This window comes from Dioscorea cayenensis, unplaced genomic scaffold, assembly GCF_009730915.1.
Source record: "Dioscorea cayenensis subsp. rotundata cultivar TDr96_F1 unplaced genomic scaffold, TDr96_F1_v2_PseudoChromosome.rev07_lg8_w22 25.fasta BLBR01000392.1, whole genome shotgun sequence".
NCBI lineage: Eukaryota > Viridiplantae > Streptophyta > Magnoliopsida > Dioscoreales > Dioscoreaceae > Dioscorea > Dioscorea cayenensis.
Genome location: NW_024086783.1, coordinates 1 through 111,369, shown reverse-complemented (window position 1 = coordinate 111,369; position 111,369 = coordinate 1). Strand labels below are relative to the sequence as shown.

The window sequence follows — 111,369 nt, the reverse complement described above, 5'->3', positions numbered from 1 at the left end:
GCACATTGGGACACCTTGTTAGGTTGCCATTGGGATATCTTGTCAGCCGCCATCGATATCTTTGTTGTGCCGCCATTGGGACACCCCATCGGGTCGCTATTAGGATATCTTGTCGCTACCATTGGGATATCCTCGCCATCGGGATATGGTCGCCATTGGGTATCCCCGTCAGTCGCTATTGGGATATCCTCGCTAAGCCGCCATTGTGACATCCTGCTGGACTGCCATTGGGATATCTTGTTAGGCTACCATTGGGGTATCTCATCAGTGCTACCATCGGGACATCCTCGCGGAGTCGCCATTGGAATATCCTGCTAGGCCGCCATATCGAGACACCTTGCCGGACTACCATTGGAATATCATGTTAGTCGCTATTGGGATATCTTGTCGCCGCCATCGGGACACCCTATTGACCCGCTATTTGGATATCCCGCTGATGATGTCATCGGGACACCGCTCGGGTCGCAATTGGGATATCCTTTCGGGATGCCATTGGGATATCCTGTTGTGTTGACATTGGGACACCTCGTTAGGCTGCTATTAGGATATCTTGTCAGGATGCCATTGGGACACCCTTTTGGACTGCTATTGGGATATCCTATTAGGTTGCCATTGGGATATCTTGTTAGGCCGCCATTACGACACCCATCAGTCGCCATCGACAACATGTTGGGCCTAGATGTCCCCATCGATGACAAACAGCTGCTCAACTTTGTGCTAGAGTAAATCCAGCTGATTCTGCAAATAATTAACTTGTTGATGCATATGCATCAACTCCTGCCCCAGGTTAGTTATGGCACCATATATGCCATCAATAACACGGGCACGACCACGGTTCATCTCTCTGCAAAATACAAACAAATCATGTCATAAATTGCCCCATGTTAAATACCAAACTCAATGAAAGTCTTAACTCCATGGTCATACTTTTCATGGCTTTGTCATCCATGACTTATCCATACCTAGTAAAACCAAGGGGTTAGGACTCACATTTATGTGTTGGGCTCTATATTAGTTATTAACTTCATAAAAGTGGTCATGTTAAATTTTACATAGTAACGGTAAACACATAACATGGAATGGGGTGAAGAATCTTAATCAGAAAAAATTGGTAACTGTTATAATTTATATTGGAAAATAACAATAATATCTATCTATATATTATAGCAAGCAAACTAGTTAAAAAGTAATAATTCTTAGGGCCACTTATTGATTACAATCGAATTAGGCACATCAAGTGCTCAAACTCCAAACCTTTGAAAAATAGATCAATCTGTCACATTATACTACAAACAACACAATACCCGAATTAGTCCCTCTACTTTTCTCTCTCTTCCCTTTTGGTCCCTCTACTCATAACGCTCCCAACAAATCCTCCTCGCTCAAAAATAGTCACCAAAAAAGAAGAAAAAGTAATAAGAGCCAAAAATTATCATAAAAAGCGTATGGTTTGTGGGGGGAATGCTTACATCAGGGGTGAGAGTTGAGATTTGGAGAAATTGATCGAGAAAACCCCCGCCTTTCGTGGATCGGGACTTTGACAAAGGAACTTTTTGGTATAATAATTCAATTGTTCCTCTACTTTTTTCTTTCTTCCCTTGATCTTTTCTTTCGAATGCTCCCGACTGTCTCTCCATTTTTGAAGGTGTCCACTAGTTAACATTTCATCTGCTTCTCTACTTTTTAAAAACTCGCCCAACCAGAGGGACTAAGTGGGCACATTTTTAAAAGTAGTAGTGACTAGTCGAGCATTTTTAACTAAGTGGGCATATTTTCAAAAAGTAAAAAGGACTAGTCTGAGCATTTCTGAGTAGATGAACTAAAAGGGAAGAGAGAAAAAAGTACAAAGACTATTTTGGTGATTATACCAAACTTTTTAGTTTTTTTATTATAATTTGTCTGTTGTCCTATAATTTGTCCCTTATAATAGGCTTATCTATTAGACAATGTATAATTAAACATCTTAAATCTAAATTAAGCATCAAATGAAATAGCAAATTATCCATATATATGATGAAACATCAAATGGTCATAACATAAGGAAAATTCTGAACAAACAATTGAAACATCATGCAAAATACAAACAAATTGTATACATGTACTAATTATTATAGAAAATTTTCAAAAATATAAAAACTAAGAATACTAAAGTAGTAGTTCTTAGACCCATGCTTATGCTCCATCGCCCGCTTTGTTACCGGGTATGTCCTCATTGATGACAACTCGCCATGACATCAGAAACTAGCTTATTAGTGAAAAGAATAATTGCTGTTGCAAATGCAGCAATTCATGCTCCAAATTAGCTAAGGCAACATATATATATCACCAATAACACGCCCACAAGTCGCCCCTTTGCAAATATTTCCAAAAATAATAAATAAATAAATCATAGATTGAGTAAAATGAAAACAACAAACCGTAAAAGAAAATCACATGTAACACAATATCAACAAGAGATCAAAAAAGAATAAATATGCTAGGCAATTGAATCTCATAGTTCTAATACATCAATGAAACATCTAAGATACTTCTATATTTGAGTTGGTTTAATACCTTATTTATTCCCTCTATGTCAATCTGCCTTTTTTTTTAGTTCTATTATAATTTGTCCGTTGTCTGTCAATCCATCTGTTTTCACGTTTGAAAAATGCCAGTTTTTTCTCACAAGATGCTAACATGGTGCACATCATTTCTAAAATAATAATAAAACAAGGCCACTGAGTTAAATAAGATATTAACCTTGATAAAAAGAGATGGTCGTCTCGAGAGAAGAGACTAACATTTCCCAAAAGGAGTAAGATAGAAATACCGACATCGGACAAATCATAAAAACTAAGAGAATACTATGCCTCACTACGCCTCGCTTTCACTCAAGTATGCTCTATATATATCCCTATTTAAATGTATAGAAATACTCAAATAATATAGTAATAAAGGACATAATAATAATAATAATAATAATAATAATAATAATAAAAATAAATTTTTAGCATTATCTTTTTTAAGAATAAATAACTAAATCATAATTATTTTTCAGAAAAAAGAAAATAAATAAATAAATATAACAAAGAAGATAGGGTCTATAGTGGGTTCCGGATCGAAAAAATTGGACTCGTTTATAGGCACCGTGTCGTCGTGAAAAACCCTCGCGAGGTCTCCTGTCTCTTATCAATCACGAGGCAGTGTCTTGGGTTGTTCGAATTCATCAGCATCTCATGCTCCCTCCTCGAGGCTCTCGCGTCTTGGAGCCCGGATCACCGGCGAGGCCTGTAGAGGTGATCCTTATTCGATCCCCTTTCTCCATTCCTTCATCTGTTGTTTTGTTCTTATTGAGTTTAATCTGCTGTTGTTTGATTGCATTCCTGATCATGAAGTTGAATTTTTGGGTGCGATGCGGTGAAATTTGTCCTAGTTTTACATAATGTAATTTGTTGTTTTTATGTATGTTGTTTTTTTGCGTGAGAGGGATGGTGAATTGATGAGAAGAAGAGAAGCAATCCCTCTGTGATGAGATAATGAGTGGGGAAATGTCATACAGAAACTTTAATATGTGTGATAGTGATGGTGTTTTCTAAAAACAAGTGATTTGTAATGAAGTTTATATGTTTGATAGCATACTTTGGAATTCCTGATTACTGTGTGTGCTACAATAGAAAAATGCATCCTTTTTGGTTCAATAGAGGACTTAATTTTTCATGAAGAAGTAAATGCTGATAGTATGCATATGTGCTAGATGTGGTGTATAATTATATATGTTTGCCTCAGAGGATTATAGGATTACGCTCGGAGACAATCAGTGTGTAGAATTTTTAACTTGTCCTGTTATTTTATTCATAGAGTTTATCTTTATATTTTTGAAGTCTCCTCACATTTCTTTTGAAATTTATGTTTAGAGGCATGCTATATAAGTTTATACTGCTTCCCCTTTTTTCCCCTCGCATTATTTTTTGCCTTCTGTTTGCTTTTGTCATTGGCAGGAAAAATTTTCCAACACTCAAAGAGGTTATTATGAAGGAACACTCAATAACTATTTATACTATCTGGTTAGTGAATTTCTAAAGTTAAGAATCTTGAAGCAATAATTTTGTATGATTTAAATTATGCACTTGAACTTGTGGGTCTATATGACATTAGGTGGTTTTTGCATGGAAGTTCTTATACTTGTTAACCTTGTCTTATATTTATCTGTTTTCATATTTGTCATTGTCGCATGCTACTTGACTTGATCCTTTTCTTCCTTTTTCCATTATTTTAGCCAATATTAGTTTGCTTTGTCCATTGAATGATTTGAATTTTTAGTGTTGATTTTATTGTCTAAAATTTTGGACATTTAAATCCTCTAAAAGTTTTTTTATCCTTTCAACCCCACCTACTGATACCCTGCACTTAAACTCCCTTCTGCCATGACTCCTTTACGCCCAACCTTTGGCATCTTTTGGTGAGGGATGGTTGTGTTGGCCATTTGATGGTGGACAAGAGATGGCATGGAAGATGGATGTAGGGCGTGAGAGATGGTGGTTGGGAGGGTTTGGTTTACAAGTTTGGAATTACTTAAAAAGTAGATGTCATTGGAGCAAGATGCGACTGCAAATAGTTTGGAGAAAATAATGATCGTTGATCCTATCATTACATAAGTTATGAAAAAGGAAATTTTTTCCCTGTTTCTTGGGTGGGTAGCTCAAACTCACTTATATGCTTATGTAGTTAAAACTTTTATGTTGCACATTGATGTTTGGTGAATATATGTATTTTCATTGAGGTTAGAATTGATTATAATACACATTTTGAGTTTTAGAATGCTAACATTCTGATGATTTTTTGCAAGTAATTACTCCCAAACTATGTGGAAGGAGGGAAACTTTGTCACAGAGGAAACAAGAGGGAAATCATACACCCCTGCATGAAGGGAAAAATCCTGCCCTGTGAAAGTTGTGTCTTCCCAATAGAGTTATTGCAGGTTGCAAAATAAAAATTTAAATTGCATGTCAAGAGGCTAACTCCTTAAAGGGTGGGTGTTGTATTTGAAGTTTATGACCCAGAATTGACATAATACTAGCATTTATTGGCATAGCACACATCTTATTTCTTATTAATTGAATGATTATTCAGAACAATTGCAGTGGAATAAGAGACAGTGTCATTTGACTCAAGGCAACATTTATCTTTAAATGTGTTAAAATGACTTAATGCGTAAGAAATATTGTTATATGTTAGTTGATTTTAGACAATGCAGTGTGCCCAATAATTCAGAGTCTTCAGATGTCATACATACACCCCCTTTACATCCCTTTACATGTTTTGATTTTTCAAAGTTTTGTCTTTGACAATTTGTCAAACTAAAGTTGTGTGACTAACCAATTTTCAGATTGATTCTCTTCTTTCATTTCTTGTCTGATGTGCAATCCTTTTGTCATATGTAAAGCTGTGTGCCTATAGCAAAGCTGATATAAGTTTACTTAATCTTGTTAGAGGCTGTAAAGAACAGATTAATGCACGAGGGTCTGGCTAACTCTATAACCCTGTGTCTAGGAGGTTAAATGTATGTAGTATTTTCTCTTTTCGGTACCTTGAAGGCAGGAGCCGCAGGACACCATACCCAAGCATGTCAAGCTGTGCCATCTACTATTTTTTTTCCTGACCTTTATATTATATACATCTGTGATCCCTTGCTGATGAACTGCTCAACCAGTTTTGTGTGTTATTGTACAAAATGCATTGGTGTCCTCCATACGATGTAATATTTTTCACAATAAAAACTACTTTGCATTTCCTTGTTTTAACATTAATTTTTTTTAGAACAATGTTTCTTGTAATTGGTATGAAACGGATTTCTTTATTTAGAAATAGCACTATTATTTTATTTTTTAATTTTAATTTTTCTCTGAGCTGCTGTAGACAATAAATGTAATTATGCTGATATCTTATAATTTGTTATAATGTTTCTTTTGTAGAGGAACCGCACTCTCTCAACCACATCTTCTGATAATGCTCAAGAAGGGAGTGAGCAGCAGACAGAAAAGTAGGTTATTAGTCCTTCAATTTCTGATTGGGCAGATATATGCTTGAAAATTCATCTTTGTATAGTTGCTCTATTTTACTACATTAATTTACAGCTATTTTTTTTTTCTGTAAATATGGCTAGTAATACATATGTTGGAAATGGTATATCTTATCTGTTTTTTTTTTCTTCTCCTTTTTAGTTCCCTAATCTATGAACCACCCATTAGCATCTGTCGTTCTCTATTGATGGAAATGACTATATTTTCCTTTATCAAGATTTTCAATATCTTTTGATGAATGTTTGCTTGTTTCTTTCAATTTGATGCAATTATGCTCCAACACTATTATTTGACAAGGTGTAGGTTTAGTTTTTAAAGGTGTTAAAGGTGGGGTCATTAATTTAAATGTCAGGGGTAGTTTTGTCATTCAAAATTTTGGCCAGTAAGAGTCTCTAAATCTGCTGGGTTGTTTTTAAATTTATTTATGCAAACTTTACCTGAACAAGTTCTCTGATCTCTATAAAAGAGATGGATCTTTTCTGAGAAATCAGTTGATGAATGAATACGTTTTTTTTAGTTTGCGCTATTTTTTAGGTGTGATTGCATTCTTTGTCTAAGTGCGGTTCCTTAGAACTTCTAGGCGCGATTGATCAAAAACCGTAGGTGCTATTACCAATGTCATCTTGCATGATTCACAATTTATTCTTTTAGTCGGTTACACCACCATAGCTGGATTTTATGCCCTTCTGGAACTCTTGTTGAAGAAAATTGAAGTGCATGGAGAAAAGGTTTAGGTTTAATGTTTTCTTTTGATGCTGCCTTCTTCATCCTAAGTAGTAATGCCTACTAAAGTCTTTGTGATTTCAGAATTTCCATTTTACGCCAGTTGGAATAGGTTTTCATGTCTTTCAGGTTTTAGGCTTTCTTCCTGCTGTAAGGTTAAGTGTACTTTTACTGGCTTTGCCAAAAATCTTCATTAAACATGGTTGATCTTGCAGGATATCTGTGACATTTGTTGACAAGGATGGGGGAGGAAAAGCTTATCAAGGTCCCAGTTGGAATGTCAATGTTAGAAGCTGCTCATGAAAACGACATTGAACTTGAAGGTGATTATTTCTTCATGTTGCATGGATGATAATTTCAATTATTTATTCTACTTTATCTTTGTTTTGATGAAAACTACTATTCTGGACTCTAGTTACTATTCATCTACACCGTGAGTAATCATGATGCATGGTTGTTTTCTAATGATTTGATATGAAGTCCCTAGACTCCCTACAAATTCCTGTTTCTATGTTCACACCAAGTGCCTGATGAAATAAATCAGGACATACGTGAATAGTAAGTACACAAAAATTTGCTGCGTGTTAAAAGCAGTTAGCTTCCTACAAATATACGCACTCCCTTAATAAGGAATGTCTTGATTCACACTCGCACAGCTTGTACAGAGTAGTTATGAGAGGGAGGAATTATGTGTCTTCCAAATTTTCTACACCTTGCAAAGTAAAACAAAATTGCACCCACATTTAATTTTAGCTATTGATGGATGTATATATGTATCATTTTCACATGCAATTCTCTTGGGCATCTTTTTTGCTTTTTAAGTTCTAGTTGGACATGGATAGAGGTATAAAGTATCCTAGTGTTGGAGATTATCTGACATTCATTATCACACTCAATTCTCTTATGCATCGCCTTCATTTTTTAAATTATAGTGGGTCATGGATAGAGATATCAAGTATCTAAGTATGGAGATTGGAGAGTATCTGACATTTAAGTTCAAGTGTGTTCTACTGTGTGTGTGTGCGCACACGTGAGAGAGAGAGAGTGAAACAAGTTGTTTTTATTTGTGTATATATTTAGATCATGAACTACATTGTTCTTAGAAAGGTGGAGAACATTGTAATAAAGTAAGTTGTCTTTAATGAAATATAAATTTGGATGAGAGATTTTAATCATATTAAATTTAAATTAAGGTAAAATAAAATTCTTAAAATAAAAAATTGAAAAGTAAGAAAATATAAGAAAACATAAAAAATATGGAGTTTGAAATGATAATGGAAAGATATGGTAATTCAAAAGAAAATTGAAGATTGAGATTGATAATTGTGAGAATAGGAGAAATAATTTGTATATTTCATTAGTAAATAAGTACAAGGATATATATAGAGAAATACTAGGGTTTTGTGGTATGGGCCCAGTATGGCCCATTAACCAAATATAAAACTATAACATAACTCTAATATTCCTCAAGTCTGAGCATATATATCGAGTATGCCCAAATTTTGTTACATAGATTACTAAAGACTTTAACATTTAAACCTTTGGTGAAGATATCCGCCATTGCTCGACGATCGGGTATACAGTGTAGAGATGACTCCCTTCAAAGACTCATATCACGAACATAGTGACAATCAACCTCCACATGCTTGGTACGCTCATGGAATGTTGGATTATTTGCAATGAAGATGCTGCCCGGTTATCACACAACATCCGTGATAGGTATTAGTGATAGGGAATCCCAACTCGGATAGAAAAGACTCGCACCCAAACCATCTCATAAGTCGTCGCGTGCCATCGATCCAGACCGCTTCGCACTTGATCTCGAAAACCACATTCTCGCTTGCTTCGCCAAGTAACCAAGTTTCCACCGACATACGCATGTAGTCCGACGTAGACTTTCTCGTCCTCTATCACCAAAGATAACCCGAGTCGGAATATGCCGCAACGCCTCAGGCGACTATGATTTTTGTAGAGAAGACCTTGCCGGGAGCTCCTTTAACATATGCAAGAACCCTCGAGCACCCTGCCGCTGAACTTCGAGGGCTCATGCATAAACCGACTCGGGGAGTTCAAACTCGCGAACATATATCGTGACGTAGTACGCTAGATAAACGAGCTTGCCAATCAAACGCTTTAGTATCGACCGTGATCTTTTGAGAAATGGGGAAGATGTCTCCCAAAAAGGGTGCGTGATCGCTCAATAGGTGTATTCTCCTGTTTACAACCCAATAAACCGTCTCCTCAAGTAAGTCCAACACATACTCACTGCGAGAGCGCCATCTTTCCTTTCGCATATGCAAACTCAATACCAAGGAAGTATCTGGTCGTCCCATGTCTCGTGTAACAAAACGCTTCATTAAATGCTCCTTAGTTCTCGAATTCCCACGCGATCACTACTCAGCCAACAAGATGTCATCGATATATACCGCAAGTACAACACAACCAGATGAAGTGTTCTTATAGAACACATAACGATCCACATTACACTCGCGGAAAACCATCTCGTAATTGCAATTACACTAAATTTGTCAAACCACGCACTGAGGACTTTGTTTCAAACCATAGATCGCTTTCGAGTCAGGGCGACTAGATTCTCCCCCGAGCAACATACCCCGTGAGGTTGCTCCATAAACACTGCTCTCAACTAAGTCTCCATAGAGAAAGGCATTCTTCACATCAAGTCGACAGAGTGTCCATGATCGATTCTATAGCTACCGATGAGAATGCGAATGGAATTCAGACGAGCAACTGGTGAAAAAGTCTTAGTATAATCAACACCATAAGTTTGAGTAAAACCACGGGCCACTAACCGGGCTTTGTAGCGATCAACTGTCACCATCCGCTGTGTGTGAGCAGAGAAGACCCATCGGGCATGCATGGCGATCGGGCATCGCAGGCGAGGCACAAGCGCCCATGTACCACGAGATCTCAAGGCTTCCATTTCCTCATCCATCGCTGCTTTGCCATCAGGAAGCAAACGCGCATCCCGGTAGTTCCCGAATTGACTCAGCAGACAAGGAAAAGAGCAAATGTGCGGAAGGATGGGTGAAGATTATCATAAGAAACAAAAAAGGGAGATGGGATGTTTAGTACAAGAACGAATACCTTTTATGCGAAAAGCGAATGGGAAGATCAAGAGACGGATCTGCATGGTCCGGGAGAGGACCGGAGGGGCGGAGTCGGGCACCGGTACACGCTTGGCGCCGATGATAAACCCGTCCAAAAACAACCAACATCTCAGTATCCAATGGAGGAGGCGTCACACTAGGCATAGGCACAGAGGAGGGACCGAGACAGGGATGGGGAGAACAATATCAGATGGCGTAGTTAACATATCGTGAGAAACTGAATCAGAGAAAAATGATTGAGACTCAAAAAACGTGACATCCATAGACACAAAAATACTCCGACTAGTCGGATGAAACAACCGTATCCACGCTGAGTGCGGAATAACCAACAAAAACACATTTAAGCGCACGCTGGGCGCAACTTGTCCAAACTAGGAGTTAAATCTCGAACAAAAACCAACACAACTCGAAAAACACGAGGGATAAGTGAAACAACTCGTATGATAGGTAGAAGACGACGTAAAGGAACCTCTCCCCTTAAGGGTGCTAAGGCATACGATTAATAAGATAGATCGCAATCAAGATAGCATCGCACCACAAATACATAGGAACATTACGCTCTACCAAGAGAGTGCGTGCAACATCCAAGATGTGACGATGCTTTCTTTCAGCTACTCCATTTTGTTGAGAAGTGTGTGGACAGGTGGTTTGATGAATAATCCCAAAGGACTCACATAAAGAATTTACAGCAGAAGAGACAAATTCTAAAGCATTATCGGTGCGAAGACATTTGAGAACAATGGAAAATTGATTTTTTATTTCCAAAATAAATTTTTGAAGGACATCAGTAATAGACCGACGGTCTTTTAACAAATATACCCAAGACACTCGGGAAAAAACATCAACAAACACAACATAGTAACGATGATCGAGAATAGACGCGACCTTAGAAGGTCCCAAAAACATCACAATGAACTAAATCAAATAACGATCGACTAGACACTAGAGTAGAACATTTAAAAGGTAGCACGATGATGTTTACCCAACCGACACGACTCACATTGAAACGACTCGACCAATCCAAGGCAAAGTTTCAGTGAAGACGACTAAGAGAAGGGTGACCCAATCTACAGTATGCTATATGAGTGATGACTCGAGTCGAAACGATCGTCGCTAAACCACGAGGAATATCATCACGCACCAACGATATACGCCCGGTCACCACGATCACGCCCCTAAACCAATCCTCTTCCTTGGCTGCAGATCCTGAAAAATACAGTGAAAAGGGAAAAATGTTACACTACAATTCAAATGTTTGGTGATCGCAGAAACGGATAGCAAGTCGACGTGAAATTCGTGTACATAAAGAACATCATTTAGTCTAAGTCGAGAGGAAGCTCGCGACAACTCCCTCTCCCGGACACTAAGCACGATCGTCCCATCCACGAATCGCTACGTAATGAAAAAAATAGATGGAGAAAGATTTTTGGAAAAAAAGATTTTGTACTCGCTATGTGAGAAGAGGCCCCAGAGTCAATAATCCAGAACTCGTCCCTCGAAGCAGAAAGGCATTACCCGAGGAAATGTAAGAAGAGACGTGGTGTGAGACGCATGCCTCAGAGCGCTGGAACTGCGCAAAGTCTCGCTCGAGAGATAGTGACAAACTGTTCGAAAGACTAGAAGTGAGCGACGGATCGACCACCTTTCAGTACTAGCATTGCCACCGCCGGCGACCATGCTTATCCCAACAACGATCCTCGCAGTGGCCTCGCCGCCGACGTAAAAGTACACACAAACCTATTTCGAGAATCACCACGGCCCGACTCCTCGACCACCACGAGAGGAGCCTTTACCACCACGCCCACGAGAAGCTAGCAAAGCGGATCGATCGGAGGACACAACGGGCGACGGAGATGTGGATGTAGAAGATGAGCGAGGACGCGAGCATAAAAGCAAAGAAGAAGATCCGCATTCTCTCGTAACTCGGAATAGAGCCCTTCACCGTTTTGCATCTCGAACGGGGAGCCCGGGAAAGATATGCGACGATCGCAACTTCATTCCGTGAATGACGAAGGGTGGCTGGATCAAGAACTAATGGTCGGTAAATATCCGACTCATCCAACGAACTACGGATGTGAGTGAAGAACTGAGGGCGGTACGATTGACTTGACGGGTTGTAAACAGTTGCTCATACAACTCAAAAACACGGGAGATATTATTTTCATTTCCATATGTCAATCTGCACATCTCCCAAATTGCCTTTGCGAGAGTCAACATCACCACACTTCGGGCAATATCCGCTCCATACTACCGGTCAACCATGAGCGCACTCGCAGAGATCCACACGAAGCCAATCAAGATACTTGGCATCTTTCGAGTCCGCGGATCTCGCGCGTGAGGTACGATGATTTCTTATGAGCCATAAGGAACCGCTTTCAAAAACTCTGCGCCCAAAAAAACATAGTTCCTTCCATCCAACTTTTTGCGAGGTACAATGAAGATTCTTAACTAAAGAATCATGAAACGAAGACATGACGACGACAAGACAAATCCTTCAGCAACAAGACAAGGGCATCACTGGTGAGGGCTGAGGAACATCACCAGGTGCCCATAGACCAACGAGAACGGCAAGAGATGAACAACGGCTGGTGGTAGAGGTGGCGGCGGTGGGTGGAAGACTAGGGTTTGGAGTGGCGGTGGCGGCGGCGGCGGCGAGGGTTTTGGGTGGCTGCTAGGGTTTAACCTAGAGCTCTGGTACCATGTGAGAATAGGAGAAATAATTTGTATATTTCATTAGTAAATAAGTACAAGGATATATATAGAGAAATACTAGGGTTTTGTGGTATGGGTCTAGTATGGCCCATTAACCAAATATAAACTATAACATAACTCTAACAATAATCAAAAGTAAAATATTAAGGTGGAGAATAAGATAAGGAGAAGGTAAGTGGAACCAAAACTTCCTAATAGAAATATGTGATCCAAATATGTTCCTACTGATCATATGGTATCTAAAGAAAAAAATACATACAGACATGTCTCCATGATATGCCTTATCCTAGTAACAGCTTACCCAGTATTAATTACTTCGTAGTGGTTTTCATATTTTCTTCTAATACACTAGATTAGTTCTAAGTTTATGAAATTTGTCTCGTTAGCATCAACTTTAACAACCACAAAAGAAGAGATAATGAGTGTCGTCTAAAATGATCGTGGCTTGTTGTAACGTGAAAGAGAAATGTCTTTCGACATCCTCTTCCATCGCTCTCATTAACCGAAATTTATGAATATCATACTAAAAGCAACGCATTGATTTTCTTTCCAATGAAAGAGATCATGCTAAATCCAATCTCTTATTTTCAACTTGTGCTTTTAATTAAACAGCTGATTCCGTATTCTAGGAAATATCAACATAATTTTCTTTGTTATGTTGTCAGGAGCATGCGAGGGATCGATTGCATGTTCTACATGTCACGTAATTGTCATGGTATGGTTTATGTGAAAATTCAGTTATTTCAGCTTTGACAAAGCATAGACAGATGATGCATTTAATTTGATTATGAAACTTCTTATAGGATGTGAACTACTACAACAAGTTGGAAGATCCAACCGACGAAGAAAACGACATGTTAGACCTTGCATTTGGGCTCACACAAACGTATTTCTCTTTATCTAATCTGCCACTCTTTCCATATTCCGTATTTTAAATCGAATCTTGTCACATTTTTTCACAGGTCTCGTCTTGGTTGTCAAGTGATCGCGAAGCCTGAACTCGACGGAATGCGTTTAGCTCTTCCAGCAGCAACGCGAAATTTTGCCGTTGATGGGTACATTCCGAAACCACACTGAATGTAGCAACAAAATATTTTCTTTTCGCCGAAAGTTTATAAGGTTGTGATCAACCTAAAATTTTGTATCTTTATACTTTGTATTCAATCCATAATCCATAACATACTTTGTGCTAAGTCATAAAAGATACAAATGATACTTTTTGATAGTTGGCATATTATGTATTATTTAAATATTTTTATGAGAATATTCACATAACATTCTGTTAAACTTTTATTTCTATTTTAAGCTGTTGAACTAAGAGACTCTTGATAATGTCCTGCATTTCTTTGTCTGGGCTCAATTGTTTTTAATTAATTAGATATCTATTTGTCTGTCTTATTATTAGCATATGCTATTCTTCTTCTTCATCTCTTTTAATTATTATTATTATTATTATATATATATATATATTAATTGGTTTTTTTTTGTAACTATGATTAAAAAAAACTAAATAAATAAATGAATTAATATAGTATTAAATAAAGGATATGGCATGTGAAAAGAGAGTGCTAAAAGTATTATAACAGACAATGAATTATAAAAATCTTATGTCCGTAAGACTAAGATGTTCAACCAAATAAATTAATATCAGACAAAAAGAAAAAGTTTAAGATTCAATTGGCATGCTGAGTTTTTATTTATTTATTTATTTATTTATTTATTTTTATTATTATTATTATTATTATTATTATTATTATTATTATTATTATTATTACATAAGCATATGATTTTGTTTTATAAGTTATGAGCAAATAATTATAAATTTTACAAGGTATATATGCGAAAAAAATTATTTCATTATAAATATATTATAAGTTTTATAAAATGAATATCATATTTAACATCAAGTGGTTGCCTCTGTCCTAACCCAACTAACAAATATTTTTAATAAATAATATCCAATGACACATTAATATATATATATATATATATTCTTAAAAAGCTATTGAAATTTAAAATCTTTTTTTTTTAGTTTATTTTATTATAGTATTTTTTTTTGCTCTCACTCTTACCAACCGTAATACTGACCCATTTGTTTACGTCTATATGCCACGTCAGACAAGGGATAATTCTTTTTACTTTTTAGTCCTTTGAAAATTTTAAAATTGCTTATTGCCCCTGAATCTACATCTACAAAAGTAAATTCAAAATAAATTACCCAAAAAGTTTTTCCTATTTATAAGAAAAAAACAAGTAAAATTGCTTTAAATAATCTTATTGAAGTTACTATACCCTTCCAGTAACGATCATGCACAGACTCAAAAATTCATCGTCTAGCTTGTGAATCTTTTTGTCCGAAATATCCATTATTATCAATATTTTTCAATAAATTTTAAACTCAAAAGATCTTTTGAAATGTCTTATCCTTATTTTTTCATATAAATTATTTAATTATTGTATTAATTTTTTACTAGAAATTAGACTATTAATTGAAGAAATAATAAATAATAATATGGGCATATAACAGGGGACATAATAAATATTAATATTTAAATATATAAGAAAAACTTATTAATTGTGGGGTTATTATATGCAAAAAAAATTTCCGGTGGGTGAGAAATTAAATTTAAAAAAAAAAGTGATAGATTTTGAAAATGATGGCCATTAAAAAAACAAATTTAAACATTTAAGCTGGACTTATTTATAAAAAAAAAAAAAAAACTTCCATTTCCCCACTTAATCCTCGATGCTCAACTCTACGATCAAGAGCTTTTGAGGGTATTTTAGTAATTAAGGCATTTCGTATATCGTGTGGTGGCCGTACAGGGTCTTTTTAGTAATTTTACAGTCAGGGTTTTATATGGTGGTGCTCTTTCGTTCTCGTTTGCTCTCCTTTCTCTTCGAACACTTGGCGATGGTTGGGAGCGCGTCAGCGAAAGCTCGAGGAGTTCGTGGCCTTTGAATCGCTTCGTCTTCGTCTTCGTCTCTTGTTTGATCGGAGACGAGAAGGTTGTTTGTGCATCTTGTTTTACGAATTTTTTTTTTCGAATTTTTTGGAATTTTTTGAGGTGATTTTCGGTGTAGATTTGGAATCCGGGAAGGCGTAGTGTGGATTGGGAGATTGGGAAGGGATTTGGTGGAGTTTTGGGAATGGCGGGGGCGTGTGTGGCGTCGCCGCTGTGTACGTGGTTGGTGGCGGCTTGTGTGACGGGGGCGTGGGATAAGGAGAGGCCGAAGGGGGTGCAGTGGGCGAGAAAGAGGAGGGCAGCGGTGAGGAGGGGGAGGGAGTCGTCTAAGGGGTTGATCTCGGCGTTCTATGGGTCTGGGATCCAGGGTTTGATGAGCTCCTTCGAGCCTTGCCCTGAGTTTTATAGTAGCTCGAGGAATGCGTCGGTGTTCTTTGGCGAGAATGGCTTCTCTTTGTTTGGAGCTTGGAAGCCCGAGAACTCTCGCAGCCAGCGGAGAACCGCCAGATCTCCTGGTAATCTCTCTCTCTCTCTCTCTCTCTCTCTCTCTCTGATCTTAGTTGCTGTTATTGAATCTTGATCTCTTGACTGATGAACTGATTGATCCTTGTGCTCTTGTTTGATTAGAAAAAAATTCGGATTTCAATCGATGAAACCTCGTGCATTCCATTTAAGTACTAGTTTTTTTTTCCCGCATATGTTAAAATTTGGATTAATTTTGTCCTTTTTTTTTAATTTGGAAGAGAAAAGAGGAGATTTTGTTTTCTGTTGCGCAGATTTTTGAGGAAAGAAAAACTTTTTTTGTTGGGGAGGAAGAGATCTACTTGATTATTTAATATTTTTATTGTACTGAAATTGGATTATGATATTGAATTGGTGGCCAGAGGTGAAAAGATGTCGTTTGCTGATGTTGGGTGGGTCATTATTGGTATTATTTTAAATTTGGACCAAATCAAGGTGACTTTTAGGAGATGGCAGTATCTTAGTGTTAGGGGTTCGTCAGTTGGTTTGCCAACTTATGTTATTCAAAACTTAGTCAAGCATAGTAGTACTGAGGAGGTCACCCATTCTCATGCATGCGGAAGTCATGCTTTTAGACTTTGTTTTGTAGCCTAATTCTAATGGTTAGTTACATTTGAATAGTCAACTTCATGCAATGGTGTGGCCTACATGATATTGTATTGGCGCTGCATATTGAGGTTGAATTCTGTCATGCTTTTAATGTTTTCTAATGGTGTGGCATGAAATGGGTGTACAATGTTGTGGGGAACCTTGTGTGTTCCATCATGCGGAAAGTCTAATCTAATTGTTGAAATGGAGTGTGGTGGAGGCTGTTATTTATGGTGTTATGATATGATGGTTTATTCAAGCAGGACAGGCTATGGCAGTGGCTGTGACACCTGCAAAGGAAGTTGCAGGAAAAAAGAGAACTCCGACGAAACAGAGGAGGGTAGTAGTGACTGGGATGGGAGTGGTGAGCCCTCTAGGCCATGATCCAGATGTATTTTATGATAATCTCCTGGATGGTGCTAGTGGAATTAGTGAGATAGAAACTTTTGATTGTGCCAGCTATCCGACAGTAAGTTTCAAAACTTGTGTTTTGAGTTGATGTTACATGTGATATGTGTTATTTCCTGGGTATTCTGAAGTGTTTTTGATGTTGTTGCTGACATTATTTTATTTTGTAGAGAATTGCGGGAGAAATTAAATCTTTCTCAACAGATGGGTGGGTAGCACCTAAGCTATCTAAGAGGATGGACAAGTTCATGCTTTACTTGCTCACTGCTGGGAAGAAAGCATTGGCATATGGTGGAGTTACAGAGGAGGTCATGAGTCAAGTTGACAAGACAAAATGTGGAGTTTTAATTGGTTCTGCTATGGGTGGAATGAAGGTAGAATTCCCCAATACAACTTGTTTTTTTTTCCAAACATTCAATCACTTGAGCCTGTGATATTTTAAATGCTTCATGTGCTGGGACAGAACTGGTTTTATAACCAGCCTTTTGGGGAACCATGAAGAGCAATGCGTTTGTGTGTTGATTTTACTGATGTAGGCATTTGAAACATTTAAACAATTTCCATAACCATGACGATTGCTATATTGAACAGGTATTTAATGATGCCATAGAAGCTCTGCGGGTCTCTTACAAGAAGATGAACCCATTTTGTGTGCCTTTTGCAACTACAAATATGGGGTCTGCAATGCTTGCAATGGATCTGGTACGCTTACCTGGCCATTTGTGAGTTGAGCATATAAAGTGTATGTCCTTTTCAATTATATGCAATTGTCATTCATAGGGTTGGATGGGCCCAAACTATTCAATCTCTACTGCTTGTGCAACCAGCAACTTTTGTATTTTAAATGCAGCAAACCATATCATCAGAGGTGAAGCTGTGAGTACTCTTTTTTTTTTCTTCTTTTTTCAATGATATATCGGTTTAGCAAAAGTAGACTGTCCTTTTTGTCTTATTTGTTTTCTTTCAGAATATGATGCTTTGTGGTGGATCTGATGCGGCAATCATACCTATAGGTAGTCTTTTCTTTCCCAATTTCTTTGAAGAAGCCTCACTGCTTCAGTATGTACTCAGGACCTTCTACCTTACAGGTTTGGGAGGTTTTGTCGCTTGTAGAGCTCTTTCACAAAGAAACAATGATCCTACTAAAGCCTCTCGGCCCTGGGATATTGTAAGAATTTTTTTTTATTTTCCAGTCTAATACTTTCATTGTTCAAGGTCAACTATTGCTATTTCCAGCTTTGATGTTTTATTAGATTGGCAAAATGATGATGGATTTTTTTGCCTGTTCATAGATCAAAACACATCCATTTGTGCATGCACATATATACACATGTTCATAATTTGACTGCACAACAAATACCATATTCTTGGAGTTCATTTGTCTGCTATCTTTTTACTGTTTGAAAGATTGGGGTTTTTATCTTTGGACTTACTGAAGTTCTTTCCAAGCTGCAACGAGAGAGAAGAGAAAGGCATTTGAACATGGATGTTCATGGGAGGGAAGACATTTAGAATATTGTAATATATTAAAGATTTTAATGTTTTGAAAGGATTTTTTTAAACTCAATGAGCACATTGATGATTTCAAACCACAAACGTTAGAGCCACTGGTAAAGCAACCAATAGCAAATAACATCTGTTTTAAAAAAAAACCATGCTGCACTTGAGAACTAAGTAGGTCTGTCATTGTGTTTACAAACGTACCTCTTGTTTAAAGTTAGATTTTGGTTTATGTTGATGTGAATAATTTAGAGCAAATCAAGTTGTCTGACAAATGTAAATCTGCAACTTGTAGAAGACTTGAGGTGTTAGTCTGGCTTTTTTTATTATAGTATATTTGGAATTGTATTTTACAGTTATATGATCATGATGATGTATGTTTGTGGCAGGATCGTGATGGGTTTGTTATGGGTGAAGGAGCTGGTGTACTTTTGTTGGAAGAACTAGAACATGCCAAGGTTCACTGATATATTTCCATAAAAGAATTATAGTGGTATGTTTCTCCAAAATTTCTTCTTATGTTTTTTTTTTTTTTGTAAACATAGCAAAGAGGAGCAAAGATATATGCTGAATTTCTAGGAGGAAGCTTCACTTGTGATGCTTACCACATGACAGAACCACATCCAGAAGGTATAGAAATCGTTGATGATTTGATCCTTTTATCAACTAGTGTTTCATCTTTTCCCGGTTCACTTTATATTAATGCTATTGAAATTCTGAAAATTAGGAACTGGCATTGTTCTCTGCATTGAGAAGGCGCTTTTAGAATCGGGAGTAGCCAGAGAGGATGTGAATTATGTAAACGCCCATGCAACTTCAACACTTTCTGGTGACCTGAAGGAGTACCAAGCTCTCATTCGCTGTTTTGGCCAGAATCCTGAGGTATGACACTAAGTTGATTACTGTCTTTTTGATATCAGTGTCAAACTCAATGATAATATGTGGCAGCTTCATGTGAACTCGACAAAATCAATGATTGGTCATCTGCTTGGTGCTGCTGGTGCAGTGGAAGCTGTTGCTACAGTCATGGTGATGACACCCTACCTTTCTTTGTATATTATGGTTAAAACCGCATCTCTCTGTGCATTACTAGTTGGAAAATCTTCTAAGAAGTTCTGAGGAGTAACTTCATATTTAATTAATGAACACACTGTCAGATGGGGCAGAAATAATTGGTGTAGAAAACCTCTATGATTTTGGCTAGAAGTTTCATCTAGTCACATTTTCTGGTTTTCTAAGTTGAAGCTTTCTTCTTATTTTTGTTTTCTTTTATCATGCATAAGTTTTCCAAGATAGAAGCAATAATATGAAACATTAGAGTTCCATTATAATAATGTAATTTGTGATTGATAAACATGGTAATAAATGGTGTATTAGGTTTATCATAATCACCTCGTTCTTATACAATATACAATACTGAACCAATGCTCAGCAGGCAAGATTAAATAAACAATATGTGACTCATTGACCGTCTTGTGATGGTTGAAATGGCAATATGTTGATTTGAAGTATTTATTATTTTTTTGCTCCCTTATACTGTATCTATTGCGTTGGAGAAGTCATTGGTGTTCATCCTCATTTGTTGCTAATCTTTGTAAGAAATCAACAGATGCTTTACTGATGTCTTTTATGGTATTTTGTTGGACTTGTACTTCTTGATGCAGGCAATACAAACTGGTTGGGTCCATCCAAATGTCAATCTAGAAAATCCAGAGAAAAGTGTGGTAAGGGTTCCATTCATCTTGCTGCTATTTACTAACTCATGTGAAAAAGATTTGATTAATAACCAGAATAGATTAACTTAATAGAGTTATTCTGATGAAAAAGCAATTGTGGATTTTAGGATGTGAAGGTGCTGGTAGGCTCAAGGAAGAAGAGACTGGATGTGAAGGCGGCACTATCAAACTCATTTGGCTTCGGCGGGCACAACTCATCCATTCTTTTTGCACCTTACAAGTAATTGTAGTAAAAAAATTCAGATACATATTTAAGAATTGATCATCCATCAGTAGCCCTTTTTCTGAAGTACTCATATCAGCAAGTTATAGTTGATTTGCTTCACAGTACGAAAGAGGAATCCGATAGCTGACGGCTCGTGTATTTGGTCACTTGGTGTATTACTCGGGCCCTGATCGGTATTGGGAATTTGGCTTTTTTTTTAATATTTCCTGCTTTATAATTTTATTACATATGATGACAATGCTATAATTGGATTGAAAGGTCCAAAGAAATAGGTGAAATTATTCTGTGAATTTTGTATTCTCCTTGTAAACATTGTGGCAGGGTAAAATTCATTTCCATCGTAGCTCTTTTCTCTCTTTTTTTAATGCTAATTTTGAATATTCAATATATGACACCGATCTCTAGCTTAGGCACAAACTCACTTGGATTAGTATATATAATATGTCATTAAAGATAGTGATTGAAATAAGTTTAAACTAACTCTATTTAGAGAATTGATCTTATGAAATATGCTTGTAATTATAAGTTTAATCTTTTGTGTATGTAGATATGTTGATTTGTGATCGTTGGGGTATATATATATATTAAGAAATAACAAGGTTTTGTAGGACAAACAGATTAATATGATTTTTTTAAGGAGTTTTTTTTAAAAAACCAATCAATTTTATAAGGGGTGTAAATGATATACTACTCGTAAGCTACTCGAGTTCGATTTGGGAAAAAGCTCGAACTCGGCTCGCTTATGATTGAGTCAAACCCAAGTAGTCAAGCTAGCTGAATTCAAATATTGTAATACTTGATTTGAGTGCTCACAAATTTAATCAAATAGTTATAATTTTGATATATATTATATATTAATTTGTTTTATATATATAATTGTGTTTCAAACTTGAATATAAAAACATTTATGATTAAACCGAGTTTATCATTAACATTTATTGAACTCGAATAGCTCGATTTATGTATCAAGTCAAACTCTAGTTATAAAAACAAAACCCAATCAAGTTCGACTTGAGTGTCAAATGATGAGTTTTCAACCCAACTCGGGCAGCTTTGCTATTCAACTCGAACTCGATCGATTACAACCCTAAGGGTTTGCAATTCGTAAACCTTTATATTAAAGCATGCCATTCACAAATAAGGACAGGTCTAACAAACCCGTTTACTATGGTTCTAAGCATAATTATATAAACTCTCTTCTTATATAACTTATGCTATTTAAGTAACAAAAAAGAAGAAAAATTTTACAACATTCGAACGCCGTTGCTGCATTCCAAGAAAATTCTCACTCTGAGAAAATGAAAATTAAATACATAGATGACACCAAATAATAACCACAACCCAAAAAGATCAATTGAATTAGTCTTCTTTATATAGATCAGTTGCTCTTCTTACTTCCCTTCTTTTGTTTCTTTTTAAGCTTGATACCTTTCACAGCCAATGCACTTGAAGCACTCTTCCCTTCAAACCTCTTTGTGAACTTCATCACACTGGCCATGCCTTTGCGGGCTGACGCCTTATGTTCAGCTCTTCGGTTTAGTAGTTTTCGATCCAGAGGCCAGTATGCGTATGGTTCGAACTTATCCTTTTTCTTTATATCACCGCTAGCTTTTTTGCTCGTGTACTCACCGCCTGTATAAGCCCATCCCGAATCTGTTGTTTTCTGTCGTTTTTTATTTGATTTTGCTAAAGAGTTTGCTGATGAGCGCCCACTTGTCTGGCTTCTTGTATCAAGATTGTTGCCGGAAGAATGATTTCTTTCTTTCTTCGGCCTCACATTATCTTCACGCACAATAAGACGGCCTTCAGTATCTATCTCTGGCTCGTCAAATAATTCTGGCTTCCTTTTCGCACCTGCTGCGGAGCGGAGAGCTGCTCTTGTTCTTTGTCGGTCAAGTAAATCGAGCGGATCGTTATCAGATTGTTCAAGCATATCTTCTGACAAGCTTTTGGCTGCTTGATGTGTTCTCTTTGACCTACAAAAGCAGGTATAACTAAAAGTATGTTCGATATGTGATAATAACGCATTGTCAAACTTTCGTTCACATAGATAGCCATGGAAAATTTAACAAACTCCAACTTTAATGCATAATGACAATAAAGAGAAAAGCATCTAGTGTGTATGAGGTTGATTCATTAGGAACAAAACTGAAAGGGAGTTCTAATGAACATTTTCATGGGCAACCCAACTAATGATCAAATCATATCTGCATGTCTGAAAATAACAAATGAAGTAATATCAAACTAAGGATATGGAACTGAAGGTTTGATCAAGGGAATAACATATTAAGGCTTGATGGTAGTAGTAATAGTTCAAGAGATTGAATGAAGTGGTTCAATTCTTTTAGCAGGCAGTCTATCACTTTCACCGCATAGGATTAACTTCAAAAATGATATATAGATTATAGAGCTACAATGCAATGCAAATATGTTCTAGGCTATGTCCTTATACAAAAGATCCCGCTTGAGCAATGAACATATATTACATTTATAGATGAATGCATGCACAAGATTACAGTAAGCAAAGCATACTGATTTGTAATAACGAAACATGCACAAATTGGATTTCTCATGCTCATACGTAAATTCAGAATGAATTTGAAGCCAGATGTGAGTGATAAAACAAGTACAGCTTATCGATGGAAGTTCGCACATACCTAAGTGAAATGGCTTTGGATACAGGGCGCGAGGAACCTTTACTCCATCGTCCAGATAGTGTTTTTGCTTCCATTTGTGCGTCACTATCATCATCATCACCGTCCTCATCCCCAAAATCAGAAAAAATGCGAGTATGATTCCACCGACTCTGCCTGGCAATTTTAAAGAGAATCAACAAACATATTTAATGTCTAAAAATTTATCTTCATCACATATTAAGTAGCATTTGGACTTCATACCTTGACATAGTTGTCTTTGAGTGAAGTGACTCTGCATCCGCTTCCGACTTTCCTTTTCTTTCTTTTCGCTCTTTAGTCTTCATGATAAAATTAAAACTGAATATTCTAAACATTTCATGAAGCGATAGAAAGTCATAGGTTTAAATGTTTAGCACAGTACCTTTCTTATATTGGTAAGTAATTTCATATGTTCTTCAGGCATGACTGCTTTAACAGCATCCAAACCACATTTCCGAACAAGCATTCCAAGAAGCAACTTAATCTGAGAATAAGAAGAAAAAAAATGTTAGGTGCATCACAGGATCTTTAAAATTTCTTCACCCTACCAGAAATCCATTTACATCAAGATTCTCACAGACATCAACGAACTACACATAATGAGTAATTCAAAACTTACTTTGGCTTTAAAATGCTTCTTAGAGTCATCCTGCCATTTAAACAATCCTTCAACTATCCCTTTCAAATGCATTTCCAACTTATCAGCCCCCGATTTAGCAACAAGTACCTTAATCAAACCTAAATTGGCCTGCAGGAAAAAAAAATCAGCCTTTTCCGCTGATGATAAAGGGAAATGACACAAACACAAGTACCTCAATCAAACCTAAATTGGGAGGAGAGAGAGAGAGAGAGAAGAGAAGAGCAGAGCCGACCCAGACCATCATGCAAAAATTAAATAAATTACAACTAGAACAAAATGGAACGCAAGACAGTACTTTGATTACTTCACGGTTTCTCCTTTGCAGGAGAAGAAATGCAGATGGAAGTAAGTTGTAAGCTGCACCAATGAGATCTGAAAACTCATATGCCAAGCGGGCTAAGCCTTTGACGGCCGCACTGATCATATGTGGTGTTTCACCTGCCAAGCCTCCAGCAATCTATATGTTCCATGCAAAAACTATCAGAAAGTTTTCTACTACCAGCTCTCTAATATCTACATCAACTCTTGTGCCACCCATGGTAATAGAAATTGAAAAGCAAACAACATTAGTGAATACCATATTAAAAAAGGAGTGCAGATTTTCCTGTTTGCCACCTTTTTCTTCATCTCCACATGCATGACCAATTTCGACAAGCAAATCATACGCCCTATTTCTTGTTTTCTTATTATTCTGCAAAAACCAGTCCAAACAAACAAATTACTTTGCAACTTTTGTGTACTTGTCTAAGACTCTAAGTTGCTACTATTTGGCAGTAATCATAATATTTGCGAAAAATATTCCTAGTGATGAGTATAACGAGACAATGAAAAAAAATTGATGTAGCATTAGGGAGAAGATTCAAAATAATTGAGATAGCAGCAAAACTAGAAGCAACAAACATCATAAACAAGATGGAAAGGACAACAAGTACTACTTGGATCTATAGATTTCTACATGATCACCCTTAATTTTGTATAAAACAGATGGTCAATTACAAGCTTGCACAATGGAGTTAACCATAAAGTTGTGAGAACTCTTTTTTCCCCCTATTCTGAAAAAAATACAGTCCAAATTCCAAAAATGCATTCATGGCACTGAACTTTGAACAAGTAATCATTAAAATGCATGCAATTTTACAATAATAACAAAACAGGACCTCTTTCAACTAAATATGAAGCAAATGCATGGTGGCCCATACAGGAAGCAATATAAGTCCAAGATTAAAGGAATACCTCTTTCAAAGCAAGTATTATTTCAGTAAGAAAGGCACTGATCACATCTATCTTCCTTTGTTCAGATGAATCCTGTGACACAATAGAACTACTTGAGTAGGTATATGCTAATGGCATTCACACTCAATTTCAAGTTAAAACAACAATAATCATTGACATCAGAGACCAGTTCTGTTTGATTAAAATTTAAGCACAGCATCAATCTTGTCACCCACCTTGCATATGCATATGATTAAGAAATATAAAGCCTCAAGTCTATGACGTTTTGCTGAAAAGATGACAGGAGGGTAGTGCTGCAATCATCAATTCAAGCAGAGAATCCAGGTTACCCGAAAGAAAGTCTTTGGCTTCTTGACCATTATCATTCATATTGTTCTCAGTCGAAAGCACTTCCTGTTGACAGTGATTAAAGAATAAGCATTCCATTTCCCATATCCACAGTTCTTGACAATGAGAACAAAGACATACTCTGAGAATGCTAGAAAGAACTTTATAGGCCTTTTTTTGAATCAATCCTTCTTCTTCCTGCAATTTAATGAATTCTTGCATTCAGTTGCCATGAAACTCTAAGGAAGCATGCAGACAATAATGAATAGTTGAAACCTAAATAAACCTGGAATGCGGGCTTAATTGCAATTAACAATAGATTGATCTCTTCTTTGCCCAGACCTGGCAGAAGTGAAACTGCCACATCCAATAGAAGGGCCCTGCAATAGGATGCAAAAAACCAGTAGATCTTCAAATATTTCATTATTACAATGAAAGGTCCCAGCACAATATGTTAATTCACAGGGACTATAAACCAAAATTTCATGTAAAACACCTTTTATTTAAAAGTGAAGCTCCATCTGGTGAGCTGTCAATTTGCATAGAACCAGAGTCTTGAGTTTGCTTCACTTTGATGGATTCCTTTGTTACCATCAAGAATTTTTGCATAATCTTGCCAAAGAAGTTCTTTATGTACTTTTGCTCAGTTATGGAAGCAAATTCATGGATGGCGGCCTGCAAAATTATCAAAAAGCACACATCACTCAAAATTCAATTCCTCAAAGTCAACATAGCTTGTACACCAAAAAGATACATATATATATATATATATATATATATAAATAAAAACAAAGTAAAAAGTACAAAAATAAAAAATCACAGGTCCAACAAAGGAATACTATTTAGATAACTATCAATTTCACAAGCAAGTAGTTTAGTGCCAATGCCAGTCTTTTGGTTATTAAGGATTCTAGCAAAGGGTTAAAAAAAATTGGTGGAAACCAATGCCCCCCAATATCTATAATCTTCTCATCTTCCCAAAGGAACGGCACTTAATGAAACAGAGATTGTGAAAAGCAGAAGCGAAATTTAATTGCCTCAAAGCTGGGGTGTCTTCTCATGATCAAAAAGTTGAACAGAAAGCTAATTGTGAAAAGCAAATGAATCTTATCATATATGATGACATACCTGCAAAAATCCACCATTTTCTTTTGAAGAAGTCAACAAGATATCAGTCAACGTTGTTAGAAACTCAGGTGAGGATGACTTAATGGCCTTCAAATTTTGTTCTTTAACCACTGGTGTGTAATGGTCTCTTGCTTTTCTTTCAGCATTGTTTACTTCATCATCGGGCGTAGGGGAATCTTCAGAACACTTCACATTATTCTGTCGGATCAGAATCTAAATGCCAATAAAACAAACAAAAATAAAACGCTATCAGCAAATACGAAATGCAGTCATCAACGAATCTTAGTTTAAGGAACAAAGGCATAAGATAAACCTGCAGACTCGAGCATATGATACCACGCAAATCAGGCTCCTGGCGAAGAGTGGCACATAGTGAACTCTGAAGTAACTTGAAGCTGCTAGACGTATCGATAGCATAATTGCAAAAAGAAGGCAACAAGGACCATAGTGAATATACAAGGCCGTCTGAACTTCTAGCAGAGAAAATTCTCCCCTCTTCAGCAGACTGCCAAGTCCACAACATCAGTTTCACAAAAATGGAGAAAAGAAAACAAAGAAAGAAAATAGGTAATTTTTTTTAAAAGAGAAGATCGATACCTTAAGTGATCTCTGCTGTATGACTTTAACTTTCCCCAGTATATACTGCAAGAAAAAACTTAAATGTGCTCCAACAATGTATTGCTTTAAAATAGGGAGTAGCCATACATTAGCATCAGAAGCATATTCAGCATCAACATTGAGTGGCTGCAGGCTTAAAAATGCCTCAGGCCCCATTGCAGAAACAGCAGATCCAACACATTCATGAAGCTGGAAGATAACAGAAGTAAACACACAAACTCAAGAATAAATTATCTTTAGAAACAGTACAAAGCATCAAAATCAGGAAATACCCTCAAACTCAGCTTTTAAACTCTAGCAATCACGAATAAAAGTATAAAAACAATGCATCCTGCCAGTGTTGCTATTAACAATCCCCCTTAATGATAAATCTCATAATATGCCAACTGTCAAATTTAGTGCTCAAAATTACCAATACAAGTATACAGCTAGCATCAATCCACAGGAGACATCATGAAGAAAAGAAAAGGGCAGAAATTCAGCAGCAAACTTTCTTCCATAAAATTCACATATTAACATTTCTCCAAATAGGATAACAACAATATTGAAGTTATATTATTTAATAATTCATGATTATTTCAGTCTTATCACTTATAAGGTGTTTACCCAACTTTAGTTTAGTTTAAGCAAGTATCAATGTCGTTTGGGATTATTTTAATAACATTGAATCTTCCGATCTCTATAGGAGAATGGTGCCATCTAGCTTGTGTTGAGAAGGCGGCTTAACAGCTAAGAAATGAAAATATGTTATTGTTAGGTTGGCCCTAAGAAAAAATTGTGACTACTTAAAAATCATAATTATCTAACATCATCTCTAAACATGGTGATCTAAGCTGTGATTCAGATTTGCCCACAACGGCCACTGTGGCAGAGGATTTTTCTCTATGCACTTGTCAAGCAACATGGAAATAAACTTCCTTATTCAGAGAAGAATAAAAGTGAAAGAATAGCTTGGTCACAGGTGGTGCATGGCTCTAGAATATATGGAACCAAAAATACACATGGGGAATGACCCTAATTTTCCCAACAAAATGAACACCAGGTTCATGGAGGTCATGCAAAAATCAAGATGAGGTTTGCTTTGATGCACACAACATCTAAATAAAGAACCAATCAATACATAGTAATAGTTAACTAGCAGATAGGAACTGCATAACCACCATTACAACAAGAACTAATTTAATGAAATCTCGCTACTAAACTGTTCTAGACACACACTAGCAACTTTGATTGAAAAATGAAAATACAATTTATAAGAATTTCAATGCTAGCATTACATCTACCTCTTTTCGGTAAGAAAGGTCGTCATCTGATAAGTTCTGCATATCTGCTAAGCTTTTAACAGTCCCAACCATCAGATGGAAGGACGATCCCCCTGAATGATCCCCAATAGAAACAGTCGAAAAGAAAAAGGATGAAAAAATTTAATATGTTATGTGAACACACATCTAAACAATTTTTTATAAGTTCATTTGGCAATGAGAATATGGAATAAAATAAAACACATGTCAGAATTAAGTACATTAGACTAATAATTTTGATTGATTTTACTTGTCACTATTTCCATCAATTCAAGCAAACATTATATGTAAATATCTTTCAACTAAGTGAAGTTAAATTGCTTCGATGTACAGGGCCACAAACCAATAAAATTACAATAGTGACATAGGTGGTTCAAGTACACTGCAAATTATCTGAAAAACAAAAACTATTTGAAATACAACACATAGCATTGGAACTCCTACACTTCTTGGGAAGCATTTCTAAAGCTCAATTGCCAAAGACCCTCATATACAGCTCATGAAATGAAGATCATCTGACTTACAGTATGGCTCTAGTTTCTTAGAATACAATTAGTTGTTGTCAGAAATCCTATTTGGTTACACTCCTTGCAGGATGATAATCACAATTTTGTACAAATTCGACATCGCATGAGTAGAAACATGACCACCCACAATGATCCTACAAAACATTTGATAAAAATAATTATAGCAAGTGATCAATAAATTATCAAAATTTTGGGAATGCATAGCATTCAAAGGGTCCTTTAGGTCAACTCTGCTTACAAAACCTCAAAACCATATGGAGTAAACACACAAGTTAGGTGACATAACTGGAGAGAGAAGTGTACATAAGTTATTGAGAACCTCTCTCCCAAAAGTTATAGGTAGACTTACATAAGTTTCATTCATCAATCCCCTCTACCTCTTCATATTGCTCTCCAACTAGTCTTAGAATTCAACACACTAACTGACATTTCAGCTACATACATTGTGTAGTAGATGTCCAATCACATGAGCCTCGCATTGAATGCTTTGGCACATATGTAATTTTAATATAAATTAAGCATGTCTCATGGTTTGCCTTTTTTGCTTCAAGAGAAGAAACTTCAGAAAATCAGTGCCTAAACATTTCCACAAATTAATAGTGGAATCAAGTGAAAGAGATCAATGAGAAAAGTACCTATTTTATCAAATGCTGATGAAATAACCTGAAAACACATGTCCCACACAGCATTATAACGATAACCAAGAAAGCCATCCAAAGTGGCACATAACTTTTCAATGACTGTTGGGGCAGCCCTTCCTACACCTGTTCCTGCTTTCAACTTAGCCTGCTCAACTCCCTCAACAACTAAACTTTCATCAACACAATAATTTATTAATCCCTTCAACCCTTCTGTAGCTGCAAAAATTGCTTCTTCATGCTCGCTAGCTAAGATGTCTGTTATCAAATAATAAAAGAACGAAAAGTTTCAATTTCTTTCATCCGCTTAAAAACATGGGCTAACTATTCAATGAATGAGAAAACAGAATTAACCTCCAAGAGCATTGAAAATCAATGGAAGCTTTATAATGCATATTTCCCTCTTTAGATCATAAAGTTTTGTAAAACCAACATGCAACAGCCGTGCTATCGTCGCCAACTCATCTCCAGATGTATACTGTTCAGTAACAGATGTGGCTAACGAGCATAATACTTCAGACAATCTTTCGGCATCTACCCTAATATTTGGTGAAAGGCACAGCTGTTGCAAGATTTCCATTATAGCTCTTGTCACAATTGATTGCCTCAGCTCCAAGAGTGTTTTGCAATACTTCAAAATGATGCTAGACGACTTCATCGACATAAGAGGAAGACAATGTTTCAAAGAATTTAAGATATACAAAACTTCCATGGCTCCTTTAGGACCTTCTTCTGTATTAGAATTTGTGGATTTGGATCCACCAGCAAGCAGAAGAAATCTCTCAAAAATGGTGGTAATCACTTCACAAGCCAACACAAGAATTGGAGATCCTTTAAATTGGTCTAAGATCAAATAAAGAAGCCTATGAGATTCATTCCTCACCTGTATCAGTCAAATTAAGTTCAATCAGCATCTCTTAAATTGATCCAATATCGTTATTTATTTCAAGGCTACCAGATTATGGAAAACAAATGACAGTTTAACAAAAGAGGGGAGTATCCAGACTCTGCACATACAAAATATCAAAGTTTTATCTGCTGATCATATTGTACACAATAGAGAACAATGCCGAATGTTACTGCAACAAATAACAAAAAAGAAAATAGGCAACTAAAAATACAGTTTTGAATCTTGATTGGAGATCAAAATCAGAACAAAATAGAGACCATAGTCCAAAAAAGACAACGGAATCTTTATTAAAAAGAAGGATACTAAGCTGCATGGCTTCAATTGCCACCAAAACTAAAAACCAAAACATGAATTGATAGCCAAATACACAGAAAGTCACAAAAAAACAGAGAGTTAAGGGTTTCGACTTAATCCTCACCCTGGGCCGGGGATCCGTGACGAAGCCAAGTAGAACACCATACATATGCGAAACACTATCCCATCTCACTCTCTCCTCAGCCGTAATCAACCGAGTCAAGCACTTCAGCCCCGCGGCAACAGCATCTTCAGAGAGTGACCCAAACCCGAAAAACCTCAACAACGCATCCGCCACGAAACCCCTCCTGCTAATCACAACGGCATTAGGCACAGCGTAGATAACCTCAGAGAGAAAGACGATGAGCCCGGCGGCCACGGGGTCGGAGGCGGAACCCTGGTCACGGGAGAGGCTTTCAAGGGATGCAACAATGGCGGCAAAGTAGGCGACCGGCGTCGGGCCGATGCCCTGGTCCTTGAGCGTCTGCATGGTGCCGCCGATGACTGCACAGAGGTGCTGGTGGTCCTCTCTCTTGGAGTTCTCGTAGCGCTCGAGAAGAGCAGCCCCGCAATCGGAGACGACGACGCCATCGTCGGCGAAGGCGAGGTCGGTCTCCATCGTCTCGAGAACTAGGGTTTTAGAGAAGCCTTAATGGGTTCGATTCTTTATATAGATAGGGTTTGGAAATAGATCCGACCCGTTAAGCCGTTTTAAGATCCGCTAATGAGTCCGAGTTGTCAAACCGGTTCACTTGCAACTCGGTCTGAGTCTGATCCCATTATTTATTTATTTAGCAAAAATTGGATTTAAATTTATATTTATATTTAGGTAGAATTTAGCTTCGAATTTATATTTATTTTTTTCTTTAAAAAAGTTGGAAAATTTAGATCAAATTGAGCACTGATATATTGATAATTCAAGGGATATTAATGAAAATGAAACACTTTGCATCAATGTATTGTTTTTAAGCCATTGTTCTTAGTCTGAAATTTTGATATTAATTGAGCTAAAACTTAGATTTGCGAAGAGATTAGCATTCACAGAAACACTCATTCACTCCCTCTATTGATGTGATAGCCGAAATAATCGATGCATATCTTAGTAAGGTATTGCTTGATTTTTAAGCTGAAGTTTGATCATTTTATACTGTATAAATAATGTATTTCTGCAGTATTTTTCTGCAGTTGAATAGCATTCATGGATATATCAGTTCAGTGAATGAAATTCAAGCCGAAATGTCCTTGCTCGACATCAATTTTATCTGTTATTTTCTTGCTTTGCTACTCCGGCATTCACTGATATTATTTCTGCAACATTCTTCGGAAATTCAGCAACACACAAACCGTGTCAATGTATTTCTGCAGTATTCTTCTATAATTCAGTAACATTCATATGTATACATACACACATACTTTAAATGAAATGCAAGTGAAAGTGAAGATGTTCCTGAGTGACTTCAATTTTGTTGCTCATATCTTCCTTTAATATACCGCATGCCAAGAGCACACATCTATCGGTCCAGACGATGTTTAAGACAAACTTTGCTCAAAACATTAATGTACCGATGTATTTATGCTGCATTTTTCTCTAATTCAGTGGAGTTCATTCATATAAACACACGAAACACTTCAACCATTTTGTTCATTGTTTCTTTATTTTTGAATAGCAAATACGAGAACACACATCTTCAATTCCAACATTGAGTGATTTTTTACTGTGACTTTGATCAAAATGTAACTGTATCGATGTAATTCTGCTGCAGTCTTCTGCAGTTAAATGTCATCAGTTTCAATTTTATCTATTATTTCTTCTTTTGCTAGTGTCAATGTGAAAGTACACAACTTCGGTTTGAAAGTACAACAAATTGAAATCACTTAATCAAGGATTTTTATATAGAATTGTTCTATCATCGCTTCTCTAAGTATATGATGAATCTTAAATCATTTCAGTAATTCAAAGCTTTAAAGGAATGGTGGGTTAGAATAGAGGTTGTAAATTTTTTAAGTCTTTGGAGGATATAACAACCAAAAGAAAAGTTAATCAAGTTTTTTTCACTTCAAAATTTTATCATGTTTATCCAAATTGGCACAATTATTCATGAATTATGCACACAAATAATTCATGCATAATAGAACAGGCAATAATTTCCATTTCTGCAAATTATTCTCTACTTTCTCCATAAAATATTCTGAATGTTTGGTGCCGTGCAACTTAATCAATCTTTTCTTCAACTTTTTGAGAGTTTAGTCAAGCTCTTATCGATCGTGATCTCTCTTTTCGACTTGTTAGATTCATGCCCCGAAAAGGTTTACAAACTTTAGAAGCTTATCACACTACACATGGTAAACTTTATTTGATTATCTTCAGCTTAAACTTCCACTAAGCATGTATTAAGAATTCATATACATTAAACAAACGGGTGTCGTAAAATGGGATTTGAGAAGGATTAGCAACTAGAAACATTTTTTTAAGATAGTGATTAACAACTAATCATCTACCACTCTTTAATCAGTTTCAAGCATTCTTCATTGGTTATCAAATTGGGTTTAAGTGAGATCAAAGATCTCACAAGTCTCAAGAGTTAAAAGTATCAATACTTTTAAGTCCGGTACAAACGTGCATGCTTATCCCCCAAAGTAACAATCCTACAAAGTGTCGGTTTTTTTCTCCTAAACTAAACACTGTGGTCATTTTCATCTATTAATCATCAATCACTATTTCAATCTTATCATGTATAAATCCATCCACAATCCACATTGCTCAATGTCATCACAGAGCACTCTGTACTCCACTCTCATCTCTTCTTTCATTTCGAACATCATTTGCAGACCGTTTATCAATTTGATTATGATTAACTGTTCCATTGCCATGAAACAACTTTTACTAAATCCTTGGTGACATGCTCTAAAGTGATATGGTGGGTGGTCTGCCATTGTTGAAAGTGATCTTAGAGTTAGGTACCTGGTAGACAACCATTATCCTTTTCAGATTAGCCGAAATTATAGCATTTCATCAACCACACTTCTTTTAGGCAGCCTAACTTGATGCAGTAGCTAGTGTTTCATGCCATGGATTTCTATAAATTATCTCTAATCCTGATCCGAAGAACATGTATCAGTGTCAACGACGAGAAAAGGAGAGGGATGAGCAAACCATGCTGGAGAAGCAGGGCACGTGTCCGGTAATCATCCGATGATAATTAATGATGTTTGCTAGACGCGTGCTCTCCCTCTCCAGTTTGGATGCTCGTCCCGACCATTCATTCATGTACTTATGAAGCATTTATTATTTATCAAGGTAAGTAGTTTCTGAAACATTTCATTGTATTTGAATGCAGCAAGCTATATACAAATCAAGTGGAACCTGTTCGACTTTCTAGAGCTGTTGCAGCAGAATCAACATGACGAAGTAAGCAATCATATATCTTTCGCTTTAACCGATTAATTGTCTCTTGCATTTGATCATTTTCAGAGCTTGCATCAGTTTTTAGCTGATCTAACCAATCATTTGCATGCTTGAGTTGAATTAATGTCATTGCGAGTTGCTCATCGGAATCTTTTGAATGCCCTCCAATTCTATCTTTACCGTTCTTTTTCATACGAGCACTGTCTGATTGAAAGCCGGAATCGAGAGCACCTTCCAAGAATTTTAAGAACCAAGATTGTGATTCCTTCAGAAGTATGTCTCTCATTTCTTTGATCTCTTTCATGCCATCTCCTCTTGCCCACTCTAACTTCTCATTCGTCTGAGACATTGATGAAACTTTAGACGTATTCGATGAAATTCTAGTGTTCGACACTGAAATCTTTTTGCTAGATTTATCTCCATCAAGAAATTCAGGTTTCTGAATTTGAGACATCTCTTTGAGTGTGTTAGCATTAGGCTGATCAATTAGACGCTGAAGTTGAAAGAACTTAGAGAGGGCAAGATGAGGACTATCCTCGGTTGCCGAAGAGCAAAGATTGGCAAATATGCTGATAAATAATACGATGTTACTCACTGAAAAACAGTAACACGTAAAATGTATCATATATGGTATTCGAACAGCTCACCCGAGAGCTTTTACGAGAGCAGAAGCAGCAGATGCTTCTCTTTGAGCTTCAGCAGCAACTAAAAAAGCAATGTTTTTTCTTTTCACTACTCCCTGTGACAGGAAACAAGTAATCTTGAATTAAAAAAAAGGGCTCAAATTTATTAGGAAATCAAATCGATTCGATTTACTAATTGAATTACCTTCCCTGGTTTGACAAGGGTGGGAGGGAGTGAGTCCCAAATGACATTATCAAAAACCAACCTTTTACCACCACTCATTGGTGAAATCTTTGGTTTTGTTATCGATTCCTTTTTAGCACTAGAAATCCTTGATGTCACCAAAGAAGCATTGTTCTGATTGCGAGAAGGATTCACAGACTGTACCTGTAATTCTAGCACTTGCATTATCATGAATCATCTTAAAAACTGCAGAAAAACTGACAGAAATAACAAACCACGGACGTACCGAAGATTTCAGCTCTTCTGTTCCCTTGGAAGAAGTGACTTTCTTCGGTAATTCAATTGCATTATCCGCTCCATTTGTCTTCTTATCACCATTACTGTTAGTATTAGTATTAGTATTACTAGCCGAAAGGCCTTGCATATACCTTGAAGCAACTCCGACCTTCTCTTCTTTTATGAACACTCTTTTCTTCGGGTTCTCTTCCAAAGATTCATTCGGCTTTGGAATCTCCGAAGGTACCACCATATGCATTAGATCTTTCGGGGTACCAATAAATGGATTTCTCCCGGGAACTGGCCTCACACCGATAAGAATAGGAACCGGAGTTCCGGCCTCAACTCTATCTACATAAATGAACTGTCCTAGTTGCAGTTTGTTTGCTAAAATGAGTTCATTGTCATCTTTAGATAGAGAGACGTAAGTCGAACGCGAAGAATCGGAAACCTTAACGAAAAAACCATGGTTCGGCCATAATTCCGAACCCGTTAATGCGGGTACAATGCTTATAACTTGAAGAAGAACAGATCGATATTCTCCGCATACTTTGACATCAGAGTGCATGTTCTGGAGTAGTTTTAGTAGTACGCCTGGTGTTAAAGAAGCCATTTTTTTCGTATTTCTTTTCGATTTACTCTCTTATAAAGATCACTCTGATGTACCACACATTGCACATTATGAAATCAAAACATGAATCAATGAATCTCTTCAACACATAAACATAAATAGATTTACATGAACTCAACACAATTCAGCAAACAAAATGCAATAACTAAATCTATGAAAACACTAGAATTAAAGAGAATGAATAATACCTTGAGAAGAAGAAGAAGAAGAAGAAGAACACAAAGTGATGGAATTGTTTTGATGCTAAGTTTTCAATTCATGCTAATTTTGTTCTTGGATGGAGCTACCAGCAAACCTTGCCTTCCAAGAATAGGAAGCAAGTTTCCCAAAATGGACTTGTGTTCCTGAAATGCCCATGAAGTTTTGAGGGGTATGAACACGTGGAGGACAGAGAGGAGTGTGTTGAGAATTCAACTTCCAAGGTTGGTGTGTCACTTTAATTGTTGAGAAAAACAGTTCATCTGTTTTTTTTTATCATTTTTTTTTTCAATTCATATAACATAATTCAATCCAAATGCACTCAATAATGTCTAAAAGTTCAACAAAAGCATTGAAACAGTTGATCAATCAAATCACTAGACAGCTCTCACATTCTATCTTTCAAATCACTTCCCCTGTTCTTGAATGAATTGAGTGAGAAAAAAGACAGAGCTCCTGAAAAGATTAAAGCAAATAATCAATCAATCAATCAATAATATCCAGAAACAAATGGTAATAATCATATGATTCAAATCAATTACCTTTGAGTGGACTTCCTGGTAAAATCTCCTTCTTTAATTTCATATCTGAAAATTCGAAAAATAAAAATTCGTATTCAGATGTATGCATTCATGATAACATATGTTTAATTAATAGTATATATACCTTCATCATTGATCGATGATTTCGAATAGCTCAAGTTAGACTTTCGAAGACATTCCGATGATTGGCTTACAATATTGTGATTATAATCATACTCAAGAACATCTTTAGGGGATGAACATTCACTTGAATTGGTACTACTCTTTCCATTGCTTTTCTTCCCAAAACTTAAGAACCTCTTGAATCCTTTGCTTGGAAGAGTAGTACTAATAACAGTCTGTTTGATCTTCGTTTCTGATGTTTGACTGGTAGAAAACAGATTGATATCTGATGATCGAGTATAATTCTTCGACGCAGAGCTGTATTTGGTTTTAGATAAACCAAAACCGAGACCGGGACCTATACTTCTACCTTTCTTTAGCAATGGCTTTGGCTCCGTATCGGTACTCTTTGGTATTGATTTCGGTAGCTTTATACTTTCAGTGCTCCTCCTACTTGTACTTAAAATTTTCGGTTGCGCACGAGGAATTGCCGCCCGTTTATCATTAGATTCAATCTGCAGAAACAGAAAAAATTTAGACAAAATTCTCAGAAACAAAATATATAATTGAGCAATGAAACTATATACTTGATTAAGAACAACTTTCACTCTATCGAATTCGGCTTTCTTCGCCTTCAATTCAGCATGAATTTGATCCAAACTCACTCTCATCGCAATCATCTTTTCTTCAGTCTTCGCCCGGTGTTTTGATCTCCACTCCTCTCTCAATTTTGCTTCTCTTTTCTCCATGTATCTTCTATAAAAACATCCCTCTAATAAACTCACCATCACCATTGCTCAAACTCAACCTCTCTTTATGAACTTCAACTACTCTTTTCTCCACAACATTCTTAACTCCATGATCAACCTTGAGTTTATAAGCAGCATAATGTTCTTCCAACTCTTTAGCTTTCATCTCCAAATTATAATTCAACTCTTGGTTCCTTTTCATCAATTCCGTCAATCGAAAACCAATCACCGGAGAAGAAGAAGAAGAAAGAAGAAGAAGAGTGTTTAAACATTGAAGGATTAGTCCATTGAGGATCACTTTGTCTTTGAACAAAGCTTTGTCTGTGAAGTTTCATGATTGAATTGATTATTTTGGGATTGAAACTAAGAATGAAATATAAATTTTGGAAAATTTTGAGAGAAATTTATGTCATTTGTTCTTGAATTTTCAACAGAGTTTGATTTGGTCGTTTGCCGGCCAAGCTTTTTAATTGAAGCCGTCTCTGTGGACCGTTGTCTTTTTCCCATTCAAATCTTTTGTTTTACGTATATACCCTTATAAAAATATTTAATTGAGTTTTTTTTCTTGCTAATCACAGGTGAAAGTTCCAAATGGTCCTTTAACGATATAAATATATTTTTTTCAAGGGTGTGCTCTCTTGAGATGCCCCTGAATTTGAAGAGTGCTAATTATTTCCAAACAATAATCATAGATAACAATAACTTTAGCCAACGACCTTCGGGTCTATTGGTATATAGGTCACCGATAGAGCTCTCACCGAGTGATGAGAGTTCGATTCTCAGTGAGCATGACATTTCAGGGTCGTGAATAGTAGTTATGTATGGGTGGTTTCGGTACCACGTGAGCTGCACCCATCCCCACTGTTCAGCGAGGCCATGCAGCGTCCCCAGCTCTACAGTGGGTTTTGTCCGCTCCTTTTCTCCAAAACAATAACTTTAATTATTAAACATTTTTAATAATAATAATAATAATAACTGGGACGAACATCAAGATGACAGGATTCGAACTTATGGCACTCTATACCCAAAATAGATGTACTGACCAGACTATACTACACCTCGTCTCCCCTCCTGAAACATATAGATCCACCCGATCTATAAATATTTGAACCAAACTTGCCCATCCCGCTTTGGGTACCACAGGCTCTCTGCCCCATACATCTAATCACCTCATGTGGTTCACTGGGATTTATTTAACAAGACTATCCTGTAGTTTCCTTTGGGTGTTGTGGATAATGTTTTGCCATATTTTTTTAACTCTTTCATCTCATGTATAATGTATTATTCATGAATATAAGTGCAAACTTGGGTAAATATCTTTATATTATTGAAAAACTAAATGATATTGTAAAAATAAGATTTGAAGAGAGTTAAATGAAATTATTTATTTTTAAAAGTTTGAGGGTATATATAGAAAACTTATCGAAATTTTATATAGAAAATTAAGAAGGTTTAGGATGGTGACACGTGGCGGAGATTGCGAAGAATAACGGCTTTTGGCGCGCTACGATGGAGGCGGGAAAGTGCGTACGCATTGCGTCATTGTCATTGATGGAAAAAAATAATTAATTAGAGATTAAGATGGTGATTAAGAATGTGTTTAGTGATGAAGATCACGTGTCTCGCACGGGTTGGACTTTAGCGGGTCCTGACTCGGCCGTCCCTCATAGATCCGTTATTGGCCCACCAAAACAGACCCTAATTATTAATTAATTGGTTAATTAATCAATTAATTAAAAGTATTAGATAAAATTAACTAAATAATCCTTTTAATTATACGTTTCTTCCATCGATGCATGGTTCTTTTTTTAATATTTATTCATATTCAATTGTGAATTTTTCAATAATTTAATTATTAAAAAGGCACTTGTTTTTTTGGGAAATTTAACCACTATTTTGGGACATCTAGTTATGAATTTGTAATAAATTAAATAAAATTTTTAATAGAAAAATAAAAAATTGTATTGTTAATAATAAAGTTATCATGGGATAAATTTTTCTTTGTAACTAATACTAATATTAAATTTATTAATAATTATTAGTGAAAGTTCTTCTTGGGAAGTCATTACTTAAAGTCAAATGTGTGATCTTTTGAAACATATAACATCATTTGATTTAAGTTATCAAAGTATTTAGACCCAAAATTGACAAATTGAAAAATTCGAAAAATAGCAAGCCATTAGAAATTCTTCTTCAACAAATAATCACTAGATTATAACTTACTTTTTTAAAAAATGGATAAATCATATCAAAATATACACAAACATGGAGGTAATATTTCAATGCTCGATACACCCTTATTAGACATGAATTGAAGTTTGAATCTGTCTTTTTGACAAAAAAATACTGATAGATTAAAAGGATCGTTGGCTTTTATTAAAATTTTCTAATAAATTTGTTGTTATTGTTGTTGTATTATTTTGGGTTGACAAATTATTTAAGATGTTTGGTATACCTAAGTTATCATTCTTAGTTGAAAATAAGGATTATTATAATAAAGCTTTCTTTTACTTAAATTTAGGTCAATGAAGCTAAAAATAGATAAATCACCAAAATATTAAAAAATTAGAAACATTAACAAAAATACCAACTTTGAGTAATCAAGATAATGCATGAAAAAAATAAAAATAAAAATAAAAATAAAAATGCCGGAAAGCCAACCTAATAGAAAATGATAAATACGACAATGAGCGTGTTTACAGTCATGTTTATATTAAATATTCTAGTTTTTTTTTTCTTCAATGAATTAATTACAAATTGTATAATTATTTCTAAGTTACATTCATTTTATTTTATGAAAAGCAAACACATATTTATTAAAATATTAAAAAAAGTTTATTGAATCATTAAATAAACAAACAAAAAGAACAAGAGCATGGTTAGTAGCTTAGGAGCTATATGGAAGAAAAATTAAATATACAAAAGAAACATCATAACTACTCAAAATTTTTCTTTTTGGGCATTGATTACCTCTTAATATCAAGTTCTCAATGAAGAAAAATGCACTAGTATTCATTAACTACCATTTATTTAAAAAATTATAAATAAATTCACAATTTATTTTTTCCAAGTGTTAACGTTTATTTATTATTAATTAATTAGTTTGCAAACTAAATATTACTTTCTCTGTTCCTTTTTATCTATCATAAACTCATGTTCTTTTTTTATCCGTCACTTTTAAACATTAAGAAGTATTTATTATTATTTTTTTAAAATTACCCTAACAGTCAGTTTCAATTCTTTTCTTGAAATTTAATATGTGACTGATATAAATTAGGGATAATTTTGAAAATATAACTATTTTTTTATTAAATTATGTGAAATAACCAACTTTGTGAGATTCGGTTATTCAGATAAAAAAGAACGGAGGGAGTATACTTATACTTTGTGTGAAATATAAATCCTAATTTTTTAAATTATTGTTGTTATTATTATTTGGTTGTAAGTTGTAACGTGTTACCTATAACTTTAAATAACAAAAATTTATGGATTAAATTTCTTAAAAAAAAATTAAAATCCCACAAGATGTAAAAACATAGAAAAAAAAAACAGAAATGAAGTTTTAATAAATAATAATAATAAATAGTTTCCATTAATGAAAAATAAAATGGAAATAAAAAAAATACATCCATTTTAATCAAGTTCTCTAAATTTTTTTTTTTAAATATTTTTTTTCTTTAAAATTTGGCAAAAAGAACTTCGAGAGCATTCATTCTTGTCTCTCTTCTTCTTCTTCTTCTTCTCTTCCTTCTCCGACGAGGTCCCCGTTTCCATGGGGGTTGGAGAAACCCTAACCCTAATGGTAGTTGCCGATCCCCATCTCTCAGCTCCAGCTTGAGCGGGGGATTCTCTCTGCTTGGTTTGGTTGAGGAGGAGGGTGCGAGATCGGATGGAGAACTATAAGAAGTCACTGCTACGGGTGCGGTTGAGGGTGACGGCGAAGAAGAGAGGAAAGGATGGTGGAGCTCATGGGGAGGCGAGGAAGCGGGATCAGGACTGTAGCAATTCGGTGAAGAAGCTTTTTCGCCGGGAGATCGGTGCGCGGCCTCACTTGTCGCGGGGAACTGCAACGAGTGCGCCTGAGAAGTTCCGCAACATCCAGCTTCAGGTCTTTAGTCGAGCTCGAGAGTTTTAGTGCTTTTGATAGCTTCGAGAAATTTAGCTCTTTTAGCTTGATTGCGGTGGTGTTTGGGTGTTTTCATGGTGGGATTATTTTGAATTGAGTGTGGAAAATGGATGGGTCTCCAGCTTGATTTAGGCTTTGTGGTGAGGTTTTGATGGCTAGGGTTTCTACTCATTTTCCTCTGATGATTTTGAGCTTCTTGATTGCATGTTTTTGTTTTGCATTGGGATGCTTAGGTTTTAAGTTGCCTTGTACCATGAATTTGGGATTAAAGAACTTTGGATTTGAGAGAAAGCTGAAAGCACTTGTGATCAGGAATTATATAGTGATTGGATTAACATACATGTTGAAGTAGCTATTATTTGTAGGTGTGTTTAACTTGTATGAATGAATTAGAGGCTTGATCATCATTTGCTTAAGTTGGAATTCATTACTGATAATTGCAAATTGAAGCAAGTCAAATGCTTTTGTTTTTGGAAATTGTTTTTCTTCATTTCTAAGAAAATGGAAATGGGCAAAGGTTTTGGCTGTGGAAGATTATTGTGTTACTTTGAATAATTATTTGGAGTTTTGAGATCTTCCCTATAATTATTGGAGCTTCATGCATGTTCTTATCCATTCTTTGTCGTTAGTACCTTGCGTCAAATTTGGTAGATGGAAATGTTGGTGTTTCTACCTTTTTAATTATTTATCTTCATATGTTGCTTTGTGTATTTTCTCCGCTTTTATATTTTAGGATAATTTCATTGCTCTAGTAACCTGAAGGTGCAATGGTGTGGCAAATGGCTTTTCATAGCTTCAATTAGAAAACTCTGCTTGTAGCTACGTCATGGGTGTTTTGCTTCAGTAATTGTAATTATTATACGAAGAAATGATTGAAAATGATGACTATTGTTTTGGAATGTGGCATGCAATTGGAGATTGCATACTGCATATGTCATTTGGACTAAAGCAAGATTTCAGCAATTTGTTATAAGGCGTAGAGAGTCAGGTCAATAGAAATTACAGGTACATAGAGATATTCAACCCGAGGATAAACATTGGGCAGCAGTTTTATGTTCTTTCAAAGACTTAACATAGGTTTATTAACATATTTGTTCGGGCAATGGTGATCCTATTGTAGAAAAATGTTCTCTAATTCCACTAGATCCTAGGCATGGAACTAATTATGGACATTTGCAAACAACAAGTCTTCAACTAAAATTTATAATGTACCTTGGGAAAAAATTCAGATGATTAAGTTAATGCAATAATCCAAATGTAAAGTTACTCGTGCTACAATTATGGGTGCTCAACTGCATAATACTAGCATAAGCATGTTATGCCAGAGCCGTAAGCACCAAATGTATGCATGCATCTTCAAATAGCCACGAAAAGAAAATAAAGAAATGACCATATAGAAGATAGATATTTTCTAGAATTTTGATCCAAAGATGATAAATTAAACTTAAATCAAGGCATAGCTTATTGCTTGATCTAAGCTTTGTAACAAATTTCTTTATACCTTTTTAATTTCATTTGTCACAATTGTTTCTTTACGTGAAACAAGACTCCCGCTTGTATGGGTCGATCCTATTAGTTACTTTGCATGGAACAAATTGATTATCTGATGGTGAAAGACCACTTCCAAATTTTAAAAAACCCAGAGAAAACTTAAGATGGTGTTTTAGCCATTGACGTAATTTTACTTTCACCATGGCTGTTCAATTTAAAGTACGTATTTGGACCATCCTGAATGTGCAAAGGACCATATGTAAGACTATTAACTATTCCCTAATTTTATAGGATACTGAAGGAGTTATGATTCTGGAAAATTATTGCCTACATTGAGTTGCATCAGATTAAACCTGCTAGATATGCGTCATGTGGTAGTGAAGCATAAGATGAATGTTTGAAATGTAATTTTATTGCCATGTTATGCTTGTCCAGCAGCTTAGTGCAATGCACTTAGACTATGCATGAATTCTTCAAGTGAAATCACAAAGGTCTAGTTCCTCATAAAATCACCTATAAATATATGAAGGCGGTAGATAACAAAAATTTGATCGTATCAGAAATTTGAGGAAAATAACTAGAATATTTGCATTTTTGCAGACCAATCTATTTTAGTCAAGCAAGATAAGTGATCTCTATCTATGCACGACAAATCTTGAGTATTTGTTGTTAACACATTCTTGGGAAAACTAGATTTCATATATCAAACCGCCTTTGGTTACATTCCTTAACTAATTTTTGGCGTCAAATAACTTTGAGCAGATGGTTGGACATTTCCGCATTTGTATATTCAACTACATTAACATACAAACATGCCTAAATTGTAGTTTGACACATTTTAAGATTTGGGCTTTGGTAGAAATGATAGAGAATCTTATGGGTTGTTCTAGCAGTGTTGATGCAAATAATAGAACTTTGAAGTCACCATCCCAACCAGTTTGCTTCTTTTGGTCTTAAAATCGTGGTTTTCTTCTTTGTCTATGGTTGCATGAACTCGTTTCAGACTAACGACCTCAAGTCTTTAATTTGCTGATTCACAATTTATACTTTTAATCAATTTTCTGAACACGGTGTAGATACTGACTGCCAAGTGGTTTGATGTGGAAAATTAATGCTATGATTTCTTGCTTTTGTATTGATGATACGTATCTCCTGTTATAGCAAATAAATGTCGTTCTCATAAAGGTCTTGTCTTGTTGACTTTGCAGGAGGAGTTTGATACATATGACGACAATATCAATTGCTTTCTTCAGCTTCAGTTTCTCAAGAAGAGATCCAAAATTATTGAGATTGTTGCAGCAAATGATATAATATTTGCGCTTGCCCATTCGGGTCTTTGTGCTGCTTTCAGTCTAAGTAAGACCTTTTATGTCCACCTATTTTCTGCTTCTTTTAGTTGTTTCAATTGCCTTTGACATCTCATTCCTCTTTGCTGACAGCGACAAATAAACGTATATGCTTCTTGAACATAAGCCCTGATGAAGTGATTAGAAGTCTTTTCTACAATAAAAACAATGACTCGTTGATCACAGTATCAGTATATGCATCAGATCATTTCAGTTCCTTGAAATGCCGAACCACTAGAATAGAGTAAGAAATCAAAACCAGGAGATTTCAATTCCCCCTAATGGCTTCAGATGAATTAGTATGTTTTATTTGTTTCCTTCAGTGATTTTGCTGTGCCATTGTTTGATTCCCATCAATGCTAGGTTATGAAATGAAATCAGTCCAATGGGGAACCATTATTATTGGTTGCAAACCTATCCAGCTTTTTCCTCCTGATTGATTGTTAAAATTCTCAATGAAAAGAGAAGTTGCTCCATCTTTTTCTTTCCTCTTTTAAGTTTTGAAATTCAGCAGTTATGATTTATGAGATGAAACATCTTTTCAGGTATATTAGGAGGAATCAATTAGATGCTGGTTACCCTCTTTTTGAAACAGAATCACTAAGATGGCCTGGATTTGTTGAATTTGACGATGTAAACGGGAAAGTACTGACATATTCAGCACATGACGGGTACAATCGCCCTCTTTTTCTTTTGTGTTTTTAGAAAGCTGACATGCTTAAACTCACAGCACATACAAGGTCTTTGACCTAAAGAACTACAACTTTTTGTACTCAATATCTGACAAAAATGTGCAGGAGATCAAAATCAGGTTTGATAATTTTTTTTTTCCTCATTGACTTGGGAATTCTGACTGCAGCATTCTTCCATGTTCTGATCCCTGGTTAATATTGTCTTTTTGTCAGCCCAGGGATCATGTTACTAATACTTCAACGAATGCCTGGTTATGTCCCATTGAAGATACTCAACGTAGAAGATGGGACAGTATTGAAGTCTTTCAATCACTTGTTGCACCGCAACAAGAAGGTTGACTTCATCGAGCAATTCAACGAGAAGCTTCTCGTCAAACAAGACAATGAGAACCTTCAGATTCTGGATGTGAGAGCTTTAATTCCCTTTGTCTGACCTAATTATTTCTTCTAAACAACATTGTCATAACATCAATACGATTGGTCCCCAAACAGGTGAGAAACTCCGAGCTGACTGAAGTCAACAGGACGGAATTCATGACACCGTCGGCATTCATCTTCCTGTACGAGAACCATCTTTTCCTAACATTCCGAAACAGAACGGTTGCTGTATGGAACTTCGGCGGAGAGCTAGTGACTTCTTTTGAAGACCATCTGCTCTGGCATCCTGACTGCAACACCAACAACATTTACATTACCAGTGACCAGGACCTCATTATTTCCTACTGCAAAGCCGAACAAGCATGCGAACAAGGCGAAGGACAAGAAGGTAAACTCTCGAATAAAACTTCTCAGTGTCTTCAAAACCATTCTCTATATATACTTATTAGTTTGAAATCTGCAGGCACAACAACAACAGCAACAGTCACTCCTGTCGGCTCGATCAACATGAGCAACATAATGACCGGCAAATGCATTGCCAAAATCTGTGCAGACGATCCACAACTCCAGATAAACCGCCGAACCAGCTTTCGACACCGGCCGAAGGTCCACAATCCATAGCACAATCAGAGAAGCCTTAGAAGATGTCACCGCCCTCTTCTACGACGAAGAACGGAACGAAATCTACACCGGAAACAAACACGGCCTTGTTCATGTCTGGTCCAACTGAACCAACACCAATCATCATCAACATCAACATCAACATCATCTCTGTATGTACTATCATTTTTCTGTGTTTAAGAATGAAGCATTGCAAATTAGATAAATTTATAAGGACATCAATGGAAAAACCATTCAAGGCCAGGCCATTTACAAATAAACCCCTACAAAAACACTTAAATAATTATATATAAATCTCAGTGTTAATTTGCAGCGGCACGATCATGATCAACATCATCATCGTCGTCACCATCATCATCATCATCGTCTTCGTTTCTTCGCGGGCGCTTCTTCTTGAACTTTATGATCTCCATTTGAGCTTTCATATAGAACTGAACTCTTTGGTTCTCGATCTCTTTGAAGAACCCGATCCTCCTCCTCTCCGCCTCCGCCTCCATCTCCATCCTCCCTCTCTCCACCCTCTCGTACACCTCTCCCAACCTCGCCACCGCCTTCGCCACCGCTCTCACTCCCTCCAACCGATCGCTCACCGGTGGGATGCTTTCCGATGAATCATCATCATCTTCTTCTTCTTCTTCGATCGGAGGCGGCGGCGTGGTTGTGGTGGTGATGGGGGGCTGTTTACGGAGTGGCTTCGGCTGGATCGGCTTGTGAGTTGGACCGAGGAGTAGATCGAGGCGATCGAAGAAGGGCCATGGAGATCGATACGCAGGTGAGTTCGAGATCTTGGATTTCTCGATTTTGTACTTCTTTTTTAAGGTATCGATCCGGTTCTTGCACTGGACGTCGGTTCTCGGAGTCTTGGTATAGTCTTCGCGGGAGCTCACAGCGTCGGCGACGTCTTGCCAGTGTTTTTGCTTGAGATTGCCACGGGAGAGGTCGAGGAATCGCTCTCCCCAGGCGTCGATGAGAGCTGAGGTCGCCCCCTCGCTCCAGCAGTCCTCTCTTGAGGATGAAGATGGATTGGGTCGCTGGATCGGGAGGGCTAGGGTTAGGGTTTGTTGTTGCTGGTGTTGCGGCGCCGCCGCCGCGATTGTGACGGTGCCGGCACCGTTCGGTGGTGGGATTGGAGATCGGGATCTGGCGGCGGCGGCATCGTCTTCGTCCATAGAATTAGAGAGAGAGAAAGAGAGAGAGATGAAGATGAGGGTTTGGAGATTGGAGATTGGAGATTGGAGGGGGGGGCCGGCGAGGAGGAGGAGGATGATGGATGGGGTTGACGGGAGAGTTCACGCATGCCGGGTTTCTTTATTGTTTTTTTAATTAATTAATTAATTTTTTTTAAATAAAAATGAAATAAAAAATAAAACTATAACTAAAATAATAAATAATAAATAATTATTTATTTGTTTATTTTGAAATTAAAGGGGATGAGATAATATTTTAGCTTGCTGCGTTGGTTGAGGGGGGCCCGCAGGAGCAGGAGTACCTTCTTTAGAAGAATTGTTTGTGCATCATTATACAAGTGAGTAATTATTGTTATTGTTATTTTATATATACAGTGAAAATTTGTAAGAATATTTGATGGAAGCATAGTTTGGTGTTTTAATAAATTTAAAAAAAAAATAGATAAACTACATAAATTAAGTAAAGGAATATAACTGTGCATAGTTAGTCAGAGGTATACATAAAAGTGGAAAATTGATATTTCAACCCTTGTGTTCTCACACAACAATCACTTAGGAATTGATTGTCTATTCTTTGTGTTCCATTTAACAATATGGGGTTTTAGTTTATAAAAATCCATACCATAAAAGTTGAAAATTGATCTTTCAACCTATGTTTTCTCATTCAACAATAAATTAGGAATTGATCTTCCAATCTGTACTATCATTTAATAATATGGAATTTTAGCTTACAAGTTTGTACCTACATTAGGGATCAGTCACAATCACATGCATTAATGGGATTTACTTAGAACATTTGAATGCCCCACATGACATCTTTTCACAGTGAAGCCATTATCGTTAGATTGGAATTTTTGTGATTATAACAAAATTTTAACAAACAGATAAAACAACAAAAACGAGAAACACAAAAGACCAACATAGGAGAGTCTAATAAAATTTTGCATAGTGTTGACAGCTTGTATGATGATAATTACTTAATTTTTTATATATATTTTAGAATTGGTAGTAAAATACTGTGCAATTATATTATTTGTACCCACGTTTGTAACAATATATAGTTGGTATTTTATTATTATTATTTTTTAACTTGTCAAATTTGAGTCCGATGTTAATGTATGTAAAACCCAACTTTCAGTTACGAACAGAATGAAATACTAATTTTTTTATTGAAAAAATGACGCTAAATCATACTTGTCTGTGCTTTGTAAAACATTTTTATTTATTTATGTTGATTAAAATGAGATAAACAGAAATAAAAATATTAATGCATAATTTTTATTCCTTCCTCTTTTTTGAATATATGAATACAATTGACATAAAAAAAAATATTGATAATAAATAAGATTCAACGAAAGATGTAGCTGAACATATACATAAGAAAAGCAGTGAATTGGATCGAAACTCAAGAGTTCAACAAGGAGTACATCAAATGTGAAAAAGTACTACAAATTAAAAATCCAATTAAAGATAAAATGAAGGAATTGAATTGTAGCATGGAAAACATCTCTCAAACTCTTCACCATCCTAGTACCAAAATTGGCAGAACATTCTAAATGAAACAATTTCCGGAGTGATGTGTATCAATTAGGTATAGGGCCCTTGCAACAATGATAACTCTAATAATTTATCAATCATGGCTTGAAAGGGGCGAAAACGACGACTGAGTTGTGTCCTCCGAATCCAAATGAGTTTGAAATTGCTGAAAATTAACAGCACATTCACATTATCAATGTTGCAATGTCTGAGTTTCATGAATTGTTATAGTAATTCTTTTAAAGTGATTGCTACTCACCAACATTGACTTCATGTTGTTGCTTCACATTCGCAACTGTATCGAATTCAACTGCAGGCTCTGGATCCTGCAAGTTTGATCCCAATTAAAAGCATATATCATATTTGCATACTTTTCATATGCATTCATTCATAATTGTTTGATATCCATACTAGCTTTTATCAATTTCATATAGAACAAAGTTTGTGTTCAATATTTTTTAAAAGAAAACCGAAGAAAGAAATAAAGGTTTGTTACTTACAAATTGGTTTATGGAAGGATGCAGCCACCCAGTTGTTATGGCTTTCACACTTGCAATGGCTTCCAAACCACCTGCTGCACCAAGGCAATGTCCTATCATAGACTGAAGAACAGCAAATAAGTTAATGAGATTATTATAAGCATGTAAAAATAAATAAACAAATGAGGACCGATAATCTAGGGACATCCCTAGACATCCCACGACAACCATTAGATCCTAACGGTTGGGGTTAGTAATGAAATAGCAGCCGTTAACGGCTATTGTGGGGACATTCCCTAGATTTGCTTTCAGGGGACGTCCCCAGAAAACATATTGCCTAAACAAATAATCGAAGAGAACTTGTTTGGTTTACCTTGGTTGCATTGATTTTAATTTCGGATGGGTTTTTGAACACCTGTTTTATGGCATTCACCTCAGCTAGGTCACCAGCAAGTGTGGAGGTCGCATGGGCATTTATGTAGTTAACCTGCAACATTCCCGAATTTTTCACTACTAGTGGATACTGGATACTATGCTTTTCTAATAACTGCTGATTAATGTTATAAGGTTACCTCTTCCGGTGCTACTCCAGCATCCTCAAGACTGCTTTGAATGCAACTCGAAACACCAAGTCCATCGGCTCTCGGATCAGTCATATGATATGCATCACAATTCACAGCACCACCCAGGTACTCGGCTATAATTGGCGCATCACGTTTCATTGCATGTTCCAAGCTTTCCATAACCTTTTATGTGATCAAACCATTCGATAAGAATACCAAATGAAACTATAAGGAGCAAAAAGCAGTTTAGAAGAAAAACTTGATCTTGCAAATGCAAATGATATGATAAAAGGTATGCCTAAAAATTCATTTTGGTCGCTAAAAAACAAAAGAAAGGTTCATTTTGGTGCAAAGTTTGAAAATAATTCTAGGATAGAGACCATAACTGCTCATTTTTGCATAGTTAGGGATTGACTTCTTTAGGGACTATGTCTGGAATGTTCTTATATAAGGACTAAAAATGAACTTATCTTAAGTTCAAGTATAGCTATAGTTCAAGGACTGAGAATGAGTTTTCAAAGAACATTTACATACCAGGACACCAGCACCTTCACCCATAACAAAGCCATCACGGCCTTTGTCCCATGGCCTCGATGCGGTTTTAGGATCATCGTTTCTCTGAGACAGAGCCCTACAAGCAACAAAACCTCCGATCCCAATTGGAATAATAGCAGCTTCCGTACCACCAGCAATCATTATATCAGCCTCACCTCTACGGATGTGGTTGGCCGCGGCATAGAAACAGTAGTTGGAGGTAGCACAAGCAGTTGAAATCGAATAGTTTGCACCCATAAAACCAATATCCATGGCAAGTAAGGCAGAACCCATATTTGTTATTGCATAGGGGATGAAGAATGGAGTTATCTTTCTGTAGCCTTTCTCTATGAGAGCTTGAACTCCATCGGAAAACACTGTGAGACCACCCATGCCTGTCCCGACAAGCACACCTGCCCGAACCTTGTCAATCTATTTCAAGAACAAATAAACTCAAATTTACAAAATTTTCTGACGATGCCACAGTAGACACTTTTGCATAACAGAATCAAAAGAAATCTTAATGCACTTGATGGCAAGCTCACAATGCAGCATAGTTTCAGCTTAGAAATCTTAACCATTTCAATAAAAAGGATAAGAACAAGCATGCATTATGTTTCTAAAATTCTAACAAACAATCTTAGATGTCTCCTAGAAAGCAAAGGCATACAAAACAAGGAAATCACATGAATTTAGCTGTTTTCATTAAAACTTAAATCACCACAGCTATTTCTCACATTTTAACATGACTCACCTTCAAATCTGAAATTTTTCATAACAAATCAAACAAATGCCAAGAATCACTACTAAATCTTAATGCCAAGTATAGTCTCAACTAAAAACTCATAAGCATTTCAATATAGAAAGATAAGAAAAACATTCAATAGATTTCTAAAATTATAACAAGCAATTTCAGAGTCTTGCTTTCATAAGAACACACAGAGAGAAAGCCACATAATTGTAGCTATTTCTATGAAAATTTCTAGCAATGCAGTATGATTCACCACCAAAATCCAAACCTTTTTCCATAACTAATCAAAGAAATCACTGAAGAATCACAAATAAATGTGAATCACCAGAATCAATTCATCAAACACTTTAGCTCTGCACCATTTCCCCAATGTGCTATATATAATTCCAGCTAAAAAAATCACACCTTTTCCACAAAGAAACCAAAAAAACCAGACAAAAAAAAACTCTATAAAATTGAATGAGAAAACCTAGTTCCTAAATTTTTCATAGAAATCCAAAACCAATCTTGCAATGAGCTTTACCTTCTCAAGCTCCGGCGATCCAAGAGCAAGCCCGGCGTTCACAAGCGCCTTCTTCCCACTAACAAGGCAGTACCGGAGGCAATCATCAAGCCTCCGATCATTCTTCCCGTCGATGTACCCCTCCGACGAGAACCCTCGGATCTGTCCGGCGAACCTCGTCGGAAACTTAGACGCATCAAATCGATCAATTAGCCCGATCCCACTCTCCCCCGCCAAAAGCCGATCGTAGTAGAGATCCACATCGTTGCCGAATACGGAGACGAGTCCCATCCCCGTGATCACAACCCGCTTCTTCGGATCCGTTTCCCGCTTCGGCGCCGATGCAACAGCAGCCGATGCGCGGATCGCTGGAGAAGGAATTGGGAGGCGGCGGCGCATAGGACGTCTTGCCACCGGCGCCGGCGCCGGGACGTAGGCGGAGACCATCGGGTCGGAGCTGCGCGTAGGGCTTGCATCTCGGCGCCGAGAAGAAGCGAGAGAGAGAGAGAGATTGAGAGAGCTCGAGTTCTCGCAAATGGGCGAGAGAGAGAGAGAGATAAGGTGTGAAGAAGAGGGGGCTTTATATAAATAGTTATATTTAAAGGGGGTGATTCGCAAAAGTGTTGTGAAACAAAAGCGGTGCGATTATAAATAAGAAAAGGTCAGGGGTTTTTGAGAAAAAAAGTCAATGATCTAAAACTTCGTAAATAACGGAATGATTCGCTGTTTGTGTTCTTACAGGGATGATGCTGTGCAATTGGTTTAATAACTTGCCACGTGGTAAAATTGACAAATACACGATGTGAATGGGTCCAACTTGTATTTATTTTCAATTATTTTTATCCAACTAATTTTTACTGCTTTTTAATTATAAATTGTACTTCATAGTTCATACACACATAAATTTGTGACAATTTTTTTATTAACGTAAAAATTAGTTTAATATTTGTTTTATACTCATCAAAACTCTACTTTGTAACATAAATAAATATTATTAAAATGGTGATAAATTTAACCTTTTTTTTTAACGAGATCTGTCAAATAAGCTGAGAAATAAGTATGATTTGCTACTTGCCTAAAGAGCATATCAGAGAGTTTTTTAAAAAAAAATAAATGCAGTATAAAGAATTAAAAAAAAAATAACTTCAAGTAGTAACAACTCCAATAAAAACTTCTTATTCTTAATATATATATATATATATATACACACACAAAATCAATCCAACAGTCCTGCACTGTTCAGTAAACAATAGCACTGTGCATATGAATAGTTACACAGTGAAAAATGGGATGTACCGTAAGGCTTATCTTTCTGCCAATGCTCACATTCTTTGTGGAAAGCCAGTTAATGTATGCAAAATCTCACTAATTTTTCTTGTTCATCTTCAACAATATATATATATATATATATAAATTACTTGAGTTGAATGAAAACAAAGCTAACATTATTACTGTCAACTCAAATTTACCAAAACAATTTGGTCAGTTTGGTTAAATTGGTTAATTTCCAATTTGTTCAAATTCATTGAACATGTTCAGTCTGCTAGAATAGCACATCTACCTAGCTCTAACATGCTTAGAATTACTCATGTATACAAGTTCATTGTTCAACAGTGCTCATGTATATGAACGGACCCTTGCATTGAGCAAGATGGTGATAAATTCATATCTTTTTCTTTTCGTCTAGATATGTCGAACAAGCTGAAGAAATGAGTACAATTTGCTAACAAACTATATACGAAACTTCCGAAGAACAGAATGTGAGAATAAGTAGCAAAAATAACTCGAAGATTCGATCGTTGATTTTAGGCACAACATTGTAGCACAATTATGAACTAATACATCATTCATCGAAAAACTATTAGAACCTGATTAGATTCAGATGATCAGAACATCATTTATATTGCTTCATTGAATAATGATGAATGCAGCAAAATGCAATGACAGATTATAGTTGATATCATGCAGATTTATAATGATATCGACAATAATTTCAGTGATATTCTATGAATTTTTATTATGTGGTATCACAAAGTATAAAAAAAAAGTTCTGCGGCACAAAATCTCACACCTCAAGTGGAGTCGAGACCCTCATATGCATCACAACCTTGTCAATGTCCATCTCAGAATCATCTGCAAGACAATCATCTTCGAGGGCATCAGTACTCTCGCCATCCTCAAACTCCAAGGTACTTTCAGAATCATCATTATCGCCGAACAGAATGTCTTCTTCTTCTTCATCTTCTTGTTCTTCTTCTTCTTCATCATCGTAAGAGAACTCATTAAACTTCCCAATCTTTTTTCGTCTCCCACGGTAACCTGTTAATCTTAAAATTTTTTCCTTCCAGAGCACCAAAGGACTTTTCTCAATCAACTCACAACCTTCATATGCTTCGGAAAGGAAGACGCTTAATCTTTTTCCTCTTTCAGAAACATAAAATATGCCATAATGCTTCAAAAAAAGCCTCATCAGTTTCTGCGGCATCACAAATTCCCAGCGGAAGTGTGTGAGAAAATCAGTAACAAGCCGCTTTTCAAGTGTAAAGCTCAATATCTCATGCATAACCGCAATCGCTCTCTTATCAAATTCTTGCGACCCGGGGCTGAGATCTCGTGCGTCAGCATAAGGAGATAGATAAGGCCTCTTTTGAAAGTGTTCTATTCTTCCACCATCTCTAAAAATCTTCTTGAAGTTCGGAGGGAACTTCATTGGAAATGGAAGGGTGAGTATTCCTGGAGAGTGAAACTCGGAACTTGCCCCGGCAACCGATTTCTTCTCCAACTCTGTTACTGCCCAAGAAGGATTCCAAGATGTTAGCTCCAAGTATTCAACATCGTCTATTTTTATAACCCTAAAATGCTCCGGAAACATATGGATCCATTTGTTCCTGAAATCATAAGGAAGACCCAAGTCCCGCCTAAAATGCGCAATCTTGTCCACAGGCAGCCTTTTATCTATGGACATCATCAAGAATCTAGTCACATACTCAACCACCTTTTCCGTGTGCTCTTCCAAAAGCCGAGTCTCTTCCTCTACAAGATGTTCAGCACGCTTTGTAAGCCCACACCAGACAACCCCATTCTTGTCCCGATATAATTCAAAAATCTTGGGGGACTTGCGTATGAAGTCTGAAACTTTATGTGGCTTTTTCAAATTAATTTGCTGACGATACTGTTCTAATCTTCTTAGTGGTACTATTTGCTCGGGTTCTTTTTTGAGAATTTCCATCATGGCCAGCAGTTTCGATACTACTTTCCACCGTTCTGTTGCTATCTCAAGATCATGGATCCTTTTCAGCTTACTCCTGTCTTGCACTCTTCTGCTTCTGGTCATCAAGCGTTTCTGATTGGCCTGGAACAGGCAAGTGAAAATTGATTGATTCCTTTCTCCCATAAAAAATCCAGATATTTCACCAATAGCAGGTATTCCAATGTTTCTCTGAACTCGACCCGTCAGAGCAGCAACATTGCGAAGACAAGTAGCTACCATCGCTAAAGCTCTGAGCACAAGCTAAACTAACCTTCATCCATAAATAAAAGAGTTATCCAAGTCAGCATACACCAACTATGTTTGATTTACATGCCAAATCAAAAGAAATGATCCAAAATTTTGGTATCTTTTATCAAATCTACAATGCCAATGATATGGGCAATGAACAAGGATAACGGTTAAGAATCGTAAGTGACAAAAACCTCAAAAATCACAATATTACTAGTGCCAGAAAGTTCAACCTTCAAGAAGAAAGGGCTTTTGGTTTTGATCTCTAGATCATAAACCTCACAGTAATTCATAGCAGTAAAATAAAAGTCCAGTCTCAAAATGCAAAGAACAAAACAAACAAATTTTAATCCTTATCAGATATATATCATTAGGAGTTCATTCCCACACAATTCTTAACACATATATTCAAATTTAAAATATCATTCTCATACAACCTTCATTGTATGTGCATATAAATAAAGTAAATTGAAGGGAAAAGGTAAGCAGAACAAAGGCAATACGACGCCTATTCCAATCTAAACTTATTGAGATTAGTGGCTATTAAGAACAAAGCATTAAACAGTTAATGCTGAATAAATATTTCCAAAACTATAGTTTGAAACCCTCCTTTATTTGGTACATTCTTCAAACATAAGTTACAAGAGGGGGACAGACGAGAATTTCGTTGTCATGTGCAATATCACTACGAGTTCATCCTCACACAACTCAATACACAACTTTGCCCTTTGAATTCAAACTTGCTCAGATAGTTTTGAATAATTTTCAACATACAAAGAGAAACAAAAATGGGGGAATTTTGAGAACAAATTTAGAGGTAGAAAATGCAATGCTAATCTTCTCCTCAAAACCAAAATAATCTGTCAATTCTACAGCCCACAAGAGTATATTTCAAAACAAAATCACATTTTGGAGCTATATTTTGCATCAAAACTTGATTTTGATCAAGCATGCGGGACTTGTTCTGGGATCATGGGTCATTACTATCAAGGAAAATCATATACTAATCATGAAAAAAAACCTAATCCAAGAATTTAAACTGGAATAATGAATCGATAGTGCTCGAGAAACAAATCATTAATTAAAAGAAGAAGAACTCACCTTCCAAACCGAAGCTCTTCACAGAGCGCTCAAACACCAGAGAGAGAGAGAGGAAAGGAAGAAAGGGTTTTGTTCTTATCGGATCGGGTCGAACAAAGGATCCGATAAAGTATTGGATGGAGATCCGATAAGGGATCCGGAGATCAGGGGCAAAACCGTCAATTCATTCATCCTATCTGAGAAAGCCGGAGGCCAAGAGAGCCTCCATAGCAGCACCAAGCTCGAGCTTTTGGCGGTGCTCCAATGGCGGCGGCAGCGGCGGTGGCGGCTTCTAGAACCTTCTTGCTCTCCAGCCCCAAGCTTGTATACCTTTCTAGATCCTTCATCCATCCTCACAAACGCCTCACCTTCTTCTCTCGTCGCTGCTGCTGCTGCTTCTCCTCCTCCTCCTTCTCTTCTCCGGCCACCATCTCGTCACTTCCCGTTTCTACAGCGAACGTCATCGAAGTCCTTGAGGAACGCGGCCTCTTGGACGCCATCACCAGTGAGAATCTCAGGTCAGTGGCTTCTACCTCGAATCTCAAAGTATATTGTGGCTTCGATCCAACAGCTGAAAGCTTGCACCTTGGGAACCTATTGGCCATCATCGTCCTCTCCTGGTTCCAGCGCTGCGGCCACCGCGTCGTAGCTTTGATCGGCGGCGCTACCGGCCGCGTCGGCGACCCCTCGGGGAAGAGCCTTGAGCGGCCCGAACTCGACCTCCAAACCCTAGAGAAGAACTGCTCTGGGATCAGCGCTTTGATTTCCAAAATCCTGGGCAGAGGAAAAGACCCCAACTTGGTGGATGGACTGGGGGAAAATGGAGTTTCTAGTGATAAAAATCCCACCTTTGTTATCTTGAACAATTATGATTGGTGGAAAGACATAAGCTTGTTGGATTTCCTCCGAGAAGTTGGGAGATTCGCCAGGGTTGGTACAATGATTGCCAAAGAGAGTGTCAAGAAGAGGTTGATGTCTGAAGAAGGGATGAGCTACACTGAATTCACTTATCAGTTGTTGCAGGGCTATGATTTCTTGTATCTGTTCAAGAACATGGATGTGAATGTTCAGATTGGTGGAAGTGATCAATGGGGGAATATAACTGCCGGAACCGAGCTTATTCGGAAGGTATTGCAGGTTGAAGGAGCTTATGGACTCACATTTCCTCTTCTGTTGAAGAGTGATGGGACTAAGTTCGGGAAGTCGGAAGGTGGTGCCATTTGGTTGTCTCCGGCAATGCTGTCGCCTTACAAGTTCTATCAGTACTTCTTTTCGGTCCCGGATGTTGATGTTGTGAGGTTTATGAAGATCTTGACCTTTTTGAGCATGGATGAGATCAAGGAGTTGGAAGATGAGATGAAGAAACCTGGTTATGTTCCAAATTTAGTTCAGAGAAGGCTTGCAGAGGAGGTAACACGGTTTGTTCACGGCGATGAAGGGCTTGTCGAGGCATTGAAGGCAACCGAAGCATTGAGGCCCGGGGCTGAGACTAAGTTGGATGCTGCAACAATTGAAGGGATTGCAGAGGATGTGCCATCTTGTTCTTTGGCATGTAATCAAGTGTTGAATTCTACTTTGGTTGATCTTTCGGTCTCGACCGGTTTGTTGAGCAGCAAGTCTGCGGCGAGACGGTTGTTGAAACAAGGCGGGCTTTATTTGAACAATCAAAGAGTTGATAATGAGGATAAGATTATCGAGTCTGATGATGTAATTGATGGCAAGTTACTATTATTATCAGCTGGAAAGAAGAACAAGATGGTGGTGAGGATTTCTTAATTCTTTTCTCCAAATACTTCAACTGATTGTTTCTATTGTTTAATACTTGATGAAGAAACAGAAAATTATTGTTATTATTATTTACAATCACAACTTGAAATCTATACATGATGCATATGTTTCAGCACATTATTTTGCTTCAATGATCAGTACTAGTAGTCATATTTCTGAACTTGTGCTGATTATTTTCAAACATATAAAATTTCCATGTTTCTATGGAACTAGAGTTATCTGATTTTAAAATCTAGAGATTGTTATCATCTAGTTAAACAATTGATTGCCTACAATGTAATGCACATATGCTTTGGAGATATTAACAATGTTGATCACTTGTTTTGTTGTGAGAAATGGATTGAGATGAAAGGTAAATTGAACAGAGAAATCTGAATGTAGTTTTTCGACGTCGGGAAGTAGAACTTTTGTTATTTGTTTCCTATATCGTATTTTCATGATCAATCATGCCCATTCTTCAAATTCAAGCACTTGTCACACCTCTGCTTGCAAATTCGAATTGCGAACCAGTTGTATGTGCTGAGGCTTGAAAAATATAATTCTCGGTGCATTTGGAAGTTGCAACATTGGTTTATTTCTCATAATTTGACCAATTTTACATACAATGTTTATCAACAAAACCATTGTTGAAAGTATCAAGTTGATGATTCTTTTTTAACTGTCCTTAGAAATTCCCCAACAATCATAAGATATATGAGGATGGATCACCTGAATATGATCGTGGATTTAAAATCTACGAAAGTTGCTCTCAACCGTTGGATTTCAATCCAACGTTTATGCTCTATTCATTCAATAATTTTATTATGCTTATAAATAATGTTATGAAAAATGTAGCACCGTAATTGGTACTGTGTTCAACTGCAAACATCTGCAGTTGACGTAGACGACTAGACGTCAAATATATATATATATATATATTTATAAAAGATCAATTTAACTCTATGATACAAATTTCTTTTCTGCGGTGTGTATATATGTCATGATTAAATGATTTGAATTAGCAGATTAGAAAGATAAGATCATGTGACATTGGCTTATCACTCATAATTGGATTGAGTTTACATGCAATGTTTATCAACAAAATCATTGCTCAAAGTATCAACTTGATGACACTTTAATGTTCAACTATCTTCAGAAATTCTGACAGTTAACAGATACATTAAAAAAAGAAAAAGATCAATCGTAATTCTATCATACTAATTTCTTTTTCTAATTATTTGAATCAGAAGATTAGGAAGATCGTGTTTACATTTATTTTAATTTTTCAAATTATTTGTTTTATTTAAAAGTTCTATCAATATTATTTTAAAAAAAAATTATTTTAAAAAATGTGTATATCAATGGAAATAAATAATTTTAATGAATAAAAATATCTTTATCTTGAAAATTTTATTTATATCTTCAATAGAATTAAATGCCATGAAAATTAAACATAACCAATTACTGTCCATGTCTAACATCTAACCACTATGAAAATGGTATATATATATATCTTCTCCCATTTTTTTTTTCTCATTATTATTTACATAACGCCACAACCGTAACAAGTCTATGGAGTCACTGTTCTGTTAATGTGTTTTTGCTTTATCTCATAAACATTATTTATTATGCACTCTTTAATGTCTTTTTTTATAGTTGAGGACAAGTAATCTAGAGATGTTTACAGCGGCTATGATCATCATAAATAGTGCAAAACATATTTTACAGTGTCATACAATAAACGAGAATAAAAAAATATATATACAATACTTATATAAATAAATAACTGTTGGATAAAAATCAAACGTTTAAATAAAATGTCTTTAAAAAAAATAGTATTACCACTTCTCTTTATAAAAAAATATATATATATATATATATATATATTAAAATAATAAAAATTAATGTCAAATAATATAATTACCTTTTAACTTAGCAACGGAGCCTCCGCGCTAGCACCCTTGGTGCAATAAATTCTCAAGTGGGTTGGGTTAGCTTTTCCCTATACTATAGCACTGATAGATGTAGGGTTGAATATATCAAACACTGTATTACTAAGATGTGGGTTTAGATGTTTTCAACACTACATTACTTGTAAATATAAGAGTATTTTGGGTATTTAAAAATTTTTAAAGATGACAATGATTGAGTCGGAAAAAAACCCCAAATTGAAAAAGGTATAAAAACGTATAAAGGGATTGATTGGGAGAGATAGAAACAGGGACTGATAGATCATTTTCTCAATAATATATATATATATATATATAAAAGGTTTAAGGGATGATAATTTAGCTAGCTTTGGGGCTGCTTCAAAATAATAATAATAATAATAATAATTGTTGAATTGGTTTTTCATATTTTGATTGTGTTTAACGTTTTTTGTTTCAATTTTCTTATAGCCAAATTTGTGGAATCTGTACAATTTTGACTTACTTCATGCTCAAATTTAATTTAATTCAAACTTCTATTCTCCCAAACAGTATATATATATATATATATCCATTATATCTTTGTTGTAAGTATAATTTATACAAGTTTCACTCATTTCATACTAAAAATCTAATTTAAGTCAAATATATATTCCTAAATTAAATATACATAAATTCATATTATTTTCAAAAATATATATTTTTTCTTTAAAACTTTAATAATAATCATATTACTTCCTCTATTTCAAAATACAAATTATTTAAAAAATATTAAAATAATTTTCAGTATTTTAAGTTAATTGTATGTAAAAATGAAAAGAGTCATGTTTATATTCTGAAGAATAGAGTATTGTTTTAAAATGACTTGTATTCATTTTAATAAAGAAATGTGTAAATTAATCCCTCGATTTTTTTCATGATCAAATTTAATTTAAGTCAAATATATGTGTATATATATATATATTCTCTAAATCCGTGTGAGATTCCCAAAGTTATATATATACTAACAAATTTCATGTAAAAATGATGCTTTTCATGGCCGCTTGGAGATGGAGACAAAGACTTAGAATTAATGTTCAAATGGAAATATTATGTATTTATTTATTTTTCTTTTGAAGTTTCAACGTTTGTTTGTATGTCAAGTAGGACATTTGATATTTGCATTCTCTTCAAAGAAAAAGACATGGGCTTCTCAGTTGCTTTTTTCCAAACAAAATATCTCCCGTGATCCGACATATATTTTGATGTTTATCTCAAACTAATGTCGTTTGGTTTACGGTAATGATATATTATCATGTAACAAATTTATCGTGGTAATAAAATCGGAAATGTTAGATGTCTAAGAATATTGTGATAATTTATGAAAACTATGTTTGGTTGAGAACTCATATTACATGCATTGTAATCAACTTGGTAATGTTCTAATAAATTTTTCAAAATACCCTTACATTTACAATTTTGAACAATTTTAAATTTAAAATAAAATAAAATTTAAGATCAAATATTTATTTAATTAAAAAAATTAATTAATATTCATTATCTAATATAAACTTAATTATGAAATATTGTAATAAAATATTCAATGACATATTGTAAATCTTATGACATTTAATGGATGGCAGCCATTAAATTATATTATCGATTGCTATTTGTAAGGGTGATGTGCACACTTAACAATAATTGTGCTAACTTCGATAGTGTTAAAAAAAATATTAAATACTACGTTAAGTAATGTTTGACATTGTGCACAAATTTAACAACAATTTTATATAGCATGTCTTTAGACCGCTACGGATAATGTGACCTCCTTTATATATATTTTATATATATATATATATATATTAAAATTTATGAGAACTACAATAATCAATGAACACTAAACTACATAACGCGGAATGTATCTTTCATTGACTCCGTGACTGAAATTTCATAAATGAGAAGGTTCTTAATTCTGAAACTCCTCAGTCAACCATGTTGATTAACTTAGCTTCTAGAACACCATCTTGCTCATCAATTAATATATATATATATAAATTCATGAACTTAATTATTGGTAGCATGCACGGTTTATTTAATTTTTGTTCTACGTTTGATAGCACAACATGCATATATACATGCAAGGTTTCTCTAAATTTCTTGCTGGCATATTTCAACATGTTTTTATTTATGCTTGTAATAATGCTCTTGTACTCTTTAGTATATAAAAGCTAAACTTTATAAGAAAGACTCCTAACACTATACTGCATAACACGCGGTTGACTTTATGATTGAAACTATGAATATATATGTGTTTGTTTGCCTCTTCCCCTCTTGCTGTCAATAATAGAGAGGATAATTGCCAACGACATGTGGACTCATTTGAGTGCAGGTCATCGATGAGTCTCACCGAGTGAGTAAGAGTTCGATTCTACGGTGAGGCGTTCGAGAGTTGTAAATAGTGGTTGTGTCGCAGTGGTTCGGTGCCCACGTGAGCAGCACTCGTCCCCCACTTGTTTCACCGAGGCATGCGACGTCCCCTGGGTCTCTAGTGGGTTCGCCCCGCTCCTCTTCCCAAAAAAAAAATAATAGAGAGGATAATTAAGATGGCTTTAGCAAACTCCTTGGTCAACCATGTTGACTAACTTAGCTTCTAGACAACCATCTTAATCATCACTAATTAGCATGCATGCATGGTCTTTCTCTGTGTGTATATATATATATATATTAATTGAAGTTTTTGCTCACATGGTTTATTTTTTATACTTATTTGAATGCACAATATGTATATTATATATAAGTAATTTGTCTATATACGCAAATGACTTAAAACCAAAAATATGTTTTTATAATCGTTGGATGTTGGATGATGATTCAACGGTTATTATTTATATAGATGTTATGTAAATTACGTAACACTCTCTTGTTTATATAGTTTCTTTTTGTGTAATTTTTTAGAATACTGTTTGGTATTATTCATTATTGTTACCTAACACTCTTGTTTATATAGTTTTTTTTTTTTGGTGTAATTCTGTAGAACACTGTTTGGTATTATTCATTACTGTTATGAATTATCCAATGACAATTGGACGCCACTTGATGATGGAATGTGTGTGTTATATATATCAACTTCTTGCTACATGTTTTGTTCTTGTAGTATTGTGCTTTTGTTTGATAAATCATATATATGAACTTCTTGGTAACATGTTTTGTTCTTGTTGTATTGTCCTTTTGTTTAATGATTCATCATGTTTTGTTCTTGCTCTTTGAATTTATTATTTTAGTTTTATTGTCTCTGTCTTGGTGTTGTTTTGCCATGGTTGTTGCTAATGTTTGGTAGGTACCTTTTGTTAGTTGATAGTACTAATTAATTACTTGCATGTGTTTATTGTTATCATGATGTACCTTATATTATTTATTTACATTGATATTTATAATGAGAGAGAAAGAGAAAGAGAGAATTTTTTTTTTAGCTTAGTTGGTAATTAATTAATCACTTCTAACTTCTAAGTATATAATTAGCAATCAAATGCAGAAAATGTGAAAGAAGCAAATAAAGAAAATTAAGTTGTTATAATTTCTTGTACAAATAATCAAATTCACTCAAAAAGCCAATTTACATAGGGAAAAAAATTACCATTCATAGTTATTAATCATTTTTTTACTAGTATATATAAAAACTTTGAGTCTATATTCTAAATAATACATATATTTAAGTGACCATAAAATATGCCAAAACAAAACAGGATATATATATATATATGTGTGTGTGTGTGTGTGTGTATGCTTAATCATGTAAATTTTTTTATAATTTAATTTATACATAATTCATGTGTTACAGTAAAACCTCTAAAAAAATACAAGTGAAATGATAAAATGAAAAAAAAGAAAGTGAAAGTGAAATAAAGATAAAAAATTTACGCGGTCACTCAACGTCAACCACATTCATAAAATTAATACAAAACTTCACTATAGCAAAATATTAAATCTTAATAACTGTTTTACAAACACTCGATGATATCATAATATTGAGTTCATAAAAAATATATCTTTATCTTCCTTAATCTCTTCACACAGTATGTACGTAGTTTTACATATATTGTATGATGATAAAGTTAATTATTCTCCTTAATTTTTCAGACACAACATTAGTTATTTATAGTAATATCAACAAAGCTTTTTAATTCCTCATGAGGGCATGGATGACATCATAGCCCCCAAAACTCTCTAAAGTGATTAAATTAGACTTGTTTTCCATCTACAGTGAAAGTATGAGTTTATTTTGTTTCAAACTCTCACCTTGACTTCAAAAGCACAACTAACACATGGTCTAATTAAGTTATCAATTCTTATCTCCTTTCTTGGAAGCCCTTGTATATTAGACTTGAAGCCACATATTAGCTTTAGCTTTGGCTTTGGCTTTTTGTTGCATATATTTAAATAAAATTTCTTTGTCTCCCTCTCTCTCTTAATCTTTTGATATGACTTGTTAATTAACAAGTGCAAAGTATCACTTTCTATTGTTGTTTATTGAAATGTCAAAAGTAATCACTTTTTTGTTAACTTTAATCCATGGTTTTAATTTTGGCCATATATGTATATATAATTTTAAAATATTATCAAATGCAACCATGAGTCCAACTAACACAATATAAACAAAGTAATTGTTTTATTTTTTATAAATTATTAATTTTAAAATAAACAATTTAGGATTCGACTTTTATAATAAAAAATAGGGGTTTTGCAGGTGTAGCCCTACAAAATTTTGAAATTACATATTTGCCCCTGAATAAAAGTTAATTACATACATACTCTTGAATAATATACATAATTGCGTATATAACTTTGGAGTTCAAATTAGTTGAAAAACCATCCATTAACAAACAACAAATATATAAAACTACCATTATACCATTGCATATATACCCTTGAAAAATATTTTTTAAGTTGTATAAGGGTTATTTTAGACCTTTTGTATATCTTAATCCAAGTTATAACCATAGTTAATCAAATTTGATTACCGGAATATAACAATAGGGTCATATCCGTAATTACCTATATTTTTCAGAGGTATATATACAATTATGTTTTTTCTGAGGGTAAATATGTAATCATAGAACTTTTGAGGGGTTTATAACCAATTCTCCCTAAAAAACATATGTTTTTGTGATGGCTTGTCCTGACAACATTTATACATATACATGTGTGTATCTATATATATTATTAAAAAATGAAAATGAGCACATAGAAATAGAGGTCCAAACAAACGAAATGATATACGCAGCCGCCGCTTTTTGTCTTTTACAGAAAACCCCTAGAATTTTTACTAATTTTTGACAAGTCCTTTTTGCTCTTTTATTTCATTAACTTTAATTAACACAAGATTTCATTTTGGATGTTTTTATTTTTATTTAAAAATCCCATTTAAAGTGAAATAATAGCTAATAACGTTACAGAGTATAACTCACTTGTGATGGAGCAACTTGTTTTTAAATTGGTCATTTATTAAAATAAAATTATAAATATCTTGAATATTTAATTGGAATGGAATAAACATTATGTTTTTTTTTAAAAAAAAAAAATTTGTTAAATCACAAGAATTGATTTATATATATCTTCATTGTCTTATGTATTTATTCAAAGATAATTAAGACTTGAGTTGCTTTCTTAATTTTGACATGCTTATTGTTCTTAACTTTATTGATCAAACTAATTGACCAAAATATAGTCAACCTAAATGATAAGGCAATTTATTGTGTAGCTTTATATTAATTTAAAATTTTTATTTATATTAAATATAAAATTCATTAAAAATTTTTGAGTAAAGAAATTCATTAAATTTAGATTTATATTTTTAATAGTGATTTTTTTATGAATATCTTATCCATTGAAGTGTTTATATTGCAATTCATCACTATTCTTATATTATGTCTTAACAGTGTTACACATTAATATAATGATTTTAAACAGTAAATTGGTACAATATCTATATAAATAATAGTTGTTAAATCATTATCAAATGATCATAAACAAACATATCTATTGAACAACCATCTGCATACAATATGCAAATGATGAACCCTATATATATATTAAACATTGATAATATATATATTTTAATATATAATATGTACTTGAAATTGTTATTCCATAAAAACCAAATGCTAAAAAACACACACTTAAAATTATTTAAAAATTACACATCATCACCTTTATGACTTAGTGCTCTCTTTTTTAAAATGTTTAAATATTCCAAAAAAAGATAAAAAAAAATATATTGTCAACACACTAAACTCAAACCAAAATTAAAAAAATAAATAAATAAAGGACTATTTTTAAATAAAAAAAAGAAAAAAAGAAAAAAAAAGAAAAAAAAAGAGGGATCTATGTAAGAAACAAAAAAGACAACCCAAACATCCATAAAGATAAGAGAACCACAACGGAAACATCCTGACCCTTTATATATATATATATATATTTTTGTTTGTCGTTTTCCTGCCTCTTAATTTCTCTTTGTCTGTTGATAAACCTCAACCCTCTATGTCCCCACCACCAGTGTATAGTATACACGTGTTGGTCAACGCGTCCACACGTGCTCTATTTCCTCCCTCCTTCTCCCCTCACACGCTCACATCTCACACGTGTCACTCCCTTCTCTTTAACGCGCTTCCCACGGTTTAGTATATATACTTCTCCATTCCCTTCCTTCCCTTCCAACTGGCCCCCATCAGCCGACATCACTACTCCTACAACTCCTTCACAATCCTCCACTCACAACTCGCCACGTGTCCTCCGCCGTCACCACCGCCGCCGCCACCACCACCGGAGATGACGAGATTAGCCGAATCAAGTGAAGATGTGAGGTTTAAAGGAGTAAGGAGGAGGAGATGGGGAAAATGGGTTTCCGAGATTAGACTTCCGAATAGTCGAGAAAGGATATGGTTAGGATCTTATGATGCACCGGAGAAGGCGGCGAGAGCTTTCGATGCCGCCGCTTATTGTCTTCGTGGACGACGTGCTCACCTAAACTTCCCGGAAAATCCCCCTTGCATTTCCTCCCCTAAATCCCTCACTCACCAACAAATTCGACTCGCTGCCGCTCGCCATGCCAATGCCATTCCGGTCGGCGGCGCCGCCGCCGGAACCTCCGCCGCCGAGTCTAGCTCAGCCAATTCACTTACTCCTTTGCCGGAACAGCCACTGCCACATTCAGAGTCTGATGCTTCTGATGGACTAACACCGGAAAGTGAACAGGGTGGGCTCGAGCCCGAGCCCGTCGATTGGTCTGCGGTCGGATTCCCGGATATTGATGACCTTAATTATTACCACCCGATTGTGCAGGAGCCACCACCGCCGGATTCTGATGAGAATGGCTTGTCGTATAATTTATGGAGCTTTTGATCGGTTTTCATTAGGGACACCGGCAAGTTTTTTTTTCGCCGGGAGTTCTATTTTGGTTGTTCGCCGGAAGTTTTAAACATTGCCGGTAGCTAAGGTTTCCTTACTTGTTGAGTAGTGAAATATATATACACAAAGTTGTAGCTAAGAAAAATTAAGTATACATATAAATTTTTATATGATTATATATACAAGAAAATTATATATAAGTTGTTCTAATTTTTAATTTTGAAACAATAAAATGGTATTAATTTTCATTATCTCCAACAATCTTGGAAGCAGGTTCAATCATCAATTTGGAATGAAATGAAATGAAATGAAATGTGAGTTTGAAACAATTAAAGGTTAATTTGGGAAAAAGTTCCACACGTACATTAACCATTGAATACAATTAAATTATGGTCTTTCTCATAACTCACACTGTTTTCTTTTCACTCTTTAGTCCTGTCATAGTCTAATCTTCAACTTGTGCCTTTTTTTTTTTAATATATATATATATTGAATTTTTTATTTTATTTACCTAAATATCCATGTTGGAGTTTAACCTCACTTGCTGGCGCAATCTCCACAGCATCACCATCTTGGAAGACTTGCGGAACTTAAGGCCAAGTTCTTTGCCCTCACTTGCAACAATGATTATGATCAGAGTAATACCTAGCAAGAGAAAGAATTGGTGGGTTCTGGTATATATATACATATATATATATATATATGAGTATACATCATCTACTAACATCCATAGTTTTAAAATTTATGGACTTTCATATCAACGGATGGATTTCAATCTAATAGTTGTGCACTATGTAATAAATAGTATCATTGTACTTTTAAATAGTGGCATTAATGAACCTTAACAAATGTTAATAGTTAGCACTCACTGTAGCTACTTGATCATTACTGTGTTCAACTTCGGACGTTTACAGTTAACGTATTTTTCTATATATATATATATCTACTAAAAAGATGATATGGATTGTTCTTGAATATGTTTATTCAAATCAATACACACACGTTAGATCATAATCGAGGGAGGATTGATGATAAACATTAAATTATGATTGTTATTTGTATGGATGATGTATAGAGTTATTATTATTTATTGTGCTGAGATATTATTAGATAATTTATGTATCGTTAAATATTGTGTACAAATGAATAATGAGTATTAAATGCAAATTTAATGGCAACCATTTGACAATGTGCTCTATAATATATATATATATATAAGAGTAGAAAATCTAATTAAGATGGACATGGATGGATATATAGTTATTACAATTAATTAATGAGGAGATGTTCAAGTAGGGTATTGACTGGTCTTGTATGTATTTGCATGGTAGTTTGTATATATATATAGAGAGGTTCCATAATGATTGGAGGGGGACACCATTTGACGCCATGCATGCAGTGTCACTGAAAGGCACGTCCGCGTTGAATTCCATGCAAACGTTATGTGATCACTGAATGGATTTTATGTAGACCTTCTACACATGAACATTCTATATATTGACTTTGCAAAAATTAAGTCAAAATCAATTAATATGTATATGCCTGTGTTTCTAGTTGACTTTTCTTATCACTAATTAGCCTACACACAATGTTTGAAATTTTAATATATATATATATATATATATATCTATAAGCCACCGTGGCAATTAATGAAGTTGCTGTTGGAGGAGGTAGTCTTGTTGAAATGTCTAATGATGAACCATATTAATAGTTAGGTTAACATTGTCGATATTACTATTTATCAACTTGCAATTGCATAATCATGCAAATGATAACAAAAAATGATGACAAAGCAAGATTAAAGACAAAAGAATAAGCAAAGTGAAAAAAGATAATGGATATATATATATATATTAAAAAAATTATGATGTGGATGGCAACAATATATATTTGTATATATATATATATGAAGTTTCTCATAAAATAAATTATTAAGATAAAATTATTTTTAATCAATGTAGTTTATTTGTTTTTCTAAAAATCACTAGTCAAAGTTAGTTTCTAATTGCTGAGCTAAATTTAAATATAATTTTGAGCTCAAAATTAGAATTTAATGCCAAGCTTAATTAAGCAAGGAAATGTATGTGTGTGTGTATATATACATACATAATTAAAATTTTAGACAATTTATGTTTTTTAGTGTTTAGAACAAGATTTAAGTTATACTAAACTATTTATTTGTTTTGAAGTAATTCAACTCGGACTTGAGTTTTGGGAATTAAAAATGATCATGAGTCTAACAAACCTTTTTGAACTAATTTCAATTTTGAGTTTGAGTTATAGCATTAGAAATTTTCCCAACAAAATCAAGCTTGGTCCTTCATGGCCCATATATATGGAGCTCCTCCACTCCACAAACCCTATCTTGGCCCTTGATAGATATATATCTATGATGAAAATTATCAAGGAAAAATTAAAGATATATATATATATATATATATCACTTTCATTCTGCTTATCAATATCTACAATTTCTAATATATATATATATATATATTAAATATAGAAAGATGCCATTTCTAATGAACAAAACACAAACAAATTCTAAATAGGATTAATCTTTGCATGAGTTTTTTTATTCTCAAACATTAAATCTTGATTCTCCCTTTAATTTCATTTCATTGTGGTTTCACAATTTTAAGAATTGTCATCTTGATTAATGATTGTTAATTATCACTAAAACTTAATTCATCGATGAAGAAAATATTGCATTAAAAAATTAGACAACATATCTTTTGGATACAAAAGTTTTACATTTTCATATCACCAATAAAAAAAATAAAAAATAACTTAAGTTGCTCTCATTGTAGATTGAAAATAGATTAGACACTACAAAATAATTAAAAAAAATTATCAACTTTCATTTATTTATTAAGACTTATTTTCAACATAATATTAAATATAATTTCAACTAAAAACCAAAATATTTAAGTTGGTTAGAGAGTGATATATTTTCTCTAAATAAATCATTCATGTATTAAGTGTCACAATAAATTAATTTTAAAAAATAAATATATTAAAATTTAATAAGTGAGCCATAATAATAAACTAAAAAATAATAATTTTTGTGGTCTGCTTGTCCCCTAGTGCCAAAGTCTTGATCTATTTATTATTGAATGGAATATTTTCATTTTTAATAATTTAAATAAATAAATAAATAATGAATAATGAATCATATCATTGAATTATTGAAAAAATAATATTAATAACTAGTGGACTTAGTTTGTGGGCTGGTTGTGGGCCCGGGCCCAGGACAATTTATAAGGAGCAGCATCTATCATGGGCCCGGGCTGAGGTGTCAAACATTTGTCACTGGTGTTAGCGGGCCTCACTTCACATAATGAGAAATTAACTTTATTATAGTAGTGGGCCCACTATAGCCAAATTTGTAAATTACAAAATTACCCTCATATAAGATTACAATTTTGCCCTATAAATTTGTAATAATAATAATAATAATAATAGTTATTATTATTATTATATTTAAATATGATTTTTTAATTAAATAATTAAGATACCTAATAATTTGATAGTTTATATATCGTACATATATCAAATTTATCTAGTGCATTTTGTTGTTATCTATAATATATATATATATATGTAAAAATATTTTTAATGGACGTCTAATTATCAGTTGTTAGTACGTGATCCAACGGTTAACATTGATGAAAAGTAGTATTGTGTGTTGTACTGTTCTAAACAATAATTACTGTATTTGCTATTGTATTAATTACTGTTCATTAATATTAGCTGTTGGATCTAAATCCATTAGCTAATAATGAATATTCATAGATTTTTTTATATAATTAACAAATATTATATTTTTTAAATATAAGTTATAGTTAAAAAAGGGAAAGATATATATAGCAAATTTCTCAACTGGATTATTGACGGTTTTGATATTAAAATAAAAAAACTATATATTTATGTGAGCAATATTATTTACAATATATATATATATATATTATGTTAAAATAAAATTTATGATTAAATTAATTATTTTTTTATTTTTAAAAAATGATAAACCACTTTAATTAAAACTAGAATAGAATAATAACTCTCCATCAACTTAGGAGTGGAGCAAACAAAAATAGAAACCACAATACCACTAGATGTGGTACCCCAATCTGAAAAACATAATAAAAACAAACTACAAGAGAAACAATAAAAGTGAAGATCCAAAAAACCTCCTTCAAGCACTTTTCATGAAAAGATTTTTAGCCCGTGCTTTGACCCTGAGCCTCCTAAGATGTTGGAGCCTATTAAATTCCACAGCATGAGATCCTAAGAACTCCGGCCTTCCCACAAGATCCTAAAATAGAGTTAATATATTATTTTAACTCCATCTTTCTCACTGTAATCCCCCTAGACAAATTTCATTTAATAAAGATATTTTTTCTATAATAATAATTATAGGGCATTCATATCATTTAGCCTTTGTCATGCGTGTGTAAATATAATAATAAGAATAAATAGACATTAAGGGCATTTTGGTAATTTTTCTCGCTATCGTCCACCAGGATCAAAACCAATCGGTTTCAAGAACCCGGTATTCATCTCCCTTTTCCCTTTTGAATCACCACCATCCAATCATTCATCACTAACACGTGTCCAAATCACGTCACATCATCAATGAGACACGTGTCACATCCCTCATGGGTCCCACGTCTGAGTCATCAGATAAAGACATCCTCATCTCTTTCTTAAATCAATGTTAGTCTCATACAACCAATAAATATATATATCAATATGTATCAATGTATCATATAAATATATAAATTAATATTTTTTTTTTAATTTTTATTCTTTATTTTTTAAATTATTAAAAAAATAATTTAATGGTTCTTGAACTAATATTAAAAAATTATTAAATATTATATTAAAATTTCAAATAATAAAACTTGAAATTTTTTGGGGTGATGTATACATGAACTATGGTTGGTGTATGAGACTTACACTGAATATGCACATGGTTTAATTTTTAAGAGCTCATGGTTTTTAGCAATACAATGATCGGACAATAATTCAACCCCACAAAACACAAAGAAGATATGGAATAAAACAATAAAATAATAAATATAATAAAATAAATAAATGAAAAATACATCCTAACTAACACATTTCATGACATTATATAAGCACATTGCACAACACCATTCTCATTTCAATCTTTATTTTCTAGATCTCTAAGTTTTGCAAATTTTTTTTTCTTTCACTATATCAATTTTCCGGCGAGCCGATAATTGTCGGAGATCGGCATTGAGCAATTGAAGAGATAATAATGAATTTGAGCTCGAAAAGTCCATTAGAACGCGATCTATCAACAAGAAATAGTTGGAAAAGTAGAGACTCAGAAGGGGTTGGATTAGCGATCATCGCTTCGCTTGAGAAAATATACCCAACCCAATGGACGAGAAAAGTTTTGATTAGTTTGAATGTAAATATAAAAAAGATGAAGGGGTTAGAAGCAAAATGTGATGAAAATGTACATCATGAGAAGACAAAATATCCGCCGTTGGATTACCTCAGTTTTTGCTACATGTGTGAGAAAAGACTAGATGGAAAGGACATTTACATGTATAGGTAAGATATATTCCTCCTCATGATTAATTAGTTTGTGTTTTGAATTTATGATTAAGTGTAAATATTATTTATGAATTTATTTATTTATTTTAATTTTAGAGGGGAGAAGGCATTTTGTAGCCCGGAATGTCGGTGTGAACAAATAAGAAAGGATGAGTATCAAGAAAGAAAATGTAGATCATTGTTTGGTGTATCAAGCTCATCGTCACAATACTCGGATCGATTATTTTTTACTAGTATTGAGGCAGCCTAGTTCAATGGTTTGTATGAGAAATTTTTTGACCTATTATTATTATTATTATTGGATTAAAGATGTGAATGTTTTTCGAGTATGAATACGTACAATATTGAGAAAAAAAAAGGGATTTTCTTTAATGGAAATTTGGAAGCATAATTGATTATTAATATGGCATTGCAAGAAAGTAACATAAAGATATTGTGAGTTGTCACTCATGCTTTCTTTTCTTAAAAAGGAAAAAGAAGAAAAATAAATAAATAAAAAGACAGTAATAAGAGCATATTTAATTATGCATGTGAAGTACAAGATATAAAGTTCAGAAAATTACACCAACAAACTTTTGCCATAATTAAAACAATATACTCAAAAAAGTTGATAAGCCCTTCAAGAATGTCACACACTCATATTACAAGAAAATTTCATAAAAAGAAAAAGAATTTTTATTTTAAAAATAATAATAATAATAATAATAATAATAATAATAATAAATAAAAACCTTCATTGATAGGAATGCCAGCAGCCCCAAAAGAAGACTTAAAGGCAGTCATCAACTATAACAGATCAATAACAATAAAAATCCAGGATTTAACATTCCACATCCCTCATCAAATACTACATAATATCAATCTTTCGGCAACAAATGTTCATAAGAAATATTACAAGCTGGGTGTCACCCATCAGAGTGTAACATAATTATAAAAAAAGAAAAAAGAAAAAAAAAGTATTTTAAGTTAAGACATAGGATGGATAAAAAGGGTTATATATCGGCGGAAACTTAATCTGATCACTGATAATACATGAGTTGCTGTGCTGCAGCGATGTTTGGGAAGCCGGCGTCATAGATTGCGGCTTGGCTCGCTCCGCCAATGCCCATCATAGCTTGTTTGAGCGCGTGCTGGTTGTGAGGGTGCATCAGTGCCTGGTTTGAGGCCATCTTGCTCAATGCAAGGGTACGTTCGTAAGCCAAGAGATCGGTAGGGCCGGGAACGGGAGCAGGGAGTGGGTTTGAGGCAGTGCCGGGTGGAGTGGGCTTGCTGCCCCATGAGCACTGTTGAACAATGAACTTGTATACATGAGTAATTCTAAGCATGTTAGAGCTAGGTAGATGTGCTATTCTAGCAGACTGAACATGTTCAATGAGTTTGAACAAATTGGAAATTAACCAATTTAACCGAACTGATCATAAATTCGAGTTATAGGTCAAATGCACACACCGAGCTAGAGCAAGGATAAGGAGAAAAAAAATCCAAATTGACAGTAATAATGTTACATGTAAGCAGACACTTCATACACAGAAAGTTCAGTTTTGCTTCCATTCAAGTGTATATATATTGTTGAAAATAAACAAGAAAAATTTGTGAGATTTTGCATGTACCTTAACTGGCTTTCCACAAAGAATGCGAGCATTGGCAGACTGAATAGCAAGAGCTGCTTCTGTGTGATTGTTGTATCTCACAAAACCAAAACCTTTGTCCCCTTGTATACGAACCTCTTCGATGGATCCCACCATGAGGTTGTGAAAAAAGCGGTGGAGATCAAGTTGTGTAACCTGCCATTTGTTATTACAATGTAAGCAGAGAAAATTGCAGAAAGACAAGCCAACTATATACATTGAAGAAGAGCCTCAGAATATACAAGGTTTAATCAATTACTCGAAGTCTGGTTATGTTAATTGTGAACAAACTATCCAACAAAATATTATTTCATAAATCATTTTGTTTGAGTGGTCCATCTTCGTCCTTGGAGCCAAAAAAATGGAATATATGTTCCAACTCCACATTAAAATAAGCATTTCGTGTCCACTGACATGACACTGGATAATTGATAATGAAATTAACAGAAGAGACACTTGCCTCAGGAGCAAGGTTGCCAACATAAACAGTAGTGTACTGTGGGTTGCTTTCAGGGCCTTCGTCATTTTTCATCTCTTGTCCATCATCTGCACAAAATAAATTTGTTATGAAACTGCAGTTTAGTTTCATGAAAAGAAAGCCATAGATAATTATTTGTACACAGTATCAAGTCATTCAATTATTATGGCTCACTCAACTTGTCAGATGAGCAGATAAAAATGATTAAATGACAATGGGTACAGTATACCACTTCAAATTCTTGCTTCTTAAGTTTGACCTCACTAGTCATCCCAGCATTGCCATGAATAACAGGAAAGGCATATGGTATATGATACTGACATATATATATATATATACATATATATTTGCATTCATAGAACATTTCAAAACAAATGAACTATCCGTACTTGTGTCTTTAATGGTACTTTGTGTTTAATAAAATGGCCAACAAATTTATCATGCCACCATCATAAATTGAGCCATCAATTCAATTGACCAAATTGGTCTCGATGACAATAAATCTGGTACAACAATATTCACTAAAGTTTATTTGAAGGCAGATCTACAAGTCATCTTACAAGTCATGAGAAATAAACTGCAACTTACCCGAAGATCCATTTGTTAATTCCACCACACTTTTGACCATCTGAAGTTTGTTTCTCCTCAATAGTGCCGGCACCCTTTGTAGCCCAGTTGCAACGGATCTGACGAGTTCCAAGCCACTTACCTATGTGAAAGAAATCAACAATATACTTGAGAAATCAACAAGCCACCTCCAAGATTTATTCAATAAGATATACTGGACAACTCAGTAACAATGCTCTCTATGCCTTACTTAAGGCAGCTAGCCACTAACCTGTTTACTCAATATTGCATACAGAGTAATGTATATAAATCTATCTGCCAAAAGGCAAATATTTCATGCCTTGATTTGGAAATTACAGATATGGTTTAAGGTACCCTAGTAAATGTATATGCTGCATTCCCAAAGTGATGCATGATAACAATAAATGAGATGTGTTACAAAATATAAACTAATGGCTTTCACATTGAAGAATGGTCTTGGAAGACTTGTACACTCACACTTTCATCTTTCTGGGATTATGGAGATACAAAGATTAAGGTTGCTTTATCTTTAACTTATTGTGAAGAATGATATTGCTAAGCAGCTGGTATATAAAATTTGCAGTGCCTTCAAACCGGAAGGATATTTGGTACACAGTATCAAGTCATTCAATTATTATGGCTCACTCAACTTGTCAAATCTAAATATCATGCTTATGGAATGTTAACACCAAACCATACAAATACAAAGGCAACTCACCATTCAAATCGTTAATAGCATTTTGTGCATCCTGCACAAAGAAAATGAAAAGAAAGTTGAAAAATATAATCCTAAAATAGAGGGAGACCCAACTTTCTCATAGAGTTAAAACCCAACCTGCTGATTCCGGAAAGAAACAAAACCAAAGCCTCTTGAACGACCTGTCTTTTGATCCCACATGACCCTCGCATCACTGTGATGAAGCAAATAATTTAAATAAGTAAATAGAAGCCTGTAGACAAACTTGAAAAATGTCTTAGTAAAATACTACTAGAAAAAAAGCATTTTCTGAACTTTGTAGATAAGGCTCATCAAATCCACATAGCATTCTCATTTGCTAGAAAGAAATTTATGTTGAAACACAGAGAAGGTAACAGAAGCTCACGAGCAACTTGGATATCCAACGAAACATGCATATAATGCCGCATCTGTCACATCAGGGCCAAGATCACCAACAAAGATGTTGAAATGGCCTGAACAATGACAAGCACATTATAGTTATATCATTGCAAATACGGGATAAATATCATGAAGTAGTACTGCCAAAATTTACCTGATGTGTCCTCCCTTTGTCCACTAGCATATGCCCAGTTAACTTTGATGGGCTGGCCAAACCTGGATTGCAATAATAGAAGCTAAATCAATATCCAACAATTAGCAAAACAAGCAAAAAGATAAAAGTGGATGATCAGCGGCTTACAGATGCCTTCCATTGAGACTATAAATAGCCATTGAAGCCGATCGGCGATCAAAGTAGTCAACAAAACCATATGATGACTACAGGTGGGGGAAGTAAAAAAATGGTATCAGTGGTAGAAATGGTATTCACATTATAGATGCACAACCAACAAAAGAATCTACAATTATCGAATACTGGTATAGTAGGACATGAAATGATTATACAGTAAGTTTATGCCCGCTTATTGCACCACCTCTTTGAACCCATCATGTCCATTAAGCAGCCATAAAAGTCATATAATTTTTGCATATAAAATACAAACCTTATCCTTCTTAATGAGTTTGCAGCCTTCAATGGGACCAGCACATCGGAAAACCTCTTGAAGGAGGTCTTCAGTGACTTGAAGATGGACGTTTCCAACATAACTGAGTTGCCACAAATGCGAAGAAAAAACAACTGAGCATATATGCATTTAAAAAGGGATGACTAATCACATCAGTTATGTAGCTTCCCACTCATAGAATCATGCCCCTAATTAGAACAGAAAATTTTCTAATAAAACAGAAAGAGAAATGTTTCTATGCTAATCTGAAACCAACCGGCGAGATAAGTTAAATGAGACACATAAGAAGGCCTCACAAACTGATATAAGCTATCAGAAGACTAATCAGGAAAACAAAGGTTATTTTTAGACTGACATTACCAAGAAAATAAAAATAAGGAAATAACCAACCCGGGCGAAAGTACCTTGGGAAGACCAGATAAGCTAGAAAAAAGAGGAAAAAAAAAAATAAGAACTGAAATAAAAGAAAAGGGAAGATGTCCTAACAACACTCACACACTGCGGCATGAGCTTGAATCAAACCCAGGAGGCAGATTTCCGCTTGGAATTGGCTCTATCTGCAAAATAAAAGTGTAAAAAACAAGGGAGAAAAAGAACAACCCCTACATAACTAGCCTAACGAAAAAAATTCAAAAACCCTCTCACCTAGCACAAAGCAAAATACAACCAACTAATCCATAAAAGATGCAAAAAAAAAAAGTGCAGATGCCTTTTATAACCAAATTTTCTAATACTCATCAAGCATGTGACAAGCTAAACCACAAGTTAAAATCTCTACCAGAAAACATAATTTATGTGCTGCCAAGATAAATTAAGGGCCCTTACAGCTGCTTTATCCATTAAAAATTTAGGGTTGTGAGGCTATGAAATAAATAAATAAATGTGACAAACATAAATCCAAATAACAAAAGGCATCCTATCTCATAAACTTCTCTAACACCATAAAGCCAAGTTCCTTAGCATTCTGAAATGGCAGTGTAATTGTTTAAATCTTGCCAAGCTCATAATACTAAAATCATTTTTCTGACAACTCAACCAAACTTAGCTGAACAACAATATATACAATCACCACTCACACAAAATTGCAGGCAATTATGCACAATGGGATGAGGCTCAGGCTCACTAAAAGAATTATGCAAAAATAATTCACATTTTAACAAGGTAATAATTGTTTCCCACAGAATGCAAACATCTCAATCCATAAAAAAATTTAAACATCAGCATTACCATGTTGCTTCACAGAAAATATCCATACTAACTCAACCTATAAACACATACACTTTTCCACTTATAGGCATCAGAAAAATAGACAACTTTCATAAATTAAAATAAATCCCATACGCTAAAATATTGGAATCTAAGGACTACACAGTTGCGAGTTTTATAAATATGAACCCTATGAAAGGCAAGAGGGTGATGTACTGAGGAAAAGCTATTACAACCTCAAATTCTTGGCTCACACTTCGACTCAAGCTAAAGATACACTAAAACTCTGACGAAGAAACTCAACATCAAAGACTAGTTCATCAACATATGAGCAACAGAACAAGGCAAGGAGGCTACACACCGGGGACAAATGAGGGAAAAAAAAAACAGAAATTTTCAAAAAAGATCCAAACATCAATGAATACAGAACAACAAAAACCCCATGAAATCAAAAACAGACCAATTTCGACCAATCCAAGTGAAAAATCAAACAAAATTAGAGGGCTTTCCCAACCTGAGGGGCAGCTAGAAGACCAGGATGGTGATAAAGCGACTGCTGTTGATGCTGAAGCAACGCCTGATGCATCAGAGCCTGCTGCTGCTGCTGTTGCTGCTTCATCCTCTGCTGCTGCTGCATTTCTAGGGTTTCTGGTATTGGGATCACCGGATCGGATCAGAGAAGCCAAATTAAGGTATTTCGAGATCAAAATCAAAGGAAAAATAAGGAAAAAAATGGGGAAAATCCCCCTCGAAATCGAGGGAGAAAAATCGAAAGAGAAGTGAAACAAGAGCTGAGATGAAACCTCGATAAAAGAGGACGAGAAGTTGGAGAAGGTTAAGTATTTATAGTCCCAAAGATGGGCTTGGGCCATAAGTTCTTGGGCCCTCTGAGTAATCATAGCCGTTAAAACTGCCTCGTAATTAGCACTGATCATCTGGAACTCATCACTGTTATTATTATTTTTTTTCAATCATAAATCAATTTAAATTTTTAATTAAAAAATAAATTTTCCCTTTATCCCACCTTTATATAAACAAGATAAAATTATTGTACATTAAAAAAATAATAAAAAAAAAATTCAAGTTGGCCTTTAAGTTATAAGTATATAATAATTGCTAGTGAATGAATATATATATATATATACGTATGGATAAAAATAAGATTAGATGTAAAAGTTTAATATTTTAAAGAAAAATATAAACATTATATTCCTAAAAAAATCATTTATTATCTAATTAAAAATTATGAAATGTTGTACATTAAGAATTTATTCACATTGATAATTCATTTATATTTTAAAAATATAAATGAATTTACCTTCCAATTCAGAATTCATACAAAAGAGTTGAGAAATTAAATTCAAATAAATAGAAAGCACAATTATTTATTTTTTTTTTTTAAAAAAAAACAAGCTTTATGATATACAATGCTAAATAAATGTGAAAACATTACATATCACATATTACAAATTGTGATTATAAACATACAAAACTGTTTGTTCATGAATTAGCTATATATCCACATAATTTGAGTAATAAAATAAAATTGGAAATTCAATTAAATTAATAATCCAATACCAAAATAAGAAAACAACTCTAATGAGTAACATCTTCGATTATAATTTATCGATGTTTTTTCATTCACTCGATACAAGTATTCATGTAGAAACTCATTACTGAAATTCAAATAACAATGCCAAACATTAGATACTCCAACAATCACTGCTCAATGCTATTTTACTGAAACTCTCACATCCACATTAATTATAGACACAATAGATGAATTTTTCGAAAATTGAAATTCATCAACAATAAAAAAACATTGAAATTCTCATTGGATTACTGAAACTTTTACATGACTTATAGTCATCAATTTCTAGTGTCATATCAAACTATCACAAGACCATTTCTCAGGAATTCAAATTTACTGATACTCTTAACATTGAAATCCCTGTTCTCATGAGAGTTACTGAAACTTTTACACCACTTATAGTCATTGTCTTTTGGTGCCATATTAAACCTTAGCAAGAGGGACATTGACCATTTCTCATAAATTAAATTTACTGACACTAAAGTCATTCAAATTCCCATTCTCATCCATCTCTCAAAATAAGATTAACCGGCTTATCTAGCATATAAATACTGAAAACTTTTAATTATAGTCATCATTTGATAATGTACCAAAACCGCACAAAAGGATATTGATTATTTCTCGAAAATTCAAATTCCCCGGCATTCTACACATTGAAATCCCTATTCTCATCCATCTCTCAAACTAAGATTAACTAGTTTATCGAGCGAAAATACTGAAATTTTTACTTATAGTCATCAACATTTGATGTTTGTATCAAATCTGCACATGAGGATATTAATCATTTCTTAGAAATTCAAATTCACCGACATTCTAAACATTAAAATCCCTATTCTCATCCATCTCTTAAAATAAGATTAACTAATAAAAATACTGAAACTTTTACTTATAGTCATCAACATTTGATGTTGTATCAAACTGCACACAAGGATATTGATCATTTCTCAAAAATTCAAATTCACCGATGTTCTAAGCACTCCTACCACAAAAGGCTTAACAACTTATCCGATAAAGTTACTGAAACTATTGCGTCCTTAAAATCATCGGCTTTATACCATATCAATTATCAAGCCAGCACACAAGCAACATTAAAACATTTCTTAAAAATCTAAATTTACCACTATTCTAACCATTGAAATTCCCTTTATTCAAACATCTCTGAGAAAAAAAATATATACATATATAGATATATATAACAAGAAACAATAACCATTTCTTCAAAACTCAAATTTATAAATGAACATTCTAATTAACAAGTGAAAATCTCATTTTCAAATAGCAACTTATCAACAGAGTTCTTGGCTTAAAAAAAAATCCCATAAGGCACTAATATACAAAGAAAACAAACAAAATCAAGCCCAAATCACTACTTCTCAACTTTGAAATTATCTTCTAATGCAAATTCATACATTGCCTAATGCTGTTAAAGCTCATCACAATCACTCAAAAACTCTGAATTAATTCCATGTTTTTCCACAATCCACTTCATAATTCTTCATAATTTCAAAACCTTAAATTTCCCAGCAAAAATCTAAGAATAAATAAATAAATAAATAAATTCCACAATGAGAAGAAAGATTCCACCTTTCAGCTCCTCCCATCTGTTACATAGGGACCCACCACCCTAACTTCTCCATAACTGCAGTTGTGGGGAAGGGTTGGCTTAGGGTATATGAAGCTAGAGAGAATGCGTCTCACAGGCGATGTGGGACTATGGACCTGAGCCACTACGTCCCAACACCCCGCACAGGCACACGGATGTGGGACCCAAGATCCTAGCTCATCCAAAGGCACTGACCCAGATCGACGTGGGACCCAGCTCTGATACCATGTTACATAGGGACCCACCATCAGGATGAGAAGTAATCTCGATACCCAAAAAGTAACGAAGCGGACCTAAATCAGTCATCAAGAAGGTCTCACATAACTTCTGCTTCACAAAGGTAATGTGAGCAGAGTCATCACCGGTAAGGATCATATCATCGACATATAGAAGAAGAATGGTCTGTCCACGAGAGGAAGAGTGAATGAAGACTGCCGGGTCATGTATGCTCGGGGTGAAACCAGCAGCCTCAACCACTGTACTGAACCGCTCAAACCAGGCCCGTGGAGCCTGTTTGAGACCATAAAGAGCGCGACGAAGACGACAAACAGATCCCGAAGGCACCCGAAGGCCGGGAGGAGGAGTCATGTAAACCTCCTCCTTCAAGTCCCCATGAAGAAACGCGTTCTTCACATCAGTCGATGAAGAACCCAACCACGCAATGCAGCAGCATGAAAGAACCAAAGTGCGCACAGGGTGCATATGAGCTACTCGAGCAAAAGTCTCCCTCATAATCACGACCATACTCCCCGCCGAAAGCCACGAAGCAACCAAACGCGCTTTATAGCGCTCAAGAGACCCGTCGAACGAGTCTTCACACGCAGTAGATCCAACGACGGGTGATGGGGAACGGCATGAGGGAGGAAGAGGAACGAGATCCCACGTATGAGTCCGAGTCAAAGCATCAAGCTCCTCCGCCATGGCGACCCGCCACTCGTAATCGAATCTGCTTTCCCGGTAGGTACCGCTCAAAGACATCTCGAAACACTCGGTGCTAGTAGAAGCATAACGGACGTGGGGATGTAAAGTAGAGCGATCACGTAAAGAATAAGTGTGAGAGTGTACCTCGTGAGCTCGGATCGATAGTAGGGAGAGGTGTCGAGACTGACCGATCGAGATGGAGGTTCTGCAGGATTCGACGGTGGTATGTGAAAGCGAACAGGTGGGTGAGCGAGAGGAAGCAAGGGAGGAGGAGAAGATACTACAGGAGACTCAACAGATAAAGGAGGGGAAGACACAACAGGAGACTCAACAGATAAAGGAGGAGAGGGGTCAAGAGAGGAGTGAGAAAGAAACTCGGCAGGAGGGTTGTATAATGGAGAAGAGGAAGACATAGGAGGAGTATGCTCAATCGAAGGGTTAGGAAAAAGGAAAGATAAAGAAACAGAGGGAGATGGGGACTCGAGTGGAAGAAGGAGAAGCATAGAAAGGTGTGGACTCATCAAACGTGACATCACGGGAGATCGCGAATACTGACGAGTGACTGGGATCATAACAACGATAACCTTTATGCTCTAGGCTATATCCTAGAAAAAAACACAAGTAATGATCGGGCGCTTAGCTTTGTTCTCTCCCGAGGTGATAGCAAAACGAAGCGAAATGACAACCAAAAACACGAAGATGATCATAACGAGGAGGTGTCCCATAAAGACACTCACCCCGGACTACGACCATTAAGGTAAGAGGAGGGTTGTAGGGTTAATGAGATAAACAAAGCAGGTCGACAGCTTTCCGCCCAAAAATGAGGTGGAAGAAATGCACCTAGAAGAAGAGCACGCTGTCGCCTCTAAGATGTGACGATGCTTTACGCTCAGCGACCCCTGCTCGAGGATGAGCCCCATGACAAGATAATCGGAGGCAGCTGTGCCTTGAAGTCGAAGGCACGAAAGGCGCGAGAGGTGTACTCACTCGCCGTAGTCGACCGGAAGGTCTTAATAGAGGCGAGAACCGGGTGTGGATCATAGCAGTAAAAAGAGCGATAAATAGACGATGAATTGGCTACGGTGAGGCATAAGATAAAGCTAGGTGAATCGAGTGTAGTCATCTATAAAAAAGAACATAATAGCGATGACCACCTTTAGAGACAAAGGGAGCAGGACCCCAAACATCGAGTGAATAAGTTCGAAGGAGAAAGAGTCGTCATGCGACACACTCGAGGGATAAGGACGCTGGAGTTGCTTACCAAGTTTACGACCAAGAGCAGACGACATCGGGAAGGAGGAGAGACGACTCCTAAAACGCCATGACGAACAAGGGGACGACATACGAGACTGGACATAAGTGACCAAGTCGATGATGCCACTTATGATGAGACCGAACGGCAGATGACAAATGTTGATGACCGGATTCAAAGGGTGAAGATGGAAGACTGAAGGGAATCCAACGCATAAAACCCCATTTTCGACGACGGCCAGCCTTATCACCGTCCCCACTCGCGATCCTGCACACGACAAGAGGTATGGTCAAAGATAACCTGACAATCATGATCAGTAAGCTGGCTAATAGATATAAGATTCATGGATAAACGAGGAACATGAGAGATCGAAGGAATTGAGAAATCACCGGAAGAGAAATGACCCAGAGAAAAAGCGAGAAGAAGTGTGCCATCGCAGCGGTCGCGAACACGGGTTACGTGAGAGGGTAAATGGGAATGGTGCAGATAAGTGGCATCGGGGGTCATGTGAAGAGGGCACCGAGTCAAGAAGCCGAGAGGACGTGAAACTACCCAGGCGGATGGAGCAACCTCGGGCGAACGAGCATTACCAATGAGGGGAGAAATCATCAAATATGATTGCTGGAACTGCCAGAACATCGCCAACAACTGCTGATCAGCGGGAGATAAAGAAACAGGAGAGGTCTTGACAGAATGTGTCGGGGGAGCGGGAGGCGTAGGAAGAAGAGGTGGAGTAGCACGATTGAAACCATAAGGATTCACCATAAATATAGATATATATTACTATATAGAATAGTGCGCTGTCAGTAAATAATGCACAGATTTTTAATACATATATTTATATTGTAGGCCCATGTTGTCTTCTTTGGTTTGTAGAGATGCTTCAAGGTAGGGTGGGCCGCAGCATATCAGAACAAAGTCTTTGTGGTGGGTCCAGCCGAATTGTCTCGTTGTGTTTGGAAGAAAGGTGTAAGTGGTTGTGGGTCCAGCTGATTTGGATATTTGTGTTTGGAAGAAGAATGCAAGTGTCTTGTTCTTTTGGAAAAGAGAATTCAAATTTTGAAAGAATATCTCAGGGAAGTAACTGTAGCGCCGGCAAAGGGAAGAGGAAGCTGGCAGACAAGTGCACAGGAAGATGAACAACGTTGGCTGGCGTGTAGGCGGCGATGTGCAGACGCGGGCACCGGCGTGACGGCGGTGCAGGTGATGCTGCTGGATAAGGTTTTTAACAAGGAAATAGAAGTGGAAAAAGCTTGGTTGTGAAGATAAAGATGGCCAGTAGGGCGAGGCGTACACAATGTGAAGGTCGGCGAGGCTGTGGTGCGACGGCGGCTCAAAGGGAGAACCAAATCTGGAGGTTTTTGAATGAATGAATGAAAGTGACGGTTTACGGAAAGTTGTTGGCCGGTGATGGAGAAGAAGATTGCCCAAGTAGATGGCCGGAGATTGAGAGAGGACCGGCGGTGTTGGCAATGGAAAAAGGAGGAGACCAGCAAGTGAAAGAGAGAGAGCTGGTGGGGCGCTCAGGGAGAGAGAGAGAGAAGGGTGGCGGTGGTGGCTGGCGGTGCGTGACGGCGGCGGCCGGAAGAACCTAGGCGTCTGATACCATGTTAGAAGAGATTGATGAAGAATGGATCGAAGTCCTCATACATTGAACAACATACATGAGTGACCCTTTGGGTCTACATATAGAACACATAAGTATACATATACATATATCCATACATATACATGTATATAAATATACAATACTATAATACATCTAACACCATCCATCTCTTCAACCACACCCATTGAAACCCTAATATCAAACCCAATACTTTGGCAAATCATTCAATTTGTTGTTCAACAAAATGGAGGGAAAGAAGAGGAGACGGTGAGCGTTTAGCGGTGAGTTTAACAAGCATGCCATCACGTGCCTCACACGTGATGTTTTCATGGATTTTGGCCCAATTAAAATGGAAGCCCAACTAAAGAATGAACTGTTACTTTTAGCCCATGCTTCCATTTTATTTTATTTTTTATTATTATTTTTTTACAAATAAGAGATAAAGTATCCCATTTAATAGAAAGTCAAGACAATCTGAGTCACCCATGTGGGGGTTCGGTATGAGAAATATCTCTCGTTCTCCCTCAGAGGGTTACATGGCAGTGTGCACTCCCAGTATCTCATTCTCTAGTGTTTGCTTTCTCCTTTCGCTTTGTCGCTCATCGCTTTTTATCGATCGACAAATATCTGAGATTTGATCCCAATACTTTCGAAAACAAAGCACTAAAGGGATTCTGTGTCAATAGGGCAAAAAATCATAGCCCATGTTTCAATTTTCTTCATTTTTTTTTAATTTTTCAATATTTTGGTAGAATATTGTTTCGATAATCCCATTGTATTTTTTATTTTTTTTTAGTTTTAAAAAAAAAATTTAAAAAAAATATCAAACGCTCATATTATATCATCAAAGAATATTTGAAAAGTCTTTTTAAATATTTTGAAAAACCATGACACGCGTGAATTCTCTCCGAAAAGTAAACACCAAATGCACATATTTCTCTTGAGAAAAAAAAAAGTTTTATCTGACTTTTAATGTAAAAGTATTTGACCTGATTTTTTTGTTTCAAAATGTGGTGCTTTATAATATAAATTATAAAAAAAAAAGAAATTGAAAACTCTAAAATTTATACTTTCAATAACATTTATTTTTATGAAAAAAATTCTTACCAATCATTTTTTAATTTGAATGAATTTTTGTATATATAAATGTGAACAAATCACGTGTTAGAGACGAACATATATAAAAAGCTAAGTTTTACAACACTTATATCATCCACTTGAACGAGTTAGGACACTATTAACAAAATAAACATTTTATGTAAAAGATTAGATGTTAATAAATTAAATGGTCATTCAATATTTTTATCCACTACTTCTTTTAAAAAAATATTTATCTCACCAAAATTAGGGGGCCTATTTTCAAAGTTTAAAGCTTTCCAAATTTAAAATTCAAATATACGAGTCAAGTTTAGAATTAATTATTTAAATAATTAATCACTTAATTAATTACATTCAAAACATGCTCCTTTCCGACAAGCACAAATTTAAAGCTTCTAAGCCACCGCTTCTTTTATTAGTGCATCCTTTTTTTTTTATTATTATTATTTATATATATATAAATATTAATTTTCAAGCTTAAAATGGTCATTGGGGCGGCTTCAAATTCAATTCCGTGAGTGGACACAATAATTGGACCATTTTAGTTTTAATTATTTTAAAAACAAAAGATATCTTGAATTGTACATAATTCAAACACAAAAGAGGTTAAAGAAAGATGTTTTAGTATTAAATAGGTGATAATGGCATTAGAATAACATGAGATTCTTGTTAATTAATGTTATTTTAGTCCTAAAACATAAATTGTTTATATGGTTTATATGGTTTTATATTATACATATATAAAATATATACTATTAGTAAAAAACATACATAAATGTGGAGTTAATACTTTACGGAAGAAATCAGGAATTAATAGATAAAAAAATTAAGAAGATTTTATTTTATTTTTTATCTAGATTTTTTCAAAAAAATTTTTCTTTATTCATATATAATGAATAATTATTACACATAATATGATATACTGTAAAAAAAACACCCATTGGTTATGTGATACATTTGGTTAAATGATGAAAAATCTACTAAGTTTATTGTTTGATTAACAACAATAAAGTGAACTATTTTTTTTTTTAAAAAGGAAAATAATTATGAATATAATTAGCAATAAAAATGAATACAAACAAAGTACATTACATTATGTTTCCAAGTATATGTACCAAAATATATGTATATATGTTTTACACCAATAACATTCTTCTAAATTATTGTAAATAGTAGCCAAGAAAACTACCATCACTTCTACAAAGAGTTCTTCTAAATTATGAAAAATTACTGATTAAAAATATGTAAAACTATCATCCTCTAATCTTCTTCAATCTTTTGAACTAGTGAAAGCTTTTCTCTGTCTTAATGGAGCCTAAGCCAAGCCAAGCATCTCCTCCATCTTTAAGCTTTGATTTAGAGGCAAAAAATTCATCATCTTTCACTTGATATGGTGCCTTGGAATTAATCCTGTAATTTTTAATTTAAATTTGTCATGAAAAAGTTTGGAAATAATTCATTGATGTAATCAAAGTTTAAATACAAAGAAAAAAGCTTGCCTTTCTTTTCTCTTCTCTAAAAACCTATGTAGGGATGCCCTTCTTGCAATTGGGACACCTGAAATCCAAGAACCAAAACTATATCAATCACTAGTAATTCAAAACAACAACATAAAACATATGTAAATTCAATATGAATGTTTAACATACACATAATCAATCCATGAAAACATTTTGAGCAATAATATTTAAGCGGGATCGAAGAAAAAGGCGTCTCACCGGACGGGATTAGGCGTGTTTTGGACGGCAGAGGCGGCCGGAATGTTGGTCTGTGCTGCAATGGATCCTTTGTTTGCCATTTGCAGGAGATCCTTGGCTTTTGCTGCCGGGATATTGTCGAAAACTAAGACCTTTCCGTTGTAAATTATCGTCAACGGAGAATTCTCCAATGAGCTGTACAAAAAAAATATATGTATCATACACTTGAGATGTCAAATGAAACATTGGAAGTCATGAATCACCAATGTAATGTTTATAATTTAGGATGTTTTTGTCACCTTTTATTAGCAACAGGGTCTTGAGAGGAACTGAGTTTTGGGAACAAATCCATTGCTTTAGTGGCATTTTGTTCTGAGATTTCTTCCTCTTTAGTTTCAACTACTTCTTCTTCTTCTTCTTCCACAACCACTCCAGGCAACAAACTCATAGTGACTGGTGGTTTGAATGATTCTAAAGAAAATATATAAAAAGAAACTAGTTAAATTTCAGCACATCTAGTGACAAAGAACTAAAGTAAGTTTTTCTACATTACTGCCCATATATACTGATCTAAAGACTTGATACTATATTCAATCACATAACCATGAACAAGAAGATAAGCAGAAAAGAAACATGATAATACAACAAATACATACCTTTGGGAACAAGAGGAGCCATGAAATCACCAAAAGTCCTCTTCTCCTTCAAGTACTGGCTCAAGAGGTTACAAGTCACAGAGAAACTGCTACTCTTCTCTTGTCTTCCCATCATCTTCTCTTCAGAAACACTTCCAATGTGTTTGTCTAGCTTTCTTCCCACTTTGTGTATATATAAATTCCTCTTTATCTCCTTCAAGCTTGCCTTAATGGTTCTTCTCTCTTTGCTTTTGGTTCTCTTTGTAGTCACCCCCAAAGAAACACGTGGAGCACACGGAGCAGACAAAGACTAGTTATTAACTTATTATATAGAAACACCAACTAAGGAAGCATGAAAAAAACTCATGTGAGAATTAACCAAACCACCACCCAAGAATTGAACTTCTTTCATGACTCATACAAACAAAAGAAAAAAGAAAGTCACTTTTTGAGTTGTCTTTCAGAGAACAGGAACATTTAAAACTTGTTAAAATATTAATAACAATAATAATATCAATAAGAGATAGGAATGTGAAACCTTTATGAAAGAGAGGTTGTGGTTCTCTTTGGACTTTCCTCTAAGTTTCCATTCTTGTCTGCATTTGACCATGAGAACGTGTGGAAAACGTGCATGAAGTTGTGAAGTCTATCACAACATCACAATTGATCTCCTGTTTGAGTTGCTGTAATGGAAATTCTTGCAATTGGGTTTCTTGCACTTCCTACTACTGCCATGTATATGTTTTGAAATATACACGTAGAAGACTGTATAAATAAAGAATTTACATGCCCTTGTAATTGTGTACTTTCTGTCTTTTTAGTCTCTGTAATATTTTTAGGTATAATTATATCCTCAACTAGCATCATTCTAGTCCTCGGCGTAAATGACCAAGTGTTCTACAAAAAATATTGCAAGGACTTAATTATACCTAAAAATATTACCACGGACTATAACGACCCAACTCGACCAAATATGATGATTTAATTGTACTTAAAAATATTAGAAAAACTAAAAAGGCATAAAATACACAATTATAGAGACATGTATGACAATTAAACCTAAAATTTCACAAGAAAGTAAAAATATATTGTTGAACAACCAAGTTAATTAAAATTAAACATATATCAATAGAATTCATGAAATTTTAACCTACAAGCACACCTTTGCTGATCAGCATGCCAAACATTAAAAATCTCATTAAAAAGGTATTTCTAATTGGAATAACACAAAGTGGTTGTAGTTTTACATCACATATGAAAGAAACTTAAGCTAATTGGGTCAAATATTTGACCATTGTTGATACAAGCTTCATGTAATGTGTCATTCTAGATAACTCACTTTTTTGGCATGGGATTAGAAGAAATAAAAAAATTGATTTAATTAATCAATGCATGTCAAGTTTTAGTCATACTAAAAAATTGCTGTTTGTTGACCAAACTAAGTGACATGTTTTGCAATACCTTTTTTTTTAAAGTATTGGATGGAGACTCCTTCAACTTGCAATATTGTCCACCTTATCAGGCATCCAGGAAGCTTCATTTCACCTATTTCTTGCACTGACACAACAGGAAAAATCAACACCAATCATCAATAAAATATCACCTCATTTGCTTTCAGAAAATGACAATTTCTTAAATATGAAATATATTTATATATATATATATATATATATATGCATTGGGGGGGAAAAAGCACCCAAATGAAGATGAAAGAATGCTGTCAGTGAACACAATAATGGATGAACTTTATGATACTAGGTGACAAAGAAACTACATGTAAATGGGAACAGTAACTTGCAAATTAACTGGAGTAACAACCAATTGAGGTTTAGAAGTGAACCTGAAGAGTGCCATAGCCTGATGAAGCTCCATTTGCCTTGGCAGCATTGCTGAGAATAAGGATTAATCAGTATTACCACATTCATTCTTATACTGAAGTAACATCTGCAATTTCTGATACAAAGTTATGTGTTTTTTACAACAACATAAAGTAACAAGTAATTGGTGGCAAGAACATCAAATGAGAGTACTCATTTTCTGAGATTCCATAAATATTAATAATCAAATGCTCTGTATGTACAAGCCTGATATATATAAAAAAAAAAAGAGACGAAAAGGAAATTGTATGAGGACAATGTTATTATTGTCCTTTTCTCTCCTGATGAACAACAAAGGCGACCAGTTCAAGTGAAAATTTTTGTTTTTACTTTTTCGGTTCAGAAGTCATAGTCGATATCTGTATTGTTCTGTGAGATGGAGCGCATCACCAGCTGTCCTCGCTCGTCATATTTATCCAGGTTTTCACATGGTGCCGGGAAGACCGAACCGATCACACGCCCTTGGACAAAGGAGCACTGGAAAATATGCTTCTTTTTGTAGGATATGCCGACTGACATATCCTGGAATGTGATATCCTTCACTGGTATTTCTTCACTGCCCTGGATACGGACTGGGACTCGGACCTCTTGGCCATGTATGCCGGTAAAGCTGATATTCTTGAGTGTAGGGGTAGCCTTGGGATCAAAACCTTCATCTGGGTGCTCATTGTAGTCGGTCTTTATTACAATCCCAACACGAACATTATCGAATGTTATGTTGCGGTATGAGATGCCTCGGACATATCCACCTCTCCCAGGTGCAGTTTTAATCCTGACCCCACGTCTAGATTCCCAGATATGAACGTTTTCCACCGAAACATTAGAAACTCCTCCAGACATTTCACTGCCTATTGAGACTCCAGCACTGCATGAGGATAGAATGATAAATCAATTTTAGTGTTCAATCAGAATGTGAAATATCATTATTCGGTATAAACCTTCTCCAGAATGGAAAAAGAAATAGTAGAAGAGCATAACTACATTTTGTCAGGACATCAAAGAAGAATTGGGCAAATGCAATGCATTTGTTTAATTTCCACTTTAAACTAATCAAGAGTTGTACATCCTTACCTGCAAGCCAAGTTGCTGAGGATGGCATGAGTGAGAAACTAAGGGAGCACTGAGTATGATTGCTTATCTTTGAAATAGTTTTGATAGGAAATATGCGTGTAACATAAACAAAGATAACGTGGTCAAGTTTGCATGTATCTTATCTACATCATACATCTAACCAGGATAAGTTTGGGAATCCTAAGCGTAAACTGGTAGCTCTCTTATATTAGAGGTATTCCTATAGGTTCTTACAAGGTTAGAAATTCCAAACAACAACACTTGATGCATAAACTGAACCACAGTACAATCACAGATTGTAGTTAAGTTTCCTGACAAACCATGGACTCCTAGTGTGAGTGAGTACATATAAACATATTAAACTGTTTAAGAACACACCTGACGACAGAGCGGACTACTAGATTGCGTATTAAAATGTTCATTGATGGCTGGCCATATGCAATTCCATACTGATCCCAGCCACTTTTTATTGCTACTCCATCATCACCGACAGAGATGTAACAATTCTCTATTACCATATCCCGGCAGGAATCTGAGTAGGCCATGACCAACAATCAGAATCGGCAAGTCAGCAAAGAAGCAGTGCCAATGAATGGGCATGAAACATAAAATTATGTAGCCTCATGCCTTGGGTACATGTTCTATGGTTAAAAAAAAAAAGCATAAATATGAATTGGTGAGAGGATATAAGACAAAGAGAAGCAATAATACCTGGATTTATTCCATCTGTATTCGGAGCTCCAGAGACAGGGGCCAAGATGGTGAGATTTGTGATGGTTACATTTTTGCAATCATAGGGATGAAGAGTCCAGAAAGGAGAATTTTGTAAAGTTATGTTGGAAATAACAATATCTCTGGACCACATGATCTGTACAAGGGGCCCCCTCGTATGCTTGAGCAATTTCTTACGGAACTTTGTCCACCATGATTTGCCTTGTCCATCTATTGTGCCATTGTGTCCTAAATGATGAACCAATTAAATGAAAAGAGAAACCATTCTCAGACATCAGCTGGTTAAATATTAATTGAGGAAGAAAAACAACCATAATAAAGTTTTATTGGATTTCATCTCAAGTACAACACAAGGAATTCATGAATGCCCATTTTATTTACTGACTGACAAACATCCGGTCCCAGTAGTTCATAGATTGCTTAAGCAGGTTGCGTTTTATTCGGACAAGGGGATAAAAAACCACCTAATACCGACAGACTTTTCAAAGCCAAGTAGAACTAGGATGCCCACCATCCAATATGAACAGCCTTGATTGAAATATTATCACAATTTTAGAGTCCCAAAGCCGGTTGGAACTTGCAAGATTATTTAGATATACTGGATGACAAATCTATATGAAGGCACAAGCACAACACAAATAACTGAGAAGCTGCACAGATTGAATTCTTTAACAGTAGTCTTCAATGCCATTAAGGGAAGATAAGAGCAGAAATAGTCTATGCTCAATCCTAATTGCTTGTGAATGTATTCAGCATATGATTAGTATTCAGTAAAGACAATATGTTACATTGCTGACGCGAATGACTTTGGAAAAACCAGGCCAGAGATTGCACCTTTTGATTGGAGGAGACAAATCCAGTTTATGTCTCATCTCATAGTCTTATCTATGGTTTGATTACAAAGTCTTACTTTGAGCTAAACAAAAAGTTGCCCATGCTGTTGCTGCTTGCCATTACCGTTGTCGTTGAAATTTAACCAATCTCTAGGAAGAAAATCAGAAATAGTCACTAAATCACTGGACTTGCATATGCCTAGAATTCTATCTATATGAGTACATCAATTATTTTGTCTAGGATTCTATCTGTCGCATGCTGGAATTGCATATGTTACCTTCATCCCCAAAACTGAAGATCAGCATTAAACCTAACAATTTAGCAACCAAGCTTCATTCTTGCCTTTCCATACATAAATTCTGCATTGATTATAACTAAAATCATCTAGATCACTGCATGATGCCAATGCTAGGCATTTTACCTTTTCACGTAAGTATATTTTGCATTTACCAAACTATCAAAATCAATCCTCATATAGATAGATGACTAGACTCTATAGTCATGTATCAATTGCTTTGTCCCAAATTTCATATTCTCTCCCCTATACAGGAAAAACTTTTATACATTAGTTATTATCACACTTAAATTCATATTATGTGCATATGTTTGCTTTCTTCTTTCCATCTCTTTTCAGTAGGATTTAACTCCTATCAAGATCCAATAATTTCTTTCGGTACTTATATTGCATATGCATGGATTCTGAAATATAAGGTGAGTATGTCACAAGCCATCCTCTAATATTCACCTCTGAGGAGTTTTACTTTTCATTTTCTTCTAACTTAATAAAATGACCAGAAGATTTCCCTCAGGATTGACCTCAAATGAACAAATTAAATTAAAAAGTGGGCCAGAAATGAAATTTTGTGAGACATAAGGGCACATATTTATTTGTATATATGAATAGTTATGAGTGTAGATAAAAAGAATAACAAACCTATGAGACAAGCATTACTGGAAGGAAAATAAGAAAGGGGGGACAAATGTAATGCCCTCAGTGTTGAGAACAAGATCAATATGATGTGTAAACTGAACATGTGGTTTGTTCACCCAAAGGAAAGGGCCAGCGGATTCAATCCATTTGGAGACATTTAGAACAGTTTTGCCGTGAATAGACACAGTTGTCAATACAATTCCACAAAAAAGCATAAAACACAAGCACAAACTCTTGCGCACATGACCAATATCAAATGTAAACTGAACATGTGCTATACACCACAAAGAAAAGGGTAGCAAATTTCAATCTGTGCAATGAATAGTTGCAGTTGTCAAGCTGCACCAGACACTAAGAATGATCTAAATTTGCAATTTCACAATAAGTGTGCCACAAATTCATGTGCACAAATAGTGATATCCTAATGATGAACGTATGATAGCATGCTACACTAATTTTATGTTATAATGGTTCTCTATCTATTTCTTTCTCCAAGATATTTGCTTAAATGACTAAATGTGTCAATATAAATAGTTACAGTTTAGTGCCTGAACTCCATTATGTACTTCTTTCTATTATATCTTAGTAATATCATCATCAACAGAAAGTAATGTCATACCACATAACAAGAAATACATGTCCCTAACCTGTTATAACCACATCCTTGAGATTTTGGCCATGAATCAGACTCCCATAGCGAGGTCCCTTTTGTTCCCTCCCATGTCCATATGACCGCAATGGAGGCATTAGCGGCCAATAACTTTCATCCTGTTACAATGCACAGATTAAGAACTTCTGACTAAAATCACAAAATCAGCAATGGTGCTCTTCATCATAATCATAGATTCAACACAACAAATTGTAACAATTTACATTTCACTGTAATAAAAATAAAAGGCAAAGAATGTGAAGCTGAATGATAAGCCATCACCATTAATTGATAGACAATAACACGAAGATGGCCGCACTTCATGTTTATAGAACAGAAGCACTTGGTATTCTTATGACACAAGAATCAGCTAAAAATCCAATTTTTGACACGAGGTGCTACTCAACATCTGACAAACATTACGAACAAAAGAAGAATTTTTTTCACCTGAATTCCAAGAATAACAGCGCCCTCGGCCAAGAAGAGAGTCATATGGCTTGTGAGATTGAAAGGCGCCGTGAGCCAAACACCAGCCTGCACATTCAGCTGCCCTCCTCCCTTCTTCCTCAGCTTCGATATGAATGCCACCGCCCTCTCGAAAGCCTCAGTATTCAAAGTAACTCCATCCCCAACTCCTCCAAAGTCCGTGAGATTGAATGCCAATGGCCGGAGCTTTGGCAACGGACGAGGCGGCGCAGCCCATGAGAACATCCGTGGTCCACGGCCAACCACCGAGCCCCGCTGCCAAAGAAACACCAAAGCAAACCCTAAAACCCACAGACCAATGAGGAAGGGCCGGTTTCCCGGGATCGCCGACGGGAGCCACCGACGCTGGCCTGCCATGTGGAGTCTCCCACTCGGGGAGAAGATCTCCATCATCAATTCTAAAAATTTCAAAATAAATACACAAAAAAACCAACAAATCAAAAGAAAAACGAGATGGATCTGAAGTTTTTCAAACGGAAAGAGCTGAAATTAGCATTGCTGGGCAGATCTCAAGGAGGAGAACCAAAACATTGGGGAGAATGAAACGAATTCGAGATTGGAAGAGAGAAATTGGGGTTATGAGAAGCTATGGTTTCGTCCATTTGGGGCTTTTTTTTGGAAAAAGGCGGGAGCTTTGATTGAGAGTGGCGATGGTGAAGTGTAGGTCACCGGACAGTACAATGGAGAAGATGATACTTTTTACTCTTTAGACCCCTAGAAACATAATAATTATATAAATACGGCTGAGAACTGTAAATTTCCTCAAATCCCCTTGGAAAATATAAAATTTATCACATTTAAAATTTTGTAACAATAGCATCTTTTACAAGTTATTTGAAATTTATCACATAATAATCTCTATTTGAAAGTTTCTAACTAATTTTTCTTATTTTTTTTTAAAAGGTAATTGTTAAGGAATTAAACATGTTTGCATTACATTATAAACACATGCAAGCATTGACTCGTTTATGTAACAACTCCACCTTTGTAGCCTATTCTGTTTTGTTTATTGTTAACATTCAAACTTTCAAATGATGTACATGTACTCTATAAAAGACTCAATATACATCTCATTTTCTGTGGGGTTTCAATTTCATTTCATGGTATCAGAGACCCATACCAGCTCTTGCCTTGCCCACCCAAAGCCATGACCACCCTGTCGACAAACTCCAATACCACTTCTTCATCCTCCTCCTCCTCTCCTTCCACCCAAGCCATCAATGTGGCTAGTATTAAAACACATGTTCCTATTATCCTCGACCTCCAGACATCTAACTACTCAAAGTGGCGAACTCTCTTCCTCGTCACTCTTGGCAAATACAGCCTCACCGATCACATCAACGGCATAAATTCCCACCCTGAGGACAGTGAATGGGTGCAACACGACTACATCGTGCTTTCCTGGCTCTATGGCTCCATCTCCATGGAAATACTTGATATCGTCATGCGCGCCGACACCACCGCCTACATTGTCTGGACTGATATTGAAAGCTTGTTTCGTGATAACAAGAAGAGCCGTGCCGTTTTCCTTGAGGCCGAATTCCGCAGCATTGTCCAAGGTGATATGACAATGTCTGACTATTGTCATAAACTCAAAACCCTTGCCGACGCACTTGGCGACGTCGGTCAGGCCATCTCCGACGAGACTTTGGTTCTCACCATGCTCCGAGGTTTAAATGACCAATATGCCACGATGGCCACCCTGATGCCCATGCAGTCTCCTTTCCCAACCTTTATCCAAGCTCGCTCTCTCCTTCTCCTTGAGGAAACACGATGCAACAACCTTTCTAAGAATACTGCCGCAACAATCCTTGTCTCAACTTCCTCCTCCTTCCGTGATCGCAGCACTGGCACTCGTGGACGTGGAGGCCGTGGCAAGGACCGCGGTGGTCGCACTGGCCGTAATGGTGGTCGTGGCATGGGTCAACACTCGACTACCAAGTCATCCCAATGGACGCCGATGTACAATCCGTGGACAGGTGCTGTTCCTGCATGGCCGTATCAATGGCGTGCTTCGAGTGGCCCTGGTGTTCTTGGCTCGCACCCTTCACCAATGCATCAGGCGCATACGACACTTGCACCGGTCATGCCTGTCACATATCCGACTTCCGCATCAGTCCCCAATACCCAAACATGGGACCAATCTGCTCTTATCGGCGCCCTCAACAACATGTCCTTACAAGCACCTAGCGGCAACGACTGGTACATGGACTCCGGTGCTACAGCACATATGACTTCCGAGACAGGTATTCTCTCTTCTCCTTCACCTGTTCCTTCAAATTTTACTCGAATCCTTGTTGGCAATGGTGCTTCTATTCCCATCACTGACACTGGAAATCTCTCTTTTCCTTCCTCACACTCCCCACTCTTCTTACACAATATTCTTGTCGCACCAAATATTATCAAAAATCTTGTTTCTGTCCGAAAATTCACTACTGACAATCAATGTTCTGTGGAATTTGATCCTTTTGGCATGTCTGTGAAGGATCTACGGACCAAAAACGTGATCCTCCTCTACGTCGACGACATCATTCTCACTGCTTCATCAAATGCTCTTCTTCGTCGTATCATTTCTTCTCTGTGTTCTGAGTTCGCCATGACGGACCTTGGTGTTTTGCATCATTTTCTCGGCATTGTTGTTTCTCGTACACCTACTGGTCTCTTCCTTTCCCAAAGTAAGTATGCGTCGGACATACTCGCACGTGCTGGCATGACAAAGTGTAATCCCTGTCTTACTCCCATTGATTCTCGTCCTAAGCTTTCTTCTAGTGGGCTGCCTATACCTGATCCTTCTCACTACCGAAGTCTTGCTGGCGCTCTACAGTATCTCACATTCACTAGACCTGATATCTCCTATGCTGTCCAACAGGTGTGTCTTCATATGCATGATCCAAGGGAACCTCATATGCAGCTCATCAAACGCATCCTGCGTTACCTGAATGGCACACTTGATCATGGGCTGCAGTTGTACAAAAATTCTTCCACCACTGAATTAATCGCCTACTCCGATGCTGATTGGGCCGGGTGCCCTGACACTCGACGTTCCACCTCCGGGTATTGCGTTTTCCTTGGAGATAATCTTGTTTCGTGGTCCTCAAAGCGCCAAACCACAGTATCCAGGTCTAGTGCAGAAGCGGAATATCGTGCTGTTGCTCATGTGGTTGCCGAGACATGTTGGTTGCGGCAACTTCTCATGGAACTGCACCGGCCCTTGTCGAAAGCCACTATAATCTATTGCGACAACGTCAGTGCGGTTTACTTATCATCTAATCCTGTGCAGCATCGTCGCATGAAACACATCGAACTTGATATACATTTCGTTCGTGAAAAGGTCGCTCTCGGTGAAGTCCGTGTTCTTCATGTTCCTTCCTCTTCACAATTTGCTGACATTTTCACAAAGGGACTCCCAACCCAGCTCTTTCATGAGTTTAAGTCCAGCCTCAGCATTACTTCACCATTGGCTGTGACTGCGGGGGGTTGTTAAGGAATTAAACATGTTTGCATTACATTATAAACACATGCAAGCATTGACTCGTTCATATAACAACTCCACCTTTGTAGCCTATTCTGTTTTGTTTATTGTTAACATTCAAACTTTCAAATGATGTACATGTACTCTATAAAAGACTCAATATACATCTCATTTTCTGTGGGGTTTCAATTTCATTTCAGTAATTTTTCTTAAGTGAAAACAAATAAGTTTCTTTTTTCCATTTTTTAGGTTTATTTTTTTTTTAATGGTGAATTATAGCTTGAAATTGCATCATATTAATAGTGATTTTCCCTAATGTAATTTTGATCGAATTTATTCTTAATAATATCAATGATACCAATTGAAACATTCTTCCATACATCTCCTCATCTGTTAATCATTCTAATTTCATGGTATAATAAAAATAACCTTTTTAATTATTTCATATTATCATTGTATTCACAAATACCTTATAACCAACTATTTTATAATAAGATAATTGGTATTTCATTTTTCTCTCAATTTATAGGTGAAAGTTCAAATCCTGATTCAGGGTGATGCAAAATGGCGTTTGATCAATAGATAAAAGTTATAAAAAAACTTTTATTTAGACCCACCAATTTTTTACTTAATTAATATTACTTAAAACAAACAATTTCAAACTTATTTTATTTTTTTTTTGCTAAATAGTAATGAATACATACATACATATAATATTAATATTAATATTTTTTTAAAAAAAATGAATTATTAATATACTTATTTTAAAAAACTAATCCCCCAATCACATTATGTCCTCCCATCCAAAGTCAACTCATTGACTTGGTCAAAAAGTCAATTTTTATCAACCCCAATTTTATCTCCCACCACCTCGCCTCACCATCCCCTTTCTCCTCCTTTCCTCCCTCTCCTCAACCCCAACCTTTACCCAAAACACCCAAAAAAAAACATAAAAATAAAATAATAATAATAATAATAATAACAAATTCAAGAAATGGAAAGCCAATACCAAAATCCACGTCCAATCTCCTCCCATGCATTTGCCTAACCCTTTCATGGCTGCCCATGCAGCTCTCCTCATCCTCTTCATCCTTCTCCTCCTCCTCCATTCTCCGGCCACCTTCGCTGGAGAAGAACAACAAGATGAAGCTAAAGCTCTTCTCCAATTCAAGAACTCCCTCACCGTCTCCTCCACCGTCCTCTCCTCATGGATATCCAACACAAGCCCATGCAAAACTCAACCAACTTGGTCCGGTGTCTTCTGCATCAACGGCCTCGTTGCCGCTCTCCGTCTCGACAACATGAACCTCACCGGAAAACTCAACCCCTCTCCACTTCTCAATCTCCGAGGCCTTCGTGCCATTTCTCTAATCTCAAACTCACTTTCCGGCCCTCTTCCTGATTCCTTCTCTTCATTAACTTCTCTCCGAGCTTTATACCTTCAAGGAAACCAATTCTCCGGTCCAATCCCACCGGACTTTTTCTCCAAAATGACACGCCTTAAAAAACTCTGGTTATCCAAAAACCAGTTCACCGGCGCCATCCCCGGCTCCATCTCTTATGCAAAGAACTTGATTGAACTCCGACTCGAAGGCAATAAGCTCACCGGCCAAATCCCCGACTTAAGCTCACTCAAACTCTTAAAAGGTTTAAACCTTTCAGAGAACAATCTTGAAGGTGAAATTCCTGCTAGTCTTAGTCATTTCAGCGAGAGCTCTTTCGTCGGAAACCCGGGTTTGTGTGGTCCTCAGCTCAAGAACCAGCCATGCAAACCGAATAGCTCGGCGACAACAAACTCATCGGTAGAATTCATTGATGCTAAACAACAAAGCCAACCAGAAGAAAAGAAGAGCAATGTGGGCATATTTGTGTTAATGGTTATACTTGCTTGTGCCGTTGGATTTGCATGCATGTCAATAATTGCTCGTTCACGTACTAAATCAGATAGCTTTGAAACTCTTGGCCATGAACAAATGTTTTCGTCAAAAAGATCATCATCGGCAACAATGGCAACAACGGCATTAGCAGCAGCACAGTCATTACCCATGAGGACAACGGAAAGGAGTGCAGGAGAGGGAGCGGTAGCTCAGAAAAGACAAGAGAATGGGAATGGTAATGGTAATGGTAATAATAACGGAACGGGACGGGGAACAGGGAAAGGGAATGGAGGGGAGTTGGTGATGGTGAATGAAGGGAAAGGGATAATAAGGTTGGGGGACTTGATGAAGGCAGCAGCGGAGGTGTTGGGGAATGGAGGATTGGGATCAGCTTACAAGGCAGTGATGGGGAATGGGGTGGCAGTGGTGGTGAAGAGGATGAGGGACATGAATAGGGTGGGAAGAGAAGGGTTTGAGGCAGAGATGAGAAGGTTTGGAAGGATGAATCATGGTAATGTTTTGCCACCTTTGGCTTACCATTATAGGAAGGATGAAAAGCTTGTTGTCTCTGAGTTTGTTCCTAAGGGTAGCTTGCTTTATCTTCTCCATGGTTAGTACTGTTTCTTTCTTCATTTTTCTTCTTCTTCTTCTTCTTTTTTGACTTTATATTTAGAGAATTTTGCATTTATATTTTTGATAGGTTTTGTAGCAATTGTTGGAATTGTTTATTTTGTTGTTTTAAAGTGCTAATAGGAACAAAAAATAATTTTATTTGAAAAACTTATATAAATATTAATCCTGTTTTTACCTAAGACTATACTGGTTTGATAAAAAGAATACAGATAAACTATTGATTATGAATGGAAATAAAATATTTGATATTTTAGAATAATAGTTTTTATTTAATTTTATAATATGGATAAACTATATCACACTTACGTGTGATATTTTAATCATATATGTCTTCTCATTAACATGTCATTATAACATTTTAATACTAATTATAAACTTTGACATATCATCATTATAACATTTTAATACTAATTATAAACTTTGACTCTTATAATAGAAATAGAGAATGACAACCCTAGTTACATTGAAAATAAAGAATTAAGAAAAACTAGATCCATATTATAATCTCACAGACATAACTGATCTTGATACATATATATATATACATCTTTCCTTGTATGGACACATATATATTACAAAGCTTATTCATCTACTCCAATGTAACTATCCTTATCATCTATCTAAATACCAATATAAAAAAATTTCATTAAAAAAAAAAAACATAGCGTGAATATATCTACCATTTCTTAAAATATATCTACTTATTATAAATTTTATTAGAACTGTCTATATTTGGTTTTCCTCTATCAAAATCACATCAAATTTCAGTTCTGATAAATTATATAAATATGTGAACATTTGTTTTGTAGGAGATAGAGGACAAGACCATGCAGCATTAAACTGGCCAAGACGTCTAAACATAATACTTGGCATAGTACGTGGACTTGCTTATATCCATGCAGAGCTTGTCACCACTGACATCCCTCATGGCAACCTCAAATCAGGCAACGTTCTCATTAATTCCAATTTTGACCCCTCTCATAGCTGACTATGGCTACATCACTCTCATCAACCCTTCTCAAGCCTCTACAACCATGTTTGCTTACAAATCCCCTGAAGCCATTGAACAACGCCACGTGTCACCTAAATCTGATATCTATTGCCTCGGAATCATAATTCTTGAGATCATCACTGGCAAGTTTCCTTCACACTATTTAAATCAAACAAAAGGTGGTACTAATTTGATTGAGTGTGCTACTGTTGCTATTTCTCAAAATCAAGAAATAGATTTATTAGATCCTGCTTTAACAACTACTTCAACTTCATCAATCCCAGACATGCAAAACTTTTTACGTATTGGTTTAAGTTGTACTAAACCTAACCCTGATCAAAGACCTGACATTAAAGAAACAGTTAAGAGTGTTGAAGATGCTGGGATGATTGCAATAGAGAGATTGAAAGTAAAGACTAGTGCTCATAATCAACAAGAGGTTTTTCAGTTGCAAGATGTTACTAGTGAATTGATATCTATTGATACTGATGAGAAAAATTAAAGAATGTGGAGAATGTATCCTTAGCCATATTGTAATGTGGTAATTCTTTTTTTTTTTTAGTTCCTAGCATTTTGGAAAGATAATTCAAAGTTATATATATATATATATATATATTGTGATGTAGTATCACAATTGATTGAAGTCAAGAAAAAGTTGAATTGTTTAGAAGAGACTTGTTTTATTCAGCTAGTCAGAACTTATATTTTTCAATTGTTATTTTTCAGTGTAGTGTTTTTGAGTATTTATTTGTAATTGATTTGATTATATATTTTTGTATCTTGATGATAATTATGTGTATTTTGATGTCTTCATTAAGTTGTTTTTGCATTACATTAAATTATCAAGGCATTAGTTAATTCTCATGTAATAATATTATTTTATTTATAAAAGATTGGATACATCAATAGAAACAATGAAATTTATTTTTTTATAATATTAAATATAAAAAAATAATTTAATATTAAGATTTTAATATTGTAAAAAAAAATCACTTTGCTTCACCCGAATATTTTATAAAACTTTTTTTTTTTCGTTTTTAAGTTTATGATTATGAGATTTTTAAAAGGCACGAGTTCTAAATAGTTTAAAGTAAAGGTATCGAAAGCTTTAAAAAGAATAAACCTCTCTCCCAAATCCCAAAGAGTGTTATTTTATCTATAATATTCACATTGGAAACCACTTGATGTTATTTGGACCAACATGTGTTGATCTTTGGTTTTTTAGATAGTGTTATATTTGTTTATTACCCATTGATTTTATTTTTAAATTTATATAATTTTTATTTATAAAATTTTTTAATTAGTAAGTTGATTTGGATTTAGTTATGTGTAAACAAACCCATTTGTATCTATATCTTAAAAAAAATTAAAACAAAATAAATTTGAGTATATAAAAATATATTTATAAATAAATTTAAATTTCACCCATAAGAAAAAGTATTCACTCTAATATCAAGAATCTCAAATTTATCTATTTGAACATATCTTCAAAATTTTGAAGAAAATGTATACAAGTAATTATATGATTTACTAACATATACAATACTCATAATAATATTTTTGGATATATATGCAATTTGAAAAAAAAAATGAAAAAACAAATTATGCAGACCAAACAAAGATTAATTTTTTTCTTATTTAATTAATTATTAATGGTTAAAAACTTTTGCTTTGTAATATAAATTCATATTAAAGTGAGATTTATGTAGTGTTTGGTTAGATGTAGTTAAAAATGCAGTGGATTTTCAATTATAGTATAGTTGTAAATACTAGAGTTTAAAATGCAGAAGAGTCAAATATTGGTTGATTGTAATTGAAAATGTTGAATTTCAAAATTTTATGTTTGTTTGAAAAGATTTGTAAATCTAGATTTTGAAAACATATGTTTGGTTAAATTTTTATATAGATCAGGGACCATATTAAAATAAATATTAAAATAAGTTTAAATGTATAATTTACAAGTACATATCTTCAAAATAAATAAATAAATAAAATTACCATCCGTAAATCTTTTAAATATATTTTATATTTTAAACCTAATTTTATCTTTTTGGAGATTTCTCGAGGCTTACGCTTTATCTTCTCAATATTTTCACAAATATCTTTATTACTCTTTACTGTAAATCTTATCTTTTTATAATTTCTTTATATCTCAATCCATACGATTTTAAAACATATTTTTAAACATAAATGGTACTGATAATACTTCAAAAATTATAACATTTTTACACATTTTTTAATCATTCAGTCTCACATGATACGACTTGTGAGACTCTCTATTAAATTACAAAGTGCAGTTACAAATCCAAACATAATCCATTTGTAACTACTTTGAAGTTCAGAGATTTTGAAAAATTTTATAATTTCAATTACATGTAATTCTACATCCGGTCAAACTAACACACCCTTAGTTTTCTCCAATATCTCAAAATCTTAACCATGGTTTTTTTATAAATTCGGATTTAAAATTTATTTATTGTTTAAGTTGTAAAATTCATTACCCTATGATATATAAATTTCTAGTTATTATTGGTTCCCAATGTATAAGAATGAATTCATGCTATTTGGTTGTCATGTCGTGTTATCTATCATGGAGTGTAAATAAAATTTGCATGTTACATTATATAAATGTGATATCAAATAAAATAATATTCCATTAATTGAATAGAAAATGATATATATGTCCTTATAAACAAGTGAAATTATACATACACATACATATCGACAAAACTTAAATTATACATTACACACTACATGATTTTTAAGACATATCTTTATAATTAAACTCCTTATTTCCTTTCTATCTTATTTCTTTTATTCCTTTTTGGTTTTTTTTAAGATTTGTTATACTTTTAATTTTCAAACATTTTCATTTATAAAAGATTTTAATTAATAGGTTGATTTAGTTTTAATTATGTGTACAAAAACCCATTTGAATGTATATATCCAGAAAAGTTAAAATTTGAGTGTGTGCATATATATATATATCATACATAAATTTGGAAGCAATGCATACAAATAATTATATGATTTACTAGCATATATACTCAAATATTATTTTTGGATATATATACACACATATATAGAATTTTCAATAAAAAAAAATTGCGGTTGTCTCATTCTTAGCTTTAAGTCTTAATTAAATTTAAATACTTAAATTTTTCTTGACTTAAAACAAAAAGAAAAATTCTTACAAATATTGTAAATATAAGAATTTCCAAAGTGCCTTAGTTCTAAATTAAACCTCCAAATTGCTGAACTGACATGCACCACAATTGACCAAATATGTAGTCAAATTAAAGTGACTTAACTCCATATTTGAGAAGTTTATGAACAGCCAAGAAAAAATGGTTAACTGATTCTTCTACCTTGTGACAAAAAAACACATATCACAATTGGTAACATGTTTATATCCTCCTAATGTTTGAGATCATGGATATCAATTTTATTTTTTTAAACAAATTAGTTGAAATTTTTTTATTTTACAATCCCATCACATAATCTACTTAAAAAAGTACTTGAGGAAGCTACATAACTATATATCTAACATAGGAGTAGTACGTCATTATCTTCTCACACTAGGTTCACTTTGTCTACTTCTTCAAAGTATATATAAAACATATGGAATAAAAAACTATTATTTTTATTTTTTATTTAATTATTTATCAAACAATTTTTTTAAAACTAGAGCTATAAAAAAAAATTTATGCCACTTTTTGTTCCCGCCCAGCCAAGGATGGGGACGGGGAATCCCCGTTCGTGAATCCATCCCAGTCCCTGTGGGCAATGCTACCGCCTCCCCATACACTTATAAAATTTATTTTTTTTAAAAAATTATTTAATATCAAAACACCCATAAAAAACATAAAAATCATTCAATATAAAGCTCCATAAAATAACATATCAAAAACTTATAAAAAAATCTCCAAATATTTATCAATATATAGCAAATCATAAATATAAAACTTATACAGGTACAATCATACAATCTAATATAAACTAAAACATAAAGGAATAATTAGAAATTTTGTTTTTTTTCTGAGAGGTTTTGAGAAATATTTTAAGGAGTTTTTATTTTAAAAATTATAATGATAAAAGTATAATTAATTAAAGTAAATTAACCAGATAGGATCACGAGTTGGAGAGCACTCCCAATCCCCAACCCATTTAAGGCCCACATGGGGAAAAGAATTAAGAAATCTCCATTCTCATTGGACCGTGAAGATGAGAATTCTCATGCCCACTACCACCCTAGGTTTTCTCCAATATCTCACAAATCTCAACATGTCCAATATCTCACAAATCTCCTCACAAATCTCAACATGTCCAATATCTCACAAATCTCAACATGTTTTCTTTGTTTGTAAATCATTTATTATTTCAATTACAAAATCCATTATCTTATGTAATTATAAATTTCAAGTTGTTATTTATTGGTTTCCAATGCTTAAGAATGAGTTCATGCCATTGTTTGTTTTGCCATATTATATATCATGGATTCTAAATAAAATTTGCATGGTTTAATAATAAAAGTGTGATCTACCATAAAATAATATTTAATTAATTAAATGGTAAAATGACATTTATATCTCTCTAAAAACATGAAATTATATGTATATACATACCGCCGCTGGCAAAACTTAAATTTTAAAAGTATATATACTAATTATAAACTATGACTTATGTTATAGTGAATTGAGAATAATATACCTAGTTTATATTAGAAATAAAGAGTTAATATAAACTATATTTATATTAAAATCTCATCATAACTCTTAAAACATGTATTTCTTTCTTTTGGGTGGCAACTATATGGACTAATTATATACATTATATTAGGCTGCCTCTCATCTAGGTTGTCTCTAGATTTCAAACCTATAAGCGTTTCACAGTAATGATTAGATTTACATTTAATAGCTACTATCCATTCATGGTTATAATATCATACAATACTTAACTCTTTTTAATAGCACCAGATTAATATAATAACTAACAGTAACTCTGTATACCGTATCTACAAAATAACAACCATTAAATAACCATTAGATGATGATCTAATGTTTTCAAACGACCTTAGATTTTAAGAAACTAAGGACATCAACAGGATATTATACATATACATACATATGGATCTTTACAAACAAATAACTACGTGCATCAATTACATTGGCGCTAATATAATAAAATACATAAAAGTAACATCTCTAGACCCAACTTAATTATTAATAAATGAATATATATATATTTTTTTCATATAACGTAGATAAGCAGGGTTAAGGCATGCACACCATCGGGATTGACTATTTGACTGATGCACACTCACCCAATATACGTGGAGATAGGGTTTCAAGCTCATTCTCATAACTAAAGGCCTTTTTTTTAGCACCGTTACATCATTATAAATACTGAGTAATTTCACAGTGGGATCAATACTATTAGACCAAAGGGTGTTTGGTTATATCTACCATTTTTTGAAATGACTTTTTAAAAAATAAATTTTTATTTAAAAATGGAAACAACCATATTACATATGCATAAATTAAAAGAACAGATGATTCATTTGGTTTGTAGGACATAGAAGACTAGACCATGCAACGCTAAACTGGTTAAAAACTCTAAACACTGTGCATTGCAAGATGTCATTAGTGAATTGATATCTATAGATGCCAATGAGAAAAAGAATTTGGTTAATGCATCCTTAGCCATATTCTAATATGGTAATTCTTTTTTAGTCCCTAGCATTTTGAAAACGAATGAGAAAAAAAAAATTCAAAATTATCAGATTATACATATATATTAATATTGTGATGTAGACCATGTCATATCACAATGGGAAAAAATTGTATTGTTTTAAAGAGACTTATTGTTGTGTAGATTGAGAACCTAATCAAATGGGAAAGAGTGCAGGGTGTATGCAATACTCTCACACACAGAAGATAATCAACAATGACTTGAACTGATACTCTTCAGTTCACTGCAATTACATTATGAGATCCATAAACAAAAAGCTTATAAGCTTACACACATACTCATAAAGCACAAGTGTTTATACAGAAGATTCAAATTTGAATATTTGCTTATAAAAGATCAAGCTTTTACCATTAATTTTTTTACCATTAATTTGGACAAAGAGTTTTGGTCTTTGTTTTTAAGATAGTGCTACATTTGTTTATTTTTGATTGGTTTTATTTTAAAATTTTAAATAATTTTTATTTGTAAAAGATTTTAATTAGTTTGTTTATTTGGGTTTAATTATGTGTATAAAGCCACATTTCTATGTATATTTCTAAATTAAAAAAAGTTAAAATTTGAATGTGTTTGTATATATATACATTATAAATACATGTATTTTTCAACCAAAAAGAAATGTATTCACCTATCTAATTTTAACATACTTAAATTTATCTATTCTAATATATATAGAATTTTCTAATAGGCAGGGAATTTTGAAATTGTTAATTTCATTTTATGACATGGATTAAACCTTAATTAAATATAAATTTTTAAAACCTTCTTTGATTCCAAGAAAAATATTTTTCACAGATATTTCAGGTATAAAAATACGTATGTGACTAAAGAAGAAGTTCAAAAAATTGTTTATGGTTTTTTACTAACCTTGGAACATTTATTAGAGAACAACAACCCCCACCACCTTGGCGTTGAATAAGAAAAATTTAACAAAACCACTAGATGTGGTAACCATCCAGAAGAATTAATAAAAAGAACAAAGAACAAAAGTAAACAACAAAAACTACGAACCAACAAGTATCTTCCACATTCCTTACTTTGGAAAAAGCTCTAGCCCGAATTTTATCACTGCATCTCCTCCGATGTTGGAGGTCCACTAGACTCAATTAGCACAAGAATCTAAGAATTCCAGGCTACGAAGTATGGTCGGCATGGGTTCTTCAATTCTATCTTCACTTTGAGACCTTCTTCGAAAGATGAGAAGAGTATGCAATTAATTTTCAAAATAAGACAATATGCAGGCATGATATTAACATTAAAGATATGATCATTTTTAATAAGTCAAATATTTTAAGCTATAATGATTAAAACTTCTAGTTCGTGGAAGACACTCCAAAGGCTGTTCATAGAAAACGGTGGGTGTACAAAATAATTTAATCAAGGAGTTCTGATTACTTTCTCTGCACTAGATTTTAAATTATAGTTGCTTTATATAATTTTTAAAAATTATGTAAAGCATATTGAATAAAAAAGCATTATTTTTTTGTTTTTTTATTTAATCATCCATTAAACAATTCTTCAAGAACTTTTGATTTGTAAAATAACTTCATTTGAAAATAATCTTCAGTTTTCTCCAATATCTCAAAAATCTTAAATTCTCAACTATGTTTATATATATATATATATATATATTTCTAATTAATTATTATTTAAATTAGAAAATCCATTCCCGTTGTTATTTATTGATTTATAATGCATGAGAATGAATTCAGACCTTTATCAAAATTCAGACCATTTGGTTGTCATGTCATATCATATATCATGCATTCTAAATAAAATTTGCATGTTACAATGAAAATGTGATCTCAAATAAACTAATGTTTAATTAATTAAATGGTAACATGACATGTATATCCCTCTAAAAACATGAAATTAATTGTATGTATATTCTACACTCCATGGTTCTTCAAAAAAATATGTATGTAATTAAAGTTGGTGCAAAATAATCCAATATATATATAAAAAAATTATTCTGATCAAAATGACAAATTGATAAAATATACGTCACAACTCGTCACCTCTCCTTACTTCTCCTTCTAACAAAAAAATAAATAAATAAATAAAAATAAAAATAGATTACCGCTCCACACTCTTCAAGTGAACCAAACATAAATTTTTTTTAACCCTTTATTATCCTCTCCTCTTTACTCCTCCTCACCCCTCTCTTTGAACCAAACAAAGCCTTCGTCTCTAGTGTTTCTATATATATTAATTTTAAGTCATTTTCATTTATAAGAGATTTTACTTGTGTGCTGAAACACATTTATATGCATACAAAAAATAAAATAAAATGGATCTATTCCCTTATATCTTCAAAATTTGGAAGTAAATGTACTTAAATAATTATATGCTCTACTACCATATATACTCAAATATTATTTTTTAATATATATATATATATATAGATAGATATGGAATTTTCAGAAAAAAATTGAAATTCTTAAACTCATTCTTAGCCTTAAATTAATTCTTAATTAAATATATATTTTTAAACTTTCCTTGATTTCAAAGATTATATATATATATATAATATTTTTCAAACCTGTTTAAGTGATCCAAGCTTTTATTATCTAAACTAATCATAAACAGTATATATCATGAATTTTAGTTTAAGAATTATTATTATAGAACAGTTTCATAAAATATTAATTGGTTAAGAGAGCTAGCTACATTATAAATAATTACAAAATTAAATTAAAAAATACAACAATTCATTGTTTACTGGATTCTAATTATTATCTTATTTCCTCATTACAAAATTTAATATCTAATGTTAAAGAAAAAGAAATCTTTAAGTCCTTAAGTTCTTATTAAAAGAAAAAGAAGTCTTTAAGTCCTTAAGTTCTTATTAAAGGAGAAACAAAATAAAAAAAAGTTATGTTTGTGATAAAGACGTTTGGTGGAAAGCTTTGAGCTTATTTATGATATGAGTTAATGAACAAAAATCGAATAAATTATTCAGCATTTAAGTTATTTTGCGTGTTTTTATTCCACACCACT

The 111,369-nt window shown here is 34.7% G+C and overlaps 13 protein-coding genes, 2 long non-coding RNA genes and 1 pseudogene across 19 annotated transcripts; 7 read left to right on the top strand and 9 right to left on the bottom strand.

The window, feature by feature from the left end:
* Positions 1 to 486: 486 nt before the first annotated feature.
* Positions 487 to 13,931, top strand: LOC120254235 (adrenodoxin-like protein 2, mitochondrial). Its single transcript, XM_039262374.1, is given in 8 exon segments — positions 487 to 714; positions 3,978 to 4,043; positions 5,952 to 6,019; positions 6,998 to 7,025; positions 7,027 to 7,105; positions 13,288 to 13,337; positions 13,426 to 13,508; positions 13,585 to 13,931. Coding segments are annotated over 8 exon segments (717 nt in total). The 3' UTR covers positions 13,700 to 13,931.
* Positions 13,932 to 15,514: 1,583 nt separating this feature from the next.
* Positions 15,515 to 20,911, top strand: LOC120254243 (3-oxoacyl-[acyl-carrier-protein] synthase II, chloroplastic-like). 3 transcript variants are annotated; one of them, XM_039262381.1, is made up of 15 exons: positions 15,515 to 15,631; positions 15,707 to 16,103; positions 16,959 to 17,167; positions 17,277 to 17,480; positions 17,698 to 17,808; positions 17,887 to 17,982; positions 18,074 to 18,119; positions 18,195 to 18,274; positions 18,996 to 19,064; positions 19,152 to 19,236; positions 19,334 to 19,488; positions 19,555 to 19,635; positions 20,271 to 20,330; positions 20,450 to 20,562; positions 20,655 to 20,911. In XM_039262381.1, the coding sequence occupies exons 2-15, from the start codon at positions 15,773 to 15,775 to the stop codon at positions 20,656 to 20,658; spliced, it is 1,644 nt and encodes a 547-aa protein (XP_039118315.1). In that variant the 5' UTR covers positions 15,515 to 15,631; positions 15,707 to 15,772; the 3' UTR covers positions 20,659 to 20,911. The 3 variants fall into 3 exon arrangements, with proteins under 3 accessions (XP_039118315.1, XP_039118314.1, XP_039118316.1); XM_039262380.1 differs by having other exon boundaries at positions 15,515 to 15,628; positions 15,705 to 16,103; positions 20,450 to 20,911; XM_039262382.1 differs by having other exon boundaries at positions 16,962 to 17,167; positions 20,450 to 20,911.
* Positions 20,912 to 21,765: 854 nt separating this feature from the next.
* On the bottom strand, positions 21,766 to 31,488 carry LOC120254234 (RRP12-like protein). Its single transcript, XM_039262373.1, is given in 20 exon segments — positions 21,766 to 22,544; positions 23,226 to 23,378; positions 23,466 to 23,542; positions 23,626 to 23,727; positions 23,863 to 23,991; positions 24,179 to 24,340; positions 24,461 to 24,574; positions 25,117 to 25,188; positions 25,332 to 25,388; positions 25,390 to 25,509; positions 25,585 to 25,641; positions 25,730 to 25,823; positions 25,940 to 26,118; positions 26,572 to 26,784; positions 26,885 to 27,076; positions 27,169 to 27,378; positions 28,473 to 28,564; positions 29,653 to 29,913; positions 30,010 to 30,538; positions 30,984 to 31,488. Coding segments are annotated over 20 exon segments (3,906 nt in total). The 5' UTR covers positions 31,479 to 31,488; the 3' UTR covers positions 21,766 to 21,946.
* Positions 31,489 to 33,922: 2,434 nt separating this feature from the next.
* LOC120254231 lies at positions 33,923 to 37,927 on the bottom strand. 3 transcript variants are annotated; one of them, XM_039262369.1, is made up of 8 exons: positions 37,409 to 37,927; positions 36,844 to 37,336; positions 36,720 to 36,764; positions 36,168 to 36,633; positions 35,359 to 36,005; positions 35,094 to 35,276; positions 34,913 to 35,004; positions 33,923 to 34,834 (listed from the first exon to the last, which is right to left on the bottom strand). In XM_039262369.1, the coding sequence occupies exons 5-8, from the start codon at positions 35,959 to 35,961 to the stop codon at positions 34,213 to 34,215; spliced, it is 1,500 nt and encodes a 499-aa protein (XP_039118303.1). In that variant the 5' UTR covers positions 35,962 to 36,005; positions 36,168 to 36,633; positions 36,720 to 36,764; positions 36,844 to 37,336; positions 37,409 to 37,927; the 3' UTR covers positions 33,923 to 34,212. The 3 variants fall into 3 exon arrangements, with proteins under 3 accessions (XP_039118303.1, XP_039118302.1, XP_039118304.1); XM_039262368.1 differs by having other exon boundaries at positions 35,359 to 36,633; XM_039262370.1 differs by having other exon boundaries at positions 35,359 to 36,633; positions 37,487 to 37,927.
* A 3,338-nt stretch (positions 37,928 to 41,265) lies between these two features.
* LOC120254236 lies at positions 41,266 to 46,276 on the top strand. The gene is made up of 8 exons (XM_039262375.1): positions 41,266 to 41,678; positions 44,396 to 44,543; positions 44,627 to 44,777; positions 45,079 to 45,204; positions 45,264 to 45,344; positions 45,439 to 45,631; positions 45,718 to 45,991; positions 46,067 to 46,276. The coding sequence occupies exons 1-8, from the start codon at positions 41,460 to 41,462 to the stop codon at positions 46,222 to 46,224; spliced, it is 1,350 nt and encodes a 449-aa protein (XP_039118309.1). The 5' UTR covers positions 41,266 to 41,459; the 3' UTR covers positions 46,225 to 46,276.
* A 79-nt stretch (positions 46,277 to 46,355) lies between these two features.
* Positions 46,356 to 47,608, bottom strand: LOC120254237 (trihelix transcription factor ASIL2-like). The gene has a single exon (XM_039262376.1). It carries the CDS (start codon positions 47,391 to 47,393, stop codon positions 46,527 to 46,529), a length of 867 nt encoding a protein of 288 aa, XP_039118310.1. The 5' UTR covers positions 47,394 to 47,608; the 3' UTR covers positions 46,356 to 46,526.
* A 1,176-nt stretch (positions 47,609 to 48,784) lies between these two features.
* Positions 48,785 to 52,327, bottom strand: LOC120254245 (3-oxoacyl-[acyl-carrier-protein] synthase I, chloroplastic-like). Its single transcript, XM_039262385.1, has 7 exons — positions 51,798 to 52,327; positions 50,524 to 50,955; positions 49,999 to 50,172; positions 49,800 to 49,913; positions 49,448 to 49,549; positions 49,207 to 49,273; positions 48,785 to 49,113 (listed from the first exon to the last, which is right to left on the bottom strand). The coding sequence occupies exons 1-7, from the start codon at positions 52,221 to 52,223 to the stop codon at positions 49,046 to 49,048; spliced, it is 1,383 nt and encodes a 460-aa protein (XP_039118319.1). The 5' UTR covers positions 52,224 to 52,327; the 3' UTR covers positions 48,785 to 49,045.
* A 1,318-nt stretch (positions 52,328 to 53,645) lies between these two features.
* On the bottom strand, positions 53,646 to 56,472 carry LOC120254239 (protein WHAT'S THIS FACTOR 1 homolog, chloroplastic). Its single transcript, XM_039262378.1, has 2 exons — positions 56,377 to 56,472; positions 53,646 to 55,297 (listed from the first exon to the last, which is right to left on the bottom strand). The coding sequence occupies exon 2, from the start codon at positions 55,264 to 55,266 to the stop codon at positions 53,842 to 53,844; it is 1,425 nt and encodes a 474-aa protein (XP_039118312.1). The 5' UTR covers positions 55,267 to 55,297; positions 56,377 to 56,472; the 3' UTR covers positions 53,646 to 53,841.
* Positions 56,473 to 56,543: 71 nt separating this feature from the next.
* On the top strand, positions 56,544 to 58,282 carry LOC120254238 (tyrosine--tRNA ligase, chloroplastic/mitochondrial-like). Its single transcript, XM_039262377.1, has one exon. The coding sequence runs from the start codon at positions 56,620 to 56,622 to the stop codon at positions 58,129 to 58,131; it is 1,512 nt and encodes a 503-aa protein (XP_039118311.1). The 5' UTR covers positions 56,544 to 56,619; the 3' UTR covers positions 58,132 to 58,282.
* An 8,465-nt stretch (positions 58,283 to 66,747) lies between these two features.
* On the top strand, positions 66,748 to 67,609 carry LOC120254244 (ethylene-responsive transcription factor ERF017-like). The gene has a single exon (XM_039262384.1). It carries the CDS (start codon positions 66,855 to 66,857, stop codon positions 67,425 to 67,427), a length of 573 nt encoding a protein of 190 aa, XP_039118318.1. The 5' UTR covers positions 66,748 to 66,854; the 3' UTR covers positions 67,428 to 67,609.
* Positions 67,610 to 73,800: 6,191 nt separating this feature from the next.
* LOC120254240 lies at positions 73,801 to 79,464 on the bottom strand (annotated as a pseudogene).
* Positions 79,465 to 84,851: 5,387 nt separating this feature from the next.
* LOC120254248 lies at positions 84,852 to 86,019 on the bottom strand. The gene is made up of 2 exons (XR_005534557.1): positions 85,488 to 86,019; positions 84,852 to 85,064 (listed from the first exon to the last, which is right to left on the bottom strand). It is a non-coding gene; the product is annotated as an uncharacterized LOC120254248 (long non-coding RNA).
* On the top strand, positions 85,258 to 85,816 carry LOC120254247. The gene is made up of 2 exons (XR_005534556.1): positions 85,258 to 85,386; positions 85,449 to 85,816. It is a non-coding gene; the product is annotated as an uncharacterized LOC120254247 (long non-coding RNA).
* Positions 86,020 to 88,043: 2,024 nt separating the features above from the next.
* Positions 88,044 to 89,365, bottom strand: LOC120254233 (protein TIFY 10b-like). The gene is made up of 5 exons (XM_039262371.1): positions 89,090 to 89,365; positions 88,733 to 88,904; positions 88,455 to 88,628; positions 88,236 to 88,293; positions 88,044 to 88,146 (listed from the first exon to the last, which is right to left on the bottom strand). The coding sequence occupies exons 1-4, from the start codon at positions 89,202 to 89,204 to the stop codon at positions 88,260 to 88,262; spliced, it is 495 nt and encodes a 164-aa protein (XP_039118305.1). The 5' UTR covers positions 89,205 to 89,365; the 3' UTR covers positions 88,044 to 88,146; positions 88,236 to 88,259.
* A 1,690-nt stretch (positions 89,366 to 91,055) lies between these two features.
* LOC120254242 (probable polygalacturonase) lies at positions 91,056 to 96,341 on the bottom strand. Its single transcript, XM_039262379.1, has 5 exons — positions 95,610 to 96,341; positions 95,161 to 95,281; positions 92,728 to 92,976; positions 92,395 to 92,548; positions 91,056 to 91,810 (listed from the first exon to the last, which is right to left on the bottom strand). Exons 1-5 carry the CDS (start codon positions 96,039 to 96,041, stop codon positions 91,285 to 91,287), a joined length of 1,482 nt encoding a protein of 493 aa, XP_039118313.1. The 5' UTR covers positions 96,042 to 96,341; the 3' UTR covers positions 91,056 to 91,284.
* A 3,834-nt stretch (positions 96,342 to 100,175) lies between these two features.
* On the top strand, positions 100,176 to 103,123 carry LOC120254246 (pollen receptor-like kinase 3). Its single transcript, XM_039262386.1, is given in 3 exon segments — positions 100,176 to 101,607; positions 102,440 to 102,603; positions 102,605 to 103,123. Coding segments are annotated over 3 exon segments (2,115 nt in total).
* Positions 103,124 to 111,369: the final 8,246 nt, after the last annotated feature.

Bases quoted from the DNA above. Each gene is read 5' to 3' on its own strand.
- LOC120254243 (XM_039262380.1), top strand. From the start codon at position 15,773: ATGGCGGGGGCGTGTGTGGCGTCGCCGCTGTGTACGTGGTTGGTGGCG. The intron at 17,168-17,276 runs GTAAGTTTCAAA...TTTATTTTGTAG, and splicing joins ATTGTGCCAGCTATCCGACA to AGAATTGCGGGAGAAATTAA. The intron at 18,275-18,995 runs GTAAGAATTTTT...TGTTTGTGGCAG, and splicing joins CCTCTCGGCCCTGGGATATT to GATCGTGATGGGTTTGTTAT.
- LOC120254231 (XM_039262368.1), bottom strand. From the start codon at position 35,961: ATGGCTTCTTTAACACCAGGCGTACTACTAAAACTACTCCAGAACATG. The intron at 35,005-35,093 runs GTAATTCAATTA...TTCCTGTCACAG, and splicing joins CCCTTGTCAAACCAGGGAAG to GGAGTAGTGAAAAGAAAAAA. The intron at 34,835-34,912 runs GTGAGCTGTTCG...ATTATTTATCAG, and splicing joins GCTCTCGTAAAAGCTCTCGG to CATATTTGCCAATCTTTGCT.
- LOC120254236 (XM_039262375.1), top strand. From the start codon at position 41,460: ATGGAGAACTATAAGAAGTCACTGCTACGGGTGCGGTTGAGGGTGACG. The intron at 44,544-44,626 runs GTAAGACCTTTT...CTTTGCTGACAG, and splicing joins TTGTGCTGCTTTCAGTCTAA to CGACAAATAAACGTATATGC. The intron at 45,345-45,438 runs GTTTGATAATTT...TCTTTTTGTCAG, and splicing joins GTGCAGGAGATCAAAATCAG to CCCAGGGATCATGTTACTAA.
- LOC120254237 (XM_039262376.1), bottom strand. From the start codon at position 47,393: ATGGACGAAGACGATGCCGCCGCCGCCAGATCCCGATCTCCAATCCCA.
- LOC120254245 (XM_039262385.1), bottom strand. From the start codon at position 52,223: ATGGTCTCCGCCTACGTCCCGGCGCCGGCGCCGGTGGCAAGACGTCCT. The intron at 50,956-51,797 runs GTAAAGCTCATT...TTCTTGAAATAG, and splicing joins GATCGCCGGAGCTTGAGAAG to ATTGACAAGGTTCGGGCAGG. The intron at 49,914-49,998 runs GTAACCTTATAA...GGAATGTTGCAG, and splicing joins CTGGAGTAGCACCGGAAGAG to GTTAACTACATAAATGCCCA.
- LOC120254239 (XM_039262378.1), bottom strand. From the start codon at position 55,266: ATGGTAGCTACTTGTCTTCGCAATGTTGCTGCTCTGACGGGTCGAGTT.
- LOC120254238 (XM_039262377.1), top strand. From the start codon at position 56,620: ATGGCGGCGGCAGCGGCGGTGGCGGCTTCTAGAACCTTCTTGCTCTCC.
- LOC120254244 (XM_039262384.1), top strand. From the start codon at position 66,855: ATGACGAGATTAGCCGAATCAAGTGAAGATGTGAGGTTTAAAGGAGTA.
- LOC120254233 (XM_039262371.1), bottom strand. From the start codon at position 89,204: ATGATGGGAAGACAAGAGAAGAGTAGCAGTTTCTCTGTGACTTGTAAC. The intron at 88,905-89,089 runs GTATGTATTTGT...TATTTTCTTTAG, and splicing joins GGCTCCTCTTGTTCCCAAAG to AATCATTCAAACCACCAGTC. The intron at 88,294-88,454 runs GTGAGACGCCTT...CTTGGATTTCAG, and splicing joins AACACGCCTAATCCCGTCCG to GTGTCCCAATTGCAAGAAGG.
- LOC120254242 (XM_039262379.1), bottom strand. From the start codon at position 96,041: ATGATGGAGATCTTCTCCCCGAGTGGGAGACTCCACATGGCAGGCCAG. The intron at 92,977-95,160 runs GTTAGGGACATG...TTCATCATTTAG, and splicing joins CAAGGATGTGGTTATAACAG to GACACAATGGCACAATAGAT. The intron at 91,811-92,394 runs GTGTGTTCTTAA...ATCCTCATGCAG, and splicing joins GTAGTCCGCTCTGTCGTCAG to TGCTGGAGTCTCAATAGGCA.